Source organism: Lates calcarifer, linkage group LG10 (genome assembly GCF_001640805.2).
Source record: "Lates calcarifer isolate ASB-BC8 linkage group LG10, TLL_Latcal_v3, whole genome shotgun sequence".
Lineage (NCBI taxonomy): Eukaryota > Metazoa > Chordata > Actinopteri > Centropomidae > Lates > Lates calcarifer.
The window spans coordinates 5,641,275-5,785,453 of NC_066842.1; the positions used below are offsets into that span (position 1 = coordinate 5,641,275).

Genomic DNA, 144,179 nt, shown 5'->3' on the forward strand with positions numbered 1-144,179 from the left:
GCATAGAGGGGAAGAGATGCTCACAAATTCTGCTGATGACGGCTGGTAACAGCAGTATGAGTCATGTCTTACCATATACTGGAACATCACTTGTACTTGCAGGTAAACTGACAGAGCAAGTACAGCCAGGTATAAGAAAAAGAATTTCAATGTATTTTCCAAACTTCACTTCAACTTTTTTTTCTGGCTTAATTTTATATATTAGCCTTTGTTTTATCACAGAAGAAAAGTATTTAGTGGTGTACTTGAAAGTGAACTACTATCGAAGACTACATTTTGACATATTCTCTTCCCTGCAACCAAAAAACATATGGTGAAAAACAACCAGAATCCAATTAAATTAGCATATTACACATTTCTGTTAATAACTGTGTGGCAACACAGTGAACAGGAGTGTAGTCCGATAAAAAAAACATTTATTTAGAAACATACTTAAAAACATATTCTCAGCAATTTTAAACTTCTTATTAAATTGTAAAAGCCTATGCGGTTCAACATGATTACAACTCTCAGGGTCTGACCAGTCAGCAACATCTCACTTTCCAAAACACTGAATGAATCATACACTTTCCTTAACGATCTTCTCAAAAATTCAGCTTCTTTCAGTGAATATGCATCGATGACAGTTGTAGAAAACCTACAAACAACTAACAACCATAAGGATGTTTCTTATGTGAGATCTGTTTTAAGTGCACAAAGTGCAAAGCAGCAAAACAACACTTGACCACAAATTTGACTGTGTTGCACTTTGCAGTGTATCTCACATAAAGCACCTCTTGGTCTTTTTTTTTTTTTTGGATTGCATGCGATAACATTATGAAAGGGATCTGTGTAACAGACTGTGAGATGGTAATTATAGTGGCTAAATACTGTGTAAGTATTCACAAAGATATTAACTGTTTCCAAGTTCTGCATCATGTAGAAGATGTAACTGTTTTTATCCAAAATAAAAACACATATACAGCATTGCTCTACTAATCTGCACTCTGAGGGCGTCCTGAGCAGTGCCGGATTAGAATTAGCCATGCTTTGCAATTGGTCAGATCTGTAGAACCATTCAGCAGACATTCTAAAGAGCCATATGTGGGCTGACACCACTCAGAAATACTGAGTTAGCAATTTGCATCTTGTTAAGCCTCCCACTCAGATTTCCATGTTTGCTTCCCTTATTGGCTTTTGATTCAAAAAGTTCAGAGAGTCCGCGCTGTCCTGGCTCGGCGTGGACAGGTACTCTAACTCGTAGCCTCCACTTCTGTTGGCCGGACGGACTTCACTCGATGCTTTTTTGTGTTCCAGGATCTGTTGCAGCTGGTGGCTGGCATACTCAGGCTTAGTGGTGAGGGGTCCTACGGGAACCTCTATGCCCAGGATGTCAGTGACCATGTAGGGGCGAAGCCAGCCCACTAGAGGGGTGCTGCCAGGAGTGTAGTGGGTCTGCCGGTGGTAGAAGAGGAGACCATCCACCTGCAACCAGAAATTTAGAATTATGATGATGAGAAGTAAATGAAATGCATTTGTGTTCATTTTTCATAAAAAAAGATGATGAATTATTTTCTAAACTCTTTGTTACACTGAACATTTTAAATATGTATCTGACTCTAACACTACTTGGAATGTGTGCAACAGCAAAGTAAGGTGTTTGCAGAAAGTGGTTAAAGATCTAAAGATCTGCTCTTACGCTGAAGCTGTACTCAGATGTCAGGGCTTTCTGAATTGACTCTGCTGTGCAGTCTGTGCTTTGGAGGCTCACAAACCGGAACTGTTGGACCAAACAAAACCAGAGCACCACGTAGTTAGTTCCCAACACAATTTGTCTTCTTGTCAAATGTGAGAAATTGCTTTCCAATGGTTTACTCTGCAAGGACTAAGCCTGATTTAGCTTCTGTTGAGCTGGTCCACACAAACACTGAAGATTTAGAGGTGGAACTCAAAGTTCACTCCACCACCCTAATCTTCAAGATTTGTCTGTAATAATCACCTCAGCGCACAATTAGTCCCCAAGACAGTAATGGGAGTTTGCCTTGAATTTTCCTTTGTCTTACTTTAGGTTCAGGTTCAGGACTTTATTTATCCCATATGGGGAAACAAGGTGCAGCAAGGCATAAAACGCAACAAACTCAAAATACAGAAAATATGTTACAGTGTCTCAAATAATAATACTAGGTACAGAAAACCAGGAAGGAAAAATGTGGCATGAGGTGGAAAGGCTCTATTCCTGCCACTGGTACTCACAGGGTTGCGTTTGGCAATCTCTGATAGGCCGTCTGTCTCCTGGACTTTGGACTGAAGCCAGTAGAAACGGAACTCGGTCTGTTGATGAGACAACACAGACTGTAAACAAAAAACTCCTATTTCAAAACCAGAGCCAATGAGATGGGCAACGTGGTGTAACAGCACATCTGTGGCCCAGACTTTGCTACTTAAGCAATTAGACAAGCATTCCTGGATCGCTGGAGGATTAGAAACCAGTCTTACCGGGCAGTCGTAGACCGGGTGGCCTCTCCAGCACATGACGTCCAGGATGTAGTATGTTCTATCCACTTCACTGTAAATGCAGTCCAGGATTGTGTAGTCTGCATGGGGAAAATACAAAAAACTATTTACATATATACAGCATTCACAGGTATAGAACTCCTTAACGGTGACTTACAATATAAATTTAACTGTTATTGCCTTAATAAAAAGAAGTAATACTTTTACAAAATGACCTTAAGATATCTGCAGGGTGTGTGATGTGATTATTGATCTATACCAGTGGCACAGTGATTACAAGTTCTGACATTTTAGGTCCTGTACGATGTTTTGGAACAAAAAATAACCAGAAGAATCACCAACAACCAACCCTCACACAACACCCCGAGGAAAGTGCAACAATGAACAATCAGTGCTGTGTGACATTTTAGCAACAAAGGCTAAAAGAATCTTGTTTACAAGATAAAACTGTTAAATGGTGAGAACATCAACTCTTCACTGGGTGTTTTAGTTGGATCTCTACTTTCACTGACCCCATAATATCAATTTTTAATCTTTTATTAGCTTGTAAGATTGTAAACATCTGTTCACTACAGTCACCATTTAAAAAAACTGTTCTGTGAGTTTGCACAAAGTTTGTGAGACACTTTTGTGTGTTGCAAGAATGCCTATGTGATCCATTTTAGTGAGCCACTGCCCTCCAGATACAACCAGCCCACCTACCTTTTCCCATGGCAGAGTTGTGTCGGTTCCCACCGGGCAGCAGGGAGGGGAAGCGGTTCACACAGTAGCCACTTTTAGTGTACGCTGCAGTGGAACCCTTCAGAAAAAAAGTCAGAAACAGAAACATTAAATGACACAAGAAATAACATCTACAACTGATTTACATTCTAATATTCCTCAATAATATTGTCAGAGTTGAAAGTATGAGGACAATACTCAGCCCTATTTGAAATGTACCACAATTTATGTGCATTTTTTGTTTAGAGCCATTTTGAATGTAAAAATAGAAAAGAGTAATATTCTCACATTTACAAGACAACTTGATAATTATAACTCCTTGGTGATTGCAACTGGCGACTATAACTGATTATAATTGTGGGAATAAAGTGATGCACATCAGAAAAAGGTTTTTGGTTTTTGGTGTAGGTGGTCCTCAGAGTCCTGGCAGCATAAGTGACACAATGTTCCCACAGAGCTACATGGGAAATATGGAGAGATTAAAAGCTAAAAGTGTCATTTAAAATAACTCTTACAAATAAATGTGAATGCTCCAAGAGCAGATGCAACATGTCTAATTCAGTTTTCCTCGAGCAATGGAAACCATCTGTTGTTTCTGTTTTTCAAAGAATCTTCAGTTCTCGTTTTGTGAAGAGCATTGGGCCGTGGTGTTTCACACATTTGTCATCTGTGAGGTCAAGGTCTAAAATACTGAACCAGGAACTGTATGACTGTACACAGTCATTATGATATTTTAGATGATTGCAACAGAGGGTGTGGAGTGTTAGTGGCACTAGTACAACACAGGTTTATGTGTCCTGATAGAGAAAAACTGTAGGGCCAGTATGACAGGACAGGCATGTTGAACCAGTTACTAGCAATCTGCAATGCTGATAAGCATTTTCATGCCTCTTCATTACTCCTAAACCACAAGAATGATGTAATACAAGGTAAATGACACTTCTATTTTACATTTCAGACTACCACAGAAAAACATGTGATGTTGCAGGAAAATAAATTAGAAAACCCACAAAGTTCTGACTACGAGTAATTTTTTTCACCAGAAGTTGTTGATAACTAATTTCACTTCTTTTAATTTATGTCTTCATGACGATTTTGAAAATACTACACAGGATATTATGGCTTAATAATGGCATTGTTTGGGGGTGTGTTTCATGAGACTGACGGGTTGCTACTCTTCCAGCCCTGGTGACTACCACTCACTTGCTTTTACTCAGCATCACGCCTGCTTCAACCTGTCTCCCAAACTTTGGTTTTTCAGTTTCTAGCAACTCATAAGATGATGACAAGTATAAATCTAAACTTCATGCACTGTATTCCTCTTCTGAAGCACCTCGAAACTCTCCAATGTTTCTCCTTTTGTACCTATATTATCAAATTGCAGACAGTAATACAAACACAGCACAGGCAGTAGCGACATCAAGTAGCGAAGTAGGTGATGATGGACTGATATTTTGAGTGCTGATAACCAACTTAAGTTCAAAAATCAGTATCATGTTGATGTGAGCTAGACAGGAAGAGATGAGGAATGTTGTGGAACAGACAGGCAGCGCCAAATTGACAGAAATTACAAATTACAAATATTTTATAAAGCTTTGTAATTATTATTCAGCTTTTACATAAAGGTTTCCTTGCAGCCTAGCTACAAATGTTCTGAGGCCTGGTGCCAGTTTATGGCCCTGGGTTTGGGAACTTTTGCTACAGATACCACAGCTTAAGAACTGACACACAACAAACTTAAGTCTCAGCCGAGAGGAAGAGAAAAGTAGTGAAATAATACACAAAGAAACAAACATTTGTGCATTTCTTTTTTCCCCACCAGGAGCAGACAATCTGTCCCCTTTCTGGTCTGTCACTCGGATCTGTCACTTTGTTCCTGTTACAATCTAATGACATAATGAATACAATCAGTTTGAATCAGCATCATATTAACTTCTCTTATTTCCAACTGGATGACAAGACACAATGTGACTCAATAGAGTTTGTGTTATCTGTGGCTCTGGCACAACTTGCTTTCGATACTTCTCATTTTTCAGTTCCCTTAACACTTTGACACCACGGCCAAACCCTTTTTCTTTTGGGCATTATATTCTAGTTGTCATGTAGAATACTTTAGTGTTTAAAATAACTAAATGTCAGTGGCTATGTATGCAGCTACATATCTAATTTTGATAAAACTGATTCACATGGCGACTCAGACTCGAAATTATGCAAATCTTATGATTCATACAGTGCTCACTTTACACCTTACACAAATGAATCAACATCTTTACATCATTATAATGAAATCACTTCATACTCACTGCTTTCTCTGTTACAGATTCAGGAAAATTCTTCCTAACTTACTTGCCCACATTATTAATATTGTGTAAGGTTGCTCATACAGGGCGGCTCATCTTACTCACATCACAACTCACCTCTTTCTCCTTGATGCCAGGAATGCAGTGTTGAATTTACAAGCAACAGATACAACATGCGGTAATCCTCACAAAACACTGATTCAGTCAAGCCGTGACAGTGCATTCAAATGAGAAAAGATGCTGATTACTGTTCTTCGAGTTAATCAAATCTTGAAAGTGGTAAGACTTTCGGTCAGGGCTGGAAGATGACACATCAAAATCAGCGCAGATGGAAACTAATTAATAAGCCAATAAGAAGCAGCTCACAGAAGCTCAGCTGTATTTGACTGACAGTCCTACGTGCCGTCAATTATCAACGTCATTATCATCTTCTTCCCCCCTGAGATCTTGAATTCAGGTACTGTAGAAATGTGGTCATGTGAGACAGTAAAAGAGCAGTGACAGATCCCTACCTTGGAGGCAACGATAAGAGATCTTTTCCCCACAGGACAGACCACCATCAGCCAATCAGTGTCCAGTTCTGATGGCACATCCACCAGCCACTCTGACAGCATGAGCTGAGGAGGAAGGGGAACTTTGTTAACAGCATTTCATCTTCATCATTCATCAACATTTGTATTAGAGTTATGGAAAAATCAATGTCAGCAAAAATGTCAGCATTCAACACCAGAGTGATTTATCACAAGGTCTAATGCCAAAGAGCAGGACTGTAATTCTAAAAACTACTACGCCCTCTGCTGGACAAAATGGCGAATACAGCAAAAAGATTAGTGAGCAATGTGCTGTCCTTCACACTTGAGTAACAGTAATACATCTGGGTCATAATACGTCAAACACCGACCTGGTTTGCATAATGTTTTGGCAGCTTCCTCCGCTCAATCTCCATCCCCTCTTCCTCTGCGTTGCCATCTTGTTCCCGTTCCCCCTCCTCCTGTTTCTCCATGTCCTCCTCCCCATCGCTGTCTGCCCCGGTCCAGTCCCCATCAGCCAGACGTCGTGCATGGTTGACGTAGTTTAGTCTCTTACTGAGATTACAGATGGAAAAAAAAGGCTAATCCCAACACTTCAGCCGTAAATTTACCAGTGCACAGAGTTTACTTAGTCACTCAACAATAAAACATATAATAGAATGGCAGCTTCCTGAAGCTAATTCAGTCAGCAAATTGCATTTTTAAATTGACCAAGTGTGTCCAATCTGAATAAGGCCATAGTAAACAGCTTTGCAGAATTGGCTTTGTACTGGACAAATACTAAATGGTTAGGACATGTACCTTTTTTGCAGGTCAAGGAAGCGCCGCCGTCGCTCACTCTGCTCCAGCACACTGTACTTGCTCTTGTACTGGGCCAGCCGAGGGTGGGGGGCGGCTGTACTGTTGGGCTCCTTGGACACAGCAAAGCTGGCCGAGAGGGCTTGGGTCAGGTCATCCATGGGGACTCTGCAAATCAGTACAAAATAATGGTTATGTGAGCTCATAAGCAATTTTTCCCCACTTTCTGAAGTTGACCATGCCAAGGTAATGTAGTTGATGAATTCATGAATAATCACTGTTTGAAAATGAAGATAGTGGCATTATTCATGCCACTGTGTCATTCATAATCTTTAGCAGCAGCTTGCAGATTTGACTATTTTTGTTTGTTAGGAGACTTAATTGACTAATCTTTTCAGCACTACTATATAAGTGACCATCATTAGTCACATCCCAGCCATAGAAACCAAGAAAAATATACAGTTGTGGGCAAAAATTGATTCACTTTTGAGGTGAATAGAAGTAAACTGAGTCCCTGCAGCAAACATACATTAAAATGATTGTTAATGCACTGTTACTTTTTTATTGAACTTTAATTTCTTAGTAACCTACCAACCCCTTGCCTGTGAGGCATAAGGGTGAAAATATTCTTCCTTGGGAAACATTGCACAGAAAAGAGGCTGGCTTCTACAGTAGAACAATGATCTAAAGCAGACCTCAGTCTGCCAGGAACTATGTCAAGACACACAAGCTGAAGCTTTTGGAACAGCACTAAAAGCCTTGAGTGTCATTAAAAATGATGCTCAAGCTTTAATTAAAAATGTTTAGATTCTAAACATGCTGTGTGTGCAAGAAGACAGCCTGTGGTGTATCAAGTATAGAGAGGCTCTTAGGTGCTGCAGAAGCTAGCTGTAATATCTGCCAAGTGGGGGGCATATTTACTTATTTTTTCTTCAACCCCTGGGGTGCCAAAACTTCTTCATGTAGCTGCAATTTGCCAGTCACTGCCATTTAACTTATTTTGCTCCTGTCTGCACTCTAAACCTGTGCTTGCCCAAATGGAGTTCAGGGACCTAGGTCTCACTAGGTCAGTTAATGTCAATGCTACATACACTCAGCTGCCAGTTTATGAGGTACAGCAAACTAAAGCTAATGCAGTTTGTGGTGCTGTTGAACTGCACTGCATTACACAGACACGTGTTTCTGTTATTTAGCCTACGTTCATTTATATAAATGAACACTATAACTTTTCGCGACGGTTTAATGCAGAACTGCTTATAATAGACCACGTCAGTTTTAATTAGGTGTTTTTTAATTAACCTGCATATTGAACTAGCTTTAGTTGCATGACAAAAATATAACGCTGACTAAAAGGACGTGTACAGGCAGACGAAAAACGTCCTCTCAAATGGGTGGTGTAACCCTCATCTAGTGGGGGTCTATTTGGCTTCGCTGACATTAAAAGATACCAGAGTTACAGTTCTTTTTAGCAGCTAGCATTATGCTAAACCTGCTAGCATGCTGTGGGCCAGTCGTTAGCAACACTGAGTCTATAAACGATGCGTCGCTGCTTTAATTTCTAACAGGTACACACAATTATCAGGCCCAAATTAACTAGAGAGAAGGTTTGGTCAGATAATAAGTAATAAATCTGCTGTAATAGACAGATACCTTGGACATCCAGGGAGGCTGCTGTTGCTGTTGAAACTGAGACTGAGACGTCACGCTGTCATTTTTCCCACCAGTGACGATATTTGGTTGGCCGACCAAAAGCAGCGAACTAACCCGGAGTTTTACCGAGCAAATTTACTCATGATGGAAATACCTCAGATTAAGATTAGATGTATTTACCATTTACTAAAGTGCAGGGGAGTACGGAGAGTCTTGCGTGCGTCTCGCAGTGACAACTTTAAAAACATACACACTATTGAGTTTAATGATAAAGAAATTGTAATGCACATAAATTATAAAATTATTGCACATAAATAAAGGACTAGGAAAAAACTCCGTATGGCAGCGATAAAAACAAGACAAGAGAATGAGAGGGGATGATGTGGTTAAATAGAGAAAATGAGTAAGTCTGAAAAGGGAACGGTTAAAAAAGTGTGGTGGACTACAAACCAGTTTCCCTTTGAAATGTAGTGAAGTAGAAGTAAAAGTAGTACAAAGGAAAAAAATGCTGTACCATAGTAAACAGAATTTCATCTTGAATTTGATCATCTTATGGTTATCTTAAAGAATATCTCTGGAGAATATTAACTATATATCAAGTATATTCAAGATTGAATCCTTGAATCCTTTTTGGTTGCATTAAGCTTGTAGTGGTTAATCTGACGCATCTCCTACTATTGTGGTATCATGATCACAGCAATAATAGTTATTATTACTATTATTATCATTCTTATTATCTTTTCCATCTACTTAATCATCATCATCATTTGAAGCTCTGAAGCTTTATTACATAGTGTTATTTGGATGTTGTAATCGGTGTTCTGTGTTATACTCTGTTTCTCCTGTTGTGGGCGGTGTTGAGCCAGTTTCTCCTCTTTCAAAGACTATAAAGGAGCTGATGAAAAAAAGGCGAACTTGCCTTCAATTGTCCAAGCCTAACGTCATGGAAAGAGTTACTTTGTTGCAGCGCGCACAGGAACCCTAAGAAATAATACTGGCCCGTGATGTGTGTTGATAATCTGTAGGGGCAAATTGTTTGGTTGCTGATTCTGCTTTGAGCTCAATTTAAAGGATCGACTAAAGATGCGCAGGAACCTGTTTACAAGGAAAACGCAGCAAGTTTGAGTCTGAGGGAATGCGGGGCAGGAGGCTCACAATGCACAGGGATAGCATTACTCATCCCTCTGTTTTTCTTCACGCCAGGCCACTTTGTCTTGGAAATATTTTCATCAAGGATCTTTTCTAGGCTCCGTAATGAGAAGCAAGTGTCCGATAAGTGAACAACGCGAGGTTGCAGTCCAGTTTCTAAGGATTAAAACCACCGTCGCTGCTTTTGGAGGAGCCCTTTGGTGAAACCAGTTTTTTGTTTTTGAACCTGTTGAGTTTGTGATGCGAAATGAGGTCGAGACTCTCTCTGTTATGAGGGAGTTAATGTGTTACAGAGCCTTTATAGCCTATAGTTATTTTTAAGATTTTTAAAGCATAATAGGTAATAAGACAGTAGAGCGATAACCTCAATGGGCTGAGGATGCTAGTGGTCACAGTAGGCATTTTTTAGTCTGTTTTTTTGGCAGATAGAAGTAATAGTTTTACATAACTGTTTACACCTCCTGTGTTTCTAAAGTATCAGAGCATTAAATTTGCATAGGTCATCTGGTGCTGTTGCACACCTGATCCAACAGCTGCCATGTAATTTGAGATGAGTTTTAATATTACAATGAGCTTGTGTCAGATGTTTCCAATACAGCATGCATCAAGACAGTAGCATCAATATAATTTAGACACTATGTGCATGTAGAATTTATTGGTTTCGGACCCACTGGAGTATCAAGATGTCAGTGAAAGCCAAAGCCATCTACACTTTTCAAAGTGAGAACAAAGAGGAGATCAGCATCCAGGAGAATGAGGAACTGGTTATCTTTGATGAGAACTCAGTGGACGGCTGGTTTCAGGGGGAGAACAGCCGAGGGGAGAGGGGTCTCTTCCCTGCATCTTATGTGGAAATTATCCGCACTCGCTCCAACTCTAATGTGACTGACTGCTCCATCAGTCCGGCAGGCTCTTTAGGAAAGGACTCCTCCTATTTCCCCTCAATACCAATCACCCCTCCCCATTTGCAGCAGCCGTACGACGACGATGAAGATGATGACTGGGATGACTGGGATGACAGGTCCACAGTGGTGGATGATTCTGACCACTCTAGGAGCCCGGGAGCCAACGGACATGCCCATCAGAGCCCGCTGTCCAACAATCCCAATGTGCACTACCGGGCCAAACCACACATGGAGAGACAGGACAGCATCTCCAGCTCCAGGAAAGGCAGTATGGTGGGCAGGAACTTGAACCGATTTTCCAGCTTTGTTCGCTCAGGGGTGGAGGCGTTTGTTTTGGGTGATGTACCCATGATGGCAAAGATAGCTGAGTCATACACCATCGAGATGGGCCCCCTTGGGCCCCGGTGGAAGGAGAACCCACAGCCTTTCTCCTGCTCCATTGAAGACCCCACAAAACAAACAAAGTTCAAGGGCATCAAGACCTACATTTCGTACCGGGTTACGCCGAGCCACACAGGGAGTCCCGTCTACAGACGTTACAAACACTTTGACTGGCTGTACAACCGCTTACTGCACAAGTTCACTGTGATCTCCGTGCCTCACCTGCCTGAGAAGCAGGCTACAGGGCGATTTGAGGAAGACTTCATCGAGAAGCGCAAGAGACGACTGATACTGTGGATGAACCACATGACCAGTCACCCAGTCCTTTCCCAGTATGAAGGCTTTGAGCACTTCCTGATGTGTGCTGACGACAAGCAGTGGAAACTGGGAAAGAGACGGGCGGAGAAGGACGAGATGGTGGGTGCTCATTTCATGCTGACCCTGCAGATCCCTAACGAGCACCAGGACCTTCAGGATGTAGAGGAGCGTGTCGACTCCTTCAAGGCCTTCGCTAAAAAAATGGACGACAGTGTGATGCAGCTCACACATGTTGCTTCAGAGCTGGTGCGTAAACACCTGGGTGGGTTCAGGAAGGAGTTCCAGCGGCTGGGAAATGCCTTCCAATCTATCAGCCAGGCCTTTATGCTGGACCCTCCCCACAGCTCAGAGGCCCTCAACAATGCCATCTCCCATACAGGCCGCACCTATGAGAACATTGGAGAGATGTTTGCAGAGCAACCTAAGTATGACCTCTTCCAAATGCTGGACAAGCTGTCGCTCTACCAAGGCCTGCTCGCCAACTTCCCCGACATTATTCATCTACAGAAAGGTAACAAACTCACCCATGAGTAGTTTTCATTGTGTGAGGGGTCTCTCTGATGTCCTTATGCATACAAGCTCCAAAAGGGAGGAATGGATAAATGTAATAATCGCAAAAAAATTGAATGATGATTACATCCATAATCGGCACAGATGTTTGGATGTATCCTCGGCCTCCCATCCGTTTTTCATTCCTGCAGCTTCATTCACATTTTAACTGAATCAGCTCTTCATTTAAAATGACAAAAGTTTTTCCAGCCATCTGGCCATATAATGGGATTTTCATGTCACATAAATTAGAATTTATCAGAGGATATGGCTGTGTTGGAGGGAGAGGGCTCTTCAAGGTTCTAGTAGATTATCATTCAATGTAAATACAACCGTCCATACCTTTATATCAAGTGAAATTGTGTATCTGGTTGGGTTGTGTGTGTTGTAGCACCCCACAATTGATACAAGCAGCGTGTTGTAAAAGCTTCAGTGATAGCGAAGAATAATATACAAAGTGTTTGCTAATGGGAGCAGACTGAGCCAGTGGGCCTATGATCACGTTTTGTTTCTCAATCTGCTTTTTTTTTTTTTTTTGCTGTGGATGACAGATTAGGTCAGATTTTGCCTCCAGCACGTCCCCTCCCACTCCACAGACAAACACGATTTTAACCCAAGCATAAAACATAGTGTGAGTATGTTTTATGTGTCAGTCTGGGATACATATTAGGTCAGAGTGTTTGCCTGCAGCATCTGAGGTCATTTGCAGCACCTCCTTGACCCCCACCCGCCCTGACACACACACACACACACACATACTACTAAATTCTCTTGCTCTAACAAATACTTTCATAACAATAATGGACTTTGACAACCTGTGCAAACATGTCTGTGAAGAGGAGGTAGAGAAGTATTAGACAAATCATTTATTCGTCACTTGCCTGGTGTTAACCCTATGCTGATCATACTCCAGTAGGAAAGCATACCATGAGTGTAATCTTCAGGATCCTATAATATGTATGCACATACAATCCAAAGTGAAGTGTGTATGTATAAGGAAGATTCAGTGTCAGGTTTTAATATCAAAAGCTCTTTTATTACTGACATTGTTTATGTAGATTGTCATTAGAGACTGAAAATAATCTGACTATTTACCTAACTAGTGATATAACAAAGCTGCCATTAATATTACATATAAATTTGGGTGTGTTTGTTTTGGAGGTTCACCTTAGTTTGCTCTTGGTTCTGTTCAAAATTTGATGAGACAAACCAGCAAGAGCTTTGTTGGAGCAGAATAATACGACCAGCAGCCATGATGTGACACCTGAGTATCATTGGCAAGGTGTGGTGTATGGACGTGGCGATCACAATAGGTGGTATGTTATCAGGTTGTCCATACCTTGATCCTGTGACCTTGGTCTTCGCCAGTATTTTTGGATGGGCCTGTATGTTCAGTTTTTCGTTCTGCTTTTAGTGAACACAGTATCACAGCATCAAGGTGTAATCTGAAAAAAAAAACAACTACTTGTTGACATCTTCATTGTCACTTTTGTGGTTGTGTGATCAAGAAATACTGTATGCCAACACTAATGCCAAGTCCAAGCATATTCTCATAGCTGGAAATGTAAAATACATCTCATCTTAAAGGTCAGAGTGTTTCATCTTGGCAGACACCAGCTGTTCAGAGCAGCAGATCCAAAACTTTCTTTTTATATGAGCTGACAGAAGAGTGTGAAATGTGCATTCATTATTTTGAAAATTCCACACATTATTACTCACTCTGAGTCCTGCAGTCACCACTACATTTATCTCTGAAAACCTACTTTTAAGAATCACACCTCACATATATACAGACATGAAAAATTAGACATGGCAGCAATAAATCATGATTCACTGCTTATATATAACTTTTGTTCATGTATTAGCATAATGGTGTATAATCATTAACCTCATTGACGTAAAATCATAAAGCACGCCGTTGTCCTGTAACTGGAAGATTCCTGATTTGAATACTTGGAATACTCTGTCACAGTTGTGTTTGTGATGGCTGATTTTCATAAACATTAGTCCTGCTCAGGTTTACAACTCAAGCATTATCTGCTGCTAACCTTGGTAGATTTTTGCCCAAGACAGACACTGACATATCAGCAGTGTGTGTCAGGTCTCAAACAAGTGAAAGGAAAGGGTTGCTACCAATAAGGAATAATACTGTTGGTAAATGTTGTTATCTCTTTCAAGCAGCTGGTGCTCATTATTACAGAGTTAATTTGTGATACAGTTCAGCTAGTCACATTTAGTCACTCCACCCAGGGATAAATGAGGATGACAAAGCAATCAGAATGATATTAAAGGATCAGTCCACCCAAATCATGAAATATAAATACTATTAATCAACCCTAGTGGTGTCAGGTCATGTAGATGGGTCATATGCAGAGGTTTTGAGATTTAATTTTTAAATGCTTGGTGCACCACAGAGAAAATTCCATTCTCCTCCATTATACTGGGATGACTGAGTCAGAAAGTTAGCCCGGCTCTGTCCGAAGGTAACAAAATCTGCCTATTAGCATCTATCAAGCTCACTAATTAACACGTTATAGCTTTATAATTTAAACCATAAAAAAAGGAAGTGTACGATTGGGGGGGCGGGGGGGTATTGTGCCAAAATATTTATATTTATTATACTGTACATGAGGAGGTTGTGCAGCAGTGTTTTTGTTCAGGCAGAGACCTTTTCCCTCTGCTGAGTCTTCCCCATCGGTCCAGATAACTTCCCTTGATGTGACTTGTGTTCTGCTGAACCAGATACAGCTGTGGCAACACTTGGAACACACAGTACTGAGGTCAACCTTTTCCGGTGCGCTCCTCCTCCTCTTCATCTCCTCATTGCTTTCTTCCTGCCAGATTTTCCCCTTCACTGAGGTCTATAGAAGCTGTTTTTTAACTGTGATCCTGGAGAGCATGTGACCTGCAGGAATGTTAACTGTCTTTGAGATGTGGTGGTGGGCAGCAACTGCATGTGGCCTTGATAAAATGGGGTGTAGGGAGGAGAAGGTTTTTGGGTAATGTTAGAAAAATGTCAGGGTGTGCTCCATACATCTTTTTCTCCCATTTTCTCTGTCCTATTTTGGCTTTTACTCAACCGATCTTTTTTTTCTTCCGGTCTCTGGTGTTTCTCAATCTACAAATCAGTCTGTCATGAAAGCTTCACCTCTGTTTCGTTATACCCTTCATGTCTGTGTGCTTCTTTTCATCTGTTTCCCCTCCTGTTTCCCCATCCATATCAGAATTGTCTGTCTGGGCTGCTGCCCTGGTTTCAATAACGGAGACAGAAAATCTAGTCAGAGGTTTGGACCTAACAGTGCACTGCAGCACTTTGAACCTCTGCCAAACTAATCCCATAGTTAGACCTTGATCTCGTTTGAATACAATTGAAAGTCTTGATCTGAAGGGTTAATTACATTGCATTGTGATAGAATAAAGGCCCTCTGAGGCTTTTATGTGAAAGGCACAAATGTGAGCACTGCTGGCTACAAACACACTGCCTGTTACAATTACTTGTTTGTTGGTAATCTTAGTCTCTGAAATTTACTGCGCTGCTCCCAACTGAATCAATAATACTTATTTTGAATTACTGTACTTAATTGTAAACAGAGTTATGATGGTCTGGTATCAATCTAGATGTAAATATTATGTTATAATACATGTGTATTCTCTGGAAGTAAGAATAATTGACAACAGCAACTGTAACTGGAATTCGGGAGAGCAAAGCAGATCATGTTCTGTAGATTTTGTACCTGGCAACAACTGCGGCATTACTCTGAGACAAAACCACCGCTTGAAGCTTTGAGTAAGCACAAAGGGGAACATAATACAGTGAAACCAACCCGCCCCACACTCTGGGTATTAGTCTCAACTGATCTGATCACTTTTGTGAGATGAAATCTTAGGCGTTGGCTCTGCTTGCGGTCTGCTTTTGCAGTCACCTGTGTCCCCAGAATGACATGTTAATAGAAGCAAGGCAGAAATTATTCTTGTGTTAAATTCTTGTGGACAAACCGAATTAAATTGAACTCGAAGTTGTGGGTTAGTTAGAAAAGGCCACACTGAAATAATTGCAGTTTAAAATCCTGAAGAACATGGTTAGAAATGACAAAACAAAACTCATGACAAATGTTCTGTGGTGATCTGCAATGCAATTCTCTAAATGAAATGGACCAGAATTTAGCTGTTCTCCTCTCGTAGTGACTAATTTTCTTGGTATAGAAAGTTTTAAGATGTGTGCTGATAGTGGGATGAAACCTCCTGTGATCTACACCAGCATTATTCAGTTTGAGAATGAGCTAGCTCCCTTGGGATGCCTCCAGCACGCCAGCCAGACTTTTAATCTGGACAAGAGGTTAGTTGTCCTCCATATGGCAACACATTACAAAATCACATGCAGGCTCTATCAGCTTGAAGGAAAAGATATTTTGTTGCCAGTTCTGAGGATATGTGCATGCCAAATGCCCCCTTTATCTGCACCAATAACAGATAGTAGTTTAACTTAAAGTTTTGGGATTTCGCCTGTATGCACACGGATGTCTCTTTGTGTTTTGTCTGAACAGTTCTCAGTATTGTTTTATTCTTACTCTCAGAGCTGACCAGGAGCACATACCGTGTTTATATGATCTGACAAACGTTACGGGATTACAACACACAAGAAAATTACACAATAACACATTGTCAGTACACACACTGCAATCTGTGAAACCAGGCTAATGAAAGGCATGCTCTGGGTTTCAGTTGCAATGCCCCAGTCATGGCACCATTTGAATGTTGATTGTATGTTATTTTGTTGGCTACAGTTCCCCTTTGCTGACGTTGGTGACTTGAGAGAGCAAATGTTTTCTCTCTCCTGTTTGGTTACCCATAAATCTTGACAAAGGCTAGGCCCTCATCTTCACACACACTGTCTGTCCACATGCTGCTGCATTCCTGTCTGTGTTGGCCCAGCGCACTGCTGTTTCACACTGAAGGAGATTACAGATGTCTCCAAGAACTTGGTTTTTACCACCTCCGCCTCTCTCCTCCTCTCAAAAAAAGCCACATATTTTGTGGCATTTGACTGAAAAAGAAATAAAGTAAGGGAGGAAGCTGGCAAATATAATAAAAGTCAGTGCCATAGCTACTTCACATATTTTTTTTAATATTCAGTCCCACTCAAAATTAAAGAAACCTTTCACCTTTCAGTGCACAAGGCAGTTTAATACAACACCACCACCAACTCTGACCTCAGTTAAAATAGAGTTGAACACCTCTGCTACACTGTGTCAACAAAAAAAGTGAACATTGTGGTTCACAAAGATTCTGCAAGTCTGAGTATCAGGGCTCTGGCCAAGTTGATTTTTCCTTAGTCTGTCCAGACGGGGGAAAAAACAGCCTTGTCATTCATTTTGGTGAGACTGCTGAACAGCAACACTGTCAAGATGCCAGTGTTAGCCAGATGACCAAGTTTCATCTAAAGTCCCTTAGCCAACTCTAAATTAGCCCTGCCAAGTTGAATCTGGCTGCAACACATTGTGACATCTTCGGGCAAACACTGTCTCACAGCCAAGCATGATTTAAGGGCACATTCCTGCTAGATTACTTTGCAACATGGCTTCTATTTACTGTGTAGTTATCAAGACAGTTGAACGCAGACAGTAAAACACATTTGAGAAATCTTGTTTCATAGTATTACAGATCAGTGTGCTATGTTTTGGTGTCTAATAAGCCTTTAAACTCATGGATCTGTAACTCAAACTAGACTTCCTGGATTGTATTTTATTGTCTCACCAACACCTGGACACAACCCCCTTTTTTAAAACCAGACACTGATAAATATTTTTATATCAACAATGGATTAAATGTGTAATGTGAAAAGGGTCACTTGTTGTGACCATAATGACTTTTTAATGCAATATTATTTTGTGTTTTTAGTTTGCTGCTTCCACATGCTCCTAAAATCAATCAATGCTGGATAAATGTACTGCTATTTTTTTTTTTTTTCCCCAAAAAGCCAGTCTGAAAGTATGACATGGCTGCTCAGTGGTTTGCACTTTCACCCCTCAGCTGGAGCCGACAAGGCCAGCTGGGTGATTTCTGTGAGTAGTTTGCATTAATCTTCCTCTGTCTGCGTGGGTTTCCTCCACCATGTTCTGGTTTCTCCCCAAACCTTGAATTGCTTGTATGTATGAATGTGTGGTAGACAAGCAACCAGTCCTGGGTGATCTTAGATAGAGAGCTGGAAAGCTTAGCTAGAAAATGGATGGATGGATAGCTGGTTTGCTTGACTCTCCCAACTGCTTGCATTGTCTGAAGGAATGGAAAATAGAAGTAATTGTCATCTGTATTTGTTCATGTTTTTGATCAGTTCATTGTTGGCAACAGGTTCACCAGTTAGCTCACAGATGAATTGTTTTTTTGGCTCTGTTTGTTGAGATGATAACATTTCTACCTCCAGTGCAGCTAAAGTACAGCTAAAGAAGCACAAAACTGAAACTTCATCCTCTGTGTTTGTTTGTCTTATCCTGACAGAAATGAAGTTTTAACTGTCAGAAAGCTTCTGGGCATCGACCATTTGTAGCTGCCATCATGGTAATGCTGACATGATGCTTGTGGTTGGCATGGAGACGCCATCCCTCAGAGAAGAACATTGTTAGCAGCGCATTGTCTTGTCTTTTCTTGTGTCATGTTGTTGTTGTTGTGCGAGCATTACTAAGCAATCACAAAGGTCAGGACAATGGAAAATCCTTGTAATTTAACCAAGTATTCTGGAATGTGTCAGTCTGAGGTTGGATATGAATTCATTGTGTCAAGGACAACTACAGTCCTGATTGGCCAAACATCTTTCATCACAGAAACATCTTGTGCTTTTTTCCTTATTCGTGCTGCCTCTCACAAGCCATTGCAACACTTCTCATTAGACAAATGTTATAGAGTGAACACAATGAGGAGATAATACATCTGTTCCATAACTGTTATAAATAAATTTTATGGCACAAACAGAACAGAAAAGCCTTGACCTGGAGGGATTTCAAGACATCACAGCTCTTAAGTCATAATAATAAACTATACAAAGGAATTATAGTCATTTGTTTTACTTGCTGTTTGATGGCATAACTGATTTTCTAATGTCTGAACTTTGTGAGGTTGGCTGAGTTTGAAAAGCCCACTCAAAAATTATTATAAAGCTGGCCATTTTTTCCCAAATGACAGCTAGAAATCCCAAGTATTTTTCATCTATGTCCAGTCCAATTTTTGATTTAACGCTGACAACACCCTTTTATACAAGTGTAGGAGCTGTGAGCTAAAAAGAGCTGAAATAAAATCCCTTGCGGAGGAACATTGTGTGATAAACTGTTAGGAGTGGTAATGAATTACATCCCTTCAAGATCAGTGCTTAGCATATCCTGGTTAATAAACAAATACATCACAATGGCAACATGTCTGACACGAGTGTGGATTTATAACACCCATCTGTGTAAATGTGAAGTAGGCTATATAATAGTTTTAGATCAGATTCTTTATGCACATAAAAAAGAACGTCTGTTGAACATCTCTTTGCATGGCTTCAATTAAGAGCTTTAATCTGAGCTTTGGAGCTATTGAAAGCTTCATGTCTTATTTCTGCGAGTGTAACAGTTGCAGTCATGGTCAACAAAGTAGTTGATGAGCACGGGGAGAATTTAGCGTGCAGAGGAAGTGGCCCAATCACAGATTAAACATTTCTAGTAACCAAGTCCCCATGCAAGCTCAGAGAGGGTGGTTCTGTTTTGAACATTCCTCATCCCTGAAGTAATTAAAAATAAAAGAGTAAAAATTAACCTCAAAGATAAGTGGACAAAAGATATTTGAGATGGCTAAAATTGCTTGTGAGCACATTCCAGCTCAGGACATAAACTCCAGCTCAGTTTTTATCTGTGTATCTGATTTGCTGCTGTAAACACTATTACTGTCAGCTTACTCAGCAGTGGGTTCTTTTTTCATGTTTGTGTATCCTCGAGGCTTTTAAGGCCCACTTTAAACACTGGCAGTTATTGCAAAGTCCTTTTGACCCTGTCATGCATTCTTGAAGCTGTGTCTCAGTTTTTCTTCCTTTCTTTTCTCTACTCTTCTCTCTAACGCTTCCCTCTCTCTGTTTTCAGCTTTTCTGCACACTTTTCCTTTCATTTTCTGGCAGTAAATATAAAGTTCAAAATTTCAAGCTCCCCGAGGATGAACAGATACAAATTTAAATAAACTGATCTTGTCGTCCCACTAGCAAGTGAGCTAACAGGCCTAACTCGAAGTCAATGCGACTTAACTGACATTTAGCAAGCTAGCTAATTTGGAGAGCTTTTCCCCTCCTCATTAACTCTTTACTGAATGAGATGATGCACCATCCTAAGAATAAAATGTTAGTGGGTGTAAATGGCACAGTACAGAGAAAATAGACCTAATATGTTTCTAACTTGCTAGAGTGCTCACTAAGTCATCTTTATGTTCCCATGGTCCAGTGTTCCCTAGCTCTATATAGACACACACAGTGGGAACCTGTAAATGTCCCCCACCCATGTCATACCACTTGATATGACATGGGCTATTATGGGAACTTGTTAAAGGGGTCTCCTGTTCCCCAGCGCTGCCATATGGCTCTAAATATAACAGGTCTGCACTTGAGGGAACTTATCAAATGGGTTAGGATTAGGGTTATTGTATATTGCTGTTTTAAGCCTTGTTCTAATAATAAAAATAAAAAAAATCTGATAATATTTATGAACTATTAGAACTTAACTAGGTCACACTTTATCTGAATGCAATAAGAGGGTTAATGCTTGTTAGCAGAATATTGAACTAGGGAACAGTGTGGACCATGGGAACATAGTTATGCTCCTGTGTTCACCAACTAGTCACTACTAGTGAGATGGGTGAATTTTTGCTTGCCTTTTTACATTTTTTGGTGCGACTGGGCCTGAAAATCTCTGCAAAGAAAACAGCTTTTGTAACATATGTTGCATTTCAAGAATACTTTTTGATAGATGAACAAAGAACAAATATCCCATCAGTTCAATGCGGTGCTTGACACAGACGTCAGCCCCTCCACACACACTTACAGCTCTCTACTAATGGTCAGTGTTTTGTGGTCACAAGCCTCATTTGTCCTCAGTTGGAAAATGTTTACTAGTCTGTCTGATGTGAATAACGTCCACTAATCTCACTCAGTCACGTTATTTTTTTCCTGTGTTTAAAGTCTTAAATTCCCAGATTAGTTTGTTTTACAGTTCACTGATGAGTCACTCTGATTATACAGATTTGTAAAGGAATATTACATTTTTTCACATCAGTATTTGAACTTTGAAGCGGTTTAAGGTTTTTATGCTTACAATATTTTAACTTAGACTGTATTCCAGTATTGTAATGCACACTGCATTAATGACAGTCAGTAGGATTTGCAAACGTCATGCCACATCTTGCCAAATATTTTTCCCCTTTTACTTTGCAAGAGAGAAATTTAGCCCAGTTCCAAAGCTTGAAGGAAAAATGGGGGTGTTCTGTGGTTTGCACTGCAGCAGTGAAGTCATTACATACTAGTGGCTACGCTTTCACTTATTAGCCCAGCACTGTTTCACTCCTCACAGCCACACAAACCCAGTCACCTTGAGTAGGCTATGAAGCAATAATCTTTTTCATAATAAATTAATTCAACTTAACCTCTAAAGGGAGCATTTTTGAAGGATCTTATCTTGATGGGGTTGTTTTATAACAGTTACCTACATCTTTGTTTTGGAAATACAATCATTACTGCCAGACGAAGACTAATGATCTACTAAGAAAAATAAACTTAAACTTAAACACAACACAAGCACAGGCTATAATACTGTAAGAGCCAAGTTGATATTGTAATTTTTTTTCCAGCTTACTAGCTTCCCTGATAAATGAAGTCATGCTCCATACGACTTCCTAAAGATTTTTTTCTTTATTACATTAAGATCTCTTGTCAAACAGTTGAGACTAGCAGTCCCGTGTTATGTTGATCGACTGCACACACACTGTAACAGATGTATACAAACTAGCCTCTACTAAAGGGGCTCAGCTCCAGTACCTCCACTTAAGGACTAAACAAAAAGAGTGATTTAATAAGCTGTGACTGGAAAGCACGGCCCCAGCAGAGAATGAATTCAAATTAGATGCATTTGTCCTAAAACTGCTGTGTACTAATGCTAGGATCGTAAAAGAATCTGCAGTCGGTGGAGAAAAATAACGCTGGCTTTGCTTAAAAGGAACTCAGCCATGGAGAACCGGAACATGTCGTCAACATTACAGTAAATACAAGCACATAATGCAACACATGCTGTAAACAAATACAAGTGAACTCGTCCCGCGGTGACCTCGGGCCCAGGGAGGTCTGTGGGAATGGGGAATTTAGCAGATGCCATTTAGCAGAGTTCATTTACCCAGAGGGTTGCGGTTATAGTTAATCTTGACCGTCCTCATTCTTTTGCTCTCTCACACTCACACATACTGAATGACTTATTAATATAGGAAGGGGTACCTGCAGGTCTCAAAAAGTAAACAAAAAGCACCAAAGTCAGCTCTCTTGAAGACATTAAACAGTCTTAAATTTAATTTTGTATCTGATTACATGCTGTCGGGAAACATTATACAGTTATAAACTAAAAGTGGGATTGTTGCAACAGTTGACTGTGTTCACATGAGCCTGTTCAGCGGAGGCTCGTGTGAATGCAGTCCATAAACAAAGGTGGAAGATTCTGTGTCAGGATCATCAAACATATAGTTACACTGCCACTACTACTAGCTACAGTAGCTATATAGGAAGCTCACTGTCTTAGAATGTGCACATGCAGATTTTTGCAAAAGCTTAAATTGACCTTTCCTTTCCTTTCCTTTCCTTTCCTTTCCTTTCCTTTCCTTTCCTTTCCTCTCCTCTCCTCTTCTCTCCTCCTCTCCCGTCCCCTCACCCTCCCACTATCTCCTCCTTCGTAATCCCTTGTAGAGCTAATATCTACTCTGCACAGGCCCATGAATCTCTCTCATGTGCTCAATGTGCTCTTTGGCCACAGCCATAAAACATGCGGTAGCCAGTCTGGTCGGGCAAGATAAACAAATCTGGTGACTTTCCAGACCACTGGCCATGTATCATACAGCATTTGTTAACTTGAGAAAAAGGGGGGGCAGAAAGCCTGTAGTGGGATCGAGAGATTGGTTTGTAGAACAGTAGGAAACCTACACAGCTTTGGTTTTTGTTCTGTCACAGTTAGTTTTTTTGCAGCAAGTCCTTTGTAGGTTTGTATCAAGTCAGAGAGCAGATTTAGCTGCAAGGAAGAACACATCAAGCTGTCTTTGTGTTGAGATATTGCATCGGCTGAACCAAAAAAATTTAAGAAAGGAACTGGTTTTTAGAATAGGACGAAACCTAAATAGCCTAGCTTTTTATCCTGTCACAGTTTTTTATGTTGTAACTTGTATTTTGTGGCTTTAATAGTATAATTTTGTGTCACATGCAGCTGCAAAGAAGAGCGCTTCAAGCTCTCTTTGTGATGAGATTTTGCATTAGCTGATCCAAAAATGCTGTACCTCCCCATTATCCCCTCTCCATACTCATGCACTCCCTTTATGTCCCACAGACATGCTATGTGGTGATGCACATTCTCCTCTCATGTGGAAAACAGAATACATGAATGTAGGTCAGCGCCACAGACTGCAGTCCACACGCCTCCTCTCTGGAACAGATTGGAAGTGCTGTTCATGCTTTCCCAGACTTCTGCCAGGAATTCCATACAAAAACCAGGGCGGCATGAAGTCACAGATGCAGTTAAAGGATAAGACCTGCACGCTGCAGCAGATAGATTAAAGACAGAACAACTAGCTTGTCCAAACTAGTCCTGCTAGCCAGATTATCTACACTCTGTCTGACTGAAATCTGTGTGCTTCCTGCTTTTGAGCTGAGGTTGTGTGAGATTGAGACAGACTCGCTAATCTGATGGGAAATGCGGTGTGGCGACATACCATCAGGCTGCCATATTCTGCATTTGGAAAGTGACGTCATAGTAGTCTGGTTGAATGTGGTTACAACTTGTCCTCATCTCAGCGAAACTAGACATTTGGTATGCAGTGAAACAAAAAGTAATTGTGTGGTGTGTTCCCTGCTCTGCCTATAAAGTGTACAGCTTTACAGTAGTTAATATCTGGGAGGAAAAGTTACGATGCTGGTCTTTACTGCAGAGCTGCACTGAGAAGATATTGGCATAACATGACTGTGGCAGTTTATTTTCATATAGCACATCATACTGTAATACAGACCCACCCAAAGAGCAATAAAAACCTGAGACTATTTATGTAGACTATATTTAGGTTTTATCACAACTTTTGTTTTAGGGTTTTTACACGCACATTTTATGGCTTTTCTGTGACGCTATACAACAACTTATCATTGTTCTCTAAGTTTTAATTGAATTGAAAAATTATTGTGGATGTTGAGTTGATAGTGACATTAAAGAAGAAAAAATATACTAGTAAATTTAGTAGTTTTTCACTGTAGTGAACAGCACAAATGAAATTCAAAAACTAAACTTGAAACAATCTGCATTACCACATAAATAAATGATAACCCATGTTTTTGTTTTTTTTTTTCCATTTGGGTGAACTGGCCCTTTAACTAGTGTTCAGTCTGACTTCTGACTAGTCTTAAGTTTGTGGAACACATGCCACCTTAAAATGGGATTGCTGCTTTGTGTTTTGACTATTACAGTTTTTAAAATACTGTTACTTTCTTTCTGAACCCAGGTGCCTTTGCCAAGGTGAAAGAGAGCCAGCGGATGAGTGATGAAGGGAAGATGGACCAGGACGAGGCCGACGGCATTAGGAAACGCTGCCGGACGGTTGGGTTTGCCCTCCAGGCAGAGATGAGCCACTTCCATCAGCAGCGAGAGGTGGACTTCAAAGACATGATGCAGGCCTACCTCAGGGAGCAGATAGCCTTTTACCAACGTGTTGTTCAGCAACTGGAACGCACCCTGCGCATGTACGACTGTCTGTAAAGACACCAAACCGCTGCCCAGTTCAAGATGCCAAAAAAAAAAAAAAACATAAAAGAGAAGGAACAGAAGGTCGAAGTCTTGACTCTTTTATCAAGGCGTTTTTGTGTTGGTCATATTTGGTCCAGTTTTAAAAGACTTGCAGATCAGTGAAGCAGTAGTTACTGGAAGACACACAAAGCCAGTCAGTCTTTCACCTTGATGGATTCCAAGTCATATTTTTGTTTTTTAAAGACCTACTGTACATTTTTTTCTGAAACACACATCACATAGGCAGTGTCACGGTGTATTGTTTATTTTACATAATTTAAGGTGTTTGTAACATTAAAATAAGAATATAGGTTTCAAATTCATAGTGGATCTATAGTTGATTGTTCCATAGTGTCACACATGAAAGCCATGAAACGGGTTTTATTTTGAAATTGTCCCCTTCTCTGCAACATCATATCATGCACTTTGGCTTCTCCAGGGACTGATTCAAGTTACTTCCAATATGTAAAAATATCACAATAAATAAACATTCCAGATTTCTTTCTTTAATCTAGCATCAAAACATCATCACATTTTGTCCAATACAATATAGTGTTGGGGAATTTCACCATCACCTCCTCTGGTTTATATTAAGGGCTCTACTTGCTCAGGTGTTCACTGCTTTGTTTCACTCTCCTCATGTTGTCTCTCAATACCAGTCACAGCCTGTCTAAACCTTGCAACATGTTGATGATTACTTGTAATTCATTTTCATTTTCTTACTTTTTTCATGATGCAAAGTGCCTTTAAGGATCTGAGGCATTCTGATGAGATATTTGTAAATGGACCATTTGTCTGTAGCGTGTCTTGTATTTTATAGGGTAAATTGTTGGAATGAGTTGTGTTTAGAGACAAGTTTGCACATGTTTTTATATACTGGTGGGTCATAGTGTGTGTGGGTTTATGCAAAGGCGGATGAATGAAATGAATCAACAACTGTGCTGATCAATTCCCTTTGCCATGGTGAAAAATATACATATCTTTTTAATATAGCAGCAGGTTTATCCAGCCATTAAATACAAAAATAGTCAGATATTTTAAGTGGATTAACTGGTTGAATGTGAACTTGGCATTTCAGCATTTGCATTAGATCATTTAATTGACAAAAAACAAATTCTTCATATTACCAGTTTTGTTTTTTCATGAATTCTGAGTATGATTTGTTCAAATGATATTATTCAGTATTTGTCTATGACGTAACCACAATAACAAAGAATATGTGCAGTCACTTTACTCTCATGTCTGTCCATTAAATATGAAGCTGCAGCTAGTAGTGTTAGCTTAGCTTAGCATGCTTGGGGAGACAGCTAGCCTTACCCTGTCCAACTGTAACAAAATAGCATCTATAAATACCTCTGAACATGACTAATTATTATTTCTGAGTGAAAGACTTTCAGTTTGAGGTTTTACAGGGGGTTATGTCTCTGCACCCGTTCAAGAAATAGTCAGACACATAACCTCTGAAAAACCACAACTTTACATTTCTTACACTGCAGAGAAAACAAACAAGTTATAGATATAATATGTTAATTAGCGAGTTTAAGAGGTACTGGTAGGAGGATTTTGTTACCCCTTGTCAAGCTAAGCTAGGCTAACCAGCTGCTAGCTGGACCCTTTAATTCATCCCACAGACATGAGAGTGGTATCAGTCTTCTCCTTTAACTCTGTAAGAAAGTGAACATGTATCGATGTACCACGTTGCTCTTACTTCACTGTGATCACAATGTAGACGTGTCACTTTCTATATTTTAGTCTACTCATTTTTCCACTCCTCTCCGTCTGAGTGAGTGTTTATTACTAAATAAGAGTTGTTCCAGTACCATTACTCATCCTGTTGAACAGGAGAAAAATTTCATGGCAACTTGTGGTGTAGACGAAACTATCTTTAGCATTGTGACGACCTTAGGGGTGTATGTAGAGTCTGCGCTGCAGTTATAAGCATTACCTCAAGAAGTGTAGGAAATGTATTTGTGAGCTTGTTGTGCTTTTCCTCAAGCAACTTCCAGTGTTTATTTGTCAGTTGTGAGGCACTCAGTTTTGATGGAGGAGGGGTTGATCTCTCAGTGGTTGTGTTTTGGGTGGTGTGGATGAAAAGTGAAATGAAAATTAATTTTGTGAAATCTCTGCCTGGTGTTTGTGAGTTTCAGAATTTGAAGTTCAGAGCTTGATTATGGTTTTTCCATAACAAAGAAGTGCTGATTCAGAGCACAGGTTTCTCAGTAAACAAATGGTCTGTGAGTGTGTGTCTGTGCGTGACTCAGATATGAGTGTTGTCTCTGTTATTGGTGCTGCTCAGTCCACATGTGCGGCCTTTAACTCTTTGCTGTCTAAACGTGGTGTTGTTTATGTTTGTTTATTTTTGAACAGACCTCTGCTTTTCATACATCAGCGTTGTCTTCTTTTTTTATCGGTCAGCATTTGCACTCATTACAGTTTCTCCAAGACCAAAGAAGTCAGACATTTTCTATACCAAACTTCCTTTGTTTTTTAAAACTCTGTTTGGTTGTAGTGAAATTCAATTCGTTCTCTGGTTTTGTAATTGAATCTGTTCTACTCTGAGGAAACTGTGAAGGGAGCATTTGGAAAGAATTTTAAAAAAGCATTCCACAAAGAAAATATTATGGAGACCAAAGGCAAAGACAGATTTTGGGCAAAAGAAAGATAAGCAAAGAGTCAAATCCTCTCTGTAAAGTACTTGCAGCCCCGACCAGGTTTCGTAATGACACTTTCCTCTCATGTTCCGAAGCTGCGTGATAAGTTAAATGCCAGGCATTTCACACAGGTGACTGTTTCTTAACATGGATGTGTGACCTGGTGAGTCGCTGTGCTTTAGTTTCTGAAATAACAGATGGTGATTTTCAGTAAGTAATTTGTCACTTGATTTAAGGGAAGGGGACCTAAAAAATCTTAATAAAAGTAATGATGGTGATTTTGCTCTGTCTTTGTCGTCTTTGTGGATTTGAATGTCTGAAATATCAATCAGAAATCATTTAAAGACCAGTGGATAATACAGCAATGTGAGTTTGTTTTCCATGGATATGTGGACTTTACAAGTGTTCACTTTTTTTTTTTTACACTTGAGGTATTAACATTAATCCACACAAACACAGATATAAAAATAGAGGCACTGAAGCATGTATCCACTTAATCCAGTGAGTATTTGTTTTGAGTCAAAGAAATCTTGTTGTCATATTCTTACTGTTTTTTTCTCTCCATACTCAATACGTCAGGATATTTGTGAACAGGATGTAATGACACATACAAACAGTTTGTCCTGAATATAACCAAAACATGGACAGCCAGGAGCTGTTATCCACATTTCTTTGTACATGTAAACACTCTGACACAGTGATGTTATTCCAAAATTAATGACACACAAAGGAATATGTGTACATCTTGCCAGAAGTCTGACAAGAGAAGCCTTTTTTTCCACCTCAAATTCAAAGTCTAGGGGTGAGTAATCATTCTGTTAAGTCTATTATCTGTATGTTTTTTTAGCCACACAAGTGCTGAGGCTCTATGGATGGCACTGCCGGTCTATTGGTTGGTTGTTCCAGACTGAAATATCCCAGCAACCACTGGATGGATTACCGTGAAATTGTGTACAGACGTTCATGTCATTTCTACTGACGCTTGTGACCCCTTGAATTTTCCTCTAGTGCCTCCATGAGGTTGACATTTTATGTATCAAGTGAAATATCAGTTATTGGATGAAGTTGGTCAAAATTTCCAATTTGTCCAAAACTCTGTTTTATGGGAAAATACTCATAACATTCCCTTCAATCTCAGCTGTACTTTCTATTCAGTGCTAACTAGCAAAATGCTAACAGGTTCATTTATGACGCTAAAAAAACAAAGCTCGACAAGTCATTTTGACCACAATAGCATGCTGACATTGGCATTTAGCTCAAAGCAGCGCTGTTGCCAAAGTACAGCTTCATGGAGCTTCTATCACATTTGTTCCCAGGGTCCTCTGTTCCCCAGATTTATATAGCACATAATGGGAACTGAAAAAGATGGGAACATAAGACCTTGGGTACTCCGGATCCTGTTAACTTAGGACCTTAGGGACATAGATTAGTGACTGTCCCCTGCCTATAGACTCTTAGTCTTCTTTCACATTTTTTCGTTCTTCAAGTACAGTTATTTAAACTTAGGGGACAGCATATAGTATGTCAGTCACCGTTGTTTAAAGGCCACAATACCTTACCTTTATGATTAACATTTGTTGTGCAGGAATAGCTCCACAGAGAGCCTTTTTGATGAAGTTTATTCACATTTGGATATAAACCTCAGTCCAAGAACATTTTATTGAAAGTTTCCTTATAGGAGTGAGGAGACAGCTGACACATGCCAAACTGTAGCCTAGTACAATATGTTAAAATGAAACCCAGGCTTTTCACTGTAATGTGTTCCAGATGTTACGGAAGCAAACATTTAATTTGGACAGCTCAAATCAACAGTTCTGCTGTTAAAGTGAATGAGGTGTTGGCATACACCTTAGTAATGCTAAGCTCCCTCTTCTGTTTTCAACCTGACAACAGGTATCTTACTAAAAATACAGTTTTGTACCTTTAAATTTAACAGTTCCTCTGTGGTGACATATAGTGATGCTAAGGGATCACAGCCTCTCCACTGTCTGTCAAGAACAAAGTGTATGTTACAGATGCACTTGATGACTTTTCAACTTCCAGATGTTTCTATTTGAACCCAATGCCTGGGTCCAATGGTTACATTTCAAGCTCTCTCTGGTATGCAACCGGAGAGGTGGAATGATGTCACCTTCATGATATGTGCCAGGAGGAGACATCATCATGATCACTTAGAAACCCAAGACTGACAGAGGAATGAAAAATCTGAATTTGAAGCATAAGTCACTGCACTAATTGCAGTGGTTAAAGTCAATTTAGAAAAGAATTTTCAGAACAATTAAGTTTGTCTGCCTCACACTTCTCTGATGTTCACTGCAGAATATTAGTGACGCAAACAGGCCTCAGTGGCAGTAAAATGACAACTTGGAAAAAGTTTTCAAACATTAAGGTATTGCCAGAGTAATGCTATCAGGGCACTTTCTCTGCAGCAGCCCAATTCATGTGAGCAAGGCAGTGGGGGGAGATGAAAACCAGTTAACTTTGCCTTTTTCCATCGGACACAGCTGAAGCCTGGATGAGCTAACTACTTCTTTTCCAAGAGAAGGGAACAGTTGTTGAAATGGCTCCAGCGTGGTGCAAAAATGGAAGTGGTGTAATAAAAAACGAAAAATGTCTGGAAGAAGCCGTACTCCTTCAGTTATCATAACGTTAACATACCTGTTTCCACTGGTCTCATCACACTCAGGTGTCATGTTGCAAGTCACATTTACATTACTTAGCACATTCTTTCTTAACTTCTTCTCATGCCCTTAACTTCCAAAGTTAAGGCCACCAAAAAGGGAAAAGCTTAAATTTCTCTCAGGTCTCAGGTCTGCAGTTCTGCTGCAGGGGCACATGGTAAAAGCGTTATGGCCCAAAGTGCCAGCAGATGTCTATTAAAAAAAAAACAAAAAACAAGATGCTGAGTGAAGGAAAGGAGCAGTTTTATGTCTGGGGAGGAAAATTGGGCTTCCAGTCCCTCGACAGGATACCTCAGAGGACAGGACGTACCCAGAGTCCTCATTTGTTTCCCTTAATGAAAAATCAGTCTGAGCTACAGAGCACAGCAGCGAATATGTTTAGATCCCAGCAGCAGTAGCCTACAGCTGTCTGCATCAACTGCTGGACTGCAGACATGAATCACACACAACTTTTTTCCAACATGTCAAGTTTCCAAGTTTTAATCTCAAATTTCCCACTCATTTGCTTCCCTGAAGTATGTGGTCTGTGTGTTCAGCAGTAAAAGGTCTACGCAAAGTTAAGAATTTGTTGTCAGTATTGCTTTCATGGATGACCAGACGGGAGTTTTCTCACTCCTGAACTGTCTGCAGTGACATGGACTTGACCTTCACAGTGTGGAGGATTACGACGTCCTCCTCCTCAAGCGTATGAAGGAAACAAAGGCAACAGATGGTCGAATCACCACACATGGTGGGTCTGGTAATCCCTCCTCCTCCTGCTATCTATAATCCTGGGACCAACATCACAGCAGGGCCAAAAGCCAACATTCAAACCAGATTTGTGGCTCCATTGAGTTAGTTTGGGTGCTGGAAGGCTTTGATTCACTTAATGTCCCTTTACTGAATTACCAAAGACGAACAATCAATAATCACTGAAAAATCTGGATCTATCCAAAGGAGGCAACATAAGTTTTGTCTCATGTGGTTTAATGTAGGAACACACAGGATTATCCTTACTGCAGTGGTTCCCAACTATTTTGACCATTAAATAGAGGTTATGGCCTTTAAGTGTGGACACAAGTTGTAAACATGTCAACCAAAAAGCTATTTCTTCCTTCTAAGTTTTATTCATTTGAAGGATTTTGAATGCCTAAAGCAGCAGATATATTTCCCAAGAAAACATCTAGGGAGAAAAGAATCAGAAAAAAACATGTTTTTGTGCAACAGAAAAGCATCATTGTCTCCTCTTTAACCATGTTGTGACAGCTAAATTTAATCTTGGGACCCCTTGGGCATCCTACTCTCCAAGATGGAAACCACTGGCTCACAGCTACTGTGGATTTCAGCGTATTAAACATTAGAGGCACTTATAATATGCCAACCTGCCTCTTTGTGAAGCCGTTTTGAAACTGCTGCAGAACTTTAAAAAAAAGTTTAAAAAAGTAACATGTGTAACAGGAAATATGTCTCTCAGCAAGCCATGAGTCAAATTTCTTCTTAACTTGAACATTCATTCTTCATCCTGAATCAAAGGCCTTAGATGGTAAATAGTTTACAGATGTAGTCAGTTGAACTTGTGTTGCCTAAATTCAGTCAGTGTTTAACATTTCTGCTAATGGTTTAATTTATAGCTGACAACAGTGAGTATACAGAGGCAAAATGGATTTGAAGCTGATGAAAACATGGCCACTGTGGAGCTGAGATGTGTTTTTAAAACATATGGAAATTATTTTTGAAACAATCTGCTGCCTTGCTGGGCATTCCCAGCATGAGTCATTATAAATTAGCCCTAGATTTAAAGGGGCACTCCACCGATTTTACAGATTAGATTTACAGAACTATAACTAGACTGCACTTTGTACTGAATATTATACTTTAAGTGATATGAATATACTAAAATACACTGTACATTAGTGCAACTCAGAAGGACATTCTGTGTGGCTGTGGGTATTGCAAACTTCTTTTCTAGCAAGCTAGTAGCAATATCACTTAAAAATACCTTTTTCAAAGAGAAACCATCATTATATTCATCATTTGGGGAGGGGAGTCATCTGGTAATTTACAGTGACATGGATTTATGGAGCTTGTGTAACAATTACTTTGTTTTGTTTCTCCTTGTTTTTACTGGTGGTTAGACATTGTTTTGCCTCCTTCAGTGGACTGGTATACTTACTAGTGTGTGGCAGGGTAAAGTAATGTGGGTGGTGTAATTTTTTTTTTAAGTCACTGCAGTGTCATTGTTACATCTGTGTCTGCCTTTGTCTCCCATTTTGTATCAATCTTTTGTCTTTTTCTGTCTCTCTCTTTGTCTGCCCTCTTTCACCTCCCTGTCTCATTTCCCTCCACCCACTCATTGATAAGGGGGAGGGGAGATCCAGACTTCAGACTGACTGTTTCCAGATGTGTCTTACTGACCAGACCCATCAGAGATCAATGCATTTCAGGTGTCTTTCTTCTACCCAGGAGGCATTGCAGATTGGAGCTGTAGTCATGCCCCCTTTGACATACATATGTCATGTGCTGCCTGACCTACAGTACATGTGAAAACATGCTTGGTCATGGTGAAGGCAGTAGAAATAGGAATCTTGGCTGTCTCTGTCTTGGCGGTGCAGAACACTTGGCTGTTTGGTTTTGTGTAATTAAAACTCAATTTGTTGTATCTAAGGTTCTAGCACCCTGAGGTTAAAGGTCACATCGCTACTGGTTCTGCTGTTACAAAGAATGTCTGATCTCATGGTCCTGTGGGGCACTATGGATAAAGGTATCCATCTTAGATTGATAATAACGCTTATTTTCTCAGACACACCTAGTACTGATACCAAAGAACAGCTATTCAAAGCTAGACTGGTCTTGAACACTTTGCCTGGCTATGAGAGAGGACATTCCAGTGGGTTGGACCCAAAATGCCTCCACATTCTTCCGGAAAGTCCCAACAAAATGTTTTTACTTTTTTGACTAGTGTCTTCTGACAAGTTAATCAGGCCACAACAGCTTCAATGTGGCTGTCTCCACTGGGTAAAATCAGTGGTTTCATCAGAGTTCAGGATGTATGAAAATCTGTCTTTCCCTCATTTCCTTCTTTTTCTGCTATTTTGTTCCCCTCCCTTTTGTCTCTTGTTTGTCCTCATTTTGTTTCTCTCTCTCTCTCTCTCTCCCGCTCTCTGTGTGTGTATGTGTGCTGGGCATGGCCTCCCACCAATCCACCTGAACCCCTGGTCCTGAACATCCCATTTCCTCAACAAGCCACTGCAGTATTTAAACCCCTGCTCTTTACCAGATTGTCCATTCACCACTGGTGTCCTTGCTCTAAGTAATCTCTGCCTGCCTGTTTTGCTGCCTCGCCCAACTCTCAGCTCTGTCATCAAGATCCAGCATGAGCTCCAGCACACAACCTGCCCGCCCCGTGCCCGTGCCCAGGTTCAGTTCATGCTCAGTTTCCTGTCTGCTCTCCTGCCACTCCAGCCCAGTCCCCCAAAACCACCTTCACTATTTTATCCGTCTACCTTTTTAAACTTTGGAAACATCTCTGAGTCTGAGTTCTGCTTTTGGGTCTAAGAAAAAAATCTTTTGAATAATAACAGGAAATCTGTTCTCTATTCTCCTTACTACATGATAAAAACAGCTATTTTAACACTGACTCATCATGATTTTGCTCTTTAGTCCACTCAGCATAAGTCAACTATTCTCTGGCAAAAAGGAAAAACCTGAGAGCCAAGAGGCTGATGTGCAGGCTGGAGCAGCTCCACAGACAATAGATAGGAGGCTAATTTTATGGAGTTATCTACCAAATACATGAGCCAGCATCATATTTTATTTGTGCTAATGGTCCTAAACCACGGAGCATTCCCTGAGAGGCAGTATGTTAATGTGACGTCAGAATACAGGGCGTGACAAACTGAGACGACTGGTTTTTGGCTATGAAAGACAATAGTAAATGCTCACTACTTCATGGGCCTCTGCGCTGTCACATTAGAGTGCATTTCAAGTGCTGGGAACATACTTCATATACAGGGTAATCCATTTGCTTTTGGTTTGCTCTTACACAATCTGTAACTGAGAGGAAAACATGTGATACATGATGTCTAATTGGACTGTGAATATATACGTGTGTGTGTGTGCTGGTGTGTTTTACTTTAAAATGATGAAATCTTTTCCTTGCCACAGGCCCAAACAGGTAATGCGTGGATTGTGTGTGAATAGTTTCTCTGCTGAGCGCTTTCAGGGACGTCACATGGCAAAGACTTGTTTCTCCAGAAATGAAGACATTGTGAAATCCTGAGATCTTTGAGATTACAAGCGAGTCAGACACAAGGTAACTGTGGAAATTGCAGGGGCTGCTGGGAAAATAAAGGGAACAGCGCTTGGGCTTAGATCAGACAAATGCAAGGTCTGTAAACAATTCTGCCAGGACACAAAGCGCTGCTGTTACATCCGGACCACAGCATCTAATTGAAACTAAATATAGACATGGGACTGCTGTGTCATCACATAGAAACTGCAGTGTTGGTACTTCTAATCTGAGCACTTCTGTATCTTTATAAACCTTACATCACTGTCCCTTCACCTTGTGAAATGACATTTGTATCCTAGACTTCTCTTTATTTGAGAAATTCGATTTGTGAAATGCACATGAGAATACCAGTGGCAACAGTAGTTTGTCCTTTTTTTTCATTACTGTATTTTTCCAGCATGTTTCAATTATCTTGGACTTGTTTTTGTCTTGTGGGTGTTTTGACCCAGACCCAGACTCTCAATCTCAGACACTGGTCTTGTATGTTTAACTTGACCATAGAGCTGTTGTCAGTTTCAATTCTCCCGTAAAGATGCAAAATTCTATGAATTCTATGAATTTAATATGGAAGAAAACGAGACTGTACCCTGTAGGTACCCAGTGTGATGACCCCTGGCACCTTCTGCTGCTAACCTGCATCTCTGTTTGCTCTGCAGGTAACTAATTAGTGTGATCTGGAACACCTGTGGCACCCAGTGTTAGTAGGTTACACACTGTGAGTCCTGGCTGAAGTCTACCCATGCTCCTTCTCTGCTCCCATTCACAGACACCCCACATTCTGTTTTGGTTATCGTATACCTGCACCCACATCCTTCACTCATGCACACCATACACCACTGACTTTACTGATTTTGTTTAATTTGGCCTCATAAAATATTTTTTGTTAATTATTATCTGTGGTATATCTCCCTTCTGTTCTGGCCACTTGAGACAGGTCATGACACCTGTATTTATATAATAATAATAATCATTAACAATAATCATTTATTTCTCCTTTCCTCACTTGTTGCTTCCTTGTACCCCATATCTCCACAGTCTTGTAACCTCTTGCAAGAATATTATGTAGCTAATATGATTTATATTTTTCCAATTTTAGCATGTAATACAAAGTTCAGATGAATTCATGTCATCTCTTCTTCCTATTATGGTTCAAACTTTTTTAAATCCAAAGGAGATCAAGACAGCATGATGAGGAATATTTAATGTGAACCATTCTGTTTCCTTGGTTGTGTTTTTGTTTTTGTCTCAAGCCCCATTTGGACTGTTTGAAGCTGCACAGACTTAGACTTATCTCAGAAAAAACACACACAAAAACACAACCTAGATGTAGTTCTAACATTTCTGTGACTTCTGGCAACAGAGAAGATTTGAACTTGTGGAAATTTCAGATCACATCCTGCAACCTGAAGGTTTCAGATCAGCTGCCAGAAATTTCTCATCTAACGAGCTGCCGAAGGAATGAAGAGTTGCAGGATCTGAATTCAAAGTGATATTCCATCCAAAATATATTTTTGAATTCAAAATAGTCACATACTGTAGGCTTGAAAGATAGCTGTAGAATGCTGTAAATTGTGATCTGATGATACTCCTCAAAAAAACAAAGACATTAAGACTGTTTTGTAAGGTACAGTGACCACAAGAGGAAAATATGAGATAGAGGATGGGGGAGAACAAATTGAGTTACCTCTTGCAGAGATGAGATATATAACCACCAATGACCATCATGTTCAGACTGGAGTCGAGGAGTCATTTCACCTTGTGAACCAAGGAGTAGTTTAATTATATCCTGTTACGTCTGTTAACTTGCAAAGCTGGAGAGCTAAGTGTCTTCTAAGCACGCTAAAGTTAAGATAACAAAGTCACAGTGCTAGAAGAGATCATTTCAAGATTGTTACAAGTATGATTCAGTTGCAACTGAGACATAAAAAGCACAAAAACTACCCAAACATGGAAGAAATTAGATCTCAATAAAAGGCACCAAGCCTTAAAGGGTCTAGAGATTCGGGTGGTGTTAGTGCTTCTCAGTAGTTACTGAGAATTCAGATCAAGCCGTCCGCATGGTCTCTAAAGTCTGCTCATTAACAGCAATTTTCCAACCACCTATTCTTTTCTGCACTCCACAAGAATGATATGAAGGTCCAAACGGGTTTCAACAGCATCGCTCTCATCTGCCCACCAACTGTTTTGACTCAACAGGAGGTTAAGGACTGTTGAAATGAGAAGTAGAGAAGCTGACAAACCCACCCCACAATTCACTGTGGATGCTTGTGGCAGAGATGGATGGGCTGAACAAAAGCATGACCGACAGTTATCCTTCCTTTACTTTACAGGACAATCTGACCAGCTAATGGCTGGGAATTCTCCTAAATTATCCACCAAAATCAGTTTTGTCAATGAATATGACACATGATTTGAGCCATAAATTTGCAGGCCCATGCTTATTTTATATCTACAAAACCCCACTTTAATAGATGTTGGGGATTCAAACACTCCATAGTTTGTGACTGATCTGTTACACATCACACTGAGGATGTTTCCCAGACATAAATATCACAATGAAACCCGAGCCTGTGTTCTGGCTGTGTGAGGCTTTAACAGGTTTGTTGTATCACCACATTTTCTGTTTATAAGAAACTTCTGAGCATGCTCCCTGTGCTACACATAAAGTCCGTCCCTGTCAGCCTTTCCCCCTCTGGATCTGCAGCCAGGCTGTCGAAGTTGCCTCTGGAGACAACAACCATTTCCTCAGAACAGAGTCTGCATTCCTGAGATGCTGTCCTGTGCCTGTAAACAACATTCCTGCTTTGGGAAACTAAAGCCACAAAAAACCATTATGTCCCTGTCCGATCCAAAAGCCTCGTCTATCGCTACATCCCTCCTTCTCTCACTGACATTATTAAGTGACATCCATTCTCTCTGTCCTGGTGTTTCCAACATTTTATTGGAAACTGTCAGGCAAGTTTAATGACAATGACCCAGCATGAGTGTAGATAACCTTTAACACACATTCACATCCTCTTCATCTCTGATGCATCAAGACTCTAAACCCTCAACCCCTTCAGTGTCCCCTAGCTTCATTAAATAATAATAATAAATAATAATAAAAAAAAGAGAGACAGTAAGGTGTTGAGTCTGTGTTTATTGTACAATGGCAGTTGATGAAAACTGCACATTGTGGATATTTTGGCATTTTAGATTTCAGGTTCTGAAACTTGCCAACTTGCTTCTTTAGTACTACTTATACAGTGAGCCACAACCTCACACAAAGTGTTTACAGACTGGAAACAAAGTGATTTTAGAGTCAAAGTCAGTGAGAAGATGTGAGTGAATGTAAAAGTTGCTCAAAGCATCAGAAAACTGAGGCAAGTTGAGAATTTTTAAACTTCAGTGCTTATTCTGGGGTATAATGGCTCTAATAATTAATTGAGGGAGGAGAAAAACAGATGTGTTTGGAAAAAAATAAAAGAACTGAAGGTCAGGGTAAGATTGACATACAGGAGCTACACACATATTTGTGTATATGTTGCTTGCCACAGCCCATGTCCACATGGTTGGTATCCTGGCTGTTTGTGGCTTACAAAACTAACTGTACAAATAATCAAGCTGTTGAATTTCTGCAAGTAATGACTTTGTGTTCCATCTGTACACACCTTACATCAGGCAACTGTAAGGTAAGCAGGTTGACCAGAAAGTGGATCTGCTACAGCTAAACTATGATGATTGACCAATTCTGGAGATTCCCTTCAAGATATTAGTGCAGATTAAACTGAAAAAGTGGAGATTACTTTAACACTTCTTGGTCTTAGTTCAAGGCAGAGGCCAATAAGCAGCCAGCAGTAAGTGGAAACAAATAAACCCAAAAAGGGTGCAGCCAGGCAAAAACCAAAAACAGGAAGGACTCATTAACTAGTAGGCAGGCAAACAAGAACAGAGGCTGAGCTGCAATAGCTGTGGTGGCACAACAGAGGGTCTGGTAGAGAACTAGTGTTTGTAGGGAGGTATATATGCAGAAAGGCTAATTAAGGTGAATGAGAGGCAGGTGTGCTGGCAGGTGAGGACCAAGCGACTGGGGAATAGGCCTTTTTCGCAGCCAACATTTTTACTTGTCGTAGCAGAGAAAACACAGGTGCAACTGATAACTTTAATCACAGCTCTCCTCTGTTCAGTGTAGGAGGTGTCTCAATCAGCAGAGCCACTGGGCCAGCATGCACAATACCAGGGTGCTGAGGCCTACATTAATGTTATTAATTACACCTGTGCTTGCTCTGGCACGACATGTCGAAATGTCTGCTGTGAAAAAGTCATATGCTGGGAACGGTTTCTGTGTCTCATCTTGAAAATTCACAAAGTTTGTTGCATACTCATGCTAAACGTGAGGTTTCAGGGTTGCTCAGTGCACAGAGTGTTTGAGGGCTTTCTGGCCTTCATACAGGGTTTCCATATGTCTGTAACTCCCACAATAGAAGAAAAGAAGAAAACCCCACAATACATAGCTTTGTGATGTTTAACGGGCAATGACAGTGGAATTGGGCATAGTAAAAAAAGAAATAAAACATGCAGCAGCCCAAAGATGACATTTTCCTTTTAATCAGTAACCAGCACAGGGTGTGTGTGTAGTTTTTTATCTTACGATGGCAGGTGGCAGGACTTGTGACTTCGAGGGTGTTGATTTAGTCCGACAGGAGTTACAGGATCAGACATGACAGGAGATGGGAAGAAAAGTGCAGCATCAAATCACAATGCAAAATACTGTGCTAATAATAAAAAAAAGCTTTGTTTTGACTGTCAGTGACTTTGTAAGTGGAACAACATGAATTAGATGACCTGCTTCTAAAATTGACTATAAGGGAGGAATGTTTTGTTTTTAAACATAGTAGAGGCCAAAAAGCTGAGCAACTGGCCAAAAAAAAAAAGAAGATCAGTTTACTGATATTGATCAAGAAACCCCTGCAGAGATGTCATAGTTGCATGTGCCAATAAAAAATTAACTTTCAGGAGAGGAGAAATGAGTGTCACAGGAATGACTGATTATCACTGGAATGTGATAATCACGACAGTATCAGCCACCCATACACATAGTTTGATCAGGCTGTCTCATACCAGACCGCCCCCATCTCCTCTGGGACAGAGTAATCTGTCTGTGAAATAGACAGGGCAAACGTCAACACTGAACATCAGGCTGTAGAAATTATACAGCCGAGCGTGATTAAAGGGTTTTATTCCACCAACACAGATATCCATTCACAGTGATTCACTGCTCCCTGATGTACAGTATGTATTGCTTCATATTTCCAGAGAATTGTTGAGTTCATACTGTACAACATCACTCATGTTTGGTGAGTTCCACTTTCACTGCCCACGGTGTTTCAGCGAGTGTGACTCATTTTTTTAATGGTGGATATCTAATGTTGGAGTGAAACTCTGGAATCACTGCACAGTCAACACATCCATCACTAAACACAAAGCCTGAGGGTGCCAGTCAGGCTTCTTCAGACCGCTAGCTGGCCAACATGCATGAGAGGAAAGATCTTGGCATAAACGTTGCATGAGACACCTCTCTTATTTTCATTATTGCAAAGCCCTGATTGTTAGCATCTGAGAGCTAATTGCTAGTTTTACTTTCAGGCAATGCACACAGTTTGAGGTTCTCTTTTTATGGGATGGAAAAGTTACACTAAGTCAGATATTCCTTCATCAAACAGGATTAACACCCAGACATTGATTTTGAAAACACTGCTTGATGAGAGGAAAGCCAAAAACAAAAAAACAAAAACAAAAACAAAACAAGAAAACCAAAGAATTTCACAGGAAACTGTTCAGCAGCCCAACACAGAACTGTAATACATCCTTCACTCAAGAGAACAGAGTTTAATAAGTAGGCCAATAACTTTTTAAAGGTGAAATTTAAAGTACATGCAAGTCCTAGATAGCATTATCAAACAATGCACGGTTAATCTCCTCACATCACACCCTGTACAAATGTCAGAGCTCAAACACAGAGCAAGGGGAAAAAGATAAGGAAAAAAAAGGTTCTGCCTGGTTGTTCGGCTGTGGAGGCACGCCAACATTTTTCCCCTCAGCTCTGTGTTTGTTTTTTTTTTTTTTTTTTGTTGGTTCCCCTGCACTCCGTCTCTCTGCAGACTGTGGTTTTAAGCATTCCTGGATGGTTGGAGACTAAACTGTGAACAGATATTACCAGCAATTAGACAGATTCCAGTGAATCTTCCACACCAGCAAAGCAAACACCCACCTACTTGGTAAACAAGTCACATTCTTGGTGTTTGTCATTTCCAGAGAGCTCTGAGGAGAAGTGTTAATACAGCTGCTGTGGTTCCACCATGTTAGAAATGAATGTGACTGTTTTATGGTAAATAATGATAAGTTAAGCATGCTGTATGTACTGTATGTTCTGGATCTGAAGAACATGTGATGACACTTTACTAGTGCCCTTGTTCCAGTGTATCAACTTATACAAGATAATTGTCATTAATCTGTTAAATCTTCTAACATTAGTGGCACTTCATTAAGTATTCATTAATGTCTCTACTTTCCAGTCATATATAAATAAAGTCATAACTTTCGCAGACTGTTTTCACATGCTGTTTAGTACTTCCCATTACCAGTAAACTGACTTTGACATAATGCTCCTCTAAATACATTAGTAGTCATATATTCAGTTCTTGCTGCAAACTTAAAGTAATTCATCCAGTAAATTGACATGTTGCTCACATTATAAAGAACTGTTTTTTTCCATCCACTGAGCGACTTCACATTGTTGTGGCCCTGTATAGCAACGCCGGTGATGAAAAGCAGGGGAGGCAGACGCAGCCCTGAGTGAATTTCCAGAAGCGCTCTCCCCTAAAATAACTTCCCGGTTGGGTCCTGCATACCACGTCTCTGTGTGTGCCGAACCCCAGCCCGCCCCGATCTGACCACCACATCACCCTGCTCATACACCTTCAAGACCACCTCAGGACCACACTTCCTCTGGTCGTGTTACAGTTCAGTGCCTTCATTCTCCAAAATCAACAGGGAGAACTTGCACAACTTTCTGTCTTAATCACAAATCCGCCTTTGAAAAATAACAAGGACTGAAACTTTGGCAAATTGTAAAAACAACTGCCTGCTAACATGAGGAACATCACCACTGCAAGGAATATTTTTCATATTCTCCACTGTGGGAAAAGAATCCAAAACCTGTTTTGCATTTTTCATGCATGGGCTTTTAAACTGATGCAGTTTGTTCCCCTGCTTCATGCAGTGACACAATAAACCCTGGAGGGAGAGCTCCACCCTATCAGCTGGACGGAGCAACGACGTAGCCCAGATCTGAAGGCATGACCCCCCCCGTTTTCAGGGAGGGGTGACGGGGCGGGGGTCCACCCTCGTGATTTCCTGCCCAATCCAGAGTCTTGGCCTCTCTTCATGGTTTTGGAGGGCATTAGGATGGATGAGGGGATGGCGAGGATGGAGGGTGGAAGATGAAGTGAAATGGAGGGAGGGATGAAAGGAGGGTGGGAGGCAATACTAGACCAGTGTTGTGTTGTTCTTGGCTCTCTCTGTAGTCTGTCCCACCCCACTGCAGGGTATTACACACACACACACTCTCACACACAAAACACAACAGATATTTCCATGACAATAGTGTTCCAGCCAGTGGGAGTAACAAAGCAGGGTGACCACAGTGCATTTCTCACAGAGGAGGAGAGGGAGAAAGTGTTGTTTGGTGCCAGACCCAAGGAATCATCTGCTCTGCTGGTCAGCCAAACCAAATGCGCAGTGTTATGACTTCAGAGGCAAGCTGGCGTCTAGGCAGGCCTCAGGCAAGTGATTCACTAGTAGGGGTCTGTGGCGAGCTGAGGAATGAATTAATATTGAAATTAATTAACTTTAATTCTGTAGAAATCACTGGAAATCAGCCGCTGTACTTTTGAGCCTTAATGGGAAAAGAGTGAAACTGTGAAACTGTGCTACAGTCAACCATATCAACCTGTAGAACCCCCCTGAAAAAGGAGGCAACTGGAGCAAACTGGAGTTAGAGATTCTGTGTGGCTCATTTTCTTCCCCATGTTTCCACCTTTTGCTAATCTCCCACTGCCTCTTATTGCTTCATATTCAGGGTACAGTGTCGAGAGAGGTATCAATCTTCTCATCTAAAGAGGAACAAAACATATATTTCTCAAAACGTCAGACTATTCCTATAGAGAATCCAAAATAAATCATCTTAATGTTTTCTAGGGGAGAACTTTTACCAAGGTTAAAGAGAGACATCATCCATAGTTAAGTTGTGACGTTATCATTGGATGTCGTCCGTCTTTTGTTTTCTCCAACAGCCACGAAACATGTTTCTGTGAATGCTGTGTACGAGTCCTCCAGTAAAGAGTTAATGTAAATGTCATTACAGGGTATAAGACGCATACTGTGAATGGAATGTAGTTTGGAGACGTGGTTAATGGTTCGAGGGGAGGCACGGAAACTACAGTATCCATGGTCGTAACATAACATAACAACATAACTAGAGCCTTGAAGGTCTCATTAACTTCGTAAAAAAATAGGCTAATTTATCCTCATTCTCCCTCCTTTCCTCTTTAACTCCATTCTGTGTCATTTAATACTTGTGGTAGATATTGAACAACATGCTAATATAAAGGCCTAAGTCAACAATTCATCAGGATTAGTCACTCCTGAGGACAACTGTCTAAATAAAGGGGGAAACTTACTTTCTCAAATATGCAGCAAGACGTAACTAGATAGTGGCCTCAAAGACTGACACCATTCACATCTTCCAGTTAATTCAATACTTTGTTATAGCCATGACCTCAACCTGATTCTCAACCTAACATATATGTTTTGAACATAAAATACTCACTCTCTGCAGACTTGACAGGTGTTTGATTTGTGCAATCTGTTGTGGCAAATAATGGGAGAGACACAAAAACTAAAGCTAAAATTAATTATGCAAATGTCTGTGAGAACAAACCAAACACAGCCCCTAAACAAAGCCTCTCTGAGAGGAATGAGGTGACAGTAAGTGGGACTGGAGCCAGGTGTTACCTGTTGCACTAACTGACAGCCCCTCCCACCAATTACCCTCAACATGAAGAAATAAGCAGCCACACCTAAAGAAGCTTTCGGTGTTGTCACAGTTAATTGTATAATTTTAATACTGTCAGTTTTTATTAAATAATCACTGCAGAAACTCATTACAGTAATTTATTGTTGATTGTTTCAGAACATTCTTATTTTTACTGATGAATCTTGACTGCTCTTCATTCATTTTAAAATGCTTTTATTACATCTCTTTGTTATTCTGTAATAATACAATATTTTTAAGCAGTATGACTGATGTGACCCATCCTATCCATCAGTAATGGACTGATCTGTTGTGATAGAAATGAAAAAAGTGACTGTGATTTGTTCTTTTTAGTGAATATGCACACACATGGAAACATACACACACACACACACACACACACACACACACACACACACACACACACACAATGTACAGTTTGTAGCAGGCAGAACCACAAAACACTTATCTCTCTTCCAGCTGTCTGTCCTTCTGAATCAAAGGTCTTTCTTTCTCCAGGACAGACCGCAGCAGCAGGGCGGTGTGTGACTCTCGCCTTGGCCCCAGCCCAGAACATTACACTGCTCTCCTGACCCCAACATATGGTCCTGGCTGGGACCTACCTCCACTCTGACAGCTGCTTCTGAGCATATCAGATACAGTATTACATGTGTTCAGTATGAATCTCAGCAGATACCTTTACAGTGCATGAAAAAGATATCAACAAATATTAGCTTTTTTAACCTTATTAATGGGCTTTAGTTTTGCACATTTTACTTAGTTTGAGTTTATTGTGATGATCACGATAACAGTAACCAGTAAAACATTACAATCTGCTGTTTTACTGGTCACTGCATGCAGACATTTTGGATGCCACAAGTAGACAGGAGTAGTCTATAAGCTGGTTTATTCATGGAACAGGCAAAATTCCTTTACACAACAGTCAAGTTCAGGTTAGAAGTCATATAACCAGTTCACTTAGTGCAAGTTGATGTCACCAATGAGTGCCTAAGTACACATAAAGTTTTTACATTTGCAGCTCTGGTTGCTCTTTCCTGGGAAAAATCTTCTGTCACGCATCAATGTGACTTGTTTTACCCCAGGAACAATGGTTTAACTGGAATAAATAGATGAATAATCAATTCATCAACAGGATCTCCAAGTAATGAAGACATCAAAGTACCACCCACACTGTTTGATTGGTGAGTGATTCCTGGGAATTGCAGTGCAGCAACTCCACAGCTTAACACCAACTATGTTGCCAAAATGAGAACAAACAGGAACTTGCGGATAACCACATCAATTTGAGAGAAGTTGACTCAGAGGAGGATTAAATTCAACAGCACCAATAAGGTGAGGAGTTTTTTTGTTCTTAGGTTGTGACCTCCTGCACTGATGTGAGAGATGTCATGGGGAGGTGGAAACAGCATGCGCTGAAGCACATCCGGGTTTGGAGGGTTGTCCCGTTGCATGCCACCACTAACTGCATGTTGAGAACTGATGGAGTCTGTAGATAATGTAGCAGAGTTTAAGTCCAAAGCAAACAGGCATGTCTCTTCTACTGAGGCTGACTCAGAGCCCTTCTGTAAGAGCTAAAGCCAATGTCAACACAACACAGCTCAGACTTATATTGAAGGTTAACAAGCAAACTAATGTTCTGAAACTGAAGAGGGCTGACAAACTGCTGAATCAGCTGCTTGATGCTTTGTAAACTAACCCAGGTTATCTAGAAGACATTTTCTGTTCCTGGTGATATTTTTAACAGACATGGAGGAATTAATATTTTATTAAAAACAATTTTGCATTATCTGGATTGAAAACAAGCACACTGCCTCCATCTTATGTAATTCTGGCACTCCTTGTTGATTTTACCCTTAAATAAACTTTCAAAGTGCTGTACAGAAAAGAATTCATATGTGACACTGGCTGGTCCTTAATCCTAACAATTTCAAGCATTTATCTTCACTGGTTCCTCCTCCATGCCTTGTGTGTTTTCATTCCTCTTTTAGGAGAGAGGAGGAGGGAGTCATTTTGTTCCAAACTTAACACTGGATAACATCCACCAATCAGCAGCTCAGCCTCTCTGACCAGGCTGAGAGGTAAAAAGAAGAGTCCATGCTGTGAGAAACTCATTCGATCGAAATCAGGAAACCAAAGCAGGAATTTGGGATCTACCAAGAAGCTCGTGCTTAGAAAACAACATCCACCTTCAGTACACAGGCACATATGTGGGAGTGGACAGTGGGAGTTGTCAGTCAATATCAGGAGCAGGAAATTATTTCATCCTCACACACGCACACAGTTTCCTCACAGTTTGTGGCAGCAGAGTTGTGACCAGGCTTCTACTTTAGCCAATAACGCTCATCTGCCCCCCCAGATACTGTTTGCCCTAAGTTGGACTGAAATCTATACTCCATCTATGCTTTATGAAAAATTCACTAAGGCTGCAATAGTTTAACAATTACTCAATCACACTAAGCTTTATGTCTGCTTTATTTTATCAGTGGCAAATGAGGCAATCAACATTGTTGTGACTCAAAGTGAAACTGAAAGGTATCAGATTCCCTCAAAAGTTTAGTGTTATCAATAGTTTTAAAACACAGTAAAGTGTATTATCTTTGGTGAGATCACACCAGAATACATTCAGCTTGAGTCTTGACACCCTGAGCACAGTGACTGCTCGGAGACCATGATATAAGTGGAGGAACAGTTGTGCCAAGCAGCTTGTGAAAGCTGAAGGATGAACACTCAGAGCAGAGCCAGAGGCAGACCAACGGCAGGTCAGTGACACCGGGAGAAGACAAGAGACCAGGAAAATGTAAAAAGCTGAGAGAAACGCTAACAGCAAAGGCCAGTCACTGGAAAGAATGACGGACGGAGACAGCCTTGTTAAATGCTGACGAATGGCTGCATGAGCTACTCTGGTTTCCTCTGAGGCCTGTTTGCACCCTAATGCCACCTGGTGGTGAAAACAACACACAGCAGGAGAGAACAAAATGTTGAAGTGTTGACAAAAAGACATTTCCCTGAGAAAGACACACAGCTTTCTTTTATTATAAATAAATAAAACATAGACAAAGCTGTGTATTTCTTCAGGAAATGATATTCTGATACATGTCCTTTCATAAAAAGAAATGCCTCTTGTCTCTAATTTCCTTTGCCCAAATTCACACTAGGCCATGTCTATAAATAATGTGTTTTGGTGATTTTGCCTGGTAAAATAAAGCTAGTAAATACATTTACAACCTTGTTTGATATCACACATACATAAACTAGCATTACATTTCAATACAACACACATATTTTAAATCATGGCCAGAATACACAAGTTGTCCTCTGAATGAACTTGTACTGAAAGTAAATGAAATATAAAGTGTGACTGAACATTATATCAACCACTGCACTGACAGCAACCACTGAACCAAACTTTTGGAGGTCAAAAAGGAGGTCAGCCTCTACTATTGCGTGAATTAAGATGTAATTATATAGCATTTTTTGTTGTTGTTGTTGTTGTAGTCATTGGCTATTTTTTTGCCTTTATTTGATAGTACAGTGAAAAGAGACAGGAAATGGGGAGAGAGTAGGAGAGTGACATGCAGTAAAGGTCCGACTGGATCAGGAGTCAAACCAGGGACTCACTGCTCAGAGCACTGAGGCCCATGTGGTACACGCCCCAACCACGAGGCACTGGAGAGAGGCCAATACCAGAGTAATGCACTTTGTCTTTCCTAGAAGATGTGCTGTGTCATTTTGAACCATTTGAAAATGAGCTGCAGCTCCCTGGCTGAGTTAGTAGTATAATAATACAATGATCCAGGCTTGACAACAAAAAAGCATAGATTTCCCAGCACTTTCCAGCAATTGTAGAAAGATTTCTTAATTGGCCAAAAAAAAAGCCAATTATAAAATAGTTCCAGAATGAAAAGAGTTTTTTTTTAATGAAGATAAACCACAGAGGCTTGCTTCCAATTCTGAATGTGTTATAGTTGACTGGGTGATTCAGCTTCTGTTAGGAGGTGGGTTTGAAACAGAGATGAAAACAGCAAACATACTACACACAAGTATAAAGGAGACCACCAAAAAATGTGTGAGTAGCCCCTGTACACATTCACCTATATGCAGAGTGAAGATGTGTAATGTCAGCAAAAGTTACAGACAAAATGATGAACGCAGGTTTTGTTGCATGAACATTTTATTTCCATTAGTGCTGAGAACAAGCTCAGAGGCATACTGCAGCTTTAATAGACATTTATGTTCTATTTTCAGAATCTAAACATTGCTTTGTGTTACCATTATTTTCAAAGGCACCTGCAGTTTACAGATAAAAGTTTAATCTCTCACAGAGCACATAACTTGGGAATGAACTGATGTGTGGGGAGTGACAGAAATAATAAATAATGAAAAATGAGTGGTGTTGATGAAAATCTGACCTTCAGGAAGCAGAAAAGAGAGTGAGATGGGCACCTGCACAAACACACACACAGACACACACAGTCACGCATACTTTGTGGTTGATCAATCTAATTAAATGCAGTTACATGTATATATACCTTTGACGCCCAAAAATCTTACTCTAACACAGAATATTTACACATAAAACTGGTAAGATGTGGATGTGGTATCCTGAATGAGGGATCTATCATTTTATTTACGCTATCTGTAAGAGATAATGTTGCTGGAAACACACAGTTTCCTGACACACATCACTTCCTGAGCTCTGTGCTGTCTGTAAATCTACCTACATTTCCTGCTCTCAAAACACTACAAAAATAAAAAATCAATAGATGATGAATACTGCAAAGAAATTATTGTATATTCAGTATATGACTAACAAAGAATAAGGTGTCATTGGTATACAGTATGAGAAAAGAAATATACAGCAAAGAGTAAAACATTTTTCAGAAAAATTTGTTGTTTGAGTCTTTCTTTTCTTTAGTGGATCAAATAAGTTTTCCCATTGTACACTTACTACATCAACTTAAGAGAAGCTCTTTATAAGTTTTCTCTGCTGCTGAATATAATTTCTTGCCAGGAGCGGGAGGTGGTGATCGTCACTTACCAAGAGCTTCAGCCATCATTGCAATTTACAATACTAGAGGTTAGAATTCACCCTCTGTGGAGCTTCTTTAAAGCAGTCTGGATGCTATAGTGAGTTGCTTTTGAAAAGTGACTAGACAGGCTGCCTGGGTGGGGGCTAGCTGGTTAGCATGCTAACTAGCAAGCTCGTGGCAAGTACAGGAATGAAGTATGATGCCGAATTCACAATGTTTCTTCTGGACTCATCAGTAAACAGCTGTTAATGCTAACACTGACTATTTAGCAATAGCAAAACTTACAAATAAGTCTTTTAAGTATTCAACATTCAACAATTAGATAACTTAACCATGACAGGTTGGAGTGACAAAAAAAAAAAAAAAAGAAATCTAAAGAGAGTCTCAGTTACAGTAACATTCTTCTTAACTTCAACCTATGAAATATGACCAACAGTATATTCAGCTTACATATGGAATGCTTAAAATCAAAAATAGCTTTGAAGACTTAAACTCTGTCTGTCTTCATTTTAAATCATGTAACCTAACTAGTGGAGCATTTTTTTCATTAGCCCCACCCCAGCACCAACCAGTATTTACTAATTCTTAATTGCAGACTTGGAAACTGGAAACATCTCAGTTTAAGATGACCTCACCTGTGCCTGTCAGCCAATACGGATGTGTTAAAGACCAATACTACCAAAATAATGTCCTGCCTGTGGTCTACAAACTGTGTACTTTTAGTTTTGCGGTCAGTGCTGTGCCAGTCCAGTGAATATTTACAAGCACTCTGGAAGCATGCAGAAATAATAAACATATGACAGATGATGACATAACTCTGAGCTAAATTCAATCAAAACTTGTTATAACAAGTTTTTCATTTTAAACAGTTTTTAGTACTAAACCATCTGCTTTCCACGCAAAAATCAAACTACTGAAATGTATTGTGTGATGACACTGAAGTACAAGATTGACATTTTGGGAAATAAGCTTATTCGCTTTCTTGTTGAGAGTTAGATGAGAAGCTGTACCGTATCAAACTTATGGCAAGAAAGTGAAATAGCGCATTTCCAAAGACATCAAACTATTTTTTAAAACTGAATTTAGCCCTGAGAAACAACATACAACGGTACCTTTAAAACATTGAAAAATAAAGAGAAAACACTAAGAGGCAGTTTGTCATCTTCTCGATAATACAGCATATATTTACCTCATCATCTATGTACACGCATATCAACTTTTCTGATGAACCAAAAACTAAAATCATACTATTATGAAGACTTTAAATTACCTATCCACTCAAATGAATAATATTGGCCTATGATATCATATGGAATACAATGACAGAGCACACCCAAAATACTTCTTGCAAACACATGGTATGTTTATGTCTTCATCTGTGCCCTTTGACAAAGAGGAATGATAAAACTAAAATAAATAGACATGGCATAAGCCTCCTAAGATAAGAAACTGCCTCTTTCTTTGCCAATAAGTATTCAGTGTTTCATTGCCTGAGAATTTGTCCACAGTTGTGTTTAGATAAGTAAATAACCAATGGCGTCAAAAAATTATTTTCATTTAAACTGCTGTGGCAAGAGGTCTTTAATACTGAGAGGAATTATTTGAGGAGGTTTCCAATCACTTGAGGATCCACCTCTCTCTGTGTCCTACTTTATCTCAAAGGGTCTCAGACCCAGTACTGGTTCTTTTTCAAGGCCGGGTTCGTTGTCCGACAGTGCTGCAACAACTCTGGGTCTGCATCTTTGGAGTCCATGTTGGACATGGGGATGTTATTGGCTGGGTCAGTTTTGCGAAAGGTTTCTGTGCTGGCCACCTCTCCGTTTTTGGGCTTGGACGCTGCTGTCTGGACATCGTGCTTGCCTGTCTTGTTCTTACGGATCAGGTAGTAGGCCAAGATGGCTGCCAGCAGCACAAGGAGGAGGATTACTAGGATTGGGATCAGAATAGACCAGAAGTTGCTGCGTCTGGAAACATACCGTTTGCCTGAGCCAGAAGATGCTGTAGTGGGGGCATCCTCCAAGTCCAAGTTGCCCTTCCAGTGGGGGCTGGGTGGAGTAGGGGGGATTCTCAACAGAGTGGCGGGATAGACCCCAGAGGCATTGTAGGGGCCTGTCTTGAAGGAGAGCACACATTCAGCAGGTGGCACCCCGTGGGCTTTGAGCAGGAAACGGGCCTCATCCTTAGTGGTACCACCTCGTGACCCAGAAGAGCGATTTAGGATTTCCATGGCTACACGGCCCTCATCCAAGTCCCTTTGGCTGAATGTGTCCACTGGCTGACCTGCACCAGGACCTCCAGACCTTACAAAACGAGCCCCCCGTGGCTGTTGGATGACAGTGAATGTGGGGGATGTTCTGGTCTTGTTTTCCAGTGGAGATGCATCCAGAAGCTTCCTGTCCAGTTGGACAAGAGTACCTTTGGGTAGGAGAGGATCCTGAGCAATGTTGGCCAGAGGCTGGACTGTGATGTTTAGGACAGAGGAGACATTAGCAGCCCGACTGCGGGCCATAAATGCAACGCTATCGCGAGGTGAAGTAGACTTCACAAACCGGACACTGACTCTGCCTTCTTTGATCTGTTTCTGGGTGAAGGCTGACGTGGGCTGCCGGTCTACCATGACAGCCGCATATTTAGGAACACTTGTGATCTTGTAAAGGATGTCTTCCTCAACAGGGCCTCTGGTAGTGGCCCTCAACATCTCTTCAGTTACTAGGGTCTCATCATCGCCTTGTTTCACTTTGATCTCAGGAGATTTGTCAAGAAACAAGGTACGAGCTAGGACACCAATGTGGAGTGTGTGTGGTTCTGTTTGGTGTTCTCCATCTGACACAATGAACTCCATAAAGCCATCTGCAAGACTGTCATTACTGCAGAAGCCCACCTGCCCATGATTGACCATCTCTTGTGTGAACTCAGAGATGGGGTCCATTGTGAGTAAGTCAACCAGTTGGCCGTTGCTAGGGGCTTTAGTCACCTTGAAGTGCACCTCATCTGGTGGACTGTCCTCGTCTTGAGTGTTGAGATGTTTCTTGGTCATGATGGTCTTGGAGCTTTGAAGAACCTCCAAGAGCATGTCTGTAGTAACTAGTTCCGGTGGGTCAGAGCCTCGCCGTTTGATTGAGATGTTAAAGATCTCCTCTAGGACCACAGACTCGGCAGGTGAGGCCACACCACCACCCTCAGACTTTAGGCGGGCCCTGAAAGAGATGCTGTCAAAAGAGGCCCCTGAGTCATCATGGAGATACTCCAGCTTTCCTTGATTTACATCGTCCTGCATAAAGGATGGGGCATTACGGGGCAGGTCCTGACCACCCAGGGTTAAACGACCGTGGTCAGGGAAACGCTTAATTTCAAAAACCACATCCACATCTTCAGCTTCACGTACGCTAGCCAGAAGGTTGGAGGCATCAAGGATTGAATTGTCAATGGTTTTCCTCTGGCCCTGCACAATGTCCAGACCTAAGTGGAAACAATAAAAACAAACAGAAATTTTAAATGACATCAAATTCAGTTTTCATAGATACTTTCTCTCCAGTTTTGGCTGTCTCCCGTTGCTATTTAATTATCCAGCACAGTACATTTAGGCTGTTGGCACGTTAGGAGAGACAGATGGAGTAGGGCGCTTGTTGTTTTGGCAGCAACAGAAGCAGGGGTGATAAATCCCTTTATGACTTTGGACTGTTCAGGCACTGAAGAATTACAGTAGATAATAAGAAAGTTTCTCTCTGTGAAAAATTAAAATGAAGAATAATGAAGAACAACTGAGGCAATTTCCCAGCATAATGGCAGATTAATCAGAAATGGACATCAATGTGATTTTGACCAGAAGGGACCACTTTTCTCTTCTTTCCTTTTCTTTCTTTCTTTTTTTTAAAACCAAAATTCACAAATTTTCAAAATAAGATTCAACAGTGATTCAATGTGACTGCAGGGCAAAGTAATTTAATAATTCTAAACAAGCTGCCATTCTCACATCAACATAAATGTACGGTATTTAAAGCAAGCAGACAGATGGAATTAAAAAAAAAAACATGTATATATATCCCTACAGTACAGTTTTGAATTTTCTGATAAATTAATGATGGAATCATTTGTTTTGATACTAATTTTTTAGAATGGTCTTTTAAAAAACATGGTATTTATTCATATGAAAATGTTGTGTTCCATTCTTGTTTTGTCATTTACCTTTGTTCTTCCACAGCTGTGAGGAGATGTTGCTGTGAGCTGCATAATAAGAGATGGTGATGGGCAGGATGTGACGGACATCTGGAGCTGGCTGGGATGACAGAGTGAGCTCTATGGAGTCCCTCACCACCCAAAAGGGCTCCTCAGGTATCTGGTGCTCGTAGTAGACTGCTCCTGACTCCAGCTGTGTGTCAAAATCAGAAGACGATGAGCTGTTTCCAAAAAATTCAATACTCACTAAGATCTCAAATCGGCATGTTCCACCCAATGGCAGCCCATTTAACTTCATTATATTCTCCCACAATTGTCTCTTGGTATTGATGCTAAAATAGCCAATAAGAAACTCTATATGAATATTTTGTTAAAACACAAACTGTTCCAGCAATTATAAGGTTTGGTTTATATAGATATAATATCAATTTTTATAGTGACATTCTGTCAGCAGTCACTTGTTGACAACTTATTTTGACTTAAGTAATTTTATATTGAAAAAATATTTTATTGCTCTCTTTTCCTCTGACGTTTGTGAGTCCAACAGTAAAAAGGGAGCTCAAATGGCTGCAGCAGTGGTTTGGCTCAGCTGAACTGGGAAACGGGTTGGGGAACTGGAATGTGACGGCCTGTGTTCGCTCTCTGAGGTCACTGTGTCCTAAACTCAACTCTTCTCTCTCACTCCATCTCTCTTACACACACACACAAACGCAAGCACAGGAAAGTACAGGAATATATTCATGCATGCGCACACAAACACACACAAACACACACTGCTGAATAACTCAACTAATCAAATCTTGTTTTCAGCTCAACCTAGTGTTGGATTTTCTGTCACACTCTAAACGGAGCGGTTTGCAGGGAAAGAATTTGTTCTCATGCCCATCCAAGCACAGTCAGATGTCAGGAATGGAAATGAACAGACAGTCTTGAATCAGATGGAGATGAGAGTGAAAGCTCACTGCCACCACAACAGACAAACACAGGGCCTACAGTACATGTGCAGTGGCACTGCATGGTCAAGCTGTGTACCACAATTATCCTTAACCAAAAACATTAAATACTACACATACCCTCTGTAATATTTTGCCACACCACACCCTAATGAAGGGGTTTTGCCAAAACCTGTAGATGTCAGCCATTAAAAACAAATGACATTTTCTTACACTCATAGTGACGGAACTCTTCTGTCCTCTTTGTATTACTGAAATCTCTTCATCTGTGGTGTTATTCTTTGCTCGTGCCCCCAGTGTATACTGTATGTAAAACTTCTCTTCAGGTCCTTCTTCAGGTAAAGTCATCCAATCCTGACATATAATTAAAATTGTCAGGAGTAAGCTCTAAAAATTCTAAAAACTAAGAGAGCCCAATGCTCATTCCAGTGGTGACCTTTAACTATATAGTGGCGCAATGTCATATTCAATGAGGCCCCCTGCTGGGAGGGAGGAACATGTTCATGTCTCATACGCCGTGAGTTTGAAAAAATCTCTATACAGTCATTGGTTTGAAAGATGGCACTCATGCCTTAAACAGACTGCATTTAGTGTAAACATATAAAACAATAAAACTTCATTTGGACAGTCTAGTATCAATAACCAGATGATAAAGCGAGTCATTCTGGTGTTTCAGGTGGGCTAGGCTTAATGGTAAGTAGTAAAATTAAGTAATAACTTTGGGTTGGGTTTGGGTAAGATTAGATTTAAAGTTACACTGTGTGGAGAGATACAAGAAATACTCAATATAATGTTACACTGACAGTCTGTTAACTATAATTATTGGAATATTCAATAACTTGCTGTCTATCTAAATATCTAGAGTATGTTTGGCTCTTTTACAAGAAGGTGTCCTTGTAATTATAACGAACCATTACTGGTTCATATCTGTGTTTTCTGGCTATGATTTGTTTAAATTGAAGAAACTAAAACTGTTTGATTAAAGACAGTAATGTGAAACATTTTCAGGAAAATATAACCAAACAGTTGTTTTTCTGGTGAGGACATTCTTTCCAGTTCTTTCCAGTTAACACAAGTTAATGCTGAGGGGAATATATGGAATAACAGCAAAGTCTGAACAAAAAGTATTCAGACTTGTCAGGAGCTGCAGCTTGAAACACTCTGTTTAATTTCCACTTCTGGAAGAGTGATTGCTTCTGCAGCACCAGTTTGTGTTGAAAGCAGGATTAGCTGCGTTTTTATGCATTCAAGCGGCATTATGTCTTCTTATATTACTGTCTGATGGTGTATGTAGCAGACAACTGGAGTGCCTTTGACGGCTTTCACTACAAACTTGCTATTAATAGGAATGTTAAACCTGAAAGTAGAGAGGATCTATTTGAAAGTGAATGATAGTTGAACTCGCAGTGACCTGCTTTTTCCTTTGGCTTTTTCTGGCAACATGTTATCCACAGGCCTTTTATAATTTTTTATTTTGATGTATTGTTTCACTGTTTAATGTGTACTTTTTACTGTTAATAATAAGTTATTATTATTATTCTAATTAAAAGTTAATGAAGAACATTAATTTTAAGAAGGGAGGAAAGGAAATTAGTTTAATGTGTCCTTGAAGAAACACATTCCAGAAACACACATGTAGCATCACACACACAGAGAAAATAATTACCTGTGTTTGTGAGAAGTGGGTAATTTCCTCATACTGGTTCCTGTCATTGGCCAGGATGAGTCTTCCCAAACGAGGTGGGCGTATAAGTGAGTAGCTTATCTCATTTCCATCTTCATTGGTTACAGCCCCCAGATTGGCACTTGTGATGGGCTGCCTTGTTCCTGTGAAAAAACACACACACACACGGACACACATGATGCTCTGAGTGCTGGGATGAGTCTGTGGAAAATGGCCTCTTGGCAGCGTAGTCGAGCTTGTAAAATTAAGCAGAGTTTAGAATTGCCTCAAACTTTAGCGGTTACAGTAACTCATGCACATTACTGTGCAGAAGAGTTTCCTGATGTGGAGGGTTTCATTCCAAGATTTTATCCAAGCTTTAAGAAAATGTGACAACTCATCTCTAATGCATTAAAGTAACATTTATTATGAAAAGAACTGAGGTTATTGCCTGTGCTGGCACTTGTGCTCATTATATAGTCTCACGCCTCAAAACTTTCATCGGGACCAGTTGTGATGTTCTTTTTTAACCACTACATATACGGCAACATTTTGTTTCCAAGTATTTCAGACTGTAAATGACACAAGAGTGCTAACAGTATGAACACTTCTCTTTGATACACTGAATATTTTAAATAAACCATTTAGAGGCATCATGACATCAGTGTAACTAGGAAAAATAATAATGACTTCTGACCCAAAGAATCTTGGGAAGTGAAGGCAATTTGGTGCACCATTTGTGGCCACTGTTTAGCAAAAGTTACATAGACTCAAATGAAATTTCTCCAACTTCTCCAACAACAAGTATTAAAATTCCAAATTCTTTGCCACTAACACAAAATTAAAACAACATCTGGAGAACTTCCAGGTGTAATAGAGTGAAACATAAAAATAGATACCAAAAATAAAGTTTTTTCTTCTGAAAAATATGTATTCTTATAAAAGTTTCTGAGAATTTGTATTTCACCATGTAAGTTTTAAATAAGATCAAAACAAACATCCCAGACTACTACTAGAAATGTTGGAAGACGAAAGTGACACTTCATCAGTGTTCCTGTCCTATTCTCAAATAATTTTGGGAGAGTTTTATTTTGTATTTCTTGATCTTAATCTTCATTTGTGTCCTAAATATGTTCACTTTGTATATTTCCTATTGTCTGTAACATCAGGAGTGAGAAGAAAAATGTGGTTTGTTTTTTACTATTCATTTCACATAAAGCTGCTGTGATTTGGAAAAGTCTACTGGAAACTTTTGATAATGAACTTTCAGGTCATTATCTTTAGAAAAAAAATAACATTTGCAATAAAGAGAAAATCTTTGAAGAGACTTTAAAGAGATGTGGGGACCATTCGTGGACAGAAAACTAATCCTGACCATGTTTTGTTTGTCTGACATAGAAACAAAACAGAAGAAATACAATGGTTTTAAAAAGGCCTATTATTATGCTGCTGTAACGATTGGGTTGAAAGAGTCACCATACACCCGTCACTGTGGTTATCCTCCCATCATGCCGTCTTCACAGTTTAAAATCTAGGGGATTTTGGAATCTTACCTGGAAATACCATGAGCTCCTCCTGCGTTGCCATGGTGATGGTGAGAGGCCTGGCTGTGATGACAAATTGGTAGAGAGGAGATGTGTGCTCTCCGTCTGTCACTGTGAAACCGAAACCACCAGAGTCCTCACCTACAGAAACAGATGAGTTCAGATGTTTGTTACTGTTCATTTCTTTGCTTTCTTGTTTCTTACTTTCTGTCTTCCCTTCATCTTATACTTTAGTTTAGAGTTTTTAAAATTATAAGGGCAGAATGCAATTTAAAATTCGCTATACTTTTGTGGCGCTCATTAAAAATAAACTTTTATTTGTCACAGATTGCAGGTAGACTATTTTATACAACATATCTGTAGGGATTTAACAGGGTTGTTGATCAATACCAGTGACTTATTGATTACTTTGCAAGGTAAGATTAATATTTCTGCTAAGAGAGACTTAGACACTTGTGTTGCCTCTGATAATCTTTAACTGTGCTGCTGTAATTCAAGCAGTCTCAGACAGAGGTCAATGAAGGTAATGGATTATTACACACTTTACTACGTTGTGAGTGAACAGAGACCTCTGCTGCTCTCACCCTCGTGAATGAAGATGACCTCTCCTTTGTTTATGTGAGCCTGTGTGAAATTCAGGATGCTCTCCTCGGGCGCCTCTTTCAACGCCACTATGCCATTGGTTGGCACCTCGACCTGGTAGACCAGTTCCTCTGCAGGGGTATCAGCGTCCTCAGTGTTCAGCATGCTGGAGGTGATATCAGCTTCCTCTCCAGCAAGAACCTGTGAAATATCAAAGACAGTGGGAGACAGAGAGAGAATGAGAAACAGAGATGAGAAGACATGGCAGATTAGTAGGTCTGAGTTATGTTTGGTGGATTGTAATTCAAACCAGGGGTCAGGAGTTTATCTGAAGATTATTAGAGTACGCACAGTGTATATAAGACAATATGATGCTGTATGTTAATGTATAGTTTATGCTCTTCAAAGTACCAAAGTCATTTCTTGGATAGATAGGTAGAAACAAAGAAGACAGAGGCAAACAACAGAAACCAACCAAGAGGAACTAAAGAAATAAGCAAATGAAGAAACGTAAAGAAAAAATTAAGCACAAAAACAAGGCCAAACCCATCCTACAAACAGCCACCTCCAAAGTAACAATTTAAAAGGTTAATTATTTCTCCGTGGCAGTCTAGACGCTCGTGTTATCAGAAGATGGAGCACAGCAGTGCAGGCGGAATGACTCTCCCCGGGTGGAGGGGCTTTAATGGACTTCTAATGGTCGGCTGGCTGAAAGGAGCATTAATTGAAAGAAATGGGCCAGATCCCCAGAAAGACATTCTTAAATAGCTGGAATCAGTTGGGAGAGTGAGCCGAGGGTGCCCTGCAGTAAGAGGTACATATCGATCTTGAAAGCCATTCGCCCTCTGATACCTCTCCCTCTCTCTCTCTCGCTCCTCATTTCTCAAGGCTCAGGATGAAGAACCAGAAGCCTCAGGCAGGAGGAAGAGGAGAGAAGAAGCTTCAGACTCAGATATTAATGCTTTGGGTGTTGCTCACCGAGAGTCAGTTTCATTTAGACATTAATTTATGCTAGATGGTACATACAAGCACGCAACATCACATCATATATAATACATATTTCAAGAGTTATTTTCTAATGGTATTCTGTAGGTACTCCAACAAATACAAATACAAATGAGCCAGGGATGCATTAGCAGTTCTCAAAAGTAGTTTAATGCTTTAGGGTGGGTTTTCTTTTTAATTTACTGTAATAATCTAAATGCTTATTATATCCACTGCAGTTTAGTGTGTTAGAATGCTAACTTAATTAATTAGAGGGTGATGAGAATACCACCACAGATTCACAGATGTTTGGTCACAAAAGAAACTTTGTACAAATAACAATTTTAACCTGATGATGGCATTAAGAAAAAAAGTTAAGGTATAATCTAAGCTGCTGCATGTGTGTGTCAAATTACAATACATACATACAAATACATAGCAAAGCAGCAAACATCTATTGAGATATCCACTCAAAACCTCAAATGCTAACCTCATGGCAGTGCAAGTGGAAAAACCAGGGGATAGATCACCAAAGTTGTGTACCGACCAACCAACTTCCCTAGAGGAATGCCAGTAGTGTGTCTAAAGAAGATACACTCCATTTCCCCTCATTTTACGCTTTCAATGTGAGTTCAACTCTCTTAGAGGTTATTGTGAAACCAACAAAATTGCTGTCTCTTTTAGTCCTCTATGTCATTCCTGGTATTTCAGACCCATCTAGACCGGTTCAATATAACAAATGTGTTGTAAAGTGTATAATTTAGTTGCCTTACGGTCCGCTGCTCCCAACATCCCATTCAGTCTGACACGGCATCAAAGCTCTATCACCATGACACACAGCATCAACAGTTCAAAGCTATAATTCACCATTGCACACTTTGAGCTTTTTTGTTGATATACTGCATCTTGGTTCCTCTAAAATTATAACTTTTAAAACTGGTGACATGTTCAAAAAATAGGGTTTGAGTTGAAATGAAATCAATGGGACTGGTCAACATAAGTTTTGCTGCTATATATTTAATTTCAACAGTATTGTATAGCAGAGGTCATTAAGACTGTGGCAGTTCTGTCTCTGTGACAACTGTGAGAAATCTTGCCTTTAACCTTTTAATGAATGCTAAGAAACTTTGACTTAGTAAGTAAATAATTAAGTAATATATGTACAATATGGGATATACACACCAGTTAAAGCAATCACAAAACTTTTTGCATGACAAGTGGTAATATGTAATTCAAAATAACTGAGACAGCTGTAAATCTGCTACATGATTATTTTAACAGGATACAGCCCTAATTTGATGACTTACAGATCAAAATACGTCTAGACACTGAGGTTAAATCTAGACTAAATTGAGCTGAAAGGTTGAACGTGACCTGTTTTTAGACGTCTGAGTAACATGTAACGGTTGTTTCATCAGCGCTTAAATTACTGTATTCAAATATATCTTTAGCCTGGTTTTGCGCTGAATATAGTTATTGAAATGCTTCCTGGGCAGCTGTGGGTGCCAGGGAGTGGAGAGCAGAGGTGCTGATGTTTGGAGGTAAGCAGGGGACAACATTTAGAGTGATCCCTGGACCATCAGCTTGGAGGAGACTGAAGCCTCTAACTTGGAACTGAAGACAATGGGGACCCCAGCTATAATCTGAAGAGCACTTTAAGTACAAATTGGGTAGAACTGCACTACCAACCAGTTTGCAGTGGAGTCTGTGTAGGCATAGGTTTTGCCTGATAACCACTTATTCATGCAGGACCTGAACAAGTGGGGGAGTCAAGTTCAGAGGAACATTTCTGAGGACAGTAACCACTCATGTATCAGATGTATTGTAGGATGAGGGTAACCTGCCTGGATGAGCTCAGCAGGTGGTGTGTCAGCTTCAGAGGAAGATTGTCACATCATCTTACTGGAAATGATGGCTCTGCATCATGTCAAGCCTTTGATAGGTTGCAGGGATATTTTGGGTAGAGCTGACAACTGCACCATATCAGTATACATCAACAAACAGGGTAGCATTTTATCCACTGTGTTGTTGAAGCCTGCAGAGAACTTTGATATTAGGCCTTAAAACAGCTTTGCCTCCATGGGGCAGCTTACATCTCAGGTCTGCAGAAAGCTGAGCCTAATAATTTGGTGGAGTAAAGGAGACTGAACCCAAACTTACTGAGGCAAATCTGGATTCTGTTAGAGAGGGTGGAAGAGAATCTGCTTGCCCTAAGGCAGAGCACCCACTATCCCCTGTGCACTGGGGATGAGACAGCTGCTTAATGCATTCCCTCCCTTCTGTTTTATCCCCCTCCTCCTTCTAGAGAGTCAGACATGAGAGGCTGATAGTCCCTCTGGTAGCTGTGGACATGGAACAGTATGCAGAGATGACTCAGCTGATAACAGCACCACCCACCTGGATGATTTCTCAGTATTAAGGAGCACTGTTGCAGGCAAAAACTAGTCTTACAATATCCAACCATCATTCTTCCACCACTACCAACAGAGCTGAGGCTTTCAAAAATTTATTTTCAAGAAAAGAGGGAACAAGCTCCTGGCAAGAAGCAACAGGAAATATGGTGTTAATTTTGAGAAATGTTTGCACTAACAATACTGCAGCCTAAGGAAAAAAGCTTCAAGTTTCATTTATCTATAATAACTGTACAATGGTGTCATACTTAAATGTCAAAATTCATAAAATTAACCAGGTTCTCTTTTCAAGACTAGGTGAAGGGTGTGATTGGGTTTGGTCAGAGGTGTGCTTTGTAACTACTCCCATAAGGAAGCTACATTTGTACTGCAGCAAGGTGAAAAATAAAACCACTGGAGGTAAGAAAAAAACAAGATTTATACTGCAATTAGTTTCAGATGGAAAACAAACTCAAAATGCTGTATTTCCCAGGTCAGCGCTAATCTGCAGAACACTGGAGCACCATCCAGTTCTGAGAATGTACATATATGAGAAACTCCAACTCTCCATTTCATAATAAACTCAAGGTACAAATGTATGTTTTTAGAGGACTCTAGAGGGACTCTCCTCCTCTTCCTTCCTGCTCATACATGTAAAATAGCGTAAACCAAGCAAAATTTACTTTGATTTTTAATCACTTTTGTAGAAATTATTTGGGAATGATACATCTCAGAATCATTTGGAAACACAAGCTGAAGGTTAACAAATACATAAAGGAGTGCTAATTATACAGACACAATGCCCACATAAGGGTAGATAGGAGGTTTGATCACCTGTGAGATGTTAAAATGCCTGACATTAAAAGGCCTTTGACTGCTTATGTTTTTGCAGCTTGTTGTCATTCTTTATCCATGATGCTGCCAGTCATTTCATAATCAATTTAATGAGAACTGACCCTACAACAGTAAATTTCACTGAGCAGCTGATGTGAGACAATGCTTTCTCACAGTTCTCTTTCACACAAATAATAATAATACAGGGTTGTGAGGTCCATGATGAGGGTGATGATGATTACCACATATACAGAACTGAAATATCAAAAAGTTCCCACTAGAAAACAGAATTTACACTGTAAAACGGTGTGCATGAATAATAAAAAATGTATCAATTTTAAAATTAGGTCACATCAGTAGGCTCACTGTATTGTTAGCTCTAGTTGCAGTAGAGTTTTATCTTTTCATGGTGCAATCCACAATCCTTAACACTAGATGGCAACATCTACCCACTCCACACCCCAGCAAAGCCGCAGACAGGCAGGTAATCTGAAAATGGCCTTGCAGATTGATGGTTTATATAGCAATCAATGCATTTAGCACCTAAGAGAAGGGGCTGCAAATTCAATTTGATTGGACACAATGGCTGGTATTTCATTTGGAGGCAGTAATGAAGGAGCTGCCATAGGCAAATGACTTAGTTTGCTGATGACTCAACAGGATACCACTGTCTCTTGAATGTTTGAGACTTTGAGGGGTGCCAGACATCTGAAGCTGCATCCCTTTCTGTCCGGGCATACAAAATCTTGGCTGGTTTAAGTACAGGGTGCACTAGTGTGTTCCTAACTCTGTGTTGGGGAGAGGGAGGTAAAACTGGACAGAGCACAGGAAAACAACAAGAAGAAAGATGAGAGCAGCTGTAGTAGCCAAGAAGGAAAGAAGAGTTGAGTGGTGTAACATTTTGATTCCAGCTCCTCATCTGCAGCAATGGTATTCCTCTCTGAGACACAGATTAACTACATGTACCCTCTCCTGCTTTGTGTTTTGATAAAGGATAAAACAAAATTATCGTATTCGATCTAACACTAACTGGTCATATGCACAAATAGCAAGGGGGATTAGGCTGGCATGTGTGTTTGGATAGTTATATAATCCTGCAAAAATGTGACAGACTCAAAGAAGAGAAGGCTGATAGCGATACCAAAGATAGATAGATAAAAAATATGAGACTAGACTGTCAAAAAGTCAGACTGACCCAGTGGGACAACTACACAGAAATAAGCAAAAGTCAAGTTGGAGCAGACAGAGACAGACAGATAAAGACTGTAAACCCTAATCGAGACCAGCTGTATCCTATAGGCCAAATGGGATCAATGGTGAGCACGAACAGAGCCTGATCACGGCCATGTTATTCATCACGTCTGATCATCTGCTGTAGAGGTCACTACACACACACACACACACACACACACACACTTCCCGCTTTAAATCAATCCAAGTGCTGCTGGGCCAGCCCTGGCTCTGTGTGGGTTAGACATCCACATATTATTACGTTACATTCTGCAGCCCCAGCAGAGGAGGCACAGAGATTGGATGCCGCCCTCACTCTGCCAGAAAGCCGCGGTCTTGTCGACCATCTTGGTTTTCCAAAAATATGGGTTGCCACGGAGACGCGGAGCCGCAGGCAGAGCAGGGAGGGCTGAATGACACAGTTGGTTTCCAGTTCTGCGAGCTGATTACTGCTGGCTTTTTCCAACTGCCTGCCTACTCTTACAGTAGAGTCGACGTCACTGATCCTGCAAAACTTTTCTTTTAAGACTGATATAAATCAGTTTGACAGCAGAGATGCTATTTAATAAAACCATTCTTTTTATAACAAATAATAATTTTTGTGATTAAATTGTTTAGTGACAGAGTGGAGGTAGTTACAATAAAGGAAATGGTCACTACACCCTAGAAGGATTGTAGTTATTATATTCGCACATTACATGTAGGTGCATGACAACTGGAAATCAAAAATTTGAAATCAAAAATTTCTTATAAACTTAGATTTCCACACTTTGGATATAGTTTTGAGATGTTGATCACCCAGGATTGGCTGGATGTCATTGTACAGCCTATAAGTCTACTGTTATATATATACTATATGTATCTAAATAAATGTTTGGTTTGGAGGTTGTTTTTGAATCAAAACAGGCTATTGCTACCAGCTCATGAAAAGTTAAGAGAATTATCTGATAAAAGCAAATGTGTTGATTTCAGCATACTTCTTAATCACTGTACTGTATTGTAATTTGTAATTCCATGACAAGTTTCCTTTTATTAGTCTGATAGCACAGATGTGAGCCTTTCACTAATGTGAACAGTGAAAGGCTTAAATGGTTAAATGTGTTCCTTTACATGACTGTTCTCATTTTTTGCATATAATGCATTAATATATATATTTAAGAAACAGAGCTATACTTACTGTAATGATATGTTTCCTACTTGCCTGTTCTAGTGAAAACGGACTGCATTAAAATGCATAATACTATATACTTGAGGTTCTACTTGACACTGCATGGAGCCCATACAGTAGTAAATCACTGCCCTTTTATAGTTATGTGACTAACATGATTCACTTTCCACATTTTGGAGCAGTCAAGCTGAGAATATGCTAATTCACTTGTATTCTATGGCTCTTTATGAAAACAAATATGCTGTGGAGGCCACTGCTATACTGATGCAGCATGTGTCATCATCTGTGAGGTCAGTATCCTTCAGCATCTGGGTAAAAACTCTCTGCATTTATTGTACTTGCAGCACAGTATATTACTCAGTTGATACAGGATTCATGACGGTGGGCTGTACTGCAGCTGAGACTGCCCAGTAAGGATGCGAGAAAGATCAGTAAATTCTACAGAGTTCACTCAGAGTTCAGAGTTCTTTAACTCTAAAGATTATGATTCTGCATCAGCTCAGACTGATATCATGATCGCAATGGCACTGTTTTACCCTTGAACCTCTAATCTAAAATATTGCAGAGGGTCACTGAGGGTCTTTTGTGACTTCATATCTCAAGGGACCTAAGTTAGCAGGTAGCCACGTTTATATTCACATAACTTTTTGGCAAAAAATATAAAAGCAGAAAGCACTTACAGTTTTTACATAAACAGACCTTTCAAGATGTCACATCAATCTCCTAAACCATTATAAAGCCATTAATCTGCCATTCTTTCATATTTTGTATGGCCTGGGCATCAGACCAATCATGCAAAGATTGGAGCAGGTGGGAATGTCTAAAGCCAATCAATCACACATGCACATGTCAGACTAGTTCTCTTTTCAAGCAAGACACAAAGAAGAAAAACTATATACTGAAAGTTGTATGTACCTGTAGGTAAGCAAGTTATTTTCTCCACAGCTTCATCTTTTTAGCATAAAATACTCATTCCTGTTTTGAAAGACTGCCAAAAAAGTTTGTACTTTCTCCTTTACACAAAATGATGGCTGTGGTCAGCTTGAATTCTCAATGGCTGAGATGTACTAAAAGGAAAAAAGTATCAAAACTAACTCAGAGTTTGCATTTTATAGGTATAAAAGATTTTTCCTACAGCAACATTTCCAACAATCGAGTATGTTGGAGGAAAGCTCAAAGTAACAGCTAACACACTTTCAAAGAGCAAAACATTACCTCCAGTCCTGTGTTACGTGTCAGCCTTGGCGGCTCGTCGTTGACTGGTATGACAGTCACTGAGATGGTGACAGGGAGGCTCCGGCGCTCAATCTCATAAGCCGTGGCAGAGAGCGTAAAACTGTCCTCTGTGGTCTCGGTGCTGTCATGCATGTAGTAGACATGTCCAAGTTTCACCTGGAGAAGACAAAAAGGGTCCAGTTGTCACCCAGATCTAAATCAGACCTGACTGGTCGGAAACATCATAAAATAGGGAAAAGGCTGAGTGAGCCTAAAAGGTGGAATAAAATTTTACAGTGAGACTGTGTCTCTTAACACCTATATCCAAAGAACACTCTGCTTTTGAGGGAAACCATCATATCTTGGGTTAACCCCTGTGAGAATTGTGAGAAACTAAAATTCATGACATTGTTTTCTTCTAGAGCTTAATTTATTAACTTAATTCTTGATAAGGGAACCTTATTATCTCCACTTTGACTTGAAGACTACAAATTTAGCACAAAGTCTGCATTACAAACAGGTGTTTACTAGACAGGGAGAGTCTCACTGGATTCTGTTGGTTGAATTATGGGAAATGTAAGATGCAGTGTTTTTGGAACTTGACCTTTAAGAAACTAAAATCAGGATAGCTTGGCCTCTGCTGCTCATAGCTGCACATAGCCTTACACTGTTTTTTGGGGGTTTATTATTAAAAGCTTTAAAGGTGCTGGTAGGTGTTTGACCCTGTTCCTGGTCTTTGTGCTAAGTTAAGCTAACTGTCTCCTGGCTGTAGTCTCATATTTAGCAAACAGATATGAAAGTGCTATTGATCTTCTCATCTTAGCCATATGTATTTCCCAAAATGTCAAACTATTCCTTTGAGGGTTTATTTTAGAAAATGTTAAAGAAAACATCCACTGATATAACAAAACAATATCTGTGTGTAGTCCACACTGTATCTTTTGTTTTGTTTCAAAGCAAATCACACATCTTTCAGAAGTTCTGAGACAAAGGCTATAATCAGGTCTTAAAGTCTGGCAGGAGCACAGGAACAAGGAGAATCTCCCTTGTGAGACAAAACCTTGAGGGAAACCAGATGCACAAAAGAATCAGTCATCCTGTGTCAAGTGAGCTAGATGGAAAACAGCACCTGCGGCCGAGACAAGCCAACCCTGTTGACTTTCTGCATACAGAAGAGAAATCTCAGCTCCAAGCATCCCATGTTCTTGTTTCTCAGTCCTGTGGGCCTATCTGGATCACATAATCTGTCTACTGAGCCTTTTTTCTGACACATTTTGACAAATTTACAGCAATTCAGGGACAAAGAGGACAACTGGAACTTTGTCTAGACAAAAGCCAGTAAGCTGCTAGGATGAGAGGACCTGCTTCAGAGAGCAGGAAGTACCAAATGAATCCCATATGACTGGCATCCCTCTGGAATAACAACCCCCATCATCATTACTGATCGGGGAAAGTCAGGGAGACAATCAGTCTGCCTGCTGGGACAATAAACAGTGGGTAGTTGTTGGACACATGGCCTTCAGCTTTACTCAGAGAAAGACTAATGTGTGTGTCAATATTTGATACAAGCTGCATAATTTATTTTACTTTCATTTATTACTGATGTAAAATCTCAGGGTCTGTGTACCTACTGTATTTTGAAAAATTAGAATATAATAAACCACAGAAGTTTGCTCACTTTGTTCAGAAAAACGTTTTGTACTTTGGGGTCTGTGTGGATTTTAATAGGAAGAACTAATGGAGACCTGATGGAGAACTGAGCCTGATTAAAGTTAGGGTATATTAGAGCAAAGTGTTTCAGATTTCCTTTATCTGTTTAAGTTGGATCCCACTCAACACAGCATATGTTATTGTATGTGTACATGTCTTTATTGTTCAAAGGCAGGAAAATCATAGTCAGCGCTGTGGTTAGCAACATGCCATACATTGTCTGACACAGATTCTGTGCTTATGTGACACATCTGGGCCACATGGCACATAAAGTTCCTTTACATTCTTGCGTTTGGTGTTCATGTAGTATTTCTGCATGAGTCACTCTCATGTTTTTTCTCACTGTGCACCCCCCTATGTTACGGTGTACTTACATAACTAACCTCGGTAAACCACCCCAAATGACGATTTCATATCACAAAATTACTACACACACCAGTAAGTCCAGAGTCTATTCCCAGGGGCAGAGGGTGGGCTTACCCAGTGGACATTAGAACAGCATTTAAATTGGAGGGGTGGGGGTGTGAGGTGGAGGGGTGAACTACAATACAGAAAATTACACATGCATCCAATGTTATTTTTGAAAGAATTAAGGTCTGTTTTAAATGCTGCGCCAACTGAGTCAGTTCTCATTTGGGAGAACTGACTATGTTTCATTCTCTGCGTAGAACAATAAAAGAAAACAGGAAAATAGTACATACAGTGAACGCATAACACGTCTCCAAGAAGCAGTATAAAAGAATCTTTTTTCTCTGTGACATTTCCATAGTGGCAGAAGATGATATCTGTGTTCATTTTTGCCTCCCCACTACCAACGATAATCGCTGCTATGTACTAGACCCATTGGAGTTGCACATTGGGATCCTTGAGAGACAGTATGAGTGAGTCTGGCAGTAGCAAAGCGCGGGAGGTTTGTGTGCACTCACACATTATTATAGGAATATACTGGGCCAGTTTATTTTGGCTTCAGGCAGTCCAAAGGCATCGTCAGTTTTTCCACAATGGTTCAGCAAAGTAGAGAGGAGCACAGGCAGACCAGAGCGAGAAGATGTAGGAGCTATAAGATTTGTGTCCTGACATGTGTGCTCCACTAAACTATGCGGTCCATTCAGAATGCATGAGGTTTTTCCACTGGTAACTACTCATGCATTTTTAATATTTTCCTAAAGCAGGGGCCTCTGAACCACATGGAGAGAGACCAGATAACTATGCTGCAGCAGCTCCCAGATTCTCCCTCCCCTCTCTATCTGGTACAACAAAACAAATCCAAAACAGCACTAAGTAGTAACTGGGGAAAGTTCCATGGTGACGCCTTGCTGTGGTAATCCTCTTGAACAACCACCATGACCTCGTTGTGAGAGGAAGATGTTACACTCACAGACCGGATAAAATATGGATAATTGGATTTTTGGGGGGGCCTCTGGGAAGTTTTTGGTCCCAGAGTGACATAAACACATGAATCTTTGCCCAGATGAAACTCAGGTACTGAGTGTGGACAATCTTCCTTAAAGAAATTATTAATCAAATCTATCTAATCCTTAAGATATCAGACAGAGAGGTGGATTTAGAAATACATGTGGTAAACATTTGCTAACCATTTGGTGTAACCAACCATGTGGTGAATAAAAAGTCTCAAGTTTTATTTTACAAGGCATCTGCCAATAGCAGGCAGACAAATATCAGAATTTTGAGTGGAGCTTTGAAACCAGCTAGGGAAAACATAATTTTTAAAGTAGCCATAATCAATATTTTCATATGAACAATGGATCATACAACTACTTGTTTTGTAACAACCCCACACATCATTATCACCCTACTCTACAGTAGGGTGATAAGTTAGCACCTAAATGCTCTGTAGTGCATTTAGGTGCTAAAGAGCCAGATATTTTAAGACCATATCAAGACTTAAAGGAGAACAAAAACAGAGCTAATAGGAGAGTGAATGTTGGACTTAAATTCATGTTCCTGCTTCCTTCCTGTTCATATTCCTCAGTTTTTTTCCAGCCTGGTTATTGAAGTATCTTTACTGCTCCTACCTGCCTTTGTGTGTGTGCCTGCATTTGGGTCAGGAAGAGGTAAGTGGATTTGCAATTTCTATATTTCTTACATAATGGAACTACATACCTCTTCCCATGTAAAGTAAGAAAGTTCATCCCCATCGAGGTAGCGGATGTCCCCATGCTGTGGCTGCTCTTCCACAACAAAGTCGATGTTAGCTGAGCTGTAGAATGGATGTGAGATGTTTACAATATCTGCATTAATTGCTCTGCTAAGGCCTTCCTTCACGGTAAAGTTGAAGATCTGGATGGGGATGATCCGGGGGACCACGTTCACAGAGATCTCCAAGTCTTCCACCATGGTAAAACCATTACTGACATCCACTGTGAAGGCGTCATTGCCCTGAAAAAGATGCAAGTTCAAATAAGTTGTACTAATAAGATATACTAAAAATAAGCCTTGTACCTTCAACCCGGGGCTGTGTTTTGCCTGATTTTACTGTGAGAGTGAATATGAAAGGGAACAAGCTGCCACATTTGATATATTACAACTGAATGAATTAAATGACAATAAACCTGGGTGGATGCAGACACATAGAGAATGCGCCCCTGATCAATGTCTTCTTGAGTGAAGGTGTGAATGTAATCGAGGACAGGCGAGGCCATGCCGTCTGAACTGTTTGTCAGCTTGACCACATGACCAAGACGAGGAGGCTCTTTAATGGTGAACACCATTTCTGTCGGCAGAATATCAGCTTGCTCCACCTAAAAAGGCAAAAGTAGAGTACAAAAGTACAGGCAAACAGTACTGTTAATTTACAATTAAAATTTTTAATACATAATTATTTTTCGAGAATGATAAACTTGCAATGTATACAGTAGTTTGCCTGACAATAACACTGTTCATGATAGTAAACAATGTCCTAATTGGAAATGCGAGTTGCATATTTAGTAAAATACACAAATATTTTTTTATTAAGTGTACCTCAAAATGCCAGCATACACACAGATGCTGTTGTTTGTTAATAACAATTCAAACAATTCAAAAGCAGCCCTGTTCACTGCTTTGTGAGTGAATGCATTTTTCATGGGTTTTTAAATGGTTAATTTAGCTTAAGAAGTAGGGGAACCAATAAAAGGACTCTAAATCATGCAGTCTCACTGAAAAATTCCAAGTTTTCCAAAATTGGAGATGCAAGTATACTATAATAGAGCACTGTTAACTTAAGTAGATAGTTTAAACTAAATGTTCCTACTATAGCGCACAGTACAGGCTAATATGGAGTTGGGACACAGTGAAAGACAGTCTGAAGAAACAAAACTTGAAAAAGACATTGTGACATTTGGCAACATTTAAAGCCATACTGCAGAGTTGCACACAAGCAGATTTACAGTTGTCCCACAGATTTACAGTGATCCCACTTTGAGAAGTTTTAATAAACTCTCTGGAGCCTGAAGCCTTGGAGTGTTTAGTAGTCATGCTTGCATTTGACAATATTTCAGATGCTCATATTACATTCCATTTCATAGTAAGGACACACATTGGAAAAGCTCCCAGAACCCAAGTCAATATTTTACCTCTTGTAAAGGCCATTCTGTCAAGGTTTTGTTTAATACATATTTCAGTAGTATGTGTACCAGGTGTCTAGGCTCTTCTCCAGTCAATAATGGAGATTTAAAATATGTACACGATTGTGGAATTAAAGTTTAAAGAAGGAATATTTTACTTTCAGGAATGTTTCTCATTGACATATATATATATATATATATATATATATATATATATATATATATGTGTGTGTGTGTAGATATAGATATAGATATAGATAGATAGATAGATAGATATGTGTGTGTGTGTGTGTGTGTGTGTGTGTAATGAATGCACCGACAATTTAAACATCATTAATTGCTTTCAAGATGAAGCACAGGCCGACTCATCTTATAAATTACAGTGGGCTTCAGGAAGCTCCTCAGGGGATACTTAGTGCTTTGTTTTCCACACTTAATAGACTGTAATTTAGTACATAAACTAGATTAAAAGCAGCAACTGCGCAGTCATATTTAGCCCCACTTTCATGTGGTTATACTGTAGATTAGAGACAGAGTTATAAAACAGGCCAGTAACAGGCCAGGTTGAATGAGTCATGAGAAAAATCTTTTCACAAAGAAAAAATAAACTAAAGACAAAGATGATGCTCTGTCACATTATCATCGCCAAATTGTAAAAGTAGTCTATTAAATGTTGTCTGGTTGAATAAAAACAAATGTATTCTGCACAGATTAAATATCAACACAGCAAATTAATTAAAATTGTAGATTTATTAACTGTAGCTCTATAGCATATGCTAAGTCTCCAGTAAAAAAAATATAACTTTTGCTTAACATACTGCAACTTCACAGTCAATAAACGTTACCTTGAGATGATTATAGTTGATGATGGTGTGCTCTCCCTCATAGGAAATGATGACCTCATTGGTTGCCACCTCAGGCTCAGAGAGGTATCCTTGCTTGAATATTTTAATCCTGAATGTGCCCTCTTCAGAATGTCCTTGTGCTTGGACGGTGAAACTGAAAGAGTCCTTAGACCTCAGACTCTCATAATTATGCTCATATGACACAACACCTTTTTTCAGGTCCTCCTGGGTGAATGCTGAAGCCTCAATCCCACTCACAATAATCCTACCATCGCTAGGTGGCGATGTAATCTGAAACTTGATCTCACTGTTGTCTCTGATGTCCATGTTGGTGTCAGCACTCAAAAGGGTAGTGTTAAGGGTCTTGGTGCCTCCATGGTCTATGACAATGATTGTGTTGTTCACCACTCGCAGGTAGGGCTCACCTGCCTGGATCTGAAGTAGTGCAGTAGTCTTGTGGAAGCCATCTGATACCTGGAGTGAGAAGCGTTCCCGATCTGCTCCGTGGTGAATGAAGAGGACGTTCTTATTTCGCAGGTCGGCTTGTGTGAAACGGAAAAGAGGCTGTGAAGGATTAGATGTTGAGACGATATTGCCTGAGAGGATTCCCTCACGGGCATAGACAATTTGGGTGTCATTGAAACCTGAGTCATCATCCTTGAACTGAATGATATCGGTTGTTAGCAGACGCTGACCATAGCGGACCACATTGAAGACTTTATCCACAACTCTCACAGGAGCATGCTCATTCTTGGACTGGATTGATATTCTGAAAACACCACTCACTGTTTCCTGAGCATCTGAACTTTCTGCTCCTGGATCAAATGCTGAGAAATGGAACTCATCACTGCTTGTCTTGGAGCCATCATGCTTATAAATAAGCCTGTCAACTTGGAGGTCTTCATTGCTGAAAACTCTAATTGCCCCCTCAAATCTAGGCTGCCCAGGCGGGGTGTCTCTTATCAGTCGCCCATACTTTGGCCCTTGTGTGACCCGGTAAACAAAATCTGTAGAACTTGGTGACTCCATCCAAAGATAGTTTTTGTTTAGTGTATGCTCACCACCCTGCAATACAACCAGCCTCTCATTGGTCAAAACAGGAGCATCTGCATTGGCGAGGATGTTAACTGGGAAGGTGTACAGAGGAGAGTACTGATCCTCAACAAAGACTCTGAACTGAAACTGGTCTGTACTATCCACAGCTCTTTGCACCCGGACCCTGTAGCTAACAGTACTGTCCAAAATGTCCTTCTGGGTGAACATATCACCCTCAGCTAGCTCTCTGTCTAACAACTGCAGACTACCCAGTGTTGGAGGCTTGACAAGGATGTATTTAATAGTTTGTGGATCTAGGTTTTTCCCCTTTACTTCAGCCTGAAGCTCTGTGTGTCCGATTGTTAGCTCTTCACCAGCCTCCATTTCCAGTGGAACCAGGTTGGAAACTTTCACTTGTGCAGGCATGATCTTTACTAGGAAGGTGTTGTTCCAAAGGGAGAACTGCCCCAGATGGGTGTCAAACTGAATCCGCTCCACCACAATATCCTCCTGGTCACTTGAGTCTGTGCTAATGTATCTGAGGCAGTTTTGATCCAGATCAGACTGATGGAAAGTTGTAACCTGCTTGTACATTCCATCACTTGTCATTATCTGTAGTTCTCCAAATAACAGCGGTTGTGTGACATTATACATAATATCTCCATTACGAGGATGAGCGAGGGCAGCCAGATTTTGAATACCTATGGATGAGTTGCCCCCTTGAGACAAGAGAAGGCCAGTGTTTGTAACAATAGTCATATGTGGCTGTGTCACAGACAACTTTAAAGTAGTTGAATGGCTTACTGACTGTCCATCAGACACTTCCAGGGTAATTCCACCAGCACTACCTCCTCTGTGTACAAAATAGACATTTCCATCTTTCAAGTCCCTGCAAGTGAACTCTGAGATGCTTCTTCCTGGCCGTTGACCATTTTCTAAGTAACCAACTTCACTGGGTGGCTCGGAGGTTACAGTTACTACTAATTCATCACAGCGGGTGTCAGAATCCGTGATTCTGATAAGGCTGGGGCTCAGACGAGTCCTGCCATTTTGTGTGATGGTGATTTCTCCGCCACTAAGTTGTGGTATATCATTGACAGGAAGTATTTCAATTGGGATGACATAATCACGGGGACTTTTTAGACATTCTGGAAGGTAATCATTACCGTGAACAACCACCTCCAGCTGGATTTGATCTGCATGCCTTTCATTTCCATCATGCATATACTTAATTTTCTTATTGACGACATCCAGAAGAGTGAACTTTTGTGTACGTTTTGTGTTAATGTTCATATCAACCAGGCCAAACCAGGGATCATTCTGAAGAGTGAAGATAATCTGTGACTGACGCATTCCTGCAGCACTGAGGTCAAATGTAGGGCTTAAGTTGTTGATATCAAGAAAAACTTCCCCACCTTCAGGCACAAACAATGGGGTGACATCAAGAAGCCTTGTTACATTTTTGAATATCTCTGGCGTGTCATCCGTTGGGTAGCAATGTTGTTCATTCAAGTCCATATCGACATATCGGATGCGGACAGGAGGGGAAGTTGTAGTTGTGTCTACATCATAATAACTTGAGTAGTCATAGTCCTCTCCTTCACATTTAACATGAACATCTTTGGTCACCAAAGCATCCTGTAGGCTTCGATCCTTCTGATTTACTTTGATTTCCCCAAAACAACCAATAAAAGATTCAGCTGTAACTTCCTCCTCTGCCCGACTTAACGACCCACTTTCACGAAAGACTTCCTTCATTTTTCCCTGAATGCCTCCTAAATACAGGTTTCCAACTAAGTCCAGTTTTTGTGAAGGGTCAAGGGGGAGGGTGGAAGATTGGCTATCTACCATAATAACAAAAGAATCCTGACTGATCTGAACCTTAACTCTATGCCACTGATCATCGTCCAGCTGCACCTGGGTATTGTCAAGTACCTCCATTCCAGTGCCGAGGTCCAGCACACCTTTGAGATAGCCTTTCATAACACCAATAGCAATGAAGTCTGACTCTCGGCCAGGGTGGAAAACAAGTAATGCATCCTCAATGGTAGTTTTCATTAGGAACTCCAAGACTCTTGGAGCACCACTTGCCCCGCTCCAGGTGGGGAAAGAAACAAAGGAATCAGGAGTGCTGAAACTAGTTGCTTCGCCATCACCAGCCTCAAACTCACTGCTGCAGGAGTCCTTTGTGTTGTCGCAATGTTTAGGTGCTGTGCTGAGAATATCAAACTGATGGGACTCAAATTTGACCTCAGTCATGCACCCACGGAAAGGGGGAATGGCATTGCTGAGGTAGGGAGCATCCAGGTCACCTGTTCCTCCAAGCCAAATGCCCAGGTCAATATTGAGCTGTTCACCATCATCGTTCACAGGAATATATGTTGGGAAGAGCTCATCGATTATCATGGTGAGCTTGCCATCCTGCAACGTCAGTGAGATTTTGTGGTCCAGGAGGTTGTTCAACTGTACTCCCTGGGATGAGGATAGTGTCACCTCGCCAGGCCCCAAGTTCATCCGTGCCTGAGGGGAAATTAAAACATTTTATTCAATTTAAAACTTTTTAGAAATTTCAGCTTTTATATTGTGGCATATGGGATATGATATATTTATATATAATTATAAATAGATATATTTATTCTTGTGTACTGGTTGGTCATTACAAATGGGCAGCAAATGGATTAGATTTATGGCTAATGTTAAAAATGGAATGCCTTGGAGTGAACACTATGTGTTACAACAACTTTGCATTGTTCTGTCAATATTTATGCACAAGAAACTCTCTCTTGAATGCATAAATACCAGACCACTTGATTCATAAAACACTTGAGTCTAAGTGTAATTTTACTACAATATTAACATTTATAATCTAGACAGTGTATCTACAACCACAGAACATTCCTCAGGTATCCCCACAGTGTTGACTTAGCTAGATTTTAAAAATGAAGCCTATTTACTTAGCCTATTTATTCAGTGCATTTCATATCAGTAGGTGGAACAGAATAAAGAAGACAAAAAAGGTGTGCTTTTTATTACGCATACCCTGAGATGGAATCTGTGAAAATCTATATGCATCTGCTGCTTTTCAAAGCTATCAAGCAATTAATTGTGATGTAAAATGTCATGGCTCTCATTTCAGTGAGACAACTAGAGAAGACAACAGAAAAATCAAATCAATCTCAGCCTTTTATATAGTGGCACCTAATGAAATATGTCATATACATGTCTTGAAGCCTGAATCACTCTCAAAACTTCATTTAAATTCATACTCTAACTCTTCACAACCAAATATGCCACTTAGTAATGCACTCAAATTGTGTGGTGTATTTTGAAGCTAAGATGCCCACAATCTCTTTAAATAGGTTATTTAGTATGGGATATATTTGGAATTACAGCAGAGAATGGATCAATATGTTATTTTTAAAGCAAAGCATTTTCCTTGCCTTAAATGATCCTTCAGCAAAACAATACAGGACAAGATGCTACGCACATACTGCATTGATTAGGGAGTGCATAATAATAGAGATGATTTACATTGACATTGAATTTGCATACATATTTAGCACCCTGGTTAAAAGAATGGAATCTGCAGTGCTACATCTGAATGTAAGCTAACACTGTATGTGCTAATTATGCTAATAAGTCTTGGTATTGGAAGCAGCTCTTTTATCACAAGAGCAAAAAAAAAAAAGTTGTCTTGCCTCCTTTAATGTGGAGTGATGTTTAGTGATATTTTAACTTCAACTATGTTTTTATTGTCTTTAGGTATCATCACTACCCTCTCCTAAACACGGCGCTAAGTACTAAAATTCCTAATTTTGGCATAGCAAACCTCTGTTCTCCAAGTGAACTAAACTCATATTAAAATTTTTTAAACTGACCAACCCACATCAGCTGATAGTCTATAAAAATATTTGGCCACCACCACAGTTATTTAGGAACTCACCTGTACTTTCCCGTTTTGAAGCTCAAGGAACAGGTAGTCCTCCATTCCTGCAGCCAGGAGCAGAAGCCCACTTCGCCGACTTGTCTTAATCTGTAGTGACAGGTGGAAGCTGGAGACATCTTGGAAGGCCTGTAAATTGCAGTAGCTGTCCCCAAAGTAGGATTCTGTGAAGAGAGAAGACAATTTATAGCATACAAAGATAAGAAATGTGCATCACGTTAGCCCAGAAGTCAAAGGTATACCACGTAACTGCAACAATAAGTGATTTTCATTGTATGTCACCCTATGCAAACACACACAGACATTTCCTTTCACTGTGCACTTTTAATGAGGACAAAAAAGTCACATTTGCCATTTAGACAGGAAAGTCACCAAATTCTAGTAGGTAGCAGTGGGTTAAGAGGAGCTCCTCTGGCCTCAAAGGGATTCTCTCACTGAGACATCAGTCATTACCACTGCGGCGGTTTTCCAGGCATATAGAGTCTTGGGTTGCAGGATTTCCCAGGCTTGAGCTGTCTCATTTCCAATGATATGCAAATTTAGCCACCTGCCTCGAACCGTGCTCTCAGAGGCCCTCGACAAAATGTAAACCACGGAGGAAGTCAATTATTGCCCAGTGCACATGCTCTGAGATTAAACTGGACCACCTCCAAGACCCCGTTTCCTCAGCATGTGTTTTCCATGGCCTTAGCCAAGAGATGTAGAAAGAAGGCTTTCCATTAGCCACCCACTCACCCTCTTTGGGGTGACAGTTGAAGACATAGAAATTCATTGGAAAGCAGTGAAAAGTCTTCAGACCACACAATGCAAATGCTTTGGATAATTTAAATCAGAACATTCCTATGAGATCATGAAGGCCAAAATATTCCCTCAAAATCAACAGTAGCATCCAGTACCCTAGCAGAACAGTGGGCTTCATGCCACAAGGCAAAAATCTCACAAAATAACCTCTCAGACATGACTGAGTCTGAAAATAGAGAAAGGAGGGAGAGAAAATAAGATGCTAAACATTCACATTCATAGCTATAAATGGAAAAAGACTCTGTTCGAAGCTGTCCATGTGGGAGTAACTGCGGGTGTGTATGTGTCTGCCTTTAAAGGGCAGTCTGTGTCTGTGTTGCATCTGCATTAATGCCATGCTGCCAACTTCAAAACACTGATGGGTGCATTTGTCCTCTGGTTTCTCATCCTGTAAATGAACCCTTCCATCCCAGAACTGCAACAAACACTGGAAATGTGAACAAAGACAATCATTTTGATGTCAGCAAGGACGGAAGCAAAGCTTTTATCATTGCGCCCATGTTTTTGTGATTTCACTAAGAGGCATTTGCTTTTGGTTCCAAGGCTGCTCTGTCATGAACAAAGTCAGTGATGAACGGTCTCAGCACAGGGCCAAACACACACAGAGACTTTCGATTATACGCTGCTGCACAGCACTGGTTTCCTGCAGCCACAGAAACGCCATGTTGGTGGCTCTGAAAAATAAATATTACAGGAAACTGTTTTTGACATTATCACATGTTCAACTCTGTAATCCATTTTATGTGAATGCTAACAAATGAACTGAACAAGATAAGAAAAATCCAGTAAGACGAAAGCAATGAGATCCTTCCTTAGTTAATTCAAAATGAGAATGAAGCAAAACATGCAAATATAATTTGTATTACTGAATCAAACAAAATTATCGCAGTTACACATCATTCATTTTCAAAACGTCACTTTTCGGAGGCTATTGTCGTTACGGTTACTGACTGTGCCAGAGGCTGTTATGGTACAGTTTAGAGAGTTTTTGGTAAGGCTAAGGTATTCCTAATGAAAGACTGGTGCTAATTGCTCAGGGGCCTTTAGGCTGAAACTGAAAAATGGGGGAGCAGAATCTTTTCTTACAGGCAATTGCATTAACAAAGAAAATCGCAATGAGCTCCATGGTTCTTAAACCCAAGCTTTTGTTGGATTGTTCACTGAGCATGGGGATAAAAAGCTGAAGGAGAGAGCGATGCCAAGACAATTCTGCCTGGGGATTTTCTGGTTCAAATTCAGCTTGCTGCTGTTGCCTTCAGGAAGAGGAGCACATTTTCTAATGATACACACACAAAAGCTTTACTCTGCAGTGTACCTGGACCTGGAATTCATTAGTTCCCGAGCTAATCTGTGCAAAGCTCTGTGTAGAATAGGCTTCATGTAGGAAAAGCACATTTTCAATATGCTATCTGTACAAATGCCCTGCTCTGTGACTCTTCTTTTGTCTCTGCATCCTTGCTTAAACCGTTTCTGTGTTTACACTGTCTAACAGGTATGCAAACAGGGAATCATACCTGCAGGATGAAAGAAAAACATAATCATGAAGGATTTTTGAGAACAGAACTATGAATCACAAGCCTCCTGTTTTCTACTCCACCATAACACTCTGCTATATTCTCTATCTTCCAGGGACTTGGGGCTAGGTGTAGATGGGATCCTAGCTGAGGTGATTATCTGTAAAGAATCATCCCTGCTCCTTAAGAGTGTAAGCTGGAGCTGTGAAGCTGCTGCCACACTTGTTGGTGTCAGTCTGTGTGTGGAGGTTTAACCATCTAAGAGGACAGTCTTCTGATCCCCTTAAGCCACCACACCCCTCCTCACACTACTTTATTGTGCGTCAAGCAGAATCCTGGTCTCAGGCCAGTGCAGATGGCTATAATTTGATGACTGACTGCGCTTGTATTTATAATGCTTGAAGGAAACTGAGTCTTCCTCTCTTTCAAGGACGACTGAATGAATTACCCTGTTGTCTTTCTTTTCCCTTTCCTCCTTCTCCTCCTCTTCTCCATCCTCTTTTTGGTCTCAATCTAGCAGCACATGTCCGGAAAAGCTATGGGGAAGAGAGACACACTGACCACAAGTGCAGGAAGACTGGAGACATTCGGGCAACTTTGTGTCCTGTGACTTGTCTGTGCTGATGAGTCAGAGTCACTTCAGTCATATTTTAAGTGAGTGTGAAGATGCACTGTAGATACAAGATTTGAGCCTTAAGATGCTGCATTTCACTCCCCCAGCTGTACTAGTTGTAGTGGTCACCACAGAGAATACTTAAATTCTTGAAGAGGTGTCTGATCTAGTTAGTGTTTGCAGAAACAGAGTTACAAACAAAAATGCCATTATTTTATAAACTTGACAGATTTCTTTCAGATAATATGATTTGCTTGTTTGTTATGCAGAAGCAAGGATATCCAGTGTGTGTTTCTCTACTACAGTTTTGTCATGGTAACACTGCCTGGAATCCAAACAAACCACCTACTTGCATAACCCATGGTTAAACTGTGGTTAGCTTGCCTATAAATAGTGGTTATGTTGGTCATTTGTTTCCTTTTGCTGGGCTGTGTCTACTACAACAGGGCATAATGGTCTCTGCATATAATTATATGAAGGATAGGGTATTGTTAACCATAGATAGAATTGGAGCACTTTTAAGGGTATAACAACATTTACCATATGGCAACATGGTCATTACCATGATGAGCAATTACAATTACATCTCTCACAAGGGTCAATAGCACTTGTGCTTATGACACACATTAGTTTTCCAGTTATGTCTGCAGATAACATTTCTGTGGACAATCAGAACATTGTTTATAGCATATAGGAGTAGTTGAACATCAGAAATCCACTAGGGCTGAATCAATTAGTCAACTGACTGTTAGAGAATTGATCAGAAGTTTTGATAACGGATTAACTGTCATAGATCAAGCAATAATTTTCTAGATTCTGCTTGTCAAATCTGTTAAGCATTAAAAAACACCTTTTGGTTTAAGCCTGTTTGTTGGACCAAACAAGCAATTTGATAACCATAACAACTGCTAAATCAAACCAATATACAGATGAGTCAGTAATAAAACTAATCATTAGTTGCACTTCTTTTATATCTGTTATACATTTATTCAGTTCATTGTAGTTTATCAATGTCAATTAGAAATCTATATTTATCTATAACTAAAATATGTCTTGACCAAAACTCAATAGTGACTTGAATTACAGGACAGGACATGTTTATTGTATTAATACTTGCCCAAAAACCAAACTGTTTTTTCAGATTTAAATAATACATACCACATTAGTCTAAACCTAACCACACACAGGACTCATGAGGCCCTCCTACCATCCACCCCGACCACCTCCCTCCAACTTTCCTGCTTTGAAAAAACTTGAGAAAATGTTGCCACTGAACATAATCTATGCATTAATGATATCATTGGCTAAATAAATTAAGTTACAGTATATATCAGAGTTGCCAGAGCATTATTGTGGCTAGTGGCTACCATACTGTAGATGTGAGTCAATCAAACATTCAGTAATAACAACCATTTAGCAACAAATTTTTTGTTTGTAAAAACCACATTCTTATGATGAACAACTGATAACAAGAAAGACATTTTTTAAATATATGATGTTCCCACACTAATTACAGCACACTAGCTGCTCTTAAAAGGAAGTGACCATATTGGTGCAACATGTTTACAGACCAGACTTTGTATGCAGCAGTGTGTGTATAAGAAAATACTGTAGCGCTATTAAACAGCAGAGAGCAGAGCCACAACTCTACATACCTTGACAGCGCTGCTTTATAAGGACCCCCTCCTTCCCCTCTGACTTTTCAGAAGTCACCAGGGACACACTTTTACGGGCTTTAATAGAGCCATTTCTCAGACCAGGCTATGTCAGTGTGAAAGCAAACACAGTATCATTTTAGCCCCCTTTCAAATCCACATCTACCTCTGCATCCCCCTGAGTCACTCCAATTCTAGCCAGAGTGAAGAGGCACAATACTTAAAAAAACAGGCTTGTGGAGACACAGCGGGTGGCCTCCTCTCTGGCAATAATTAAAACTTTTCAGGTTCTCTCTCTGTAAAACTCGCACTTACACAACAGACAAGGGGTGGCGGCAGCAACGAAAAATTATGACCTTTCCTTGTGAAAGGAGAACAGCAGTGTAATGTAATTTCAGCTTAGGAAAATGGACCTGTGAGAAAAGGGAGGGAAAGCAGGATGTAAAGGACTCAGTGTTGTCTGGGTTTGTGCTGTTAATGTGAGAGGTGTTCTGAAAGGCAAAATGAATAGAAAGCCCCACTTTTTTGGAGGGATATAGGGAGGGGGCTTCTCTCTGCTAAAGGACTAATGACATTTGTTAAAAAAAAAAATGAAGAAGAAGGAGAAGAAGAAAAAAGTGACAGATGTACCATTTTCTTTCTTTATCGCTAGATTGAGACTAAACAGAGAACAGGGAATCAGGAAGGATCAGGTTATAGGGATGTAGTTTAAGACCATATAGCATCCAATCAAATCATTGGAAAAAGACGAATCAGTCTTGTTTTATAGAAACTCTCCATGAACTCTTCCTTACGGTCTGTACACTCTCTTGCACAGCTGCCAGTGAAAATATTTCCATCAAATGTTGGCTGTATTTCAGGTTCATGTTAACTTTCCTGTACTGTAGTTCAAGGCAACAGCAAACGAAAGAAAGACATATTGTGCTACTTCGACAGTGCACAATGGGACATTCTCAAATTTTCAAGTCAGGCACCAGCTACAAGGTAAACACTTTTTCTGAATAAGGCGCGTGACGAATTCACAGTTTGTTGGCTCATCATACTCAACTAAAAGAGTCACTGGTCATAATGACTTTGGGCTGATGATCTCACTCACCTCACAACATTGTAAGACAAACACAGCCGTGAACAGAAGCATTGTAGTGACTCAGGGCTCTGCTGTGGTTTATGACTGGCTAATACAAAGCGTGCCTCTGTCAGCCCAGCCGAGCCACGGAAGCCATCAACCGCCAAGGTCCCAGTGGGTGGGTCCTGTTAAAATAAGCTCTCCATGACATCAGAAAACTGACCCCCCTCATACTATTTCAACCTATATCCCTCCTTCACACCAACTGACCCCCTCTACACCCATTCACACACACTTTCTTTTGACAAGTACTCATGTAATGCAAGAGACGCTCTAACTAGTGATTGTTTACACATTAAATTGTGACTTTCTCTGTTTTTCCTCAGCTAGAGCAGGGCTGTTAATAGACTGAGTGAGCTGAAGGACATTTTAACGTAACAGTAATGAATTCCTGTGTGAAATCTCACCATGTGAAAAGTGGGTAGAATGGAGTGTCAAGGGAGAGGACAAACAGGAAGAAAGTAGAGCCAAATAGCAACAGTAATCATGTATTATTAAGCTTAAGACTTTTATAACTATACATTTCTTATCTTGCAGAATAGAAAGTGTCCTATACTCATGCTCCTTTACACCTGACATGTGTTTATAAATCTAATTAAAGGTCAATGAGGGATTTTCATTATCCTGTAGTTCTTTATTTATTTTTTTTTAAAAAAGCTTAAAGGTGAAAGAACAAACCAAGAGCACAGCTATGTAATGCATGACTGGCTAGACTGCTCTGGCTTTGTTCCATAGCACTAATGGTCCAAAGTAATAGTAGCCGGAAATTAGCTAGCAGTTAAGTACAGCCACTTAAGTCTCTAATATTTACAATGTCAACACAAAGTGGGAGAGCATAGAGGTTTTGTGTTCTGTGCTACATCCACTGATTAGTACGGGTGATGAAACGAAATTATTTTAGTGTTGGTTTTTTTAGGTCATCTATTTGAAGTGTCATACCACCAAAGGCAGACCTAAAGTATGACACTTGTAGCTTGCATGTTGTTTCATGACAACAATCACAGTTTCACCATAACACACAGATAACTAGGTATGTCGTACTATTGCCATGTCATAGCTCCAAAGCCACATCAAAAGTAGTATGACTCTGGAGGAAACATCCATTCTAGCTCTGTTCAAGTTCTAAAAATTGCAGTTTTACATGGAGGTAAGTGCCTTAACTTCTTTTGTGTGAACAGTGGAGCAAGCTAAATAACTGCCTCCTGGCTCTAGCTCCACACTCACTGAGAGTGGAATCAATATTCTCATATTCTCAGTCTCATACTGTCATTCTCACAACTCTTAGCAAAAATGTTGAGATTTTCAGTGGAGTTCTCCTTTAGTTTTGAATTTGAGGGTTTCCAACACTGACATAAGAAGTCACACATTCTTGATGTAATCACTGTCCCTGATTCAATGTCCTCCTCCCCCTCTACAATTCCTGGTATTTCACTTACTGTCAGCATACTGCGCTTATTGAGGTTTTTGTCCTCAGTTATTCTGTGGGTTTTAATGTTTCCATCATACATACGATCGGTACACTGTTGCACACTATTGAGAGTGTCTGAGACATTATAACTGCCACAGTTTTAAGTATGAATGAGCAGAGAGCACTTGACAGCGCTATGATTTGATGTCATCATTTTCCACCATCACTCACTACATTTCTGGCTATTGAAAAGGTATGTCTGCATGTTTGCTCTCATCCTGATTATTTCTAGGCCTGATTCATTCACTGTTAACAGTCATTTTGGACATATCAATGGCTCCACTTAGACTTCACTCAGAGTGCCCTTATGACTGTAGTTATGAGTATGAGTGCAGACATCAGTCACTTCAACACTAATTATCAGCATGACATTGGCTTTGCAGTGGGCTGGAAAACACTTTGCTGAGTAGCAATTCACTGTCATAAATCAGGCCACTTAAACGTCAACACAGGGGAAGAGATTTAGGACACAACCCTGAGAAACCTCCCTCAGCTGGGGTCGGGTGCAAGGGAGCATTTGATAGAGATTGGATTGAAGTTGAGCTTGGCTGCTGTAGGGGCTCAAAAATATTTTTTAGGCAGATCTAATAAATTAACCGACTCTCCCTGTTTTTGTTTTATATCTATCTTTGTCTTTACCTCTCACTAAGGTCCCATTTATCAAAAAAGCAAAAAGATTTGTAGATTTTCACAGTCTGGGTGTTGTTTAAAATAGTTCAATTACTGATTTCATACCTGAGTTTTGGTACAGATGCCAAAACTGTAATTTTTTTGTCTAAGTCTAAAGTTGCTCCCAGTGACCAGAACACCTTTAGCTCCACTGCCAAAGGCATGTGTGTGAATGGATAAAATGGAGGCAATTTGTAAAGTGCCTTGTCTGCTAAGAAAGAAAAGCACTATGTAAGACAATTTAACAAAAAAAAAAAGCCCCCAAATCGACTAAATTATCATTTTAAGAAGTAGTGTTTGAGTAAGACTAAGCATTTGATGCTAGGTTTTGGTATTTGACAGGTTTCGATTCTGTCATATTTCACCACAAAAGTACTCAAATTCATAGCCCAGCCTTAGTTTTATGTTGAATTTATAAAACTATGGTTTGGTTAATGCATGATAATGCATAAATAACCCCTCAAACAAATAAAACATTTGAAATGTCCCATGTTTTTCACCTTTTTTAAACCCCACATTGATCTAGAGGTAGGGCTGGATGTCACAGTTTCAAGCTTCAGAACTACACACTTTTCCATGACCAAAGCTGATAGTGAGGCCTTTCTATAAAAGAGACCCCAGTCTTGCCAGGCTCCAAGGAGGGAAACTGTGATACAGAAGCTGCAGTGAAGGGGCCTCCCAAAACCCATATCCGGCTCTAACTCAAGTCTGCAAAGTCATTTTGTGTTTGAGATCAGAGCGTCACATTAGCCCCATAATGAGAAACAGCTGAAGGCACACACCACCAGACTGACCCTCTCAAGCTCAGACTGACCCCACCCCTCACCATCTCACCACCTCCCCCCTCCTCCCTCCACCCAAAACCCTGGAGACACCTCTCTCTCGCTTAACTCCACTGAATTTAGGTCCAGATAAATGCTTTATCCAGATGCTTGCTCTCAAACCCTTCCATCAACCAAAGTTACTCTAAACCATTCCAGTGCACACACCCACAGACAGAAGTACATGGTGCAAACATAAACACCCAGACTCAGCCGTGTACACACACACACACACCACACACACACACACACACACACACACACACACACACACTCCACCATGAGTTAGACGTCTCACAACCTAACAGTCATTCCTCCTCTGGCCCTCTGGCTGAGTCAGCCCACCGTCTCCCGCCATTCACACAACCGTTTTCCACCAGGCTACAGTTGAGGAGGCCAGCCCTGCTCCACCCAGTCCACCCAGGCACTTTTCTCCAGCTCAATTCTCATTCAAGGAGATGTTAGGAGCAACCCTCCCCCCTTCCACTACCACCACCTCTCTTTCCCATCCCTCTGCCCCACTCTCACTCTGTCTCTACCCGCTGTTTTCAGCCCAAAATAAACAGCATGGAAAGCCCGGGAACACAGCGTAACAACTTAAACAGCACTCCAATGTTCCAGCACCAACTTATACATCCATTTCATTTTTCCACAATTTGCAGGGTTTGGTTTCATTATTGAAGTACTGACTTGAAGATGGATTGCACTGGTTTCAGTGGAAAATGCTGGTAGCTGGTAGTAGACATAAGAAGTCTCTGGAGATGTGAACTTGTAACAGACTCCCCCCTCTTTCGTCTTATTTTGAGTTCTTCTTCTTTAAGTTTGAGTTTCATATTAGTCACTTATGTTATGGAAGTGACGTGAATTATTACATACTAATGTAATATATGACTCAAACCAAAATAGTCAGAACAGTAATGATTATTTGAATAGGCACTAAGTGGCACAAGTGGGGATTTAGTCTGATGTGAAAATTTATGCTGTTTATTTAACCTTTCTTTAAACACAGTCAATTCACTGAGCATGAATGCCTTTTTCCAGGAACGCCCTACACCACACAGTTACATACACACACCTGGAAGCTAACAATGCAATAGGAGATGGGAACTTACTTGCTTAAGAGCTCTCTAGCAGTGGTAATGAAAGAGGAACAAGCACTGTGCTTTCACTTCTGTCTCCCAGATTTGTTCAGCCAGTCCATGGATCAAACTGGCAAACACATAAGTCAGCTTCACTCTCTCTGTCCAAAAAAAGAAATGTGCCATCTGACTTGTGAACTCATTTCTGCCAACACATGGCATATAAGGCTACAACACAGAATACACATTTAACGCAAACACTGGTTTTGTTGGGCCCAAATGCTCATGCCACATCTGTGGTAATGGTTTAAACATGTGGTGACAAAATTGCCCTATGGGGGAACAGACTCTGCATCCCTGCCAAATCATTCACTGACAGTGGCCGCTCTGCACACCGCAGTGGGCCTGAGGGGATGTCGTGGCAACATGCATCCTCTAACACAAGCCACTGTTTACTGTACATAAGTTACGCCCTTTGGCAGCTGTGCTGTGTACACAGTAGCAACAGTAGAAGTCCAGCAGTGTAATCTACGATGGCTGGACCAACCCTCACCTTGCTGGTAAAAAATGAAACTCTTTGTTCTTCCAGCCATCTGTCATAGTTCTGTCTAAACAAAGGCTTTGCAGTTGCTGATAACAAATACATCAGATATCAGGCTACCAAATTCTGCTGAAATGACCAAGCTCTGTGTTTAGATCAGCTGTTCATAGACACTCAAGGTCTAAATACCTCGAATATATCTGCCAGCCATTACTTCATCTGGAGGCACTTTATTCACTTATAGGCTGCAACATCTGAAACAGAATAGTCGGCCTTGGCCACCACATCGCAGGCTAAAAACAGGGTGGGAAAGTTGTACTTTGGCTGCCACTACATCCTCCCTAAGATCCAAAGGTTATTTGAGACGGGAAGGTCAGGATAACTTCTGTTGTGAATTGGCGCTATATAAATAAAATTTGACTTGACTTGACTTGATACTGATTAACAAGGACCATACATAGCCTGTTACTCAGACAGGACAATGTGTAGTTGGATAAAACAGGACAGATAGTGAGAGGGAGAAAATTAGTCAAGTTTTAGTAACATTTAGGTGGCTAAAACTATTTGCTTTAGGTTTAGGAAAGACCGCCCCAGCTAATGTTACCAAAGTTTACTACTAATAGAGGATGTGAACCATGTTCTTTGTTGTTACAGTTGTTTTGTATGCCAAAGTATAACAATCTGCTCCTTGGTTTAATGCATGAAAGTCCCAAAAAAAATGAGAGCTTGTGACAAGGGTCATGAGCCAGATTTGAAACCATGGTACCACGAGTTCATGTGCATCATAGCTAGCTGAACCTCAGGGATGTCTCAAAGACAGAGAGTACAAAAAACAACAGACAAAATGTCAAGAGAGAGAGAGAGAGATGATGAAAAACAAAATAGAGAAACTGTGTAGTATGCTTGTGGAAAGCTGAAAAAATACAAAGAGTAAGTACAGAAACACTGAGAGCTACATCAGACAGTTTTTTTTTTTTTTCATTTTGCTGTTCCTGCAAGTTGGCACAGAACTTTAGCAGATAGACAGACGAGTTCCTTATTACACCCAATTTGCATTTAGATGATAACAAGAGCAGGGAGTTTGAATGGGCTGTTGTTCCAACAACTTCTCCGTGTATCCAACAGATGTAATTACGAGTAATGCACCTCGTTGCCTCTGACTGATTACAGTGTTATTTCTTCATTTCATCTGAGAGAAGTTGCTCATAATCTTCCTTTGTGCAACCCCCAAATGGGCATGGCTGATTCAACTAAATGCTCATCACCATGTTTATAACAACCATATGTATTGCAGACGACTGTGGAGAAAACAAACTCCCTCCCCTACTGTACCACCCACTTTGAAGATAACAGCAGATCAGGGCAGCTATTGTTGGAGGCTGACTGCTTCTCAACAACAGAGCTGATCTATGGAGGTGTGTGTACTGAAAGTGAAACTATTGTACCACAGTCAAAGACCTGTCTAAATTACCAGAACACAGGATACAAAGACTGATAGTCTGTGACAGGTGAATGTAGCCTTCAGGTTTGCTCAGAAACAATGAAGCATGCATCCATGACCCTAGAAGAGAGAACTACAGCAGCTCTGTTGGTTATGATTTACAGTGAGGAAGAGATTGGAACATCTTGCCTCTTTTGTATGTTAACAGCTCAATGGGACATTGTTAAAGCAATAGATTAGTGAAGAGGCAAGAGTTATTTCAGGTGTCTAGGATTATTGGAAGTAAAAATTTCATTTAGACAATACTGTGTGGCTGACAGTGGGAGCAATATCTGAGGTTTGGACAGACAAGAAATTCTCCTGGTTGAATTATCAGAATAGAAGATGAGCAATGTCTGGTGCTTCGTCAAAAAGTCAGTGTACAAAAAAAATACAAACATAAAAGGACAAGTCAACAATGACTCCCAAGGAGGATTCTGGTAAGAAATCATCAAGGAAATCATCAAGCTTAAAATTCCATTACTGAAAAATAAATAAATAAATAAATAAAAAATAAAAAAAGCTTTGTAGAAACTTGATAAAACATGCAACAATTTAATAAGTTTACTTTTGGATTCTGGACAAACGTGACATGAACATGACAGGGATGCAACTAATAATTATTGTCATTATCAATTAATCTGCAGACCATTTTCTCTGTTAATCATTGTTGCAGCTCTACAATTCAGTACCTAGGGGGCTGTGTTTTGTTTCCGACTGCAACAATGAAGCAATGTGAATTTGAACAGCTAAAATACAGCTCTCATTCCTTTCAAAGAAGGCAGGAGCAATTTAGACTTTATTCCATAGCTGATGTTATGATAACAGTGTGCCCTCTTAAGATCTTGATTATTTTGTTAACATTCACAATTTATCTGATGAGTCGTAGCCATTGATAGCTCTAAAAGCCTCACTGAAGCTGCTGTTGAATTCAAACTTATCTTTCCAGTACAGTGGTCGATACACTTTTAGCTTAGAATATGGCTAGAAAAAACAGGGGCATGTGCTAAATCGACAGTATGACAGTGACATACAAAAGCTTTCAGTGAACAAAATACTACAAACTGTTAACTGGTAATCTGTTGTATTCTGTTCAATCTATGTTTCAACTGTTTCATGGTTTTTGTGTCTTAATGCACATTCACTGTCCTGAATGAAAGAGATTTAGCGAAAAACAATGAACTATGATAGCATCCATTTAGATTTACCTATGTTTCAGAGTACATGTTCTACAAATCTGTGCACACTGTGTCAGAATGGATCTGTTAATCCGAATATGGTGCATCTTGCAAGCCTTTCATCCATCATCAGGTAGACAAATCTTTAATCTTGCCACGGCACAATTACGTGTACTGATGATAGTGCCAGACACGGGTGAGTAATTTGATGGTATAAGACATGCCATAGGCACAGATGGCTTGCACATATTTTGCGCATAATACCCACATTGCTACACATAGTTTTACATACAATGCTGACAGCTCCTCAGTTATATTTAGATTTATGAGCACATTTGTTCATCCCATCGAGGCGCTAGATGGGTGGTGAATATTGACAAGGCTGTCAGACTTTGATGAATCCAGGGGTTGGAGGGGCGCAATGCTGAAACACAGTGTCAATGAGGGCGAGTGAGAGAGAGAGAGAGAGAGAGAGAGATCATCAACAGGGCAGAGTAACTGAGCATTGGTGAAAGGCAAAGTGAGGAATGTGTTTTTTATTCACTGCTGGAGGCAAATGCTCCATTGAGACAGTCACTCACTACACTGAGGACTAAAACAAAGCCCATGACTAAAATCAATGCCTGCCTTCACAAAACCCTGTAGCTGAAAACAGAGCAGAACCTGGTAGAGGCAGCCATTGTAAACCTTGACGTGGTAGAGAAAGAAACAAACACGAGCCCCCTGAGGGTTTAAAAGTCTATCCAGGCAGTTGTTAATTCCAAGTATTGATTGAATGAAAGGTTTTACTTGTTAAGTGTGAGTCTTTAATTCAGACCTGTCCACAGTGTTCTTTTTTAAATGCAGATATATCTTCAGTTTTTAATACCAGAATAACAGTCCTATTTCATACACGTGCACACACTGGCCATTAAATTTCTACTGCAGGCTTCTTCATCACAACAATATTTAAATAATATAAAATGTACATTTTACTGTTTCTCATCATTCAGCAGCTAATGTCAATTGATCAACATCATATTCAACCATAAAAACAGATGAAGAGAAAAACCTTCAAAAACATCATGACTTGTGAAGTGTGGACAGTAATTAGTCATGAGGCAGTAAAGTATGTCCATATTTCAGAGAAGCAATATAACAAGTGAATGTAATTTCAGCATACTGTGAAATGTCCTCACCTATTTAGTTTGTTAAATGCACATGAAGTGATACCATATTCTGTATTAACATCCAGCTTACTATGAACATATTGTATACCTTGTTTAAAATATGTAAATGAATTTCATTAAAGAATCCACCTCTCTGCTCGTGCTCTCTGTAGATGAGTTTAAGTATGTCATGCTATTACAGATAATTGTCCCTTCTGGAGCAAATGTTCTGTCGTTCACCTCCTCTCTTCTCCATTTCCCTTCTAATGTTTTGTGAACATGTGCTCAACATGCTGTCATTTGGCAGACATTGGCACCCTGACCACATGTCTTGTTTTGCAGATTTGCAGGTCAATTATAAAGTGGTGGAAGGTAGATTTGATTTTTCATGTAACATTTCTACTTTATAAAAAAGCTAAAGCTAAATAGACATTGCTTGTTGACTGGCAGCTAAAATGGCAGCAACTTAAGAAATGCAAGCACACACAGCATTCATCTCATCTTTACCAAGGCCAAAGATCTTGTAAATGTTAATCTTTTTGTGCAAAGACACATGTTTGGGGAGATAATCAAGTGACAACCACCATAGCACTGAATCTTAAAGCTGAATATGAAAATGTCTAGAGGTGTAAAAAATTAATGAGGACTCTCCATCTTAAAAAATAGAGTTGATAATGTTGTTGAATAGAGTTGTTTTTCCAGAAGAAGAGGTGGCCTCAGGTTCATGCCCTCAAGATCTCAGTTTCAACAGTTGCTTTTTCAAAAAGATGATGTCTGGATGTAAAGATGGCTATGTTTGGGGGCATGCTGACTTTATTGATAGGTCTCCCAAGATTAAACAAGCAACTTCTCAAAGGTATTCACAGTTTGAGAAGACAAAAACAGTAACACAAGCAGCAAGTCCTCCAACCTTAACAGCTATATAGGTTGTTTGTCCCTACCATCAGACACATCGCATAGGACAATCGTCTTCATTGCTACAATAATGAACATGTGGTTAAGGTTGTTTAATGCTCATACATAAAAGAAAAAAGGCTCATAAACCCAACATCAGAATTTCATTCCTGCAAATCCAGAGAATCAGTGTGAAACAGAACCCTTGTCTGTGCTCATCTTTAATCACCTCAGTAAAATTAGAAATTGATATTTTAATGCTACATCCTGCCCAGCATAGCTGAAGATTTCAGTGACTTCACTTTAATCGCTGTCTATTGATGTATGACTTTTTAACTTCCTCAGCTCATTCATAATCAAATTGTGTGTATAAAGGACTATAACAGAATAAATGATTGTTAAAATAAACTTGAGTGGCTTTAAATTCCTTCTCCATGTAGACACAAATGAGCACTTTCAGTCTGTGTAAAAAATCTTGATCTCAATCATGAAGCCAAACATCCAAATGTCAGGGAAATGGTGATAACCCCTTTTTAAGTTTTGGGGTTTTGTGGGCTTACAAGGCATCAGACAGGCTTTCCCTGTCATAGTCACTATTTTTTTGACCTTCTGCAAAAATTCCCCCTGCGCACCTGTATTTGGAACATTGATTGTGATTCATTAGTTACTACGTGACTGTTGGCTGTTAAATACTATTTGAACTTTTTCTAAAAAGGGAATTATTGTGCATTATGTTCCATTTGGCTCATTGGGGAGGAGGAAGTGTTTGTGAAGATTTAACTTTTCCATTCTCTCTTTGCCTCTTTTTAGTCGAAATTACATACTTTAACCTGTAAAACGTTGGAGGAAAATGGGACAGGAGGCCTCCTGCAGTACAAAACCAAAGCTAAACCATCTGCAGATGTGTTCACTGGTGCTTACTGGCTAAGTAAGCAAACCTTGCAGAATGTCAATATGTGTGGGAACTGATGTGCCACATGGTCTGAACACGCATATATTACACCTCATACTTCACAGGGAGATCAAATTCCATGATAGCAGATATGATAATCATAAATCTGAGGATTAACTTTTTGAGTATTTCACAGATCTGGATGATCTATCAAGCTGGCAATGTGCTTCCTGTAAAAAGTCTCAGCTCTCTCAAAGCTGCTGTCTCAAACATCAGACAAACAAATAATAAAAAATGTAATTCGTTCATGTGTATAAAACACATCTGTCACAACATTTCTAACCTCTGGTGAGTGGAGAAATGATGTTGATGTTTTCTTAATTGTTATGCTCTTTTTTAATTCAAAGAATAAAATTTAAATAGCTCACTTATTTCCCAGAGATGCCTCTGTCAAATACAGCCTTGAAAAACAGAAACAGACAGTGACACGTTCAAATCAATCAACTGATCAACAGATCATCAGCAGTGGCACTCAACAGACTTAAACCATATTCTGAGACTACTGAAATCCGAAACAGACATCAATCTTTGTTAAATGGAAACTGGATCTAAGTATTTAAAGCTCTGGGATTCTCTAATATAACATTTTACATGCTTTTTATCATTAAAAGGAGTCACTGACATCACCTGTTATGTTGTTGTCTGCTTGTTTACTCCTGTTTGAGTTTGCGGATGAAATGAAAAGAGCTTACAAACCCATTAATTTGCCATCCAAACAACACAAGCTAACCCAGTTGAAAGCTATCCGAGTGTAATTAAAATTCCTCTGGATTTAAATACATTCTCGAGTGCGCATGCTAACGGCCCTTTTGGGAGCTTCTTGGACTAATCGGAGAGACTGAGAAGTGTGTTCCTTTTGCTAATGGGTGAACACATGATTTCACAGCTCCCAATGTGATTATACTCTTATTAGGGTCAGACATTCATAAAGACTCATTAGTAATTTTTCCCATCATGTGTGTGGGTGATATCGTTTCTATCTCTTTTGGAGTGTGCAGTCTTGCTTTGATTCCAGTGACTCAATCCCTTTGAACCAATTTGTAAGCCACTGAGTGCTTGCACCCAAACTCAACCCAGACGTAATAACAAGCAAAAGTCTAACCAAAAAGACAAAAAAATCGGAAGAGCTTCTCTTGGCTGGTTTGATGTTGCAAATGTTCAGATGGTTCAGTTTTAACAGACTTTGAGGGATCATGAGATGGTTAGTTTTCTGACGCATTAAAAAACACTCACTTTGGACAGACAGCTGCTGTTCTGAGCAAAGAACATTTCAAGCAACATATGTTGATGACAGGAGTTAGGAAAAGGTTGGAAAAACCAGCTCACCACCCAGTCTCAGAAAACATGGCTCCACTTAAAAATAAGTTATATGTGACAACAACATCTCTCATTTTCAGAGACGTTACTACAGGTAATTCACTGCTGCTTTCTGCTCCCTATTAAATAAGATTACTAACAATAAAGAAACACACTTTTCTGAATATTGGTAGCCCACCTGCAGAGATAGTTTATGTTCAAGGTAATTGAATAATGTGCAAGTACTCAGCAATGGCAGCATAATTAACAGTTAACAAGCCTTTGCTACAAATGCTTGACTGTGGATGTGGCTGTCTTTCTCAGACAAGTAAGACTTGGTATTTTAGGCATGTATAATGCAGTTAAGTTAGCAATTCTGTGAAAGCTGGATGACAGTTTGTTTCCTTTCTTTGACTCATATGAAGGGTGTGGTGCTGGATCTGACAGATAAACCCCAGTTAGGTCTTCATTTTGCTATATTTGTTAATGCTGCATGAAGTCAGTGTGCTGTTTTATGCCTTCTAATGTCAACTGCACAGTTACTCTGTCTAAACATTATCTGATATATTGCTACAGTGATTTTTGTGGCTTTCAGTAGTGTATACTCAGATAAACTTAACTCTTATGTTTTGACAAAGAGAACATACTGTAAATGATTTCACCAAGTACATAATGGTGGTCATTACTGAGAGAAATCTACATTAATTCTATTTCCAAACCATATTTTTGGCAAACAGGTTTGTTAAGAAGTTTTTCACAGAGCAGAAGACATAAATATGGATAAAAATAAAACAACGGAACTGAATATATTGGCAGCAACAAAAGTGAGAAGCTTTCAGTGTATGACTCATCCATCTGCCTTCATGCTTCAGATGGCCACACACATGAAAACTCACACATACACGCATAAACACATAAGAATCCCCATTTCCTACTCTCACAGATTCCTCCCAATGAGCCACAGACACGCTCAATGCAATCCACTTGGGCAAAAACAGACAGCAAACACACAGCCTTCGATGCAGATAAAGGACCTCCTGATTAAGTGAAAGCATATGCATGTGCTGGTGGCATGAAGGTTACAGAGGAGGGTTTATGACTGCAGGGATGTCAGTTTGAATCCCCAAGTGGGTTGGGGGTTGAGTAATGCTATTTCCTCCCACTAAAAGGGTCCAATGAGGTGCCCTTGAGCAAGACACGTAAGCTGCAGTTAACACTGGTGACTCCCCACTGTGAATGTGCCTAATGACATGAATGTGAAGATGCGTGTTGCTAAGCATTGAAAAATACCTCATCAACTGAAGTACTCATCGCCCTCTCCACCTGCCATATGGTGAGTATATCAGCATTCATGGTTGTGCCACATGAACTAACTGTTGTGAACATGGAGTCCATAAATCTACACCAATTTCCTATATCATCATTCTACTTAGCAGTTGCACGTAAAGTGACAGAAAGTAACTGCACAGCTTCATATGGGGTGTGGTGAGCAAACACAAAGTGTGAGACCTGAGTTGACAGAACTCTGGAAAACGGAATTGCTCACACTCACACACATGGATTTGGTTCACAAACACAAAATCTTGAATGCGCAACCAGGACTGCTTTGTGTAGCTGATGACATGGAATGTGTTTGCTGTGTTTCACTGCATTCGTCCTTTAACTCTGCCAAGCTTTGAGGTGGTTTTGGATCGAAGAGAAGAAGGCTCTTTTTTAAACATTTATAAGCTGCAGGGCACTCCATTGCAAAAGGGAGGGGCCATCCAATCCAGGCTGCGGAGGAAACCGCCTCCCCAAAAAAAGCAAACCAAACAAATGGCACAAAAAGTTATTTTTCAGATGGCTACTGTAAAAGGAGTCTTTGTGTCCTCAAAAATCTGCTCCAACCGACACTTGACTAAGTGCAGCAAAGGAAAAGGACAAATGGAAAGAAAGAGTCAAAGAGAAAGTACGCAATGTACCCAGTGGGAGGAGGGGATTTTCTGGTGAGCAGCAAAAGATGTATTTTGGGGAAAAGAGGTCCTTCTTGAGGCTTCTGATCTGCTGTTTCACCAGAAGGCCTTGGCATGGTGTCAGGGCGTTGGTCTTGTTTCCAATAGCGCCACTTTTTGTGCAACAGCAGCTTCATAAGAACTTAATAATGTGTTTTATTTTTAACTGCTTCAGTTATCTGATGTGGCAGCGCTAAATGCAACAGTCATGTTCAATGAGAAGCTGCAGTTAAACTGAGGCACACACAAACTACACAAGTGTGGATTTACTTTGACAGACAACTCAATGGAGAAGAGTATTGTATCGTTTGTCCATGGGGAAAAAACCCATGTACATTGAACACCTCTCTTTTAACTGCAGTGCTGAACAACTGCTAATGGACATTGATGCTTGTGGCTGTTGCCATGCAACTACAGAAAACCCATTTCTAGCATTTTAACCATTGACAACAAAATTACACAGATGTGACTTCAAGCTTTTGGTGCTCTGAGCCCTTAACAACATGCTCTCAGAGCTGTCAGAAACATGCAATAGGGCAACCTTCCAACTGGAAATACCGAGTAAAAGAAGCCTACTATGAAGAAAGGCTCCTGGTGAGCATATGTAGACGTGCTGAATCACGCAATATAGAGATCCATTTGAAAATTAATATCACCTACTTTTTAATACTGTTCACTCAAAGGTCTCACATTTCCTTACTTGCCTGTGAAATCAAACTTATCTAATACATTAACCTCACTGTTTAACATAACTCCAGTGTCAGAATCATAGCTATTATAATGGACTTCAAACATGTATGTAACACAACATATGTTGAAGCTTTTCAAAATTCATAACACTGGTCCTGTGAATCTCATGTAAATGAGTTCTGGCCTTTAGTGATGAATATATTTACAGTTGTTTATTAGAATTTAAATTAGGCTGAGGAACTGAATTCCACAGGCCAAATGAAGCAGCCCATATATTTCTGACTACTAATGAATGCTGTTCCAAAACGCACCGATTCTCAATAATCCTGCCAAAGGCATCCAATACCATCCAGCTGGCATTCAGATGTTCTACAGATGCGCTCAATTCACCAAGAATATAACGCTCATGGAAATAAGTGCACCCAGAACACTACACTGCAAAGTATGGAATGCGTCACCGATGCATTTTCATAAACATACTTAGCTGTGTGGCTTCCAAGGAAACAGTTTGGATATGAGTAACACTAGGGAGATACAATAGTCTATTTGTTGTTGAGTGTATTGGTTCCAGAGGATGCTGTGGTTCATGCTATGCACTCATAAAGTCAAATGAGGTGACCAATATATGTCATCATGTACTTGTTAATGTTGTCCACTGTGTATGCTATCACGGAAATCACATATTTGACCACCTATCTGCAGGATGTGATCTTTATGAAAAACATACATATCCATGTGGGATATACATGTTGGATAAGAATGTGCAGCTGTGCACTGAATTAACTATATACACAAAAATGTATTCTGAAGTGTCTTTCAAATGTTAGTTATGCAAACACTTCTGGGACATAGTATAATATCACTAGATGATGGCACGGAACCACAGTCATCACAGCTGTGTTTGTTATCTGAGCCTTAACTATGAAGGCCATATGAAAAAAAGAAGTCACTGTATTCATATTTTTTGACATATGTTTTGATAAAATTCATTCTTGGCATGTGAGGAGGAGACAGAGGGCGTGGCAGGGTGGAGCTGGGCATTGCAGGGCTGGTCCTGTTGGATTTGGCAATGAAATGTCCAGCTCTGCACCACCACAGCATCCTCCTCACACAATGTGGGTTTCATGTGTTCATAGTGATTCACTAAAATCATACCATGTGCCCATATGAAACTCTGGTACTCTTGAGGTTCAGTGGTTTAACATTATTTATCTATCGTTCATTCAACAATGCCATGGGGCCCTCCTTTTTCCTAAACAATATATTTCTGTAGCTCAAGACAGAAAGGAAGTATATTATCTCTGTAACACAGGACACCTGCTCACAGTTAAAACCTCATTCATAAATTCTCTACAACAGCTTGTTGCAGTACATACTATCCAACCCCCCTTTTTCTTCTACACAGACAGACTTTTTTCAGGGCCACTATGTTTGATTCCAGATGACCTCACTCTGGTGCAATGTGATCCATGAGTCAGTCATGAGTTCAGATGTAGACCACCATCAATAGTTTATGACTTGCATTTAAAAGGGGCCTGAGGAGGTTTGTTCTTGTCAAGGTAAAACCATTATCGTCTGTGAATGAATCATACACCTGATAGTAAGGCTTCAGATAACCCACCACACCAGACTGAAACCACAACCACAGTGTGATAATCAGGGGGTCACAGTGTATTAGATCAGCATGTAAGGGGCTTAAATGGAATATATGACAATATGTAGATACTGCAGTAATGCCCTTAAGTGGCTGTGGCAATAAAAGTAATATGATTAGAAATCTAAAGCCCTGTTTATGGCTCCTGTTGACTGCAATGTTCATTTTAAATCATAACATAAAGGTACTGGGGGGGGAAAAAAACAAAAAACAATTAAGATATGGACAATTTTGCATCCTTGGAGCCTCAGATGTAATGGGGTTAAAATTTAACAACTGCCCTGGAAGTGGTACTACAAGAAATAGTACTGTAACAATAATATATTTTCAAACTACTTATACTATAATTATGCCTGGTTTGTGTTGTTCTTAAATTGAGCCTATACTGTAGATTACACTTATCAAAGAGCATATCTGCCCCACAATATGGTCAGTTTTTGTCTGTGTTGAGCAGCACAGGGACATAATGTTAATCCCAGCCAGGACACAGTGGACAGTACCTGCTCTTCCTCTGTGACCTCCATCATCTTCTTTTTCTTTTTTTCTCAGTCTCGTCATCTTGTCCTGTATCTCTTCCCTTCCAGGAGCTGAGCTTTGGTCGATTCAGTCTATTCATGTTCGTCTGCTTCAGTGAATAAAGTAAACACAGGGTCACTGATATTTATATGCAATTGCAACGGCCTCCACTGGGATAATTTTGCAATGAAATTAAGTATATGTGGGGGTGCCTCATTTTAAGATGTTTGTCAACCCTTTACACAAACTGAATTAAGAGAGAGGCATTTCAGATTTCGTGTAAAATGTATCAGTCTGACTTGGATGGATGGAATCAACGTTAGCTAGCTAGCAAGTTAGCTTATTAATTCACTCAACTAGTTGGCATTATAATGGACGGCCACTGTTTAACGTAGCGTGACCACGCGGCAGTTGTTGGTCAGACGATGTTTGCGGATAAAATGACACTGAACTACAAACAGTTTGTTGGTAAAGTTCACTAGTTACCTGTACGACGCTTCAGCGGATTCCGCTTCCTATCCAGTTTGTTGACACGAATCAAAGAAGAGATGTCGTGGTTAACGACAAGATAGTTCACCCCCCATCTCCAACTCACACACGCAGTGGCGCCGGTGATAAGGTAAGAAAACTGGTGATGTTGACGTTGTACGGTATCTATGCAGCACCACAGCTGAGTTATTTTAGACAGTTTGTAATTTGTAATCCTTTTATACAAGTTGCTCTGATAGTGACACTCGTGGAAAGGTCAGAGGGGTAAAGTAAAACATCAGATCTAGCCATCTTGGAATCATTAATATCCACAGAAAATCTACTGTTTGCCTCTTGACATAACTAAACGTGGCTGGAAACAAAAAGTCAGAGGTTCCCAAAATTCAACGGATCTGTTCTCTTCTGATCGAGAATATCCAATCAAAATTTTATGGTGATTTGACCAGTTGTGAGATTTCTTGCTTTAGACCAAAGTATTAGATGAGCAGACCTCATCCTATGGATATATATTTGGCCCCTAATAACACTACTCTCAACTCAAATTACAGTGACCAGTAACTCTTTCAGTGCACTTGTGGGAACATGAGTATTATTTTTTCAGTAAGATAGGTTTGAAAAATGTGAACCTGTCCTTTTAGTAGTGTTATATTTACACATTTGCATAAGAGAAAAAGCAGTCTAAGTGTTTTCTACATGAAAAACTCTTCAGCCAAACCAAAATCGCAACCCCACTGACCCATCTATGCAGCTAATTCCCTACATCAGCTCCCAAACTGTATCCACTCAGCCCAACAACTGTCTCAGGAATGCTGACCTGGATACACAGACAGACAGATGTCAGATAATGGCTGAACATTCCCTGGCAGTAATGCACTATTTCAAATTTCCAGAGACCCCCAAAATCAGTTTTTATTAGAATGTGGACTGGATTTCACCTTTCAGCACGTTTCTATAGGTGTCATGTTGAAAACAGCTTCTTATGCAGAGCTCTCTGGAGGCATGCGTTCCCAGTAAAACATTGTGAAGATTTTTTGTGAGCTGGAGCTGGCTGCTCAGCAGAGTCTGTTCTAAAAGTCAGTCAGTTATGAGAGAGAGTGAAGGTTTCCCATTAGAGGAGAAGGGAAGGTTACATCAGTGCCAATGTGTATTTAACAAGCACATTCTGTAATTTGTTGTAGGCTTCGGGCAGTAGTTTCAGCCTGAAGTGGGCCTGTTAGTGTTTAGCCAGTAATAAGGATGTTCATGATTAGGCCTAATCAATGATCTACTATTCGGGATTATTCTTGATTATGTGTAATTTCAGTCATTGTTATCAAATTGATTAGTTTTACTGGCATGAGATGATCACTTCGTTTAAATTGCATTCTCTGCTATCAGGAAAGCAGAAATACCACATACTGTACAACCTTAAAGACAACACAACAGTCTTGTTGCCTTTTACATCCATGTTCAATTATGTCTGGAAATGAAATCCATAATTTGGCAAAGCGGTGAACCCAGTTTATTCCACTTTCAGTTGCCAGGAAAATATTTGTGCTCACAAGAAGCTGCATGTTGGATGACACTATGATTTCTGTGCTACAACAGCTGCTGAGCAAGTTAGTGTTGAGACTTCCACCAAAATACACAATATGACAAATTACAGAAGGCGAATCTTTACTTCCACAGAGATAGGAAAACATCTTGGTGTTATTTTTTTGGAAACTTTTCATATTTCTCTATCTATGATTGACTGTATCAAATTCTATTTCTGTCCTATCAGTTCTCTGAACTCACCACCCCTCAACAAACTGATGTTTTTTCCATCTTGATAATGTCTGGTTGCAAAATGGAAAACATTTATTTTTCTTCTGTGAGAGTTTGTCAAGGCTTTTAGATGAGAATGAAATCTAATCACAGGGAGATTTTCCCATTTTAAAGTTTGGACCACACTTTCCAGGGATCAGGTTTTTCTATGTTAAATTACTGACCTCTCTTTCACTGTCACCCTGCTAAAGTAGGGTAGAAGCCTATGTGTGTAAAACTTTAGACCCGCCCTCCTTAAATTTGCTTCCCCATCCATGGCGTCTTGATTGACTCATAACTTAAAGCTGATTAAAAGTGTCTCCTCCCCTTCATCTACTGTACCATCTCACATTTGAGACTGAACTCAGGCTCATTAGTCAACTCAATAAAGGGTCATTGCTTTCACCTGGATTCACCTGCTGATGTGGCAGGAACAGATGGTTCTGATATTACCAGTCTATGGAGTTTAACCAGTAGAAACCATTTTAAAGTATTTAGGGTATCCAATAAATGCTGGCCTCAGTCAACTTTGACTAAATGGTCATCTAGATACACAACCCATTTTGTTGTCACTTGACCATTTTCCCTTTACATATATCTACAAATTAGTTGGGAAGGAGGGCAAAGAAACACCAGGAGCTTGCTCATTTTTCCAATAAATTAATGTGCAGTAGAGAGCAGAAAAAGCAAGTTCAATATTTCCCCTTTAGGCTGGCCTTAAGCAAATTGCCATCCAATGGTTGTTGGTGCCGTATGTGTGGCAGAAGGCTTTGTCACATTGCAAATTAGCTATATAACCTCTAAAGGTTATTGAGCAAGGATCAGACTACATTACTTTTAGATTGGAACACCTGAACAGGTTGTGTGTGTCGTTGGTTTGGTTTAAAAGAGGAGGTGTAAGCTGTCTTGTGGCAAAATCTCCCTGGCATTTAAACCTACTGTTCTTTCCCCTTCAGAGGACTGTAAGAACAAAATGATTATGACAAACAATAAGCTCACCAAATGTAAACTGAATCAGTGATGTTTAAAACATCTATAGTGCCTCCTCTGTGGTCACTTAAACAAAGGAGATTTGTCTTGAAGAGAATCTTGGGAATGCATTTTTGGCTGTAAAGTGACAGGATGCTCCGGGGTCACACGGTCAGCCTCCCTATTCTGTATCTTTATGTTCCCAAGGGGCCTATTCCCATGGACAAATCTGGCACAATATGATACATCAGATTGCATAGTTCACCACAAAAATACTGGTTGTTCTTGGTGCACACTGATCTGTCCTGTCATCTGCATTTCTTCTGGTTTGGCTTAAGAAATGTTGACTTCAGTGTGTTCAGCTGTTGTTGTCAGTTGCTCAGACTTTCTCATTTCTCACCATCTTTACTCTCTTCCACATGATTAGAGTATTTTCAAGAAATATGTTTCGTTTCTCTGTTTGTTTAATCAAGTATGTAATCATTTTGAGCTTGGTCTCCCCAAATGTCATGAAATGTGAATAACGTCTGAAAATGTAAATATGTGCTCGGAGCCAAAGCATGAAAAGTGAGACAGACATGCTTTTCAGCAGGGAAGAATGTATGAGGGAAACTTTGCTATTAACAGGTAGAGATTAGGATGAAAGCTAGCAATCATCTAGCAGACACAAATAATGGGTGCACATGAAAAGTCAAATCAGTTAGTTCATAGGGTGACCAACATGAATGTAGAAATAGAGTCCACAGAGAGGTCACTCATACAAATATATATATATATATATATATATATGGGCCGGTAGTTTTAGCTATTTCCCAAGACTATTGCTTTAATGTCTACCTGTAAGCCATCACATTAAACAGGTCAGGCCATTTATGTTTTCCTTTGGTTTATTCCGACCTTGATTCTCAAACTGTGAAGAAATTGCCTGTTATGTGTAAGAATTTAATTCCAACACTAATTAAGAGTAAACCCCAAAATTTTAACCTTATTCTGCCCTAATGAAACCTTCATAATATTTCTCTTTTCTTTTGTTATATTGTTAAGCTTTGAGTGTCTTGAAAAGCGCTATATAAATTTGATGTATTATTATTATTATTATTATTATTATTACTTCAACCACAACTATTCTACATGTCTGATTGTAATCATGAGCAAAATTTTCTTTGTGACAAACCTCAGATAACAGAATCTAATTAGTAGGAAGAATTGTCATTCACACCAACAACCATGTTTCTGCTCAATTCACTCTATTTTATGAAACTATGCTGAACTTTTCAGCATCTGTTTTGCCATAACTGTGTGAAAGATTCAACACATGATTACACAAGGAGCTTGGCTGCAGCTGTTCTCTGCTTCATGCTACTGCAGGCAGACGTACAGTCAGTCAAACCAAACTTCATGGGACACATCATTTCCTTTGGTTATTTTAAGCCTTCATAACCAGCAGGATGACGACATTTGCTCTGGCCTCCTAACACTGTGATCTGTGTGAACCACAGCACATAAAGAATACACGCCCTCACACATACACACACACATAAACACAATCACAGACACAAAGTCCCCACCCTGGATCCCCTTTCCTCCCCTTTTCCATCTTTCGTCAACCTCATGTGAAGCAACAAGCTCTTTTGTTGGTTCTCCCGTCTAGCTATATTTATCTGGTGCAAGCTATTCCAGACTGTCATCTGCCAGCTCCCAGGCCTGGTGCTATCCCCAGCCCCCTTGATTCTGTCTGAACCCAGCCTGTAATGAGGCCGTCTGGCGTCAAATTACTCAGAACACTTCATGGTCCCTCGGTGGTGCTGATGAAGATTTTCAACAGGATGGGAGCTGGCGCTGATCTGCCTTCATGTCAGCACGCTGTGAAAAGTGGCCCTACTGACTGCAGCCTCCCGCTGCCATGTAGTGGGAATGATAGAGTAGGAGAGTAGCTATTTGCAAGAAAAAGGGGGGTGTTCATATTTATTTTATATAACTCAAAATCATCCTCACAGAAAGTAAAGGAAATGAAGTCACATTGTTGGTGAAATTATCTATCAGGTGTCAGGTGTTTCCAAGAATCTACAAACTTTGTTAGTGTGAAAACTTAATAGATATATTTCATTTCCCTCTGGAGATACAGATATCATAGCACCTTCAGCTAAAGCTCAATTCCGTTGTTTTGGAGCAAAGGCTAACAACGTCTCGGAGTCAAGAACTAATTAGAGGCACAGAAAACTATTAGTTTGGAGTCTGATGTCTCATGATTAACCAATGCAGCCTTATGCTTATGAGTCATACACCCTCTGGGCTGGAGGGAGTCCCCACACTCACAGTGGGTTTCTCTATATTTAAAATAGTGAGTCATATTCATGTGTGAGCTACTGTCCCTGCTGGACATGTAAAAATAGTAGACACAAGTCTTTAAGGGATAGAGCTATATAGAACGAAACGTAAGACATTTGAAATGCAACATACAACACATGAATATTAAAGACATTCTGCAATTTAGCTATGTATTTCATTTTGCTACTAGTGTGTGTGGCTTACAGTATATAGAACTTGCTAAAAAAAAAGATCCAAGTTCCCAGGAGATGAAGGCTTGCTGAGAGAACATAAACACACATCTGATAACAAACTGGTCTCTCCATCCCCGTTTCGACAACTACTTCAGATCTAACACTGAGCATTCTTCAAACATTGGCTAATTGTGGCACACTTGCATTCTTTCATCGCAGTTGTTTTGTCTATATTAGGTAAGAGAAGCAGAGGGACAATTTGATTAAAGCCTCCAGCCCTGGCTCACTACTAACTGACCAAGCCAACTCCAGATGTTGGAGTGGAAACCTCAGGCTTTTCCTAACACGTCTCGGATGAATCAGCCCAACGTTGGAAACATTTCCCATGATTCACGCTGCTTTTCCAGTAGCCTTTTGTTACCCCACTAGCCACAGTCTAATGCCACTGATCAGGGCATATGAGTTACACGCCATGTAGAGCTCTAGACAAAGCAAGCATTGTTCCTAAATCTAATCTAGACATTAATCTATATCATGTGAGGGTGTAAAATAACAGTATTAAATAATACTATCAGTTGATAACATTCACGATAAACAGGAAAGAACTTGGGGGGTAAACTGATTGAGTAATTCCAAAGAGGCCCTCTGGGGTAAGAGGACATTTTGTTGTTCTTTTTTCCTTTTAATGTATTTTCAATGGATAAGAAAAACAATGGCAGCCAGAATAGAACTAATTCCTCTTCATTCAACCAAAAATGATAAAGCAGACTATTCTCTAAAAAAAAAATGAAAAAGAAAAAACCCATAGAGGCCACTCATATCGAGACATCTGGTCATGCATAATTCCTGCTTATTGAAAACTTGGCTGTTCTGTGATGATGAGAATTTTCTCTGGAGTTTTCATTTTGGGCACTAAACTCCCCAACAGCTCTTATCAAAAATAAACACACAGAGTTCAGTTGCTGTAGTGGGGGAAGAATATAAACCCATCTTCCTCAGGGTCATAACACACACTTTGATTTTAAATGTTCCACTTCAGGTCTTAGCATGTGCATGACATTATCACTGTGGTGCATCTGCATAGGTAGTATTTGTCCTTTTGAGTTTTTGCAGCATTCTTGATTTGTTTTATTATTATTGTCTCATATTTTACAATGTTTGCTTTTTATTATGTTCAATAATTGACATTCTCTAGTCTTATTCTTATCTCTATCTTGTTGCCTGTTGCTGTAGATCCAATATCCTCATGTATCATGATTCACATCTAATCTACTACTCCAGATTTCCGAGTATGTCAAGCTTTTGGCCAAAGACACGAATTTAATAGGACTTTGTCCTGAGCATTTTTCCTGTGTCTACTGTTGGATATACTGTTGGTTTTAGCCACACTGGTTTTATGGCTCTGTAACTGCCACTGTTGGTCAGTCCATCATTCATTTCATGGTTTCCAGTGAGCGAATCCTACTGACCCTGGTTATCCCCTGACTTTACCTCACGCTATCCTCTCAAAAATGTAATTTGTCCACTACTTATGGCTACATTAATGAGAAAAAACCTGCAAACTAATGACATTTTAATCATATGTACTTTGTGTGTAGTGCTGATTGGCAAATGTTAATATACTCAAATGCTGAACTAAGACGAAGAAGCACTGCTGTGACAAGGTACACCCTCACAGTCTGTAGAAGTATAAGTCTTACTATCATTGTAAATGGAAAGTGAGTACAAAGTTGATCAATCATCTTTGTAAAATTTACTGAATAAATACAGCTGTTAAACTTTATTATCATGTTCAATGCGCCATGTCTGGCTGCAATCCTGTAGCTGTAAAAGTCTTTGGTTCATAAGAATTGAGAATTGTGAAGAGAATGATGGCCTTCAGCAAGGCATTTACCTTTTTTTCCAGTGCAGTCCTCTGGAGTAAATGTTGACTATTTTCCTCCTTCATTCATTCAGCTCTAACCCCACATTTGCTGCTGCTGCTGCTGTAGGTAAGACTGTGCCCTTAGAATTGCCTAAAATTGCATGGCATGAAGATAATCACAGTTTAACAACAATTTGAAATCCCAAATTGCCACTCACAGACCTGAAATCTGGGTTTACCCCATCCGTCACTAAACTGCTGCAAAACCCCCTACCATCAGCTTATCTGATTGACGTGGAAGGGGTTAAAACAACATGGGAACACACCATGAGATGGCCTTTGACCTTCCACCTAGGGACAGAATCTGGGCCTGTGTTTATGTACAGAAACTCTTTTGTGTACACACCCAGGGCTAAATGAGGTCTGTGTGTGGGCTGTCTGCCTGCTCTAAGCAGATCATGGCCCTAAAATATAATCCGGAGCAGCTTGCCGTTGACAGCCAGCAACCTCAAAGAGTGCAATGTGGGAAAGATCATCTGCCAGGGGAGTATAGAGTCCTTAAGGCAAGGGACATGTATTTTATTTATTTTATTTTTTTTTCAGTATTCTTGCATCACAATGAGAATAAACTGAGCTATGATATATGCTTCACTGAGTCCTCTGCTTCAACTGTGACAACAATGCAAGTGATGCACTGAGGAGGAAGAGAAAATTTCTCTCTTATTTTGGAGGGGTTGTGCATCTGGCACATCTGTAGCCTTGTGATGGGCAACTCAGCCTTCATCACCTGTTTCCTCTGCTTTAAAGGAGAATTGTGATTTATTACAACTTGGATCTTTTTTATTCTTCTCAGACACTATTCCTGTCAGTAATTATAACATTGCACTCACCAAGTTAATTGCTGACATGCGGGAAGCTTTAAAAAGTCGAATGGGGAAAAAACAGGCGGACGATCAGATTAGCCTTAAAGAAACCTGCAGGCAGGGCTAGGAGTGGCCTTGAGGCAAAAATGAACCCTGTCGATCCGCCCATTTCTCCAATTGCTTTTACACTGTGTGTTTTAATACACAATAGTAATTAGTTTGTGGTGAATTAATTCAGCACAAAATATATAGGAATATACATTATATATACACAAAAGTGACTGAAATCCGAAATAACTAGATTTTAACTGTCTGATTGTCAGACTAATGACTTATCTTGTCTTAAAGTACAACATTATCACCACTGACAGTCATGGTGGCTGAAACTATGAAAATAAAGAATTATCCTTCCACTGTACCTGTTCTTCAGTGAAGTAAATGATAAAATGGTAACCCTGGTCACTCTTTTGCATTTTACATTTCTGCCTATTAGCTAACATGTTTATCTGACTACAGCAGCTCACCATCGGTTAGTAACAGTGTCTTGCTCAAGGACACCTTGATAGGAGTTACTGCTAGAATCAAACCTCTAACATTTCAATTATGGGACAAGAACTGTAATTACTGGGCAGACATGCTGCCCACCTTGTTGCTGCAGGTCAGATATAAAATTCTAGCTGTTGTAACAAGATGAAGTTATAGAGGGGAAAAAAGCGGAGGTGAGGCAGGTTGCCCATACAGCTAACTTTGGATTCTTGCAATGATGTTTGCCTCAGGCCAGAATCTCAAAAAAATTGTTAATAAACCATGACTCACTGAAACTTTCTCTCTGAAAGTGCCAGGATAAAACATCGGGCAGGCAGAAGTGAGGGAGGTTATATCATATTAGAAACATTATCAATATTGATTGTCTCCTATGCTCAGAGATGTTATGAAGGTTTCATTTTCATGCAGCCAAAAGGACAAGCTTGTCAATGAGTACAATGCCTTCGAAAGTACAAGAATGACTCATGTATAGCTCTTAATTTTAGAGGAAATGCACTTGTTCTGCAGCAGAAAAACTTCCAGACTTCTTTTTTTAATGACATGTTAAGATAAAAAACTACACTGCAAATTACAACTGTGCATATTTTTTGTATGCAAATGTTAAAATTATTCTTAATGTTAATATGAGATTTTTCAATCATGAAATGTGCACACTGTTTTTGTTACATGTAGCTTATATTTTGTGTTAGTGTACACCAAAGTGATTGAATATAATAATAGCATGTAAAATTCACTCCTAAGACATGTCTCAGTGTTGAAGTGACTGCTTATTTTTTGGACATTCAGTCCTTCAGTCACATGTGGAGGGATTTCCATAGGGAAAGAGCAGGCAAGGGGGCTGTGCATTCTGCTCTGCATTTATAAACACTCTGATTTTCTTGTTTGGAACTACTCCAAATGCCCCATTTCTAATCTGTCCTAACATTTTGTTGTGTTTAAACTGAGAAGTGAGGGGAGGGTCACAAAGCGTGTTTGTGCAGGACACCATGCAACTAGTAGAACACTAATCTCATCAATTTCCCAATGCAAATATTGGACTTATTAATCTCCTGTGCAGACACTTGTAGTCACACCGTTCTCTCTGCCAACTCTCAAGGAACACATGGAGGCCTTGTATACAGACACTTCACAAAGCCCAGGCAAATTCCATATTTATTTTTTTCTTGTTACCATGGTGACATTATACTCCACGGGAGATAGCAGGCTCATATGCAGTCTTGGGATGCAAATCCCCTCGTTAAGCTTTGCAATTGAAAATGCAAACACATTCAGGAGCAAGACTTCTCTATAACTCTCACGAATATTAGACAATGTTTGTGGTCGAAGTTGTTGTTGTTGTCTTATTATAGCTTATTTGAACAATTTAAGTCCGGCATCCAAAATTATGTATGCGGTAATTCAATTAACACTCTTAGAATATCATATAGTAGCTTTTTCACATCATACATATTGATGGTGTTTTACACAAGGCATCATTAGTTCTGCCAATAGAGTTGGACAGGAGTTTTGTTTCCTCTCCATTTCATCTTTTTGTCCGTCTGCTCATCTGTCTGGTCATATTTGTATTTTGGAAAACGCCAAAGTGTTATAAATGGATTTTCAGAGAACAAAACAAGACAAAATAAAAGACATCAAACAAAAGACTAATATAATGGGGCAAGAAAGAAGTCAGTTTTCACACTGTTTGGCCAACAGAGGGGAGTGGCAGCAGACGTGACTTCCTTAGGAGCAGATGCACATAACATCAAACTTTGTTTTCCCATCAACAGACTGAAAATGGGAAATAAATTTTATTACCAGGCCAACCAAACAACATGTAAGCACTAGAGAGCAATTTATGGTTTGGAAATAACTGCCCTGCCACTTTTTTTTTTTTCTTTCTTTTTTTTTCAAAATCTTGGTGAAGTGGTGGTTAAAGGGCAGCCTTAGTAGCCGCTGAAGAAGTACAGAGCTGCAGGGTGTTTTAAAGACTCTGAAGAGGAACATGTCAAGTCCAATTTCTGATAGAGCCATGATAAAATGTGCATCCCTTTATTTGAAATACAGCACTGTCCCATGGCTGCCAAATACAAGTCCCTGCTGGTTGTCTACATTCAATGCCAAAAAAGATGTGTCCCTTTTAAATTCTCTGGTGAAATGAAGTTCACTGATACACAGGCTCTAAAGGGGTTAGTAGTATTTAGTGAACCTGTGTAGGTGAAAGATTGTGTTATTAGTCATAGGTGTGATGATGAATTGAGGGCCATGACATCCCCAATAGGCTAAATAGTAAGATCTTCAAGCATGAAAGCTGAAATATATTGACTGTGAAACTTCATGAATGCTACGTGCAGAGAAAATTACAGAATTGATTTGGTGAGCTGCTGCTTATGCTCACACTGCATCATAATTGTTCCTGTGGCTGCTATGTGGGTGGATGAAACACGATGGTGTACGGCTATGGGAAAGTGGTAGGTTGCACCACTGAGGAAAAACTCATGGAAAATGTTATTATAGGGGATGGTTCACTGTTCTGCATTCATGATTTGACTCAAATCACGTCTGCTGCTGCGCAAGAAGTTCCTGAAGTTAGAGAAATAAAGTTGAGTGTGGATGCAGGGGCACCACTTAAGCAACTGAAGATACATTGCACAGTCCTGGTGACTTCAAAACGCCTAGGTATCTGGACATCATGTAGTGCGTGGCCTGTGACATTTCAAGATGTATACACAGGGAAGAAATGAAGCCATCATATAAACCATCTAGGTAGTTGGTGGAGGAGTCCCTCGACAGCTTGTGGCAGGCATTTTGCAGAGCAAAGGGGGGCCAAAATCTAATCAGTGACTTGGTACATCTGGTCAACATTAGCATTTAGTTCTCTAGGGTCAGTGGGTGAGTACTGTTCACACTGAGGCAGTGAGAATTGTGCCAGCAGATGATTAGATGAGGAGAAATTGTTCCCTCATACAGTTTTCCCCATTTTATTCTGCCATCATTTTGATTAGAGGAACATTCAGCTTTAGATATGTGGAAAATTACATCTACAGCACCATTTAAGCAGTCAGCACTAACTATAATGCTAACTACTGTATCTATGTCTGTGAGGATACTGCACACTGCTATGCAAAAGGTCTCTGTAAATTGCCATCAAATGCAATGTGACCACACTCTGACAGCAGTCACTGTTTCTTCAGTGTACAGCTAATTCTTCAGCGGAGGTGTCGCCGTCACGGCAGTCAGTGGGGTTTATCTATAAATGAGCAAACAGAAGGGCAGATGACTCTTTTCATGCTCAGAGTGAACAGATCACAGTGCAGAAGAACCAAATCCAGCTCTCCAGCTGAGCTTTGATTCTGTGCCACCGAAACAAAGCAATACTCCTCCATTCAGATCAAGAGGCACTTTTTCACTTTAGCTGCCAATGAGACGCTCATGGAGAGGTTTGCCCAGACTTAATTGGAGTGGAATTTACAGGGAGAGTTTGAAGATCTGACAGCCGGCAGAAGACAATGGGCTCAACAGCTGCTCTAAGTCCAAGGCTGATCCTGCCAGCTCACCATATGTACAATTTTGTGCTGAGGTGAGTTGGTTAAGCTGTTTGAAGACACTGTTTCAGCTTCCATCCACATACCAGATTTGCCTCACCCAAACACTGTACGTCGCACACACGCTGTACTCGCACTCAAGGGGAATAAGAAGAGGAACTGCTGCATCATATCACATCAAGAAAGGTACATCTGTAGCTTATTTTACTCATGCTCTATGGGGCCATTGTATGATTTGGCCTTCCAGCATCCCCCTCCCCAGCACACACTCACACATACACACACACACACACTGCATCTCTCACTCCCTTACTAGCCCCCCCACCCCCACCCCCTTTCACTTTCATCTCTCCTCTCTGGGTGGATAGGGAGCAGCTCTGCCTGCCACTGTGCACTTCCCTCTGAAAGAGCCATTCATTGCTGCCGGCAGAGGGACCTCAGCTCACCTCCTAACCACAGAGGGCTTCAAATTCACTGCCTCCTGCCTTTTGCCAACACACTTTCAATGCAAACATTCTCAAGGTAAATGCACTCACACACTCAGCCGGGCACAGACTGAAAGGCAAAGGAAAAAAAAAGAAGCTGCATTAGATGAGAAACCGACAGATGTTGTCTCAGACCTTGGACCAGGGTCAGACCCTTGGCACATCTTTCCTCTCTTGTATTGAGTTGCATCCAAGAAAAGGAAGGTTTCACGGCTGAGCAATGAATGGTATGAGGGCTGGGAGGGTGGACAATAAAACAAGTAAGGAAAAGAAAATCTTTTGTTGAGTTTATTTAGAAACTCTCTGCTTAATGCCGTATTGTTGCAGGTAAAAGTTAAAGTTTGTTTAGTTAAAGTTTGAGGTGATAACCCATCCGCCTGTCATGCTTTGACTTATGCATGGGGGAAGCCTCTGAGAGGGACAGAGATCTGATTTTCCTACTGTGCATCTCTGACAGAAGGGAGCAGAAGGGAGGAACAGGACACTAACAAGAGTGATTTGTAGTGGCACTTACCTCCATGACCGGGACTGGGAAGGCACAGCAGCAGGGTCAGGAAGGCACCGACCAGGACTGAATGCAGGGCTCTCATATTTTCGTGCTGAAAGTTAAGTCCTCCACTCTCACGTTAGAGACACGCCATTCAGAAGGAACTGAATGAGTTTCCAGTTTTGGGACCTGCTACAGGATACTCCCCTATGTGAAGGGGCAGGGCTGGGGAGGGACCACTAGAGGGACGCCCTCTTTTACCCCCCCACACTTTTCTTCTGCACACTCACACACACATCCTCAAAGACTGGAATATCATATCCTGCCTCTCCCTGCTGCCCCTGCACTTACACATTCACATGCAGATTCAAGTACAAGACATGTTACTATACACATACCATATGTGAAAAATATCACACACTCAAACACATTCCCACACATACATATGTTTATATGCATTTCCCTATATCAGTTCAGAAACATGCTTCCTGTGTCACCTCTCAAGTCAAACTACACCACCTCTCTCCTCCTCTCTCAGTCATTCAGTCGGGCCACTCCTGGATTCGTCGACTCCTTCCCTTTGTCTCACTCAGTAATTGGAGTGGCCTTTGGAGACCAGCGGCTGCCTTCTGCAAGGATAAACCTTTTACTTTTAATTAAAGACAAATCAGGTTGCTCAACTCTCTTGGTGCTTTATCTTTCCAGCCTTTCCCTTGATCAATGTCTCGTTCTTCATGTTTTTGTTCAACAAACCTGCTCCCGCAGCTAATTAAGCTCACACTTTAGCGTGGAGTAGAGGTTAGTTGTGTTGGATTTGGATTCACTATCTCTCCTCTATTGATAGGGCAGGGACAATGGAAAAGTTTTACTGCTCAAGTTATCTAAAGCACTCAGAGAGAGACTTTAATCGTGGTGAGTGCTGTCGCTGATTGTTCTCCACTTGGCTTTTAGTTACATGTTTTTTATGATGAACATGCACACACTCCTCACAAGGATTAGTATTTTCTGGTCGGATGCTAAGATTAAACCTCAAGTTCACTCTCAAAGCCTCAACGTTCAATTTCACCTGTCTCACAGTCAGCTGGTTGGCAAATTATTCCTCGTGCTTTCTGACAGCTGAAACGGGAATACAATTCGAATTTTTTAAACACTTCCTCTCAGGTGTGGAATGACTCTACATCGGTAATTCACTCATGACTGCAGTTCTTGCAGTTAAATTAGAAGTTTTTCTTTTCAACTGAACAAACAAATCCTCAGAAATTATCTTCAAATTAGCTGGCATATAAAGTATAATTAACCATTCCAATTCCATTCCAGTGAGTTTTTTTTCTCCAGTCAAACTTGTGTGTATGCACAGTTTACACCTTCAAAATACCATGACTTTCTTCTGGATTTCTCTGATCTGTTCAGAAAAGAGCAAGTTCAACTTCAAACAAAACCTGAATGTCTTTTCTTTGGACCAACAGCACCTCCAGTGGCAAATAACCTAACTGCTTCATACTTAAGTGGCAATAATTTGCTGAGAAAACAACAGCCACAGTGAAGATGAAGTGGACCTTGCATCTCTGTACTCTGGAAAAAGGTGTGAATGATTGTAGCCGTAAGAAAACTTAACGTAACACATGGCAGCAGTAACATGACACTATTTATTGCAGGGAACCTTTTCTGACACCCCAGCCTCACTGATTATTTCAGCATGACACGAGCTACAATTAAAATGCTCCCTCTGAGCCTCAGCCAACCGTTTGCACCAATGACATGCTCTCGCCTCCCTGGGGATGCATAATTTGCCCTGGAGGGATGTCACCCACTGATATGAGTGGGCTCCTGCACTACGTGAGAGCACAGGCAGTCTTATGCAATTCGCAACACCAGTGGCCCCTTTAGCATAAGTGCTCCAGATGATGCAAGTAGATGTGTGTGTGGATGCGACCTTATCAAAGCAAGTTGATGCAACTCAAGTGATGTTTTTCTGGCCTAATAATGCTTTGATTAGAGGTGTCCTGTGGAGTTTTTTATCAGCAGAATGTAAGCAAAACCCTTCTTGTTTACATTCAACTAGTCTCACTAAAATATATTATTTGTATCCTCAGGGCATAAAAACATGTTGAATGCATTTCCACCTCACAGAACATCTGGAGACCTTTTTTTAATGTGTTGAAACCTTCTTTGTTTACATCAGCATGCACTCTTCTTCTTCCCCTTATCTACTTTTATAGTTGCATTGCTACATTTTACACAGAAATTTGTATCACGTTAACCCCCTGTTGTGCATGTAAATCCTAGTAGAGTGAAAGACAAAATAAAAACAAAATATGGAAACACTGCACTACAGACAGGGCTCAAAAGTCCATACAGTACTTTTAATGGTGCATAAACACATTTTTTGTCCACTTGAGGCAGCAGCACAAGCTGTGAAAACACAATATTTTATATTTGTAGCAAACCTGCTTGTAAACATTTACCTATTAATATATCCAACAGACACTGAGCAACATTAGTATTCATTTGGAGTCACCTTTCTGTCCACCTGAAAAATGTAAGTCCTACATTCACTCTTTTTTCAGCTCCATTTTAGTCTGTCAACTCCCGAGGGAAATATCTGGCTCTTATGCTGCTAAATACTCCTCTGTGTTCACCAGCTAACTGTGTCTGTCTGCTGTTTGATGCAGGTCAGGTATTCTACATTATGTTTATCAGAGCTTTTTCAGCTGAATACAGCTTCCTTTTATGTCTGGAAAGGAGGTTGATGAGTTGAGTCTGCAGACTAGAAAAGTAGAACAATGGCTGAAAAGGCTCCATGGAGCTGCCTGGTTGGTAATACTTCTCTGTTCCTTATAACTATGTGGGTCACCTACTTATTTCATTCACTGTTAATATAACAGTCATTGTAGCTTAAAATTACACTTAAATTGTTGTGCTGGGAGGGAATCACTACGCCATGAATGATTACAGTGGTCAGTAACTCTTTCAGTATGTAATATATAGGCATGTGAAACCAAAACAATCTGAACCAGTCCTATAGATAGAAATATTTGTGGACTTCTGTAACAATATGCTATATTTAATTCCACCTCCTCCTCCTATTACCTACTGTTGTATCTCAGTGACTCTCCCGAGGTTGGAGTCAGTACAGCAATTCTTATCAGATCTCATTTCTCTCCCAGTTGATGTAATCTTCACACAGAGCAGTAACTGGGGACATTTTGCCAAAATATCGCCTCTCAAGTTATCTTGGGCAGAGCGAAGAAGCTCAGCTTTCACCACACGGTCTCAAATGTCACCCTCATGTGTTGCTACAGCCGTCTGGCCAGACCACCGCTACGTTCTCAAAGCTCCAGACTTGATTAAACCACAACGAGTATGTCTGTGTTTTTCTAGTCCGTTTTTTTTTTAGTTTCCACCATCAGGATAAGAACTGAGCCAAATGCCAGATAATCACAACGGTCTGTTTTGATCACCATGATTTACTGCTTTTAAAATACACTGTAATAATCAAGTAGCCTCTGAACAAAGTGCTTTTGTGGGATTGGTTTTAGTAAGGCCCCTGTTGTGGGAATATAGAACTGTTTCATAATAAGAGATTCTTAATTTGGTCTAGGAGATAGCACTTTTCCATGCCTTTTCAGCTAATAAGAGCCCACTCAGTTACAGCTTCTTGTCTCTTTAGTACAGAATAATGGCTCACTTTTCATTACCTCAATAGTTTGGCTAATGTTCACTTTTCCTCTCATTTGTCTTTGTGCTATTGTTCTTTGACGGTGGTTCAAAGAGGAACTGCATGGAAAAATAATCCAAAATGCATAAAATTAATCCATGACTCCTAATTTTTCTTCCTTTCATGACAACCAAATTTGAGAATAAACTGAAACCACCTGCATAAAATCAGTGCTTCCCGTGCAGTTCACCTCAAGCATGATTGTAGGACAGGATTTTATTAGTGGCAAAAGTTTTTTTGAGGAGGTTGCAGGTTGCAACCCCCTGTCAGTTAACAGCACAGGTAAAAGCTTTGATGAGAAACCGTGAGAGAGAGCAGCACACAGAGAGGTGAAGCTCATGGGGCCCTTGATTCTAAAGAGGGCAGAGGAGGTTGTTGTAGATCAAAGATTATTGGAGAAAAGCCTGAACAGATAAAACAGAGAAAAGAAAAAGTAGAATGTCATTATAAACAACTAGTCCTCCAATGTGTTTGTCCATACTCTCTGATACAACTCATAAGAGCATCTTGCGAATGGTGGCAGGTGTATCAGACCTTCGTCGCCATGGTAATATAATAATAAACATGCACATAAGCTCATGAAACTACTTGGTTTGATTTAGATTTGTGGTTTGGCTTAAAATAAGTACTTCCTTAAAATTACAGGACCTTCATTGTCATGGTAACAATAATAAAAATGTGGTTAAAGTTGTGGGATAAAAGAAACAACAAAGACTATTAGTTTCACATGGGAACCAAACAGCAGTCTCCACAAGAGGTCTCATGACAAGAAAACATTACCGTGAGTCATAATAAGCTGCTGCACAGACAACCTATGTAGTTTTTACAAGAGAAAACATTTATTGGTTAATTGTTAGTTGCTAGAAACTGTGCCAAATAATAGATATTTGACAGCAAATAATCTCAATCAGTAACTTTAACTTTAAAATCATCAGTAATCTCTACATCTGAATGTTTTCTTATTTGCCAACTTTCTGCTCTCAGTATTTGTGATCCGATGCATGGCAGAGATTCTATGAATTTTAAGTGTTTCTGTCCAGGAACAAGCTCTGGAACCCTGAGAGGAATTTGTCACATACTGTATTAAGATAAGATTAGCATTCCAATGTCCTATATTAAATTCTATACGTGGGCTCACTGCCAAATAGCTAAATATGTCCTGCAAAGAAGATGTTAACAGGCTTATGTGGATACATTTTAGTGCAATATCAATTCAAATAAATCTATTTTAAGCTTTGAGAATCTATATCCGCCTAACCTGCAGAGGTGCTACAGTGTGATTAATGCACCTAACACTGGCAGAGAGGTGTTAATTGAACTCAGATTTTGAGGTTGTAGCCTGATGTTTATGACAAGGAGGCAAAACGAAGCTCTGCAGAATTACTGTGGGGATTTTAATCAATAAGTGATCCAGGCTACCTGTTCTGCATCCACTGATTTTCTACCCCCTGACTGACAGTCACTGATAAAGTCAATTCACTTGCAGGACACATTTTCTACTTTCAAAGAGCTCCTAGTGACCAACAGCCAACGTTTCCTGATAATAAAGAAAAGCATGGCAAATATCATTTTTCAGGCTTCTATTTTGTGCTACGACATTAGCAGACTGTAGTTGTCAGAGTTACTTTCTTCCTGCTGTAAGCCTATTACTCTCCTTTTTTTGGACAATCCATCGGCAGTGTCAGCTTAATTTGCTTTTCTCACCACAGCTAACGCATGACAGCACAGGAAAATGCTTGACTCATTTGTAGTGTATGCTCATGTAATGTTGTGTCTCCTGTGTTTATCAATGATGCTAATTCCTATGACAATTTTTATGTCACCTTCAATTTTTTTCCCCCCAACCTAAATAATCACTCTCTTAGATATGTTTACTCAAGGAGAGGAGAGGATTAAACTTGCCAATCAAATCATCCCACAGCCTTTAAAGCGATATAACTTAATAAGTGGTTGCAGCCTAAACTGTGTTTTGGCATTTGCTGTAAACTTCATTTCAGGGTCTTAATCTCTATTAGCATGTAGTTTTCAAAGGCACAGGGCTCCCTGGCTAAATCCTCACCACATCCATTTTGTTTATCTTTTCCCTGACAGCTTTGTGACTTTGAATCTCCGTCCCTAATGCAATGCTGTGGGGCACACTGTATGCAGATAGATGGGGATCCTCAGGTATTAAATGGTGCTTCTGGAGAAAAAAAAAGATAAATAAATTAAACACAAAGATGCATGAAAAATGGAGGATAAATAACTGAGCAGAAATGTTAATGAAAGCAGACTCAGAACTGTTGAAGATAAAGGTAGCTTCTGACAGTAAACATAGAGAGTGTTTTATTTTTCCTCTGATTCAGCTGATTACCAGCAATTTATTTACTGACCAGGTAACCATTTCAACTTGTCCTGGTTATATCAAGGTTAAATTCTGACAAATATGCCTGCTTTGTTGCAGACAAAACTTTTCCAATCTTATTTCTTGACACATGCGTAATATTGTGAGCCATAACATTACAGCTGATCGCCTAAAACTGGATTTTCCCTCCATCAAAGCCGATGGATCATCAGCGTGACAGAGTGGGACAGAAATCTTTCTAACAATCAATTGTGTGCCAAAGTCAGCATGTACACAAAACTAAATTCAGAATTTCATGCGCCGTTTCACTTGATAAAGAGAGGAATGTCAGCCGTTCAGCTGCTCGCATATGAACTCACTAAATGGAGGGAGAGATGGGAGGGTGGCAAACATTGTTACTGTAACACTGTGTCCCCCTGCTGAGCTCTAAACATCACAGTGCTTTAAAGCAGCAAAATATGCAGGATGAAGAAGACAGAGCATTTGAAGCTGCAGGTTTTCTTTGGAGAGACCGTCAGGCAGTGATTGAAACAGTCAGAAAAGAACAGTTAGGACACATGAGATTGTGAGGCTTTTTTTATTTGAAGTAAACGAAGACATCCTTTGATTTCCTTGCCTGAAATCAATAAGTAATGTTCTGCAGCATATTCCTGAAGCAGCACAAACAGGAGAGGACTGCAAGCTGAGCATGAAACTCGTGTTTCTGCAAAACTGAATTCACACAAAAAAGGTATTTAAACTAATTCACAAATGTATCTAACACGGTTTTTGTATTACAAGGTTAAGAGTTGCAAGGAATTATTCTCATTTTGGTGAGATGAAGAGATGAGTGTTTGTAAAGGCAAACTGATAAATTAATCATGGAGACTTAATTCATTAATAATCAACAAGTGTGGACATTCAGCAAGAGTCAAAGAAAAAACAAAAACAAAACAAAACAAAACAAAACACAAAGTCAAGGTTGGCATTAAAAGCAAATAAGGTTTGGTTTCTATCAATATTCACCAGAGCTTTTCAAGTAAACAAGTCATGAACAACAAGAATAACAAAGTTTTTACTGCATGTTCTTCTGGGGAGCCAGTGTAGTTGACTTTGTCTGTTGTAATTCAACACACAATGTTAAAGTAGGGAAAATTAAAGGAATAGTTCAACGTTTTGGGAACTCTGCTTATGTATTTTTTGCCAAGAGTTAGATTTTACATGAGGGTGGTACTGATCTCGTCCATACCATTCCATACCTACCATTCCTTAAAACACAATGTAAAGTTGGCTGTAAGAACGGTCATGCAGATTCAACTGAAGCTTTAAATCATGTATCCTGAATGCCATCCCTAGCAATTATGTCTCTCACTTTGCGTGTGTACTGTACACTAATTAAACAAGACATCCTTCTGACTTTGCAGGGCTGCATTTTATTAGTTCCTGAATTGGAAACATTGGCTATATTTATATCACATAATGTGAAGTGATGGCGTAGTCTGAATGCCAAGGTGTGGGCGGCGAGAAGCACGTCTTTGCAGAGGTCAATGCACAGCAGCGGCCATATTGGTGAATGCACAAGAAGAGAAAAGAATCGAGTTGTTCTGTAACATAATGTTGAAGTGACTAAAGGCTAAGGAAGATGTGGTTTTTAATGTCTTTTTCTTTGTAATATTCTTTCAGTAACAACATTATTTCATAAAAACAGCTTTGTCATGACTCAGGCTTGTCTAGGTCTCAGCTTCTGTCAAGAGCAGATAGTAGTTTCACAGACCACATAGGAGATTTAAGTGACTTAATTACCTTCTATTCTGTAACCTTGATTGAGTATACCATGTGGAGACTGAGTATCATTCTTTTTTTTCACATTTAAAGAAACCTGCTGGGAGACCTAAAAAAATATTTGACTGCCTTTTGTGTTTTGCGTCAGGCTTGTTCAGACACAAAAGGCACACTCAGATACAAAGCTTAGCACAATGCGACAAGGCGATTATTAAAAAAGCTCCATTTCAGTGCTCTCAATGATTCCGGTGCATCCTCTGTTCTTGTATTCTTTTTTGAGAGTGCTGGCACAGATCCAAAGCACCTCCCATCTATGCTTTGTGAAAAAGGAATGAGGGTTTATAGCGTGTAGAGTCAAGGAATGAAAAGTTTCATCCCATACTATCTGAAAGTCGAAGCTGCACAATGCCTACTAAATACTACAGCACACTGCAGGAATACAGAAAATATCATCAATATATTGGACAGCCTTAGCATCTGCAGCAATTGGTGGCTGGTTTTTTTTTCTCCCTTGGTCTTATCATGCAAAATGAGTGTGCTGAGTGCTAATAAACACAGCTCTGAGGTTCAGTAGTAGGTGGTATGAGATGCAGCCACTGCACCACCAGGGAGTCAAGCTCAGCTCTGAGGTCAAGAGAGCACTTAGCACTGCCCTCTGGTGGAGGATCAAATGAGCTTTGATAACCACCAAACAGGCCTGTTGGCATGCACTCACTTGAATGTATAATTGCAATTATTACGATGAATAGATTGTTGCAAGGGGCATAGGTTTTTTTCCTATGAAAGAGCTTAATGGATGCATGAAACTGTTCCATGGGAAAATGCTCATATTAAAGGCTTCCGGTTCACAGAGAAAGCACTTTTACCATTGCTCAATTACATCACCCTTACTTGTGGAATGAATAAACAAAACTGTGGTGCATAAAGAGTCATTTCCGGTGTGCTCAGATGAATTTAAGAAATGCAAGGTCATTCTCTGGGTCCATGGGAACAAGGCAGCACAGGATGCTAGTAAAATTAAACCATGCATGTGAATATAATTTCATTAGTTAGCTGTGGTCAAAGGTTGTCATCACTAAATGGCAACCAAATGGACCAGAGAAGATGATCTTGTCTTACATGAGCAATGCAGATGCTGTGTAAGAAACTGTATGTACCTGCGCTAAATTTTCTATTTTCAGCTGATGTTGATTCCTCTCTATTTGCAAAGGACAGCTGGTTCCATCCTTAAAATCCTGTTCTTTTATTAATAAAAATCCCACCACAGCTCATAATTTCGGTGACATTTAACAGTGAATTGTATTTTCATGCCAGCAATCAATCTCCAAAAGGTTTCCCTTTTTTCAAAAGCCGCCTTTCTTATTTTATGAGCTGTGTAAAACCATGTGGCAGTCCATTCACATTTCAACAATACAACATCCCAGAGTGATAGAGGAGGTTTCTGGTAAGTACCATAGTGAGATTATGCACAGTGCAGCATGAATGGTTTCTAAATCACCGTTTTAAAATGAACAAGATGGCCTCCTGTGGGCTGCTGTCGGACACTGATTTCTTGAATGATATCAACAGTGAAGTTTGAAAAGGCGGTTTTGTTCACAAAAATGGTCCCCTGTGCTAAGACTTTCTTTCCAGATACAAATGCATCGACGTGATACAGACACACTATGTGAAGATGTGTATGTGTGTGTAGGCGTCACACGAAATCAACACCCACTCATTTGTCCCGCCAACCTTTTAACTCAGCTCTATGAATACACCAATGTTGAGCCAATTTTTTATGTGTTTGTGAGTTATAGTGTATTTTTTTCTTTCTGTCTGTCTCTCTCAATCGCTACATCTCCTGTCTCTGTCTCTCCCTCTGTCTCTTCCTCTCTTTCTCCTCAGTGCACCGATGCCATTGTAAAACACTGGCCTGAGTCCCAAGCCCTCAGGAGGCTCAGGGGCTCAGGGTTGACTGATCGCTGGATTTCACCACAGGCTCCCAGAACAGGGATTGTTCAAGAAGCTTTTCCTTCCCACTGAGACCCCTGTGGATTAAGGATTCCTGGCTTCTGTTGCAATAATAAGGCCTCACACACTGCCAAAAGAAAATACTGCAGTAAAGCTCTGCACTGCCTCAACTGTGGATGCTGTGCATTGACACATCTTGCCCTTTATAATTTTTCCCTTTATTTTTCTCAATTTTCTTTTTTTTTTAAAGCAGGGCTCTGGTATCTCCGACTGAGAGACTGGAATTTAACAACAATGTTTACGGCAGCCAACAATGATTCTGTATGTGTATTATTTACATAAACAGGACATCTGCACTATTAAATGAGTGATATTAACATATAAAATAATATAACTTTAACAACAACACTCACACTTTGATTGGTATAACTAAAAGCACAATAGAGTTATAGCTATAGGAAAACTACTAAACTAAACTAAAAAACATAATGCAACTTAATGTAATAGAAGTATTATTTGAGTAGTATTTTTAATTAAAAATGAACTACCTTGATTAAGTAAATGCGCATCAATGACATCACATACAGATGTCAACAGCAGTTTTGCAGCAGCTAAATTGCTCTGGAAAAGACACACATGTTCCCCATGCTCCTCTTCACAAGCACTTTATTACTAATATAGTACTCTCAGCTGAGTGCCAGTATGTCGAATTGGAGAACAAGGCCAAACAATCCTATACATGACTGTCTAGTTCTTATGGCAGACAAAAACATCTAGATCCATACATTCCTCAGAAATGGATGAAAATGGTGTAGCAAGAAGCTAGCTTACAAGCTAAGGTCAACCAGCATTTTTTTGGCAGTGGTACTGAAATATAAGAACCATTACTTGCTCATCTAAAACAACTCATGTTAACATTTTCATTTTCATTGTGTGCTGCAGCTGACTTGTTAATTTGTTATACTAACAAACTTACAGCAGCTGTGCACTAAGCTGGTGCAGGAGGCCAAGGTGCAACACAAGACATTAGCTAGAAAGTTAATGTGGGATACAGTTTAAAGTGGCTCTTTTGGGGGTTTGTCACAGCTGTTGTCTGTTAGTCAAACAAATGATAGATAATGGTGACAGCTACTGCCATATGCAAATAAGCTTAAATTGAAATTATATTACATTATCTCACAGATTTTTTTTTCTCCATGGGATGTGAAATTAACAGAGAGCAGATCTGACTGTGACAGAAGGAAGAAAAACTATGCAATTTAATTAGAGTTTAGGAGAAAGTCACACACAAAGATATGACATGGGAAGAGTTGGAACAACCAAGACTGAGACAGGGACCAAGTCCCTGACAGCCGCCTCCAAGCAGTGGGCTCCCTATGTGACGTGGATTGGCTTAGGTACAGTAGCAGTACTCATTGCTAATGGCATATCGAGGCGACTGCCATTGGGCTGCAGTTCCAGATGGCTCTCTGTGGTGTTTTTGTCACCACAGCCTTCTCCATGCAAATTAGTGGCAGAGGCTGACCAACATTAGCTCTTTATGGAAGTCAGATTCCATTAAGGCCATTGATTACATTATTACAGAGTGCCTAAAACAGCCATTGCCCCCTCATCATCATGCTGTCCTTCTAGCCCCGCAATGAAGTAGAAAAAAATGATCTGCATTTGTAAACGGTCAAATGAAGCCTTCTGGAGCCAACATTTCAAGCCTGAATTAACCAGTTAATACAAAGAGGGGTAATTTAATATGGAGGAAGAATAAAGTGAACAGACAGTAATGACAAAGTTGGACTTGAACACCAGTTCAGTAGCCCTACTGGCATGATCAGATGCTAAACCCTTTCGACTCTTGGGAATTGATATACTGCCAGTTAATTAAATGTAACCCTCAACGGCTAAACAACGCCAGTACAGCGACTGAGGTTCTCTATGCCAGGGCTTTCAGCATGGATTGATCTTACTGGCCTCCATCAACATCAGCAGTGAATTCTTAATGTAAGCTGGTGCAAATATAGCAAGACACCACTTCCATCACACAATAGCAAGGATTACAGAAGCCTACTTTCCCCATCTCCCTAAGGTAAAGAGGAAAAGTAATTGCTGGACTTTTGCACCTGATAAAACCAAGCCAGAGACAAATGGACAGCCTCCATGGTTTCACCTCAAAGTAGAGCTAGTCAATAATTCTTCTGTTAATCCTTTCTCCTTGCTTTGAGATCTCTAAAGAAGGACTTGAAAGACATTTAAGAGGAGGAGGAGAGGGAAAGCGGTGGATCGTTATTTTTCTCCTGAGAACAGGCAGAAAGAAATTGTATACACCATAGCTGTTGTGTGTTATTCTTTTATTTTGAATGCGATTTATCAGGCCCTCTGTTTTCTACAGACATCAAACAGCCCTACACAGGTCTACTTCAATACCTATCCAGAGGCTATGATATACAGTGGAGAACTTGTTTTACTTTCTAATGACTGCAAAGTAGTATTGATTGCTTGGTTTTTCTTTAAGTACTGCCTTATTGACTAGACTTATTTAACCATCCTTCAAAAGCAGATCCTGTTTGCAGATAGAGATAAAACAGCTGCAGGTGTGAATATTTGTTATGTCTGTGCAGTCATATGTGGTTAAACAAAAAAAAAAGAGCTTTTCACAGACTCTAAGGTCTGAATGCCAGAGGGTGCACTTTTAGAATGATACAAATAAAAAACAGAACAAAACAAAAAATATATAGAGTTATTATGGTTTTTCACTCACCTCTTGTATATGTACAGCATTCTCACTCAACCCTAGGTTATTTCATTGCTTCCTGGAACATAAAGTTCAAAGTCACCTTAGTTCCGTGTACTCACAGGATTCTTTTCAGCTTCAAAAGTGATTGCAGCTTCATCCTTGTCAGTTTGCACCCACTATCCATCCATTACTGTGCAGTAAATGTTGCTGTAATGAAAAAGCTTTTTTTTCCCTTTTGAGATACTGAAAACAATGACATAGTGAGTCTTTTGTAGCAAGTGATAAAAGTTCACAATGGAGGCAAGATGCACTACCTTATGTTGGATTCTGCAGTATTATACCTTGAAATAATTTAGTGTATGAAGGGTACTTCTACAATAGACACTCTAAGAGAAGAAATTCAGTCATGTCACAAATAGAGGTAGGCTGGGTTAAGTGGCCACTGGTAAAAATACATTTTCCTTCAGACACTCAGTCTTGTTAAACTTGAACTCAGTTTGCAGTCGAATAGGAGTCAGTGTAGCCTGTAGTGTAACCTTGGGGTGTGTATAATAACACAAAACTTTAAGGTAAAAATGTTTATATTGATTCTCAAAAAGGTATTTGACAAAATGATAAAAGAGTACAAGGTGCATCAACCCTACACATAAAGTGTCAGACATTTTTGTCAGCTACAGCTGCTTACATTTCTGAGGGTTGGAAGACTGCACTGGTTGCAATATGCTAGCTATAAATTTTGCTGAGCATTTATTTCTCATCAGCTAAAAATACATTGCAGACTCTCTGTTGAAAGACCTGTTAACAGGTGAACTGAGCACAGCTGAACAGCTCACATCCTGTTTGGAATCAACATGGATTCATTTTTACCTTATAAACTAAGAACCTCAATCTCACTTTAACACTAACCCTAAAACCAGGTCTTAACCCTGAGCCATTTAAACTTGTGGGGTCCAGCATTTTGGTCCCTGCAAGGCTGTCAGACCCCAAAAATACAGTGGACTCCCAGTTTTTGGACCCCACAATAGTAACAAATAGTAAAACAAGCCCAGGCACACACACACATTGAACAACAACAACAAAAAGATTAAAACAAACAAAAGGATATTCTGAGATGCTCTTTCGAAGTCAACTCATCAAATATCTATGAGTAGAACACTGTTGTGGGAGCCTAACAGGAGGGTTAAGCGAACGGCCCTGTTTCAGCTTGCTCAGCTTGGGTTGTTATGCTCAGTGACAGGTTCAGTATTCACTCTGCCCGTGAGCTCTCACCTGCAACATGAGCAAGCAAAAAGCAAACTGACTACTGACAAGTGTCTACAAATAGAAAGTGGACTAGTCAGCAGCTGGGAACTGACTGTATCATCAATGCACCGCGTGGGAAAATAAACAATCAGATGACAGATATAATGGCACTGTCCACTGGGCTTTGAAGACAGTGGTTAGTCATTTTAAATATGTGAGTTGATTTCTTGTTTGCTCATACTGGAAAGTCACTGTTTACCCAAGTATAATTTTTTGGAACTTGTACTTTATTTGAGTATTTTCTCCTTTATATTACTTCATACTTCTTCTCCAATACAGGAGTATATTACAATACAATATTATACTTTTTGATGCCACCACATTTGACAACTACTCTTAATTTGCAGGTTAAAGTTTTACATACAGAATGCATGATTCATTTACATAATATGATACATTGCAATAATTTTGACTACTTAACAGCACTAAAGAGAAAAAAAAATTTGTCCTTTGGCGCACAGTTTGAATCTTGCACCCAGGGAGGCAGAAGTGTTTACTTACCAACTATAAATGGTTTCACAATAAAGTTTAGTATAATAAATATTTGACTATAAAGACAGTGTCTTTTTACTTTCCTATGAAATTTTACCCGCACTACCACTGTGCTGTTGCTTGAGTACAATTTAGGAATGCAGGATCTAAATACTTTCCCCCCGTTGCCTGCTTCTCTGACACACATTCATGCAAATACATGCACACCCACACATGCACACATTACCTTCATCTTTACCTCCACCTCTCCTGTGCCCTGCTACTCACGGTTGTTATGTCCTGCAGCCTGGTGGTGCAAACCCTCTGCAGCAGGTACAGCATCAGCAGCTTATTATTCATGCAAGAGGTAAAAGTGAGGCTACATCTTTCATAGGCAGTGTACTTATGGAGTAGGCATCTGTGGCAGATAAGTCCATTTGTGTTATGGTGGGCCAGGAGTGGATAAATACCAATCCTCCCATGAGGACATTTTGTCACTTTGAATGAGATTCTGATATTCAGGGTCAAGGTGTCTGAGTTTAAATCTTGTATGAAAAGCAAAAAGAACACACTCACAGAGACGTTTGGTAGAATTATGTTAGAGACGTGTTCACAAAACATTCTCAGCTGGAGAGAGAGAGACAGAGAGGGAGAGAGAGAGAGACAAGGGGAGAGACACAAAGAGACAGAGGGAATCAGAGGACGGATGAGGGCAGGCAGTGCTGGCAGACTAAGCATAACAAGTATCTCAGGAGGAGCGGCTCATGAACTGAAATGGTGGTTTGATATTTACAGCTAGTGGGATATAAAATCCATTTGGGTCTTTCTTGCCTCACTAAGGATGAAGACAATGAGAGTGTGAGTGGATATTAAATGTTAAACATAATGTATTTTTCATATTTATTCTCTGAAATATATTAAATACACTGTGCTCAGAAGCTTTGTTAATGCTAAATTCTCTTACATTTATGAATTTATTGAACTTCAATGTTAAAGTGGTTCTATTTTTGGTTCAGACACACTTGCAGCACTAATAATTTATTGTACATGGTATAAAGTTTACATATTCAAGTGAAAACATATATGATAGATATTGGACCTGACACAAGGAAGGATTTGTTTCCTGGAACATCAAAAGTGACACCCGTAGTTCACATAAAACAGATAGACAACATTAACACTGAATGGGCTTTTCTATTCTCAGACAGTTTGAAAAACATCCCTGTAAAAGCTTGGCTAAAAAACACAAGTTACAAGCATCAGAACTTTAAATTATGCATGTATTTTTGTATTCTCAGAGGAGAAAATACAACCTAGACAGCACATGCAAATGAGTCTCATCAAAGAACAAAATGGCTTAAATAGAAATTAAATAGAATTCAATAATAAAAACAGGACCATAACACACAAAAGACTGGAGACTCAGAGTCTCACCCTCCAATCTGGATAACACAGTGAGGTCAGTATAAAGATGTATGCATTCAGATTTTCACGGCTGTTGGCTCTGATGCAGGAAGGAAAGAAGAAAGTGGAAACAGTCCAAATTCCCCCTCAGGGCACATCTGGACTGTGGAGTTCAATAGATGTAACACTAATTGGCCTTACTTCCTCTTACATTCTTTGTGACACAAATTTTTAGAGCTAACCAGGCTCCAAAGGGGGAGCTGTTGCTTTAAGCTCAACATCTGCCGACCTTATGATTAGCAGATGACCAACACTGTGGGCCAGTTTTAGTCTGCTGAGAGACAGCTTGTCACACCACGGCTCACGGGATCTCACAGACCTCATTTGCAATCAGACTGTCAGGAGTTTAGGCACTTAACCTGATGGAGATGCCTCAACAGCTCAACTTTGCCTTGCCCCCCCAAAACCTCTTTTCTGTCACCTCCTCAAAGCTGCAGGCGTGCCAATTTCATTTGTAGCTGTCTCTCACAATAATAGTAATTGTTTTAATCTCCAGGGCTCACTGTTTCCACTCATTATCATCATTTGCATGATAATAAAACAGACAGGCATTCAGCCAAATCATTCCAATTTTTCTGAAATGATTTTTTAGTAATATGAAAAGGTTGGGCAGTGTCATTATAATGGAGTCTATATACAGCACAAGATCCACACCCTCTATAAGACCTCATGGCATTTCAGAATCTACATACAAAGCATTATCGCTTCCACAAATGCTAAGCTAGTCTTTTGACAACTGTGACATTTGCCAAACTTTCAGAAAAATGTGTATCTCATTGAATAAAGGAAAATTAATTTGTCAATGGAGGGCAAGCTCCAGAAAGGAGGATTTGGGCACAGTGGCCACACTCAAAATGGCAGCCTGGTCCCAAAAAACCCTTTACCCATACAAAACCATTACAACAGCAAAATGTGTGTAAAACAACCACAGATCCACTGAAATTACTATTGTTGTTTTGACACAGTTTGAACCAAGGGTCTAATATAAACTCATACCATCTGAAGTATATTAATGCATCATTGGCGTGCTATTCACATGTGCAGGGAGTCAGCCAGCTGACTCTAATGTGCTTGTGCTTTGGGCCTTTTATAGCATGTGCACCAAAAACACTTTAAATGGAAGAAAAAAGGACTGCATCTTGATACCAGGAATCCAACTCTGCAAATCCTGTGAATCCATGACTTTCATTGCATTCATTAATATTTGGCCAGTAAGGGACAGAATGATCAAAAAGAAGCAGAAAAACATGCAGCACTGACATACAGCACAGTTTGAAGTGAATGGATTAGCAGGAACATACCAGCTCACATATCCTTCAGACACAGAGCAGAACTAACTAATGATTTTAATAATAATGAGCTGTGTCTGGGTTTTATACTACAATCACTGGGAAATTATGCTATAATGTTATAAACATTATCATATTTGAATTTTATCTTTTATGTTTATCTTGTATGTTCAATAATGCAACAACAGACCAGTGGACTGACACATGCTTTCAAGTCTGACATTACTGGAGGTTGAAGTCTGAGTGACAGTAAACATCTGCTCTGTTGAAGTGTCCTTGAGTAAGAAACTGAATCCCCACCAACTCCCCAGGTGCTGTTCTGTGGCTGAGTTTGATCTTCAGCCTCCATGGTGAAAATAAATGTTTCAAAAGGGGGTAAATACTGTGTATAAATGGGTAGATCAAACAGGAATAAACCAATAAGCAAGAAAAACAAGTCAGCATTGCTCCTGAACTGAGCCAATGATAAAACAAATTTTTATTATTATTTTTTTTTCCAAAGGTCCTTTTTTAACAGGCAGTGACATTCACATTTAACTATGTATGCAGAGACATCAGAGACATTGCAGTCTCACTAAATCACACTGAAACAGACATACTGTGACATGCAAATGAATATGTAAATGACAAATTTTTGAGCTTCACATCCATTCAGCTGAATTAAATATCTGGTTCCAAAGCATGACAAGTGACTTTTCCTTACACGGACCTGGGTATCCCCCTGAAGAAACGCTACACTGAGAATAGATGTTTCCTTGAATGATATGACATCTGTTTGTTTTCTTAAGGTGGGATTCATCAAACCTGGTCATTACTCTTTGCTGGTTTAGGAAGTGTACTGTTCAATAATTGTAGTTAGAAACAAAGAAAAACAAAAAGTGCCACTGTTGTAAGATGTAAGCATGAATTGTTTGAACTGGAGGCTGTCAAACTCCAGGGAATTGATTTTAAATATACATTTATGATGGGGTTTCTTATGTGCATGAGAATGAAGCTACAAGTTTGCCATTTCACTGACATGACAGGTGGATTCACAAGCATTTAACAGGCCATAAGGCATCTCATTCCTGCAGCTCATGTAAACATTATTGAGCTGTGCTGTGGCAGAAGATTAGTTGAGTATAACATTGCTATCTTTATGTTCCATAATAGACAATAGATAGTAATAGACAAAATGTCCTGTCACAAAACAGATTTAGGATGACTCAGAAGTGTTTTTTTTTTTTTTTTTTTTTTTTTTTAAGATGCCACAAGAAATTTTGGAGAAAAGTTAAAAAATGAAGGTAGGACACCCCCAGCACTTTAGTGTTGGCAGTTTGTTGTGAGTCAGTTGGTAATCACTGAAACAGATTGCACTTTTCTTTCACAGCTCAAAGAGACCGAGAGAACGAGTGAAAAACCTGGGCTGCTGTCTCTTAGAGTCACAGAGATTGTCCTTCTGAGTCAAAGCCTGATTCTAGTCAGAGAACAACTATGTGAACAACAATAACAAGCCGCATCTCCATATTCAGCTTCACACAAAACAGACTTAAACAATTTGAGGCACACTTCCATCATAGCACTTCTTCATGATTGGAGGTGAATATGTGTTAACTTAAAAACAGCCTTGGAGAGGATCACTATCAGGAGTGACCTGATAGTGGTTAGGGTGCATACCACATGGGTGTAAATGGCCAGAGGAGCCAGTCCCCAGCTTGACTCCTGGCTAGCCAGAACATTTGCTATGTGTCATTCCCCTACTCTCTTTCACCACGTTTCCTATCTGTCCTTTGTGGCACTATCAAATCAAGGCATAAAAACATTTTAGAAATGATAATATACTTAGAAATAATTAATGAACATGGAATAAAAATGAGCAATGAAGATTGTAACATCTGAATGACAAAGTAATGGTAATATTTCTACTGGGCTTTGGAATTCTGGCTTTCAAAACTCATTATCAAGCCTTTACTTAAACATATGGCAAACAAAAGTATTAACAGAGTAACTATGCCATATTTAACCCCCACTGATAATTAATGTTAATTGACACCACAGCTTGAAGAATTTCTCACCTGCAGAGATTGTCTAAATCAGGATTACTTAAAAATACAATAACTATTTTTTTGGCCACTTGGAGAAAAAAAGATGTGAACCATCACCTTTTTAAGGTGATAATTAATATGATGATATGCCAGTGTTAGCAAATAGTTATTATTTACACACTTATGAGACCTATGGTCTTTACCAAGTGCTGAGGGAAATATCTGGCTCTTTAGCTGCTAAATGCTCCACTATGTCCACCAGCTGGTCACTAACTGTAAATGTTTGCCATTAAGTGCCGAGCAAGTATAACGTTCAGTGGGGTTCTAGATATTTGAATATTTGGGGGCTTTTTTTTTTCATCATAAACAGCTGCCTGCTGTGGCTGAAAACAATGCTGAGCAGCAAGAGGGAATGAACACAGTTAAATTGCAGGCTGGATATTACACAGAAAAAAGAAATGCTTGCATGCACAGACATGGTAGGTCTGGTCAAAGCTGAACCAGCCTGCAAATTGTGACAGATGCTTAGAATGTGCATGGATAACCATTTTAGCATTCTCATCCAAATAAACCAGATTTATCCTTTGGTGATACTTTTTAATTTAAAGCTGTAGTAGCTCAATAGGAGAGCTGCTACATCTACCTTGTGTAGTGAATGTGATTTGATAGTAATAAGACAATCAAAAAACAGAGAAATTAGTGTTAAGTGTGCAGTATTTTGCAAATATTTATGAAATCTGACATGACACTAGATTATCAGTAGATGTTTATGTTAAAGTGAGCATGGAATCAGAACATTCTCAGATGCATAGTCAAGGAGCATGTGACTTAATTGACCACTATGTCAACACAATCATGGATAAACTAATTTCATATGCAGGGTCTCAAAATGAGATGGTGTTTGGATATTGCAGAAGACACAGTCATATTTATTGCTGACAGCACTGCTGGATACCGCACCATCTTATACACAGCCTGCCATTTAAGCGTCTTTACATAGTGGAAAATGGTTGTAAAATCCAGCTAAATGAAATCTTTTGCTGAATGTCTGATGTATTGTTTGACACAGATTACAACTCCCACTCATCCTGCATCTTTTGCTGCTACAGAGGTCTGTTCAGTCAGTTTTGAAGCCTATCCATTATGGGCTGTCTGTTGGCATTTGTTTATGTATGGTATTTAGCAGAATTACTGATTCATGCCATCATTTTGCACTGATGCACCAACCAACAAAACAACAATGATATCCCAAAGACCAGCTGTAGGTTAAAAATGTTACAATATTAACAATATTTTATAGCATATTGAGATATGAGTCAAATATCATCAATCATCCCAGCGATTTTCAATGCTGTCCACTGAAGATTAGATTAGATTTATTGTCACTGCAAAAACTGAGACAGCAAAGTGCAAGGAGCAGTGAAGTGCAGAGTAGTATACCTGTGCAATATACTAGGTAAGTAAATAACAGTGAGAGGCATATATTAATAAGGTAGGATATAGTGAAATAACTACACTCAGATACATTCAGCATGTGCAGCAGCTAGGCAAATGCAGATATAAGTGTAAGCATAAATATGCAATGCAGAATAACGCTAGTAGTGGCTCCAAGCTAATATGTAAAACTTTTTTCTTCTCGTATTTTTGGAGTTATGACAAGCCACAGCCACTGAGGTACTCAAGCCAGCAGCCTGATACAGTATCCTACTTTTCAGCTCCCGTTTTTTTATTGAATTTATTCAAATTAGCCTGGGGAAACAGGGGCCGTCTGGCTTGCAGTATGTGGTAAATGTCAGTCAGAGTGGGGGTGAACGAGGGGGAATCTGCTCCTGAAGGGGCCACGGCAGGTAAACGCACCAGGTGAAGTTGGTATCTCTTGATTAGGAACTTGCCGCTGCGACACTGGACGATCCAGACTCTGGGGGAAAACAGTTGTAAAGCGAGACACTGTAGCTTCACCAAATACAGTAACAGTCAAAACAACCCGGGGAGCTGGCTGAGACGTTTTAATGGAGCCTAGAAGGAGGCTGGAGTTAGCGCGTTTTCCAGTTTTGCTAATGGTTTGGAGTCGGCCTGCTGTGTTTTTGAGTGACTTGTAAGCTAGCGGCGGAGGCTGAATTTCTGCACGTATACACTTATCCAGAAACTGAACCTGAGCTCGGGTAGAAAAAAGAGGATGGAGGATGGAAAGCATTTGTGCACAGGAGGAAATTGGACGCTTAAATGGAGATGTATGCAGCGAAAGGTCTGGGGTCAACTGAGAAATACGACGTGGTTTTTGGACTATCTTTTCCACCGTGAAAGACAGTCAGTGGACTTCAAGTGAGTCAAACACACCCTCGCTTTTCTCTGTGCTACATTAGCTGCAGTTGTTGTCTTACTTGAAATGGGTAATATGCTACTTATTTGCCTGAATGTGGCTTCTTGTGTTGTATTATGGTTAGGTCTGACTCAAGTTTGTCACTGTGACACCATGGACAGGGGTCTGCTTTGAACCAATGTAGAATTCCCCATTGTCACTTTTTATATTATTAGTTGAAAAGTCACATATGGTTGGCCATGTGTGATCTGTCATTATTTGTAGCCTGTGCAAAGGTCTGGTGTTCAGTTGTTGGATTTGTTTCATCCATGCTTTGGTTGTAAGTTGTGCTGTATAATGTCAGCTTTAATAGGTTCTAATATAATCTGTCAGTGGAGTGTTGTGTGTTTTGTTATAGTAATTACCTGTGGCATCTTAATAGGGAAGACTGTTGGCTAGCTGTGGAATATACATTACATTTACTCAAGTACTGCCCAAATTAAAGGTAGTTGTGCTGCAGTGTTGTATTACCAATTTAAGTTACTTATTGCTCTTTTGCTCCTCTACATTTCACTGGTAACTGCTGTCCTTACTCTGCTATGTTTCTGAGAGATGTACTTAAAAGTTACTTTAAAGATTCAGCCAAAACATGTGATCAGTAAATATTATGCTGCAATGTTTACCTCAACATCACAACCATGCAGTAAACATTGCCTCCACCAACGCTGTTCAATATTCAAATAACATTTATGATGAGTGTAACACACTGAAACTACTAATTCTGCACAATGAGCTTTTGATACTTTTGGATACATTACCCAAGAGCTCAACATCTAGACACGTGTAAGTTTAGCTTAGCTTAGCTAGCTTGGAACCAATTATGGCACTTCTTATATATTTTGTGGTATGATTAAATGTTATTAAACCATTTTTTAATAACTGCTTGTGATAAGCTTGCACAGTGCTTAAATACATATACTGTGAGAAAAATAAAATGAAAACGAGCATATCATGATAACCCTGTCAAGGACCATGTAGTATTCCTGTGGTGTATATGCTGGGCTGCTTGTATGTTCCATGCTGCTCCTGGGATAAACTGAGCTGTTTTTCTGCTATAGGCAACTGCAAAGAATTTTTATTTGTAATGGCTGCCATCATGATAATATGCAGTTCCTAAGAATGCTATGGGTCTGTTCATACCAATGTCAAGAAACGTAACTTGAATGAAATATGTAAAGACAGTGTACTTAGGAGATCTGCAATTATTAAAAAGTCCATTAAACTTTGGGAAGAAGTTAAATTTTTATCTTACAATAAGACATGCACAGATATATATGCGCACACACAAAAAAAACAGTAGCAAGAAAGAACATCTGTCAAAAAGGGCATAGCATCACTTAGAGTTAGCACTACAGTGGCAATGTTTAAATAATGAGTTTGTAAAATGTATAAAAAGTGGAAATTTCTCTTAATTTGCACATTGTTAAATATATTATTTTCCTGTTGGTTGTGTTACAATATACATAATATTTAAATACCAGTCATGCATAGTTTCAACTCCTATTTTTCTTAATTAAATTGTCTACTATTTCTAGTACCTTTACCATGATACTAACTTTATGTGAGCCTGCCTGTGTCCTCATTCCCCTGGTGTTTTCTACATATATTCATCTGAGTGTAGCCAAGCTTTTTTCCTTCATTTGCTGCCATTCATTTTTGTACAGTATGAACAGTATAAAAACAACTTCCACCAGAGTGAAATATTCCACCACTGCAAACACTGAGCCTAAATTTAGGTTTGTCACTGTTCGTGTGCTTATGTTATTGTGCTCCAGTGGTTTTTTTTGTTTTTTTTTTCCATCAGTGCACACATTACGTTATGCTCTACTTCCTGTCAATCACCTGATACCCACAGGAAGAAATGGAAGTCTGTGTAAGCATGTGCACTTAACACATTCTTGTCTTCTTATCTGGGACACAGGTGTTAGCTGGGACATCCATGAATTTTAAATTAGGTTTAAAAACATGAGGTTTGTGGTTACACAAATGAGAATGTTAAAAAATATACATGCAGTTTATTTGGTATGCATCAGAAGGTACACAGCTGTAAGTAAGTTATATTCTACTTAAATAAGACTGATATATGAAATAATTTACCTATATCATTGTATAATTTAAGGCCTGTATTTCATAGCCAACACCTGCACTCACTCACTTGTGAGTAACCATTGCTAGAAGACTATGGTACATTGTGTTTTAAGTCCTTATAGCCCAGGAGAAAACAATGTGATAGGTGAAGCGCTTAAGGTGCTGCAAGCTACAGTAATGTTGCAACTCATGTGAAGAAAGATAGAAGTAATAGCTGAGAAATGTATATTAACATTTATAAATGTACATCAGGTTATTAGGACTTTGCCTGCTGTAGTTACTTCTGCAAAGCCTGCAGCTGCACAACTGACAGTGAAGGGCAGTCTGACTTTTGGGAATCACAGAAGGGTTATTTGAGGTTTTTTACACTTGAATGAGTTTTATTTCCTTGTTCCACACTATGCCATGCTGCCTCAGTACACACACTGGTGGCATGGTGGTGTCTACTGTCCATTGTAAGTCAGTTGTTGTCCTCTTGAAGAGCATTTGAGACCCTGATGCTCCTATATGTTATTATGTTGCACACATTTTCATTCTTACTGTAATTAAGGTATTTATATGTAAAATATGGGACTATTTCTTATTTTGAGGGAATGTAAAGGTCCCGTAAGCCAAATACACTGCTGTATAGAGACAGTGAAATCAATTTCCTTGCAGTAAAATCTATCCATGTATCCAGAAAATTAAACAGGGAGGTGTCACAGTCACCCCCTCTGGCTACACAGAAGTGAACACTGACATTACAAATGTTTCAAAATGATAAAATATTGCTGCTTGTACTGCATGTCTGTTTAATTGGACTACATACTGATTTAGTAAGAGTGTCAAACTGATATTTCAAAGAGAGTACATTAAAACACAGAACTTGTCTTTTCTTGGTATTGGTAGCAAAGTTTTGATCAGAAAGTTCACTGTTACGTTTTAGCATAATACAGGACTTCATCAGTTCATTAACACGGGTGATTAAACCAGGTGTACCTGGTTCCACTTTAATCAGTGTCATTGTGGAGGGAGGGCATATCAGGAGGATATAAGACCAGGCAGGAGGAAGGTACTGTATGGAAGAAGAGAGCAGGAGAGATGTGCTTGATGCCTCAAGGAGAGAGAGAGTGTGTGAGAGAGAGAAAGAGAAGGAGATGGTCAGAATGTTAGCGAGAGATTGAGAAAGCAGAGTAGACACGGAGCCAGAGGAAACCAATTAGGACAGTGATGGGCACTTAAATCAGGCTGTTATTCAATACTGCACAGTGTGTGTGGGAGTATTACAATTCCCTGAAGGTTGATGGAGTATTTCTTGTCTCTAGTTGACAACGGCTTAAAAGGGGGATAATACTGATTTTTAGCTTTGTGTGTTGCTCTTATGCTCCAAGAGAACTGTCTGTATTCGTGAACATTTTCTGCAGCCTCTTATAGCCAGAAAACAAGAACAAAGCCTGTCCTGCCGTCTAAGCTGTAATGTGACACCTTCTGTATATAACCACTCTGTAGAAACACATTTTGAGAAGATTAGCTCTACAATAAAACACTTTTTGAATTGTAAACTGCTTCTGTTTAGACATGTTTAATCATAGAATACAACAATGGTGGTCGTACCATCAGCATTTGAGCGCAAAATGTGCTGGTGCTGTATTTATCCCAACAAGTGTTATCAACAAGCCCTCCAATACATAAAGCTGCATTAATTCATTTTTGTCAGCCACATTTTTCAATAGAGCGAGCTGAAAACACTGACATATTATCACCATTATCAAATTATTATGTTAGCAAACAGCTGCCTATTTACACATCCAGCTGATACAAATCAATGGACTTTGTAAGTCTGAAAAACTAAAAGTCGCTAAAAGTTTCTGTAGAACTGATGAGAACTGCAGACTTTGAGTTTTTCGCTATATAAGAAAAATCTTTCACATACACATTGTCTTTTGATTGTTATTAGCATAAAAATCTTCATTAAGTATAACCTTAAAATAATGATCTTGTTCAATTCTTCATGTTTAATTTACATCTCACTGAAGTACAGATACATTATGATACAGTTTGCAGTTTGATACAGCATTTCATCTATTAGAGTAAGGTCTCTTTTCAGTTAAATTCAGATCTAATATTGTATGAATTTGCTCAGAGTTGATAATGAGATGAGATAACATTTACTTTATTGCTCCCTGTGGGGAAGTTTCCCTGTCATACAATAGTTTGAAGTAAAAGCACCCACACATATCTATAGCAAAACACCACAGCAAATATGATCTGCTAAAGAGCTAATAAATGTTATACATTTATTATACAAAGGATGTCAGTGGAGGAGTGTTAGTCTGTAAACTGATGCAATGTGATATAAGACTGGAGTCTTTTCTATTTTTAAGGGAGGTGTTTGTTTGTGCTCACAAAAACTGATTAGACTGTGTGATCCACATAATAACATAGATTAATTTAAGAACAGAGGTGTTTCCTCCTTTTAATAATCATTCTTGGAAGAATAATTGAACAGTATCTACTGTAAATGAGACAAAGACAAACAATAAAATGCTATAAATGAGCTGCCAGCTCTGCAGTTCTCTCAGCTAACAGATTAAACTTTGTGATATGTTGCAGTTGTAATTATCTTGAACACTGATTTTTCCCATTGATTACTACACTGCACCCTCTCATGATAATACGTCTAATCCAAATTCAAACTGATATCAGATTTAATATTTGCTGCCATTAAGGCTGATGCACCTAATTAAACGTGTGGGGCATTCAGTCTTTGTTTGTTCTACTGGTACTTAAATCCCTTCACATAAACACATCCTCAAACACACACGTATATACACACACATACACAAACACAAACCCTCCCGTGTTCCCGCCTCTAGAGATCTAATAGAATTACTGAGTGTAAATAACATGGTGTAAAGAGGGAAGGCTTTATGTCCAATCACCTAAGATCTGTGAGGGAGGGCACTATGAAATGGGCAAATCTCTGAGATGGAACACAGCCAGCGTCAGTTTTTATGCTTAAGTGACTTGTGTTTGTGAACCTGCCTCGCACATGACCCCGTCAGATTGATCCGTTAGCAGAGCCAAAACAGGAAGAAGCTGGGGCTCATTGCCCTATTTCAAAAAGACATCTTCATTTCTATTGATTTGACCAGAGAGTGGGCCAAGAGCTCTCTGTATCCCCTGTCACTCATTCTTAGTATTGCCCTCGACAGACCTATATTTGGGTGCTGGGCACTTTATTGCATGTTTGGTGTACAATGATCAGCAGTTTGGAAACCACAGAATCTGATGCAGGAAATTCATCCATCTTGCCACTCAGATATGTAGTTCCATTGTAAGCAGATGGCTTCTCATAGACACACAAATCATTAGCTTCGTTTTCCTTAATCCAAGTTAAAAATAGCCTGTCAGTATCTGAACAAGTAGCATGAGCTCAGCCAAAGAAGATAAAGACATTAAGCAGTGATGGAGTAATGGAGTTAAATGCAAATAACATTCAGAAGTGTTGCCTTTATTCACACTGCAGTCATTTTTAATTCATCATACCTGACAGGCAGGGAAGAATCCACAAAAATTACTATTCAGTGATAAGCAGACCTCAAGGCCATTTTGACCGCAATAGTAAATCAAAGGCTACAACATTTCACCTGAAGGCACCATCTGCAGTGCTAAAGATCACACCTACCACCTGGTTTGACATTACATTTTATTAACAAGCAATTTTATTACATCTCATTTATCTTGAGACCAGTTTCAAATTAAGCAGTGAAATCAGGAAAGTACATCAGTATCAGTAAAATGATGTATGCTGTTATGATATGTCTTCGCTGCATTGGCTTGAGTTTGACAGTATCTGTTGTGTAAAACTGCCACTGCAACAAAACGGAAGCTGAATTTAGTATTAACCACAGGAAGTAAATTACTGCTAATGCTGAAAGAAAGGGGGAACTAACCAACTATCTTTTGACTTGGGCTTCTTTGAATAAGTTGGTGTCATGTTCCACTCATATCTTTTGTCAGGCAAATATTGTAACCATTGGTTTTCACAAACAAAAATAGCTGCCATGTGGATAAACCAACATGTCACAGCAAACAGTAGTAATATTGCTATTTATGGGGCTGTAATGTGGTCTCAGATATTCCTCAGCACCTTATGTTAGCATGGTTAACCTTTGTTGAAACTGAATATCATACTCTGTAAATCATGTTTATGAGGTAATCAATTTCAGGTAGCGATAGCGTTATGATCACTCTGTAATATGGTTTATGATTCCAGCCACTGATGACTCCACCAGTGTTGCACAGACAGATTAGACATGGTAATCCCGCTGGGCAAAACTGTCATTATTTCCATTTTAATGGCCATTATTGTCATTGTCAAGGTTATAGCCACTGCTATGCTTGCTGACATTTTGTGTTTGTGAGGTGTAGATGATGCATATTCTCCCTTCACTGCACACGCTTATTGGATTCCCCAACCATATTTATGTTTTTAATCCCCTGCGACAAGTCACCAGAGGGAACAAGCACATATAACCAGCTGCATCTGCTTCTAAGTCCAGTGAGAATCTGCAACATTTTACTCTCAGATATACAGAGCATTACAGCTGGAGGCCTTGAGATAAATAGCTATGAGTTTGTTTTGACTTTCTGAAAAGTAGATACACTCTCAGTTAATTCTAAATGGCCTTGAGTAAGGCTGTTTCGCATTGCAGAAAATGTAACTGTCACTATCTTCAACTGTTATGCATAGCACACGAACTGACAAACTTGATATATAAAGGTTTTAAATAACTACTCATCTGGAAATTGAAAGCCTACAATTACTTCTCCTCAGGGCTTTGCCAGTTCCTTACCTGCAAAGGTAAGTCAGTTTTCAAATCAGTTTCACTCTCTGCCACCTGCCTGTTTTACCACTTCCTGTGCATGGAATTGATTTCCTGCCAGTGTCCATGGAATTAAATGTGGAAAAATTGAGTCAATCTGCTTTGTTTAAATCAATAAGGATAAGGCACTATTCTCTGTTGCAGTGTGTCTTTATAATTTATCTTCTAATCAATTAATCTTTTAATCTTATATTTTTTTTTTCCATACAAATATCTTTCCGAGCATAACTTAAATCCTCTATTTAACTGAGTAAAAACACAGGTAGTATGAATATTTCATAGTATTCTAGAGTATAGCAGTTAAATATGGATAAAAAAATTTAAATGCACCACACACTGTGTGCAGTGCTTCAGCATTTATTCAGTTCTGGTAAGTTTGAACCGTACAATAGTAAATAAATGAATAAGCGGAATAGGGCTATCCCCATTTTGATCTATACAAGAAGACAAGCCTTACAAATTTCTATCATGTTAGGTTTACTTTATGTCATGTGAACATATAAAAGTCTGTATAATAGAAGTTGTCTGCAGTTGGAAGGTCATGAGTTATTGATAGACTGGTAGATTAATCATGATGCAGTCTGGCCCTGTAACAGTCTGTTAGGATGGGGAGTGTATGGAGATATTTTATGGATAATCATCAATCATCAGTTTCATTAATCATCAAGTTCATTGAAGCATTACAGTTATGAGCACATGAATACTTCTGAGTGACACACCACTGATGCCTTCATATCATGGCTCACGGATGGGCTTATTGTGCTCTAAGACAAGATTCTGTGAAAAGTTTCAGTTTTTCTGTTGTGTGCATGTGTGTAGTTTCTGTGTTATTGTATAGAAAATGTTGTGACGTCAATAGATGTTGAGTAATAGTGTGTCTGTGGCTCTCAGCCAGTGGGCAGCTGGCAGTCAAAGGAGTTGTGTGCATGATGAGGTCGATGTGGGTACAAAAACAGATGGTAAACCAAGCGCCATGATTCATACCAGCAAATTTTTAAAGGTATGTGATAAAGATTGTTATTAGAAAGAGCATATGTCATTTCCTACTGGGAATGCAAATGCTGAGAAAATGAAGAATTTTTTAAAAAGTAAGTAAAATGCAGGATAAGCAAAAACCTCCTGAGTCACATAACTGAACAAAATCTACCCTCATTTAACACCCAAACAGATGTTTTTCTTTTTTATGTTTACCATCCAGCAGGTCAGCAATGATTTCACTAGCCTCTGGTGCTTGATTAAAGATGCACTGCAGTACATCTGCAATCTATACAACAACTTTGTGTCTTGATTTGTAGCCAAAATGGGTGATTTTTGTGTCTTTCTGCAGTTCCCTTTTGTATGTGCAGACTGGTATGCTTCAGTGGGCACCTGTTTTAACTCCACTAGCAAGAAAGCATAACACTTGCACAGTGCTGCATCTCGCTCCCTGGTGCTTCTAGCAAAATGAAAGTAAAGCTACTTTCTTTGATGTAGATGTTGAGGCCTGTGATCTTACTTAGACTAATTAATTAATGACATTCAAAGCCTTTCAGTTGTCATCCTGGCAGGTTTACTTACAGCCAAACTACGTTTGTAGTGTAATGATCAGCAGCTCTGGTTTTCACTTTACATTGCCTGACTGACTTTTTTTCTTTCAGTCTCTGTCTGTCTTTCAGTTCCAGCAGCTAAACCACAATTCATTCAGTGAATTTCTTGCTTTGCCCTGCAGTGTAGTGGCTGTTTAGGCATGTCTGAATGTCCAAATGTCATACTTGTCCTAGAAAACTGATCACACTTCAATCGGAATATATTCACATTATTCTTGTGAGCCCCCATGCCTAGTTTTCTGGCGAGGTGGTTTTGAGGGGAAAGACAGGGCAGCTGTTGTTGACTGGGTGGATGAGACCTAGTTTCAATGTGGCTCTACTCTGTCACACCTGCCAGGAAAGGGAGATGGACTCTCACAGCGGCAGAAGTGGCATCCGCCAAGGGTGACGAGGTGGAGCGGATAGCAGACTGACAGCTGTCATCAATCACTTGCCCCGCCAGCCAGATGCAGGTTGACAGAAAGGGGCAAGCTGGCTGGAATGGCGATTCGTACACAGTTTACTGGAGATGTCTTTTTGCCAACCAGTCTCTAGTGGAATGCTGCCTGTCATTTATCCATCCGACCATCTATCAATCAATTCCTTTCCCAGGGTCAAGCCTGTATGTGACATGCTCCATTTCACTGCGATGTTACGGAGCTGTGGCAGCGCTTCATTGATATTTTCTGAGTCAACAGGCTGCATTTGCCTGGGGAAGAAAAACTACACGTCTGACCAACATCACATCACATTTTTCCACCACATCCAAGCAAAATCATGACTTACTAGACATTGTGACATCCCTTTTTGTATGCTTAAATGGAAGAAAACTTTGAGAAAAGTTTCTCAAACCATTCTTGAGCCACTACCTCAAGAATTTTGAGACAAGGCAGCAAAAATGTGAAAGAATGGATTACAAAAGGCAAGGATAGACGACCAGGAGCTAAATAATGCCAGTCCGGGGCAGCTGGATAGACAGGAGAGAGATACTGCTTTGTCTCTGAGGAGTTTCCATTGGTTGAAGCTCACTGATGCTGAACACTCCAGACAGCTTGAGCTAACTCTTAACAAATCTCGTTTTCGCAGCCTCCACTATATAGGTAATTCTTTCATTTCCCCAGACAACATGCATTCATGTTTACAGTCTTGCAAACACAGCAATGAAATAAATGCATCCAGGGCACTGGAATATCACATGTGAAGGCCTACAGTGTGCAGTATAATGCAATGTATGCATGGTAAACATTCATAATTGAACATTTTAATATCATAGACTATAGCAACATTCTTTAATATTTAATCATATAGTTTAGACCTACTTTACGGCATGCACTGTATCACACATCAAAGCCTCATTCCCTTGTGCACTGTGTCTGCACACTTGTTTGTTTTAACCGACACAATAAACAAGTTGTTTTCTTATGATGGTCATACTAATCAGGGCAGTCACAAGATGGTTTTTAGAGGAGGGTGGGTGTCGGAAGTAGTTGCATGATTTAATGTTCATGAACTCTGTAGGAGACCCACTATGCTTCCCTCTGTAGAACACCATCCTCAACATCTGTGTGCTTACACCATGAAGAGTCCCTGCTCTAAACAAGACATTGCTTTCTGCTTCTACAAACATTTCTGCTTCCACTCTTTACCCAACACAGGTGCCTAATAAGGTCATGTCTGTTCAAGATACAAATATGCTGTTGATTACTTTGCCTTTCTTGCTTTAGGTTTGCAATCATGCACATCTACATAACAACCTGTACATAACAATGAGCTCTCACTAAACTCAGATTTACGGTACCAGGCTAGGTTTTTCCATTCTTTCTGTGGATTAGTGGTTATAATATGTGGCATTAATAAGCACTCCATGGTACCATAGTGAAACAACATCTCATTCAGAGGGCACTGGAGCCTGCAGTTTACCTGAGGAGAAGAAGGTCAACTTCCATTTTACAAGTTGGGGGTGTATATATTGGGTTTAAGTGTCACAAAACACTGAGGTGACAAGCTCTTTGGGATGTGATCAAGCGCAAATATGATTGGAGTGCAGTGGAGCAGTGACGGCACTGCCTCTGGGATGGACTTTGATTATGCCAGGAGCTTGCTGCTAAATCAATAGACCTTGACACTATTGCTGTCTGCACAACAAACACCCGAGCTTTCATGTACCTGTCTTGTCTGGATGCAGCAGACAATCTGTCCAAACTGACTCATACTTCTCTGAAATGAAATGTCTATTTATTTGTACCATCAAATTTTCTCCTTTTCAT

At 39.8% G+C, this 144,179-nt stretch overlaps 3 protein-coding genes across 5 annotated transcripts; 1 reads left to right on the plus strand and 2 right to left on the minus strand.

The window, feature by feature from the left end:
* Positions 1-394: 394 nt before the first annotated feature.
* On the minus strand, positions 395-8,601 carry snupn (snurportin 1). The gene is made up of 9 exons (XM_018675890.2): positions 8,492-8,601; positions 6,845-7,009; positions 6,415-6,598; positions 6,026-6,130; positions 3,196-3,292; positions 2,476-2,573; positions 2,233-2,310; positions 1,679-1,759; positions 395-1,464 (listed from the first exon to the last, which is right to left on the minus strand). Exons 2-9 carry the CDS (start codon positions 7,000-7,002, stop codon positions 1,144-1,146), a joined length of 1,122 nt encoding a protein of 373 aa, XP_018531406.1. The 5' UTR covers positions 7,003-7,009; positions 8,492-8,601; the 3' UTR covers positions 395-1,143.
* A 790-nt stretch (positions 8,602-9,391) lies between these two features.
* snx33 (sorting nexin 33) lies at positions 9,392-27,747 on the plus strand. The gene is made up of 2 exons (XM_018675892.2): positions 9,392-11,755; positions 24,538-27,747. Exons 1-2 carry the CDS (start codon positions 10,324-10,326, stop codon positions 24,789-24,791), a joined length of 1,686 nt encoding a protein of 561 aa, XP_018531408.1. The 5' UTR covers positions 9,392-10,323; the 3' UTR covers positions 24,792-27,747.
* Positions 27,748-47,667: 19,920 nt separating this feature from the next.
* On the minus strand, positions 47,668-112,212 carry cspg4 (chondroitin sulfate proteoglycan 4). 3 transcript variants are annotated; one of them, XM_018675894.2, is made up of 12 exons: positions 98,955-99,269; positions 98,453-98,577; positions 76,383-76,546; positions 71,405-74,959; positions 69,567-69,755; positions 69,118-69,393; positions 65,284-65,460; positions 57,465-57,663; positions 56,890-57,021; positions 55,340-55,500; positions 52,730-52,913; positions 47,668-52,003 (listed from the first exon to the last, which is right to left on the minus strand). In XM_018675894.2, the coding sequence occupies exons 2-12, from the start codon at positions 98,508-98,510 to the stop codon at positions 50,211-50,213; spliced, it is 6,888 nt and encodes a 2,295-aa protein (XP_018531410.1). In that variant the 5' UTR covers positions 98,511-98,577; positions 98,955-99,269; the 3' UTR covers positions 47,668-50,210. The 3 variants fall into 3 exon arrangements, with proteins under 3 accessions (XP_018531410.1, XP_018531409.1, XP_050929135.1); XM_018675893.2 differs by lacking the exons at positions 98,453-98,577; positions 98,955-99,269 and adding an exon at positions 112,009-112,212; XM_051073178.1 differs by lacking the exon at positions 98,955-99,269 and having other exon boundaries at positions 98,453-98,710.
* Between the last annotated feature and the right edge of the window lie 31,967 nt (positions 112,213-144,179).

Bases quoted from the DNA above. Each gene is read 5' to 3' on its own strand.
- snupn (XM_018675890.2), bottom strand. From the start codon at position 7,002: ATGGATGACCTGACCCAAGCCCTCTCGGCCAGCTTTGCTGTGTCCAAG. The intron at 6,599-6,844 runs GTACATGTCCTA...CTGTAATCTCAG, and splicing joins TTCCTTGACCTGCAAAAAAG to TAAGAGACTAAACTACGTCA. The intron at 1,465-1,678 runs GTAAGAGCAGAT...TTCTGGTTGCAG, and splicing joins CATCTGAGTACAGCTTCAGC to GTGGATGGTCTCCTCTTCTA.
- cspg4 (XM_018675893.2), bottom strand. From the start codon at position 112,084: ATGAGAGCCCTGCATTCAGTCCTGGTCGGTGCCTTCCTGACCCTGCTG. The intron at 76,547-112,008 runs GTAAGTGCCACT...CTCTCTTCACAG, and splicing joins TCCCAGTCCCGGTCATGGAG to AATCCTACTTTGGGGACAGC. The intron at 65,461-69,117 runs GTATGTAGTTCC...TGTCTTCTCCAG, and splicing joins CTTACTTTACATGGGAAGAG to GTGAAACTTGGACATGTCTA.
- snx33 (XM_018675892.2), top strand. From the start codon at position 10,324: ATGTCAGTGAAAGCCAAAGCCATCTACACTTTTCAAAGTGAGAACAAA. The intron at 11,756-24,537 runs GTAACAAACTCA...TTCTGAACCCAG, and splicing joins CATTATTCATCTACAGAAAG to GTGCCTTTGCCAAGGTGAAA.